At 45.7% G+C, this 131,926-nt stretch overlaps 3 protein-coding genes across 3 annotated transcripts; all 3 read left to right on the forward strand.

The window, feature by feature from the left end:
• The first annotated feature begins 7,207 nt into the window (after nucleotides 1-7,207).
• MMP2 (matrix metallopeptidase 2) lies at nucleotides 7,208-31,970 on the forward strand. The gene is made up of 13 exons (XM_028097303.2): nucleotides 7,208-7,586; nucleotides 10,142-10,368; nucleotides 11,509-11,657; nucleotides 12,732-12,860; nucleotides 13,096-13,269; nucleotides 15,955-16,128; nucleotides 17,001-17,174; nucleotides 18,927-19,082; nucleotides 20,531-20,666; nucleotides 24,008-24,144; nucleotides 25,208-25,367; nucleotides 29,502-29,611; nucleotides 31,082-31,970. Exons 1-13 carry the CDS (start codon nucleotides 7,431-7,433, stop codon nucleotides 31,183-31,185), a joined length of 1,986 nt encoding a protein of 661 aa, XP_027953104.1. The 5' UTR covers nucleotides 7,208-7,430; the 3' UTR covers nucleotides 31,186-31,970.
• Nucleotides 31,971-34,083: 2,113 nt separating this feature from the next.
• LPCAT2 (lysophosphatidylcholine acyltransferase 2) lies at nucleotides 34,084-102,552 on the forward strand. The gene is made up of 14 exons (XM_028092758.2): nucleotides 34,084-34,402; nucleotides 45,847-45,986; nucleotides 48,403-48,620; nucleotides 49,896-50,008; nucleotides 51,970-52,030; nucleotides 53,193-53,251; nucleotides 54,469-54,503; nucleotides 58,289-58,343; nucleotides 68,125-68,207; nucleotides 70,341-70,466; nucleotides 74,421-74,574; nucleotides 92,860-92,958; nucleotides 97,237-97,372; nucleotides 100,648-102,552. The coding sequence occupies exons 1-14, from the start codon at nucleotides 34,232-34,234 to the stop codon at nucleotides 100,830-100,832; spliced, it is 1,635 nt and encodes a 544-aa protein (XP_027948559.1). The 5' UTR covers nucleotides 34,084-34,231; the 3' UTR covers nucleotides 100,833-102,552.
• Nucleotides 84,597-86,545, forward strand: CAPNS2 (calpain small subunit 2). Its single transcript, XM_028092769.2, has one exon. It carries the CDS (start codon nucleotides 85,611-85,613, stop codon nucleotides 86,361-86,363), a length of 753 nt encoding a protein of 250 aa, XP_027948570.1. The 5' UTR covers nucleotides 84,597-85,610; the 3' UTR covers nucleotides 86,364-86,545.
• Nucleotides 102,553-131,926: the final 29,374 nt, after the last annotated feature.

Genomic DNA, 131,926 nt, shown 5'->3' on the forward strand with positions numbered 1-131,926 from the left:
ACTAGATGGAGCCACGAGCCCAGAGAAATGGTCCGACCCAGGCCAATCGGAGCTCTGGGGCCGCGTCTCCGAGAGTGGCCACCAGATGGCGTAGGCTGCCTTCAGAAGGAGCCGCACCTCTGCCGCGCGGCAGGGAAAGGGATAGCCCCGCCTTACAGAATCAGAGGTCTGTGGGGTACACACATGTCTTTCCCTGCTAAAGGCGGGTTTTAGCCGCAAGGAAGAGCCCGGAGGCCAGGGGAGACCCAGTTTATTTCAGGGTGGGGGATTTCCAACCCCCTGTCCCAATCAGAGCCCCATCTGAGAGTGATCTCAGCACTTGCGCTCAGGGTAAAGGTTTTGCACTCAGTAGGTGCTCAACAAAAACTTGATCACTTGAACGGATGCACACACACACATACACACAGGCCTGCTTGGTGAGCCCTGTGCAAGACCATCAGTATAAAGATAGTGATCGTCTCATTATTAAGTGCCTACTGCATGCATGCCAAGCACTGTGCTGAGTGTTTAATACACACTAACAGATCCTCCCCGTAGCCCTGAGAGATGGTTATTATGACTATTAGACACATAAGCGGAATGAGGCTCCATGGGGTTAATCACATGGTCAAGAAGCCCTAGGCAAGCACTCAAGCGTGGTTGCAGAGCAAGGGCTCTGAACGAAGGAGGGCTTCCTGGGGGTGAGTTCTGAGCAGGCTCCAAAGTAGGGGAGAGTCATGGACTAGCAAAGGGAAGGCACTGGGAGAACACCCCTGAGCAAAGGGGAAACCAGTGGGCGGAGAGTGGTGGAGAGGCGGGAGATGTTTGGCTGCAGGGGTGCTGGGAGGGCGTGGAAGCCGGTGGGGGTGGGGAGCTGGCTGACAGAGGACCTGGTCACTGGGGAGGTAGCAGCGGCTGCAGGGGAAAGAGTCAATAGACTCAGGTTCCAGTGCTACACTTACATGCTCTGTGTCCTCGATCAAGTTTCTTAACTTCTCTGGGCTCACTTTCCCTCATATTCATAGCCCAGTCATGGGTTCACTGGGAGGACCGGGTACAGTGACCCATGTGAAGGTACCTGCCACAGTTCCCAGGCCAGAGTTTGGCCCTTGGGGTTGCCGATTTTCTTTCCCTTATCATGTGGCCTGAGCAAATCCTTCTGTGTGCCTCAGCTTCCCCCATCTCTGCAGGGTGGCCAGGTAGTGTCGTGGTTGGTGCAAGAGTTCTGGTGTCAGAGAGCCCGGGGTGTCTCCTGGTGCTGATGTTGGGTGTATGACCCTGAGCAGGGGTCCATCAGAGGCATCCACTCGGGGTGTGGGGATGGGGGCTGGATGCTCCTGCTCCACCCAGTTGTGAATGCCATTCCAGGAAGAAGACATGGCCTTGGGAGGGGAAGGGGAGGGGGGCAAGGCACTTACGCTAAGGCAGTTCCCAAAGGGTTGACAGCTGGCCTGCAGCATATCAGCGGCTGGGGGCACAGGTCCTCCGGTCCAAGGGGGATGCGAGCAGCACATCAGCCCACTCACTGCAGAGGCCAGATTACAGGAGTCCTCTCTGCAGCCTCCCTGACACTCAGAGCCCCGGCCTTTCTGAACACATCCAAGTACGGGAAGCTCCACCTGTAGAGCTCTACCAGCTCTACGTCCTGGTATTCTGTGCTTCTCTTGGCCTGCTCAGGCAACGGCAGGAATGTGGTCCCTTCCTCGATGATGCCCGGGAGCTAGCGGAGGCTGGATCTCTGCTCTGATACCTCATGATGCCTAAAGAGGAGGAGCCCACCCCCAGGAGCCGAGGAAGGGGTGGTTCTCTGCCCGGCCTGGTGACGTGAGGACAGAGAGGCAGGCAGACAGACTGACAGCATCAAAGTCCGTGATCAGCACAGCCTCATCCACAGAGGACACGTCCCCCCCCCCCCCCGCTCCGGCTGCATCCCCCCTGCAGAAGCGGCCCAGTGGCGGACCCTTCCCAGATATCAGTGCATTACCCAGGACGATTTTAGGTACAGTAACAGAAACGCCACTCCAATTGGATTAAGTCTAAAAGGACGCATCAAATAGGAAAATCCAAGGCAAGATTGGTTTTGGGTAATGCTAGATCTGGGGGTCTCAACAAGTCTCCCCAAGTCTGTGTCTCCTGTTTCCCCCTCCGCTCCGAGGCAGCCATTACCCCCTCAGATAGAAACTGCCAAGTGACTCCTGGGCCTGAAGGGGGGGCTCCTGGGCCCCGGGGCAGGGAGGGGCCCTATCCCAAGCCAAGCTCAGGGTGCTGTGAACAGAAGAACGGAGAAGAATGCTGAGCAGGCACAAAGAGCAGCACGGTTCTGTGCTGACCATCCCAGCCAGAGACCACACATCTGCTAAAGGCACAGGGGGAGAGATGGGGCGGTGGGCAGGGAGGGAGCCCTGGAGGAGGCAGTGACTCAGGGATTCGGAGACCTCAACATCGGCGTGGTAGGGAGAATGAATGGCCAACGGGCAAGGTGGGGGCAGCAAAGAAGGAAGCCAACGGCCCACTTGTCTGTCCCTGCCCAGACAAGATCTCTAAGCTGCCTGAAGGGCTTTGTGTCCACCCAACTAGTCCACGAAAGGTCAAACATGGTCTTGCCTGTCCTCTGTCTCTGCCCCTTAGGGAGGCAACTGTCTCAGCCTACCTCATGGACACTTTAAGGCCTCATTCCATTCCCCCCCGGCACACTCTTGGGAAGTCCTACCTGAAGTCTACCCTAAGTTTCTCCTGCTGTTGGTCACAAATGAGCAACTCTGCCCTCAGACGCCCCAAAGTCTAAAGTGGTCTGTCCTCACCTCACTCCGCGTGGCAGGAAGGGAAAACCCAGGACACGGTCCTGGCCTTTATAAGACAAGAGAAGCCACAGAGGTTTGAGTCATCCAAAATGACTTCTAGACAACCCAATTCAGAACCCTCAGGTGCTCATTCTGGCCTTTCCTTTTATTCTGGGGACCACCCCACCACTGCCTCCCCTGGTTACTGAGCCTTTCTTTCCATGTCCCCACATCTAGGGGAGAATCATTAATTAATTCAACCATTTGTTTGACAAATATAGTACCTCCTTTATGAAAAACCCTATTCTAGTGCAGGAGTTAAGAAACAAAGAAATCAAAGTAACAACATTGTTTCAAGACTATTTTAACTTCCAGGAAGGAAATAACACGGGTCGGGGGCAGTATCCTTCTGGGGGATGGTCAGTCCGGGAAGGCTTCACAGAGGAGGCTGCATTTGAGCTGAGACCTAACAGAAGAGAAGCTTGCAGGCCAAGGGGGACGGGTGTGTCACTTGGGCGGTCCAGGAAGTACATTCTAACGTGGAGTTGGGGGTTCTGTTTGCTCCTGCAGATGGTGCTCCAACCTCCCCCCGCAAGCCCCACCCCTCCAGGAATGCACGGCTCAGCTCTGTGCCCTTGGCTTTGGGCTGGGGGAGCCCAGCTAAGGATTGGAGGGAAGAGAACAAGGTCAGGGAATTCGTTCCTGGGTCCCTCCTCCTACCAGCATCAAGAGGGGCTCTTGGGCTGGCTGCTTTGTTCAAGGCACCTGCTCTGTGCAATTCTCTCCCCAGCTGGGTCCCTGTGACCCCTGTCCTGTCACCTCTCTGGGCCTGCAGTGGTCACAGTCCTGGAGCTTCTGGCCCAGGTTCCTGTACCACAAACTTGCTTCCCCGGCACCCCGCCCACAGGCTTTGGATTTAATCCCTTTGTCAATACGCTTTCCTAGAATTACCCTCCTCCAGGAGCGCCATCTGTCCCCTCCTGGGTCCCTGACTACAGTGGAGAGGCCATGGCAGGTCAGGGAGAATTCCGCAGGCCGTGGCAAGGGAGTCGGGTTTTTCCTAAGAGTGGGTTTTAGTCGGCAAAGGGTTTTAAGCAGAGAGTAGCCAAGCCTTCTGAGCCTCCGGGCCTAGAATCCACAGGCCTGGGTCTGGGTTTGGGGTCCTGGCAGAACACTCAAAGGGACCTGGATTTCCTGGGCCCAGAGAAGGTCTTGCCTCTGTTCCTCTAGGGCTGTGCATCTTGACGCCGCTATACCCCAGCACCTGGAACCGTGCTCTGGAAGGTTTTCCCAAATAATGAATGACTGATAGAAATTTATCCCATACCCTGGTGCCTCCTAATTATAGACTGTCTTAATTTTCTAGGGCTCCTGTTTTAAGGCATCCAAAATTTATTCTTGCACAGTTCTAGAGGCTAGAAGTCCAAAATCAAGGTGTTGACAAGGGCCATGCTTCCTCTGTAGGCTCCAGAAGGAATCCTGCCTTGCCTCTTGCAGTTTCTGGTGGCTCCTGACGATTCTTGGCATTCCTAGTCATGCGGCTAAGTCATTCTAATCTTTTAACTCGATTATATCTGCAAAGACTACAAGCTGACCCTTGAGCAGGGGTCAGGCAGGGGCACTGACCCCACGTGCAGTCAAAACCCCAAGTATCCCTTTTGACCCCGCCCCCAAACTCAACCACTAATTGCCTATTGTTGACCTGAAGGCTTATTGATAATATAACTAGCAAATGAACGCTCTTTTGATGTTATATGTATGTACTATGTGCTATATTCTTACAACAAAAGAAGCTGGAAAAAAGAAAATGTTACTAAGAAAATCATAAAGAAGAGAAAATACATTTATAGTCCTGCCCTGTATTTATGAGGGAAAAAAAATCTGCATATAAGTGGACCCACACAGTTCAAGCAGGGTCATGCTGTTCATGGGTCAACTGGAGTTCCAAAGGAGGACCTGGAGGTCCTGGAGGTTAGGATTTGAACATATCCTTTGGGGGAGGGGGCACACTTCTCCCCACTATACAGCCCCTTTATGCTACCTGTATTAGGATTGGCTAAAAGATGCTGCGGTCCCAAACGTAGCTCCAAACCTTGGCAGCTATTATGCAAAAGTTTGTCTGGTTGCTTTGGTTTTGTGGTTCCGCCACACCAACACAGGCTGCCAGGATTAGCACGGTGAAAGGGGTCCACAGGGAGCTCATGAGGTCACCAACAAGTCCATTACCACCAGACACAGCCTGTGCTCGCCTTGGGCCCCAGTCGCTGCAGGTCACTGCCACTCCTCCCTCATTTCTGCAGCTGATGCCTTCTCTAAATGGACACCAGGCACCTACACTGGACCCCAATGCCCTTGGAATGCCAAAGCCACACAGGTGGTCAAGTGGCACAGTCAGGGCACCTGGGGGAGCTCAGTCGGTTAAGCGTCTGCCTTCGGCTCGGGTCATGATCCCGGGGTCCTGGGATCGAGCCCCACACCGGGCTCCCTGCTCAGCGGGAAGCCTGCTTCTCCCTCTCCCGTTCCCTCCGCTTGTGCTCCTTCTCTTGCTCAAATAAATTAATAAAATCTTTTTTTTTTTTTTAAGAGGCACAGTCAAAGCTGCTCTCTGCAGAGGAGCCCCAAAGCTATGTTGTTTAGGCCCCCGGGTCTTACAAAGCCTTCTGGGAAACGGTGAAACCCTGAATAGGGCCAGGGGTGTAAATGGACGAGAGGAGTCACACGTGAGGCAACAGAGAACAGTGGGGACTGGGGCAAACCAAAGCCCACGCCTCATCTAAACGGGGCAGCTGCGATTTAGCTCAGGCTCCTGGCTGCCATGTGAAAATTGGCCCCCAGGATTGGCAGATCTTTGGGCATTTCTTTAAAAGAAAGCCAGAAAGATTTCTACATGAAGTTGCCCAAGTTTCAAAATGCTGTTCAGGCTGGATTCAGCCCACAGGCCACGAGTTTGCAAGCCGGCTTGAGTGAGACAAATTTTTCCATCTCCCCAGCTCTCCACTCTACAGCTTGACTCTCTGGCTATCCACAGGACATGGACATGTGTCAAATGGGGGCAGAGCCAGGAACAATCCCCCTCCCCCACTGACCTCAGACTCACCCTCCCTCAAATAGCCAGGGCTTCTCTCCTGGGGGTCAGGCTGATGGGTCCGGCTCCCTCCTGGGGTCTAAGTCCCTCCCGAGGGTCTCCTTTCAGATTGAGAGCTGGCAGGCCCGCAGCACACGGCTGCCAGGCAAGCCTGGGCATGTCTGAAGCCCACTGAGACCCAAGCCTCGGATGCTTTTCCGGTTCTCAAGAGAAAGTCCAGGCTCGTCACCATGACCCCCGAAGGCTCTCACTGGCAGATGGTTCCTAACCCTTGCAGCCTGTGCCTTTGTTCCTCAAACTGGTCCCTGCTGACCCCAGCGCCATCTCTTCACCCTGCCCTCCCCCCACCCTTTTTAGATAGAGGGAACTTCCTTCTCCAGGGCATCTTGCTGTGTCTTCCCTCTCTGGACCTTTGCATGTAGGGTTCCCCGACTGTTTTTGAAACGTCCCCCCCACCCCGACCCCCACCCAATACTCCCATGTCTCTCTGTAGGTAGTAGCTCAGAAGTAACACATCTCTTCTTCCAGGAAGCCTTCCCTGACCATCTATACTGGTTTAGGGGCTGAGGACAGATGTTCCCACAGGCTGCTGGAGTTTCCCCTTAGCACTTAATTCTTTTTCCTGAGAAAGGGAGGGGACATGCGTCAAGGACAGGGACCATAACTGCTGTGTTTCCAAGTGTACCCAGCATCATGCCTGAGGCCCAGCAAATGCTTCTTGCAGGAGGAAGAAAGGAAGGAAGGAAATAGGGAAGGAAGGAGGGGAGGGATGGGAAGGGAGCTACCCTCCACTCTCCCTGTTTCCATCTCTCTGTCTCTTTCCTTTTCTGTCCATCTCTCTCCCTGCTCTCTGTCCTCATCGCCAAAGTTCTGAAATCTCCTCCTCTGACAATCAGCGCCGCGGATCATCTGTTTCTGAGTCGGCCTCCCCATCTTGGACCTGCAGGCCGACCTGCCCTCGCTCCCACCGCAGGCGTCCCTCCGAGAACCGCTGCTCCCCAGGCTCAGGACGTGGGGAGTCTAGAGGGGTCGCGCGGGCTGTTTCCCCGCAGAGGGCCCTGAGGCTGGGCGCCCGGCCGGGCGGCAGGGGTGGCGAGGTCGCGCACGGGCCGGGGCACGCCGAGGCCAGGAGCGGCGGGCGGCGGGGCTCACAGGCGTGGAAAGGAGAGAAGAGAGGGAGGGCGCAGGGCGGGTGGGGGGTGGGGCGGCGCGGGGCGGGCCTGAGCGCGCCCCCCTCCCTGCGCAGCCCGCGCCCTCCCAGCCCAGCGGGCCACATCTGGCGGCTGCCCCCTCCCTTGTTTCCGCTGCACTCAGACTTCCTCCCGCGGTGTCTGGAGGCTGCGCATCTGGGGCCTGAAGCATACAAAGGGGCTGCCAGGACCGGCGGGAACGCGCGGCGGCGGCGCGGGCTGGGGCGCGGGGGCCGGACCATGCGCCGCTGAGCCGGGCCAAGCCCAGGCCACCGAGTCGAGCGGCCCCCTCGGAGCGCAGCGCCGCGCGGCGGAGCAGGCGCCAGCCAGACGGCGCCGCGGCCACACGCACCGAGCCAGCGATCCCCCGGGCGAGGCGCGGGGCCCGGGAGCGCAATGACCGAAGCGCGAGGGGCCCGGGGCGCGCTCGCCGGCCCGCTGCGGGCGCTCTGCGTCCTGGGCTGCCTGTTGGGCCGCGCCGCCGCCGCGCCGTCGCCCATCATCAAGTTCCCTGGAGATGTCGCCCCCAAAACGGACAAAGAGCTGGCTGTGGTGAGTTGCAGCGCCCGCCTCCGGCAGTCAAGTTCAGAGAAACTTCCGAGGATGGGGGGGGGGGGGGTCTCCCGAACAGCCACCCCCGAGGTGGGCACGCGGCCTGGGGAGGAGCTTCAGGAAACGGCTTGGTGGGGCGGCGGGGTGGGGGGGGGGGTCTTTGGTTAGCTGAGGGAGGGATGTCTTTTGCAAACCCTAAGGCAGTCTTAGTAATGGGAGAAGGCTTTTGATAAACAACCTGGCAACTTTTGGACCCGCGGGGTGGGCGAGAAGCCGGTGGTGGTAGGGCAGGGGATGCTTTGGCAAACAGCTGGAAGGGACCTCTTTTGTAAACAACGGCCGCATTGTCAAGTATCCAGGGGATCTGGCAAGGGGGCCGCTTTGTAAACAACTTTTGGACACATCTGGGGGATTGGCTAACCGGCGCTTGGCAAGCGTCTTTGTAGGCCTTTGGCCAAAGGCCTGAAAGGGGTCTCTTTTGAAAATGGAGGATCTTTTGAACCCCTGTGAGACTTTGGGAAAAGGGGCCTTTGGCACACAGTTTGGGCTAACTTTTGCACACGTGTGGCTAGGAACTCAGGGCAAAGCAGAGCTTGGCCAAAATCAAGGAACCTTTGGCATACATCTGGAGAGAGGCCCTGGGAGGGGATCGTTTGGCAAGTTGTGGAGGGGATCATTTGGCAAGTTGTGGAGGGCAGGAGGGAAGCAGAGAGCGCATCTTTTTCAGCTGGCTCAGTGGACCAGTTGGCCAGGAGGGTCAAGGGTTGCACTTCGGAAAGTTTCCTCGAACTTCTCCAGAAGGGTTGGAGAACGGGAGGAGAGAACTGGCCGGCCAGGCGCAGGGAGGGGCAGGCGCACGGGGGCCCTGGCGCGTGGGGCGGGGGTGGACGGAGCCCCGGGGCGCGCCGCCAGCCAGCCCTCCCTCCTGGCGGGGCTGTGGTTCAGAGGTTGTTTTGCCAGCGCGCTCCGCTGGCTGGAGGAGCTCCCCCCCTTACCGACCGCAGTGTTACACGAGGGGGCTGGGGGCATCAGAGGGGCACTTCCTCTCACCCTGCGAGCGCCTCGGGGGTGGGGACCCCTCCAGATGTGCCTTCCAGCCTGCAAGACATCTGCTTCCTTACTCCTTCAGCCACCCCAGAAATCTCCTATTCTCCTTCATCCTGGTCCCCAGCCGGCCCAGGACAGGACTTTTGTACCCTCTGGTTACCCTAGGAACCCCTTCTCAGGACGTGACGCCACCGCTCCTTTTCCCTGCATATAGGCCTCTGTCCCTGCTGGGTAAACGGGTGGGGAGACCTCACATTTTTAGGGGGCTGTTCATTTCAGGGGTCTGGAGCTGGCCTGCCTGATGAGGTGGCTGTCGGTTGAGGGCGACCTTTGGAGACCTGACAAAGCTTCGTGGGTCCCCACGCCTCCTACAGAGTCGGTGTTGCCCAGAGGCCATGCCGGGGGAGGCTTGGGGAGATGCCTCTGGACTTAGATTGCCTGGCTTCACATCAGGGAGTCATGAGCAACTGGCCTCCTTGGGGAAATGACTTCACTTCTCAATCTCAGCTGCTTCTGCAAACAGCATGATAGTGGGGGCTCGGGGTTAAGAGGGAGGTAATCCTGGACACCTTGAAGGCTACCTGGGGCATGGTAAACACTCAACAAGACATAACCTTTGTTATTACTCTCATTGTCACTATTACTGTATCCTCTCTTCCCCTTCTCTAACTACCCCCTAACCCCAAACAGGGTTAGGGCCCCTGTAATAAGGTCTCCAGGTTCTTCTCACCATTCCAACAAAGCACAAATCACACATCCAGTTTTCCACGGACTGTGGTCCATCCGCCTCCCTGCACTGGGATTTGAACCCTGGAGACTAGAAACATTTGCCGTGTTCACCAGTTTCTCCCCAATAGTGGCACAGGGCTTGGCACACGGTAGGAGTCAAAAAAATATTTGTTGAACAGATAAATGAGCCAGTTGGTCCCTGAAACTCCCTAGAGATCTGTTTTGTTTAGGCCTCAGTGAGCACGGAGGACAGAACGATTTTCTTTTTAGAAATGACAGCTCCGGGATTTGAACCCAGGTCTGTCTGCCGCTGGAGTCCAGGCACATAAGCCTTGAATCTCTTTATAAGGAAAGTGAGAAAACCAATCCTGCTGTCGGGTGAATTAAGTTGGCGGAGGTAAAGAAGAGTGGCAGAGAGTTAATAGTTCCGAGCACGGGCTCTGGAGCCAGATGGCTTGGGTCCAAATCCACCTCAGCCGTTTGTGAGCTGTGGGATTGTAGGCAAGTTTCTTAACCTCTCTGGGCTTTAATTTATTTCTCTGTATGAGGGAGAGAATAAGAGTAACTGCATTCTAGAATTGCTATATGGGGCCTATAGTAAGCACCCAATGCGTGCCCCAAGCCACGCGTTACAGCTTTTATGTCACTCAGCTAGTGGGCAACAGAGCTGGTTTGGGAACCCGGGATGCTACCTGGGACCGTTGGGCCCCTGACTCCTTGGGTCAGCAGGATGCCATCCTCACATGGCTGCTGGCCTCGGGGTGTTTCATTTCTTCCAGCAATATCTGAACACCTTCTACGGCTGCCCCAAGGAGAGTTGCAACCTGTTTGTGCTGAAGGACACACTGAAGAAGATGCAGAAGTTCTTCGGGCTGCCCCAGACGGGGGAACTCGACCAGAGCACCATCGAGACCATGCGGAAGCCACGCTGCGGCAACCCCGACGTGGCTAACTACAACTTCTTTCCCCGCAAGCCCAAGTGGGACAAGAACCAGATCACATACAGGTGCCAAGCCAGGGCGGCTGGAGGCAGGGCCCTGGGGCTATGGGACACTGGGTCTCCTTGGGCCTTGCCTTCTCCCTTCTCCGGGACCCGGGGAGTATCTGGTGAGGGCCTGGCAGCTCAAGGAGTTTGCCTATGAAGTTTTCTTAGGAACTGGAGTCAGACTGGAGCTTGAATCTCACATTTCCTAGCCTTGGGGCATTGGGCTAGTTAGGTTGCATGCGTTCAGCCTTGGCTTTCCAGTCTACAGAATGGGGCTAAAACATGACCTTCCTCGAAGGTTCGTTGGGAACTAAGCTTGGTCATGTATATGATGGGTCACTATATGTGTCAGCGTCCAGCACACAGTGAGAGCGTAAGGAATGCGAGTCACTGTTGTTCTTAGATGGGCTCATTGGGGTGGGTGGAGGGATTTGATGATTGGCTGCTAATTGAGTTTTAAGGCTGGTGGAGGGATTTGATGATTGGCTGCTAATTGAGTTTTAAGGCTGGTGGAGGGATTTGATGATTGGCTGCTAATTGAGTTTTAAGGCTGGTGGAGGGATTTGATGATTGGCTGCTAATTGAGTTTTAAGGCTGGTGGAGGGATTTGATGATTGGCTGCTAATTGAGTTTTATATTCTATCAGAGAGTTGTTATTATTGGTTGTTAATTGGGCTGAGAGCTATCCTCTGCCTGGCTCATGCTAGATTCCAAGGGTGAGATCTTTGCCCCGTAGCCCTTAATGCACTCACTATTCATGCCTCCCCGCCCACCAGCCAGAGGTGAGAAAGGAGACTTGAGCCAGGGCGTGGAGATGTGGGCTGGTCTAGGACTCCACGGAAGCTCAAGGCATTCTGGGTGGGCTGTTCTCCCAGTAAGCTTTGCTCCACACACACACACACACACACACACACACACACACACACACATACCTGCCCGCCCGTGCATACACAGTCATACATGCACACAGAAACCCGCACGCTCCTTACGTGCTCAGGCACACTCGCAAACTACACACCTGCACACACATTCACACACATCCACGCATGGTCACACAGCTGCACACACACCTGGGCATGTACGTGCATGCTCGTGTGCGTATGCATACTCCCTTTCCCTTGTGCACACAGACACCCTCACATGCATTTCTCCCCACGGCAGGATTATTGGCTACACACCGGATCTGGATCCCGAGACGGTGGATGATGCCTTTGCTCGTGCCTTCCAAGTCTGGAGTGATGTAACTCCGCTACGGTTTTCTCGTATCCGCGATGGAGAGGCTGACATCATGATCAACTTTGGCCGCTGGGGTAGGCAGAAGAGGGGTCAGCAGAGAGCCGGTGCAAAGACAAGGGGGCGGTCTGGCCATTAGAGGGGCCCGGGGTCTTGAGCAGAGCTTAGACAGGGAAGTAGAAGATGTAGACCCTGGGCAGCCACATTGATGTGGGGGCAGGTAAGGTGACAGTGGGCATACCCTGGAGGCGGTGTAATCCCGAAAGCAGGTGGTCTGTGTGCACCGCCCAATGTGGTAGCCACTAGGTACATAGGTCCATTCACGTTTAAATTAGTTAAAATTAAATTAAACTGAAATTTCAGTTTCTCCATCACACTAGCGACATTTCAGCTGCTCAGTGGCCATGTGAGATTAGTGTCTCTTGAATTGAATGGCACAAAGACTATCCCCATCATCACAGAAAGTTCTTTTGGTGGCGGACACCGAGGAATTCTAGATGTGAGAGGGGGTCAGAAGACAGTGGAGCAGTGTAGACTCCAGAGGAAGTGGACTAGCACCGGGATCAAGGACGCCATGTGGGTTGGTCTTGTGAACACTGGCGGCAGTGTAGACGTGAAGGTGGGTGGTGTGGACATTGTGAGTGCTGTTGTGATGTGGGTAAGTGGCACGGGCAAAGGTGTTGACACTCGGTGGTGCGCACTGGGTGGCGAAGTAGACATGAGGGTTAATGTTGTGGATATTGGCGATGGTATGACTTGAGGGTAAGGGATAGGGCTAAAACGGCAGTGTGGATGTGGGGTAGGCGATACAGACGACGGTATAGACGAAGAACAGTGACAGAGTGGTGAGGACACGGGGGTGGCACGTTAGTCTGTGGGTAGGTATGATGTCACCGGCACCGGTGTAGACAGTGAAGGTCAGCGGTAGAGATACTGGGGGCCGTATAGACTGGAGGGGGGAGTGTAGACCGTAGAACGGTAACAGTCAAGTCAGGAACTCTACCGAGATGCTGTGTTCCCAGGGCTGGATGACTGCACCAGGACAGGGAAGGGGACGGATGTCAGGGCAGCCGGGGGCCCAGGGAGGGGGGTGTGGCTGGGTTTCGGAGCCCAGCTGGGACAGCTGGAAGCCGAGACCCTGTGTGTTGCAGAGCATGGAGACGGATACCCTTTCGATGGCAAGGACGGGCTCCTGGCTCATGCCTTTGCCCCGGGCCCTGGCGTTGGGGGAGACTCGCACTTTGACGACGATGAGCTGTGGACCCTGGGAGAAGGGCAAGGTAAGAGAGTGAACATCCGGGTCATGGCCGGGTCTCCTCTCTGGTCCTCTGCATGCCTCGCTGTCCCTTGGCCGCAGGGACCATGGCTTCCCTGGCCACCTCGGGCCCCTCCATCTGCTCTGATGGGAGCAGAGAGCCGGCAGCCGGAGGGAGGTCACATAACCCGGCTGAGTCAGAATCCTGGTCTCCAAAGAAGCACCTAGAGAGGCTGACTATCCACCCTGTGTTGCCCTAGTGGTCCGCGTGAAGTACGGGAACGCCGACGGGGAGTACTGCAAATTCCCCTTTCTGTTCAACGGCCGGGAGTACACCAGCTGCACGGATACCGGCCGCTCCGACGGCTTCCTCTGGTGCTCCACCACCTACAACTTCGAAAAGGATGGCAAGTACGGCTTCTGCCCCCACGAAGGTGAGCAGCCGCCCGGCTCCAGGCTTTCCTCCTCAGCCTCCACCTCCCCAGGCGGTCCCCCGCTCTCCCCCGCCCTCCCCACTCCTCAGCAGGCCTGACCCTGCCGTTCAGCCAGCAACCCCTACCCCCACACCATCCTCGAGTGAGCCACGGTCATGGCTGCATCCTTCTCGCCCTCACAGTTATTTACATGATACTTTCATTAAATCGGTTGGTTGGTTGGTTGGTTTTGCCATTAGCAATATTTGTGAAATCACAGGTTTGATGTGTAAATTATTTTTTTTCTAGTGTGCACTAGAATGAACTTAGAACTGCTAAAACGCCCGGTGGTTCTCTCTAGAACCACTCTCTACCCCCAGGCGAGGATGGGAGCCTCAAGGACATAAGGAGAGGTGGGGGGATGGATTGGAAGCCCCACAGCAGGATTGGGAGGCAAGACTCAGACACCGAGGCTGGTACCCAATCCGGCTTGGGGACAACGGCCCTGGGAATGTCAGCCATTGTTCCTGGTTCTGACGCTGATTCTTCCAGTGTGTGCGTGTGTGCGCGTGCATGTGTGTATGTGTGTGTGTGTGACAAGCACACATCTGGGTGTGGGGGCTGTTCCATATCTGCCTCTCTGGGTCTTTTTGCTTGTGTCTGCATCTCTGCGTCTTGGCAAAGGCATTAGGCCTGACTCAGTATTTTTGTACGTGTTTTTGCCAATGCTTGGGACATAACATTTTCAGATATTTTGAAACCATATAGAGGAAGAAGTTTTTTAAAGGGGTAAGGGTACTGACATACACACTCAATCCTTTTTTAATATATCCTTCACAATGAGACACACCTCAAGCAGAAATCATAAAAAGATAACGTGTACATGTTCATACTGGTCACATTGTTAGATTGGATGTTCCTAGAGGTCAAAAGCCCAGAAAACTAGGGGGAAATCAGAGAAAATCCAAAAATGAATTTTGTAAATGCTTGTTTCTTCTCCATCCTGTAAAGACTCTTTGATCTATAGATGCCTCTTTTGGCTGTAATTTTACACAGTTGTCCATCTCTCTGACCCTGTTGCAACTGAGCACTGAGCACCGGCCATCTTAACAGAAGGAAAGGAACAAAGAGCTAGTTAATCGTGTTCCTGTTTACGCTTTTAATACCAAAGCTTGCACAGTACTTCGTATTAAGTAAGAGTTCAAGCCATTGACCATTAATAAGTCAGAAAATTTTAAACAAAAGTATTTTATGTATCTTGCTTTCCCAGCAGGGATTCAAGCAGAGTTAACCCTGCCATGTGTCAGTCCCTGTGATTAGAACAGAATGCCTTGATCGTAGAAGTGGAAACAGCTGTAATTCATAAGTTTGGTTTTTCCCTGCGTTGGCCATTAGCCATTTACTTGGTCTTTAGCCAGATGCAAGTACGTACAACACGCCCGTGTTTGGGTCTTGGGATAGATGTCCTGGTTACTCAGCCCCTCCTGATGCTGAGTCAGTGTCCGCTTCTCTTTATCCTTGTTGGGGGCAGGATCTGAAAGGAGATGGGGGCTTCCTGGGTGGTAGACATGCAGCTGTTGGGAGGCCAGAGGCAGAGGCTTGCCTCTGTGGAGGTTACCGCTTTGCCTTTCCTTCTCTGAGGCCACCAAGGCATCTGGCTTCAGTTTCGGCTCATTGTTTCTGCCACTGCGGGGGGAAGGTCTCTTGGTTGGGGAGAGGGTAGTAGGAGGATATGGGGCCCTGGTCCTGTGATCCTTGGCCCTCATTTTGGTCATGGTGGAGTTAACGGGGGCTGATGAGGTCACCTCTGGCGCCTTTGCGCACAGATGGTCCTTGTTACGCACTTGTGGTTTTGCTAGTTGGCAATTCCAGAGACACACCATTTTGTAGTTTCGGGGTGGATGAAGGCATGGGGGAGCGGGCGGAGAACCCAAGACACACAAGCCCTGACTCTGAACCCTACTCTCCCCCAATTGTCCAGTCACAGCCTCTGTCTTGGGGAGGTCAGAGAGGGAGCTCAGAGCGTGTGTTAAAAGGTTTCTGAAGACACCGCCTCCCTTCCGTTCTCCCCCTCTTCTCCTCCTCTCTCCTGCAGGGACCACGGCGGGCCATCCAGGAAAGCCCCTGGGGTTGAAAGGGAGGTGAAGTTTCCTGTGTGTGTGTGTGTGTGTGTGTGTGTGTGTGTGTGTGTGCGCGCGCGCGCGCGAGCGTGCGTGGCAAAGACTGTGAGCAAGAAAGAGATGACCAGGAGCAGTTCCAGAATCAGCCTTCTGAGAACTGTTTTCCTATCTCTCCAGTGGAAAGACCCTTGTGGTCCTGCCAACCCCAGTCTGCATGGCCAGGCAGTGTGGACAGTTACCTTGGGGTGTGGGCCGGGCTCTGGAGAACCCCGTGCTGTGTGCCAGGTGGTAACCATTTCATTGTTGGGAGGAGGGTGTTCGGGTGGATTGAGGGAGGCGTCCCTAAGGTCCCAGGGGGAGGGATCGAGCTGGCCAAGGAGGCAGGAATGCTCTCCAGGAGCCCAGAGAAACATCAATTCATCAACCACTAGAGACAGGTTTTGAATATTTTCATGACATTACAACTTCACTGGTGTGACCTGGCCGCCAGCGCTGTGCCCCACGCAAGTGCCCAGCCGATCCTCAGCCAAGCAGGCGGGTGGCCTCTCATACTCGCACCCCTCCCCTCTCTCCCCCGCCCTCCCAGCCCTGTTCACCATGGGTGGCAACGCTGACGGACAGCCCTGCAAGTTCCCGTTCCGATTCCAGGGCACCTCCTATGACAGCTGCACCACCGAGGGCCGCACGGACGGCTACCGCTGGTGCGGCACCACCGAGGACTATGACCGCGACAAGAAGTATGGCTTCTGCCCCGAGACTGGTGGGTGTCACTGCCTCCCCCTGCCTCCCCAGGGCCAACAGCCCGCCCTGTGAGAGAAAACCTCCCAGAGACCCCTCCCCACCCCACCCCCGCCTCCTCCTTTCCCCAGGACCGGGCTGCTGGCCAGAGTGCTGAGCGGCTGGGACAGCATGGGCACCCACATCGGGACAGATGGTGCATGGACACCAATAGCCCGTTGAGCCAAATTGGGGATCCTAATGTCTGGCCAGCTCAGGACCCTGCCTGAATGGTCCACATTCCCTCGGCTTCCCTGGTAATCATTTCCCTCTCTCTCTCTCCGTCTCATCTTGAAGTCTCTCTTCCCTGCCTTTCTTTGCTCTCTGTATCTCTAGCCTGTGGTTTCTGTTTTGCAGTAAGGATTCCCGGCTTCCTTTCTTCCTCCCTCCCTTCCTTGCTTCCTTCTACTTCCTCCAGCAGCTCTTTACCAAGCACCTGCTTTCTGCAGGAGACCCAGGTGGGTCCTCCACAGGACCCAGCATGAGGACGTTCATGGTCTAAAGAAGTATGTGGGCACCGTTAGCTCTGCCCAGCCCCCTCTACCTCTGGTCCCTCTGGCCCCATCCATGGGAGGCTGAGTAAAGCTCTGGAATCTGCGTGGGTTTGAATCATAGCCCTGACACTTCTAGCAGTAGCTGCTCAGGCTAGTTTCTTAATTTCTCCAAGCTCCCGTTTCCCATCCCATGGTCCCTACTGCACAGGATTGTAGAGACGTGTATAAAGCGCTTGCTCCAGGGCCCAGGGCTGAGCGAGTGCTCAGTGAGCGTGGTTCGTTAACGTTCCGCATCGTGTCGTTCCCTGGCAGTGGCCTCAGATACCTTACTGCTCCGTGACCCATGTCCCTCACTCCACAGCCATGTCCACTGTTGGTGGGAACTCGGAAGGGGCCCCCTGTGTCTTCCCCTTCACCTTCTTGGGCAACAAGCATGAGAGCTGTACCAGCGCGGGCCGCAGCGATGGGAAGATGTGGTGCGCGACCACAGCCAACTATGACGACGACCGCAAATGGGGCTTCTGCCCCGACCAAGGTACACGGCTCTGACACCAGACGCCGCCCCGCCCCTGCACCGGAAACATTCCTGGGCCCTCCCACACACTCCCGGTATAGACACCACTCCCCCGACATCCCCATGTTGGTAGAGACACTGTGTTGGCGGAGGTCCTGCCCATCCACGGGAAGCTGCGCTTCCCCTCCTGACCTTGACCACCCCTCCAGCTGGGGTTCTTACTACCCCAAACATTCAGTGCTGGGCACAGGGTACCCTATATCAGAGAATGATGCCCCTATGAGGCATTCCCATTCCAATGGAGAGCTGCCTTTAAGAAGCTGGGCGGGCAGGAGAAAGGAGGAAAACAGAGGTAGCCTCGTCCTCCCACGCCACCCTCCACGCATCACGAGAGAGCCCCTAGAGCCCTCCCTGCCCCTTCGACACCATCCTTTGCCAAGTTGTGAATGAGGGGGTCTGTGACAGTGCTGAGTGCTGAGGACTGGGCCACCTGAGACGGCTCTCTGCCCTCCAGGGCACACAGGTTGGGGAAGAGAGTGACCAGGAGATAGGCCACGACCTTACCACATGGTCAGTGCAGTGAGCAGGCTTCGTGGGGGCACTGTGCCCACTCTAGTCTGCAGGGCCCCATGGCATTGGGCTCAAAGCTCCCTGAGGGCCCCGATGGCCAGGTAAGAGGATGGTCCAGGGCTCGCCAGAATTAGATCAGCCTCTTTTTCTGTGACTTTTCTTCTTTTTTACTCACGATGAGGTGGACTTTGGATCATGCTAACTGAAAGAGGCTGGCCAAAAGAGTTTTTCTTAACCCCCGCCAAACACCATGCTAGGACATAGCCTGATGCTACCTGCTCTGCCCCAGCGTCTACTTCAAAGTGGGATTCTCCCTCTGCTGGAGTGGCTTGAGACTCCAGAGCTGGTGTGGTATACTGGTGGTGTGTATTAGTTTCCCAGGGCTGTCATAACCAAGTGCCGCAAACTAGGTGTCTTAAAACAACAGAAATTTATTCTCGTGCATTTCAGAGGCTACAAGTCTAAAAGTCAAGGCATTGGCAGGACCACATTCCCTTGGAAGTCTGCATTGTTCCAGTGTCTGCCTCTCTTGTTACATGCCCTTCTGTGTATTTTCTCTTCTTAGAATGATACAGGTCACGTTGGATTAAGGGCCCACCCCACCCCGGTATGACCTTATTTTAACTTAATTTATCTGCAGAGATGCTATATCCAAATAAGGTCACGTTCACAGGTGCTTGGGGTTAGGAACTCAACTTATCTTTTGGGGAGACGCAATTCATCCTACAACAGGGTATGCAGTGGGGTTTGCCCTCTGTGGCTGAGTCTGGGCAACCACTCTGAGGGAGAGTGGTTTTTACTGCTTCCTGGGGAAGAAATGGTGGACCTACCCTCTTAACCTCTTCGGGGACCCTGAAGTGCAGGTTTTGCCCCTACTCTTTGTAGAGAAACACGAAGAGCCAGAAAACAGGATTTTTAACAAATGGGACTTGAAGTAGAGGATTTGTCGCTGCTTCTGGCTCTCCTTTATAGCTCCCATGAATTCCACCCTGGAAAGGACTTTGGCTGACCCTACTCGAAAGCAATGGGCATAGTCTCTCGGTCCCTGAATTCTCAGAAGGGAGAATCAGTACGAGCCATCTGCGCGGCTCTTAGCCCCACCATGGTGCTATCCTCAAAGTCCCCATCGCTGAGGCCAGAGCCTCACTGCTCTCTCACCTCTGTCCCGGTCTCTCTGCCCCCCTCCCCTCCTGCGGCCTTCAGGGTACAGCTTGTTCCTGGTGGCAGCCCATGAGTTTGGCCATGCGATGGGGCTGGAGCACTCTGAGGACCCTGGAGCCTTGATGGCTCCCATTTACACCTACACCAAGAACTTCCGCCTGTCCCACGATGACATCAAAGGCATTCAAGACCTCTACGGTAACCCTCAGCATAGGGGGGCATCCGGATGGGGGTCTGGGGAGGTCATGCAGTCTGGGATGGAAGCCCAGGGCTTTGGAACCAGCAAGGTCCCATCTCTCCAGGACTGTAGGAGACAAAGGCAGGAGGCAGGAGCGTTGATCTGGTCTGGGGATAACAGAGCAACCCTACAAGCATTAGTCCCTTTGCTTTGGATGGTCCTTTTCCATTACAAATAACACCAGCGTTCATGCCCCTCTCGGCTCCCCGGAGCCACTGCGTGAGGTCGGCAGGGGAGAAACTGACTCCCCATTTTCTAGGTGAGTCAGCTGAGGCCCAAGGAAGGTGACCCTTCTGGCCCAGGGTCACCAGGTTTCATCCACCAAGTTAGGTTTAGAATCCAGGACAATGAGCCAAACACAGGGCAGAATTGCCCAGCATATGGAAAGACCCTGATGATACGGGGAGTGAAAGTGTCTAGTTTTATCCCGATTCTTTTCTTTTTAGGATTTTATTTATTTCTTGGAGAGAGAGAGACAGAGATAGCAAGAGAGAGCATGAACCTGAAGGAAAGAGGCAAGCAGGTTCTCCACTGAGCAGGGAGTCTGATGGCGGGACTTGATCCCAGGACCCTAGGATCATGACCTGAGCTGAAGACAGATGCTTAACCAACTGAGCCACCCAGGCGCCCCTGATTCTTTTATTTTAATGTGTGATGGGCACAATTCAACCAGAGCTTGAAACTGGTGCTTTACTTATTAGCGCTTACAATGAGGCTAGAGTGGGCCCTTTTAAAAAAAAGTCACTATGAAATGGTCCTGGACCAAGTCACAGTAGTGGAAATGGTGGTGGGTGACAGGGCTGGGGACACACGGATTTGGGAAAGAACACTAAATCAAGGGAGAGGCGCCAGGTTCGAGTGTGTTTGCCACTCACGAGCCGCAAGAGATGAAGCAGGTGTTTACCTCCCTGGGCTCGGTTCCCTCATCTCTAAACTGTGGCCGGTTGCCATGAGGGGCAAAGGGATGAATCCTTGAGAAAGTGTCACACACCCGATGCTGGACGCAGAGGTGGCCGCTGATGGCCCTGACTCTCCTGCGGGCTGAAGAACCTGAGCTTTGCGTTTGAATGGTTAGGCAAGTCACTCAACCTCTGTGGGCCTCAGTTTCCTCATCTGTAAAATGGAAGTAATAACAGCACCTCCTGCCAGGGATGTGGTGAGGACTGGTTCAGGTGACGTCAGCAAAGAGCATTTGTCAAGTACCAGGTGCTTGGGATTCTGGTTTCTCTTTATTGCCCTCCCCCCACGTCCAAGCGTCATCTCTGGGTCGTCCCTGCACTCAGTCCAAGACCAGAATGCTATTTCTTCTGACCCTTCACAGGCTGGGGTGGGCAGCCCTGGGGGCTCAGCCTGGTGGGGAGAGCCCCTAGAGCTGGGGAGAGTCTGAGGTCACGTCTGCCTCCTGCAGGAGCCTCCCCTGATGCTGGCACGGGCACCGGCCCCACCCCAACTCTGGGACCCGTCACTCCTGAGATCTGCAAGCAGGACATTGTCTTTGATGGCATCTCTCAGATCCGTGGGGAAATCTTCTTCTTCAAGGACCGGTGAGTGCGGGAGCTTGCTTCTTGACCTTGCCCTCTGCCCGTTCCCCATTATTCCTCTGCCCCCAGCCCGTGGTCAGGGAGCCTGCTGGGGGCTTCACAGAATGGCCTGTAGAGACAGTTTGTCCTGTGTATCAGACAGCCTCCAGATGTCAGTGTCTTACCGCAACGGGCATCTCTTTTGCTCTCTCCTAGTCTGTGGGTCTGCTAGGTGTCTGCGCTTCAGGCTGTGGTTTTTGGTTCGGGTATGTTCTGCATGTCACTCCTTCTCCTGGGGTTAGCAGCTGCTCGTGGCAGATGACAAGCGCAAGAGGCCAAATCAAACCACACGAGCACATTTAAAGCCTCCACTCACATCATGTCTGAAAATATTCCATTGACTGAAGCAAATCACATGGCCAGGCCCAACACCTATCGTAGAGGGTGGTGCTGTGAGGTCACATGGCAAACGCATATGGATGTATGATTCTAAGATAAGGGTGGAGAGAAGAATTGGAAACAATAATCGAGGCTCCCCCAGGCTTTCTCCTGGAATGGCCTTGACCCCAGATAGCCAAATCGTTCTTTGTAGGAGGAGCAGGTAACCACAGGGGAGAGGTGGTGTCCTTCATGCTAGAGATAAAGGCCCCTACTCAATCAACCAAGTGCTGAGACTCACCCAGCTGCCCTAGCCCTCCCAGAGGATGGCAGACATTATCTAGGACTGCATTAAAGGGTCTGTCCATCATCCATCTGTACATACGTACATACATCTATCCATCACTCATCTGTTTGTCCATCATCCATCCATCCATCCATCCATAAGGTGTGGTAGTTGATGGAATGGCCTCTGGAGTCAGATTGCCTGGGTTGGAATCCTGGACCTGATATTTACTGGTTGTATGATTAGAGGCAAATTAATTAATTATGTGCCTCCTTTGTACCTCAATTTCCTCATCTATAAAATGGAACTGGTATTCTAACCTATTTCATGGGGCTGTTGTAGGGATTCGATGCTGTAAGACAAGATGCTTAGAATAAAGCCTGACACAGGGTAAGTGTATTCGATCATACTAGCTAGTATTGTCAACAAACAATTCTTTGGCACCTACTGTGCCAGCTACTTTGCTTTAGGAGCTCGGGGCAGGAGATGGTGTGCTGGGAGCAGAGGGGCCACCTAATGCCTAGAGTAGCATTCTCAAAGAGAGGTCCGTGGGCCCCCTAGGGTGTGAATGTTAGGAGTGTGGGTTCTGCGCCCACCCCGAGGCCCTCTTGACTGAAATCTCTGGGAGTGGGCTCTAGGCATCCACATTTTCGCAGATTCCCCTGTGAGTCTTACGCACACTGAAGTGTGAACAGTGGCAGTCAAGTCTGGGAAACAGAGGCAGGGAGAGCTGAAAGCAGTCCACAGCTGAATGAGAGGAATGGAATTGCAGAAGCATTTGGAAAATGCTTGCCTGGACACCCACGAGTGTCCAGGGCCTTTAAAGGAGAAGCAGACCCAGGGGGCAGTGATGAGCTGACAGGTTGGGAAGGTATTTGAGTCAGGGGAGTCCTGCAGGAGCGGAGCCACAGAGATATGAGAATTCCTGGCTTGGGGGAGGGATGGAGGGAGCCTGATGAGGCTTGAAGATGTTCTGTGAACTTTTGTGAAGCACCTCCTCTGGTCCAGGCACCGGGCTAGGTGCTGGGGGGGCAGATGCCCTGCTTTTTTGCAGAGTCTTCTGGCCAACAGGGAGAGGGCCAGAATGCAGAGAGAGAGAGAGGAGACTCAAAATGCAGTGAGAAGTCAGGTACCATCAGGCCCTACTGTCCAGCACTGTCCTTAGCCTGGAGCACTTCCCACTCAGGAGGCCCTGACATTCGGAGCTGAGACATGTGGCCCTAGGAAAGGGTGCGGAGCCCAGGCCCTGGTTTGTAGCCATCCCTGGCCTAACACAGCGTAATTTCAAAAGGAAGTTGATGAGCGTTTGATGGGTTCGTTGAATTAACCAGTAAATAAGCACCAGCCATGTGCAAAAATGGGTGGTAGGCACTGGGGGGATGAGAAGAGTAATACCGCAAGATAATTAAACCCAAACCTTGGAGGCAGATCTGGGTTTGAATCCTGGCAATACCATAATCTCTCTGAGTTTCATTTGCCAAGTTAGGATGGTGACACCTTCCTGCAGCTGGATGTTTTGGCTGCAAGTAACAGGGATCCGCAGCTCAAACCAACTCACACAGCGGAGAGAAACCGCTCTCACGTGGTATAGAGTCCAGAGGTGGGGTTGTCTCCAGGGGCAGAAGGAGGCTCAGTGACTCAGTGATGTCTTTGTCCACTGCCATCCTCTGCATTGTTTTCCCCTCAAGGCCGGGTCCCTTGAGGCCATGGGGGCAGTAGGCTTCCTTGGCCACATCCAGCAGGAGAGAGTGAGAGCTTCCCCAGCTGTGAATTACAAGTCTGTTCAATCTCCTTGGGCCCACATAAATCATACAGTAACTGCTGAATCAATGCCAATTGCCAAGAAATGCTAAGCTTTGATAGGCTTAGACCAGTGGTTCTCAAACGTTGGCATGCATTAGGATCATCTGGAAGCCTTGTTGAAACAGATTGCTGGGCCCCAAGCCCAGAGAGTCTGGTGCATAGGTCTCGAGTGGGACCCAGCAAAGTTGTGTTTCCCAGTTCCCAGACGATGCTCATGCTGCTGGTCTGGGGATCAAACTTGGAGACCAGTGGCTTAAGCTAAGCAGAATGGGGATGGGGTCCAATTATGGGCAAGCCTGGATCATAAACACAGGAGTTGTGTGAGGAAGGATGATAGGGAAATAAATGTATCGTAGATGCTGGTAGACCACCAAGAGCGCATATTATCTTGTTGTATTGTGAAGGTTGCATTTTACACGACACACAAAGTGCTTGGCACTTAGTAGGTCCTCCATAAATAATAATAGCTCTCACCCTTGCCAAAGTGCACGCGTCCATTCCAATTCAGGAAATACTTTGAGTACCATCGGCCCCTGCCTCAGTGGCCTTCTGATTTAGTAAGGGACATTTTTAAAAAACAATCAAACTACTATTCCAAGGCACTCAGTGTTAAAAGACTCCGAGGAGGAATAATATGGTATGGACAGAGGTAATTAGGGAAGGCTTCCTGGAGGAGGGAGCAAGACAGGGAGCAAAAATGTGGCTTCTCAGCCCTGGCATTTTGCAGAGGGGGCTCTGCCCGTTCTCCAGTCCTTCTCCAGTATGCCTTTGACCTTGCCTCCCCCTCTGAGGGCATCATCGCTGGGAAGTTTTTGAGTGGGCGTGGGGAGGCATATGTGGGAACAGCTGCAGAGTGACCGAAGATGTGGTTTCCTGTGTCCCCTGCCCCCCACCCCAGGTTCATTTGGCGGACAGTGACGCCACGGGACAAGCCCATGGGGCCCCTGCTGGTAGCCACATTCTGGCCTGAGCTCCCAGAAAAGATCGATGCTGTGTACGAGGCCCCGCAGGAGGAGAAGGCTGTGTTCTTTGCAGGTGTGTGGGAAGGGTTCTGCCTGACCCTTGGCTCCCCAGGGCTCTGCACCATGGTCCCTGTGTACCCGTGGGGGCTCCCTCTCCTTTCTGGATCTGTTCTTTCAACCATCAGTTCCGAAAGCGTGGGCTTCATCTGGGAAATTGGCTCAGACACCCAACATCAAACAGCACTAGCCCACAGAGTGAACATTCCATTACCTTTTAATTTTCAATCCTTCTAATTCCTCTTCTAGAAGGAAAATCACAGTTTAGTGCCGGTATGTCCGGCACTAAAAAGTGTCTCTTAACGCTTTTCTAATGTTAGAGCCTTTGGCAGACAACAATTTTAGCCAGAACTTTTTAAAAGGGGATGACATTTTTAACGTTTAAAATAAATTTATTTCCAAAAAAATAAATACTTTAATTCTATGGAGTTCAAGATGAATTCCTTGAAAGCAAAATATGAAGTAAGTGATAGCACAGAAAGTCTCTGCAAGTGGTAAAAATGATCAAGGTAGGGTCACGTGGCCAACATTTGGGAAACCCTGTGCATCCAGCCTTCATCTGAACCTACAGTGTGCCAGGGATCCAGGCCCTGCCCTCCCGGAGCTCACAAGCTAAGAGGCTATGGCAGGAGAGGGAGGACGGACAGGAGCCTGCCCTGGTCTGAGGTGTGAGCACAGGGACGGTTTTCTGGGGCAGCCAAAGCCTCGGCCGCATAACAGGTACATGTTCTACCAGCCGGGTCCCCATATCCTCCATCCCAGAGTAGTCCTGGGCTGTGGCGCCAGTGAAGAGGTCTTCATGGCAGGCGTATTTAGCATACGTGGCTTGGTGGATGAGCAAGGGCTGGAGGCACCCCACCGCCCCCACTCATCTCCTTGGCCAGGCAGCTTCTGTAAGCAGTTGGTAAAACCATATACCTGAGTCCTGATTCTGGGCACGAAACTGGAAGTGAGCGGGACCCCGTGTCCCTGTTGAGAATGGCCACAGTGGGGTCCCCGACAGACAGATGATGGGAGGAACAGACCAGGCTGAGGGATTTCAGCACCAGCCACCAAAACACCCTTTGCTTCCGCCCCAGGGAATGAATATTGGGTCTACTCGGCCAGCACCCTGGAGCGAGGGTACCCCAAGCCGCTGACCAGCCTGGGGCTGCCCCCTGATGTTCAACGCGTGGATGCTGCCTTTAACTGGAGCAAGAACAAGAAGACCTACATCTTTGCTGGAGACAAGTTCTGGAGGTAAGGGGGTTAGCGGTGAGGATGCGGTGGCGGAGGGGCGGGGGCAGTAGAAAGGAGAACAGCATAGCCAGCCATGTGGACATGGAGAAGAAGCTCTGTGGTTTCCTGTTTCCTGGGTCAGGGTCAGCGGTTTGGGGCCACGGATGCCCCCTCTCTGACCTCTAACCTGCCAGGGCTGCAGGGCCTCTGAAAGGTCCCTGAGTGATGAACATCCTTGTGCACGTTGCTGGTATGGGACTGGTCAGAACCTCCTTTCCTTCTCCAAAGCCTCCCATCTGGGGGAGACAAGCTGCAAAAGGGGGTAATAAAAATAAAGCTAACAGCTTCTACTACTGATGCTATATGCTAGACACTATTTCAAGGGCTTTATGAGATCAGTATTGTTACTATTGTTCCCATTTTGCAGATGAGGGAACTGGGGTTCAGAGAGGTTAAGTGTCTAGCTTAAAGTCACACAGCCATGTCGTGGCGGGTTGGGATTTGAACCTTGGAATTCTGGCTCCCAGACAACATGCTATTTATTCTTCACTGTTCTATACTGTACCGGAGATAGCGGGGTCCTCAGAAATAAGGGTGGTGAAGGCGCGGGGCGCAGGGGACAGAGGACAAAATACGATGAAGACAGAGATGGGTGTACCATCTGCCCACCGGAGCATCCAAATCAGGCCTCCCAGGAAGCAGCAGGCACCCTCGGGCGTGTCTACCACAGGCCCAGTGTCTGTGGGCGCAGACTGGCAGGGGGCCAGTTCGGAAACAGGTAGTTCCCTGCTCTAGGTCATCAAAAGGGAAGGGTTCAATTCCAAGAGGCCATGGTCAGGGCTATGGGTCAGGGAGCCCAATATCCAAGAACAGTCAGGGAAAGACTGCCCAGACTTCCAGAGTTTGATTATAATTCTTTGCATTCCCCAGACAAGGAAACTACCCAAAGAAATTAAATAACTTGGTGTATGTTGCTTAAATGCAAGTGTGTTGACCACAGAGCCAGGATGATAACCGCATCTCCTGTCCCCTAACCCCACGCCCTTCCCCGGTACCCTCAGGGTCATTCGGTCAGTGGGAAGGGATGGGGGGCGCAGGGGCTGGTCCCTGCCTTCCTCCTCGGGCTGTTACTGCATCTGGGCCCTTTGTCTGCCATCCCTGGAACAGTCCAGCTTCCTTCCCAGGCCTCTCTCTTCTGCCCCTTCCCTTCTCCCCACCACCCCACCCCCAGCTGCCCTGCATTCAGAAGCTGTTTGCCTGTGTCAGGGAGGAATTCCAGACGTATTGTTAAGACACTTAGCAGCTCAAGCTGATGGATATCGCAAGCCTCAAGAAGGAACACAGCCAGGAAACCTTGGAGCGGACTCTCCGCCCACAGGCTCCGGAACACTCCTCAGCACCAGCACGTACTACAAATGGCATCTCAGTGTGGTAGGCGCCCTGAATCTCCAAATCTTAGAATGCGGACAGTGAGAGACACAGACACACAGAAATGTGAATCTCAGAATCAAATCATAAAGACTAGTGTCTACGACTCATGGTGTTGGAAGGACTTCTATAATCTCCCTCCAGTGCCCCCTGTGGATGTGAAACACATAGGACAGATGTAGCCACGTGTGAACATGAGTGTGTATATGCACGCAGGTGCTTGGGCCGTGGCAGTGTCTTGCTGGGTTTCGGGCAGAGCTACCTGCTTCCCAGTCCCTTTCTACAACAGGCCCACTTTCCGAAGCTGGGGTCCAGGAGGCCCTGCTGTAGGTCAGTGATACTTAAATAAAAGCAGCGGAGCCGAAGGCCTTATCTGAAGCTCAGGAGAGACAGATGGGCCTCCCAAAAGAGGCGGTCGATGAACTCGAGACACTGGTACTGGAGCTGAGTCTGCAGAGGCCCCTGGAGGCGGACAGAGAACCGCTGATGACAGAGGACAAACATCTGCCTTCAGCTTGGCTTCCCCTAGCTTATGCCGGGGAATACCCAGCCTCTGCTTCTGGAAGCTTCCACAAAGCCCATAAATGTATATTCAATATCTCCCAAGTGCTAGGCACTTACCTGGGTGCTTCTGGAAGGCAGTGGTCAAGAAATATTCACACTTTTCCTTGTGGAGCTTATGATAGAATGAGGGAAATAGACATATGTGCATTTCACTTTTATTTCTTATTTAAGGTAGATGGTATTATTAGCCCCATTTTCTAGGTGAAGAAACTGAAGCTGCAGTGTCTCAAGGATACACACCCGTGGAAAAGCTGGGATGCAAGTGTCTGTGTTCTTTTTTTCTTAGATTTTATTTATTTATTTGACAGAGAGAGACACAGCGAGAGAGGGAACACAAGCAGGGGGAATGCGAGAGGGAGAAGCAGGCTTCCCGCTGAGCAGGGAGCCCGATGCGGGGCTCGATCCCAGGACCCTGGGATCGTGACCTGAGCCGAAGGCAGACCCTTAACCGACTGAGGTCCCCAGGTGTCCCAAAAGAAACCTTTTTAAAAGACAGCCAGCAGGAAGCACTGTAGGAGCCTGGGGACAGAGCGCTAAATGAAGAGCTTCAGGCCCCTGCAGAGCTAGCACTTTCTGTTGCCATGATGACATGTTCTTCCTCGAGGAAAAGAACTTGGAACCAAATCAGTTCACTTCTCTGAGCCTTGGTGTCCGCATCTATAAAATGGGATTGCTTCCTGCCCTGCCTGCCCTCTGTGGGCAGACTGGACACAAGCAGAGGACACATAGCTCTGAGCAGGGGTGTCAGAGGAGGCGATGTGGATGGAGTGCTGGGACTTGGAGCTGCAGACTTGGCTTTGGGACGCCAGCTCACGAGGAAGCATGTTAGGTTTTGCAAGCAGTCTTATGATGCAGCTGGGATCAAGGAAGGCTTTTCTGGCAGTTCTCAGGGTGACGGGGGGAGGGGGAAGTGAAGCCCCCTGTAGAAGGGAACTTACAGGGGAAGCTGTTGGGGGATGGTCTCGGGTCAGGGTGGTCGGGCTGGCCGTCGGGGTGAGGATCCACTCTGAGGCACAGCCAAGGAAAGCCTGGCCGTCACCAGAACGCCATTCAAACACGGGTCTGTCTAGAAACTGAGCTCCACGAGGGCAGGACTTTATCTTGATTAATGCAATATCCACAGGCAGACAGAGGGGGAGCTCATTTAAATATTTAGGGAACAATAAATAGGTTGAGTGTAAGTGGAGAAGCAAAGGAATCAAAGTGACCCCAGCATTTCAAAAAATTCTCCCCGAAATGAAAAAGGTGGCGGTATTGCTAGCCCAGAAGAAGATGCCAGCTAATACTCAAGGTATTTAGCTGGATAAAAGGCCCAGCCCAGCATAACTACTCACCCTGGTAGCTGCAGCAGGGACCGGGGTGGCAGGAGGCCCGCCCCGTGACTAACAGGGCTTGGGTTCCCGTACCACCGTGCGTTGTAACCTGGCTGTCCCAAGTGAGATCATCTTCCGGGATGTGGATTGTCACCTCCACCTGAGGGATAAAGAAGCAGCAGTTTGTCCAAGCTTCTCAGTGAAAGAACGCTGAGGCTGGATCCTGTCTGTGGGCTCCTTGTCCAGTGCTCCTCATACCGCAGCGGGGATCAGAGTTTATAAAGGGACTAACGTTTCCCAAATACCTACGAAGTACCAGATACAGAGACAGGCACTTTGCATATGTTCTTTCATTTCCTTTATATGTCAATTAAAAACATTAAATACAGCCCCATTTTACAGTTGGTAAAGTGGAGGTTCAGAGAGCTACTTGCAGCCCTGGAGCCAGACAGGCCCGGGTTGGATTGCCACCTGGAAGCTGGGTGCCCTTTCAAAGCCTCTGGTCTGTAAAATGGGTCTTACGGTAGTAACCATGTCCTGGGATTGTTACAAGGATTGACTGAGAAAGTATATGGAAAGCGGTTAACATACTGCTTTACACGTTAGCAATAATCACAAGATTGCTTTTACGGGACTGGTTAAGGTCGCGTAATTAACGAGTAGTGGGGTTGGCATCCAGGCCCCAGTCTGACTCCCTGGCCTTCCACTCCAGCCAGCTGACTCCCAGTAGAGCTAGGTCTGGTTTCCCAGGCTCAGCTAGGAACCGGCAGCTGGGCCCTCCCATCCAGGTTTGGAGGAGGGCTGGTCTTTAGGGAGGTCCCACTGGTTCCTCATATCCGTTTGCTTGCAGGTACAATGAAGTCAAGAAGAAGATGGATCCTGGCTTCCCCAAGCTCATCGCCGATGCCTGGAACGCCATCCCGGATAACCTGGATGCCGTAGTGGACCTGCAGGGCGGTGGTGAGCTGCCCAGGCCCCTGTCCGCTTTCTAGGACATGCCTCCCCACCCCCATCCAGGGCCCAGCTCCTCCGAAGCACACACTCCCTCATTGTGCAGGGAGGCAGGCGGCGCTCAGGGGGGAAAACAAACCAGCCCCTTCAACCCGGTGCTGGGAAGGCATCCAGACCCCTGACCTCCGCTCACTCAGCCGGCCCCAGGCAGTAAGACCCAGAAAGGCCCCTCACAGCTGCAGGGCCTGGAGCCAGGGAAGGGGAGGGCAGGAGGCCTGCTGGAACAAGAAACATGGGCTCTGTGCCCTGGATTCATTCTGGGGTTTGGTCCAGGCCTTTTCAGGTTCCACAGGAGGCCTTGTGACTGCCTCCCATTAGCAGAAGGATGGCTCCATATGAGACAGGACAGACTTTGTCATGCCCTGTTGCTGATGTGGCAAAGATCTCCCACGCACTTCCATTCGCCCCTGATCCCTCGCTGAATAAAATACAACCAGTATCGGCAAGGGATAGCATTTGGAGTTTGCAAAACATGTTCCTGAGGTTTCTGTGAGATCTGCAGGGACCTGGAAAGGAGTCCAGTTTGGTTTTTTTTAGAGGAGGTTGCAGTTAAGTTCCAGAAAGATTTCTTTTGAGCCCCTATCCTGTGCGAATCACATGGCCCTAACCTCCTGTGATGAAAGGTCTCACGTGTCCAAGAAAGAGCTGTGTATAATCTAGGGGGGCTCGGTTAAGGATTATCTTCAAGAATAAGCCTCTAGGGAGCACCTACTATGTGCTGGGATTTTCAAGACAGTAAATGAGGTCATGTATGTCAGGAGTCACACAGTTTAAGGCCCATAGTTGCCAGGCCAATAGCGCAGGTGAGTGAGGCAGGCAAGGCAGACAGGAGGGAGGGGTGAGGTCTGTGGTGAACCAGAATGCACCTGGCTTATTTATAATCATCTGCTTCTCATGGTTGCTGCAAGAATGGGGGCCTCGAGCCATTAGGTATTCGGCTGTTTGAAAAGGAAGTGAGAAATGTACATTTTCGTGTGAAATTTCCAGATGTTTATATGTTGGCAACTTACTCAGCATCCAGAACAAAACAAAACAAAACACTTGTGTGAGCCAAATCAAAGCCATCTGTAGGTCTGACAGGGCCAGAAGCCTCCTGTTTTGCCAACTCTGGTCTGTGGGAAGTGCTTCGTTTGTGCCCGTGCTCAGTGGAGTGCTGTTATTTATATTAATAATAGCTCACGTTATCTGATTTAATCCTCGCCACAAGCTCTAAGAGGTCATTAGCTTTATCCCCACCTCCAAGATGAAGACACAGGGCCTCGGAGAGCTTACTTCCCTAGCCATTCTCCTTCCTCTGGTCTCCAAGGGGTCTTCTCTGGTCGAAAAGCTTGTTCCGTATGGCAGGTGACTCTCAAAGCTCCCAGAACCTTCTATGTCTGTGGATGGGGTGATGACAGGCTCCCCTCTTTCTCATGCCAGGTCACAGCTACTTCTTCAAGGGTGCGTACTACCTGAAGTTGGAGAACCAAAGTCTGAAGAGTGTGAAATTCGGAAGCATCAGATCTGACTGGCTGGGCTGCTGAGCAGGCCCTGGCTCCCCCAGGCCCTGCCCCTCCATCGTCTTCTGCCTACGGAGCCCTGAGTGCCAGGGAAGGACCCGGATGGGCCTGGCAGCCTTCAGCTCTGTAGTTAATCAGCGTGCTCACCCCTCCCTGGTAATTTAAGGTTCTGGAGAGTGTCTGTGCCCTGTGCCCAAGGAACGGTGCTGATTGTACCCCTCCCAGCTGCCCTCAGCTCCCCCTCCATATCCCACCAGCCCTCCAGAGCCACCCCCAAAGAGATGCTTTGATATTCTCAATGCAGCCCCGCCTTGGGCTGCCCTGGTGCTCCCACACTTCAGGCTCTCCCCCGCCACGACTTTCTGTGGCTTACAGCACCCTCAGAGCCAACAGACAGAGACTGTCTCAAGAGGGCACTGGTGGCCCGACAGCCCGGCCTGGCATGGGGCAGTGGGATAGGGGCATGGTCCCCTGGCCACCCCACACACCGGGCTTCTCACTGCTTCCTGCCTTAGGACGTCTCCTACCTTAGCAGTTTGCTTTGTGTGCACTTTGTTCTTTGCTTTCTGTTTCTCTTTTTCCACTTGGACATCGAATTTCTTGACAGAAGGACTCAGGTTATCTGAAGTCACTCCACCGTGCATCTCAGCCCACAACGGGATGGTTCTTCTTGTTCACTCTATTTAGTATGCCCCTACCCCATCACTTCCTCCACTGGCTGGAGGAGAACCAAGCCATGGCTCCCCGCTCAGCCCCGCCCCCCCTGCCCTTCAACAGTTCCCCATGGGAAATGTCAATCAGTATGAATAAAGACACCAATTGAGTGGCAGTGCTTATAGGCTGGTTTTTGCGGAGCCTAGAGAGGCGGAGGAAGACAACTTAAAAAGTTTAAATCTCTGCTCCCTCCGGGGGCTCAGGTGACATTTGCCATAAAGGTCAGAGCTGCCAAAATAAATAGCAAGAGACCCTCCAAGTGGGGTAGCTGAAGTCCCTCTGTCCCGTGGAAAGAGCCTTGAAATAGGAGCGGTTCTGTCACTTTGCGGGCAGGGTCTCATTCAAGGCTCCCTTCCTTTTTGAGTCTCTGTTTCTTCACTGACAACAATGCCAATTCTTTTCTTTTTTTTTTTTAAAGATTTTATTTATTTATTTGACAGAGATAGCGAGGGCAGGAACACAAGCAGGGGGAGAGGCAGAGGGAGAGGGAGAAGCAGGCTGCCTGCCGAGCCCGGAGCCCGATGTGGGACTCGATCCCAGGACCCTGGGATCATGACCTGAAGCCTAAGGCAGACGCTTAACGACTGAGCCACCCAGGTGCCCCAACAACGCCAATGCTCACACTACTACTAAACAGTGTACAGTAACGCACCCCCTCCTTTAATAGGGTGCTTACTAGGTACTAGGCACTTGACAACCATCACTTGGTTTAACCTTTACAACAACCTAAAGAGGGTGAAGCTTTGATCCCCTTCTATATAGAAATTCCGGAGCTGCTGGATAACAAATTTAAGGCCTGGGATTATTTCAGGGGTCCCTTCTGGTTCTGATAAGACATTTCTTCAGGCCTTTCATGGTGGGGCTGGTGGGGAAGGGGACAAGGAGTAGACCAGACTCTCTGGAGATGACCTTAGTGGGCCGGGAGTCATCTTTTCTCCACCCTGTGGCCTGCCCAATGGCTCAGGTCCTTGAGGGTCCTAAAGAAATAGACTTTGGTGCAAGTTTCTGGCTAAAGAGCCACACGGGACTGCCAGTCCCTACTTGAAGACCCCCGAGGCTTATATCATGCCTGTGATACACTATTATTAACCTGCTCTATTACACTGAGAACATTCAGCTGCTCCAAGACATAATACCTGAAAGGTGCCATTTCTTGACTGCTTTTTTTACGAACACTGCACATTTTTTTAAATTGTTACCACAACCCTATGGGGTAGAAATTAATCTTTCCCCATTCTTAGATGAGACTACAAGCTCAGAGAGGTTAAGTGAGGAGCTGCAAGCCACACATCTGTCTGGTGGGGTTGGAAGATTTTGAGATTCTGCAGTAGCTGAGTATGAGGCAGCCACTGTGCTAGGGCCCAGATTAATTCTCACCGTGCTCTCCAGCTGGATGTGAGCAGGTGACTGGTAATTTTAAGTCATTCCCCATCTCCAGCCTCTTCTCAGCACTCAGGGCTTTACCGAACGACCTCAGGGCCTATCTTCCCCAGTCCTCCCACCACCCATACGGGTCCAGATAGGCCCCTGAACTTCCTCAGGGTGAAGTGGAGCCAACAGCCCCAATCGTTTCCTTTTTCGGGGCCAGGTTTCTCATCACGTATGGAAGGCAATAGCTGTTTCTGCCTTTTTCTAGTAACAGCATTGGGAAAGCTCAGTTTTCCTTTGGACAGCCATCTCGCAGGGTCAGTCCATGTTTTGAGGGGAAGACTTCACCCCAGGTACCAATCTCTCCCTTGTCAGGAATCTTTCAGCTGTAACTGACAAACATCCACCCCATACAGGTTTAAGCAAAACCAAAACATATACCAGATATCAAACGCATAAAACAAAACCCACCCTGGATATATTAACCCACTTCAGTGGAACAGCCTGGCAGTGGCTGGAATGGGGTTCTGCTTATCTGAGTTCTACATAGCCCCATTTTACAGAAGGGGCCAACTGAGGCTCATGGAGACACCGACTTAGCCAAGGTCAGCCACAAAGCCCGTAAAAGAGGTTGGTACTCCGGGTGGGCGTGACCCGCAAGCAGAGAACTCTGCCTAAACTGTCATTGGGGTGCCCTGCTCTGAAGGAGAAAGTCACCTCCAGGGGGCGGACCAAAGAGGAAGAGCCGACACCTAAAGGGGTGTGGCTAAGGCTCAGCGGGTGGAGCCAGAGCGGGGAGGTAGGGGGGCGTTCGGAGCCCGACGGGCGGGGCGAGACCGGACGGTGCCTAGGTGACTCGCGCCTGCGCGAAGGTCCCGCAGCAGCGCCGCCGGCCGGGACTCTGGTGAAGCCGCCCCCAGGTCGCCGCGGGCGCTCGCTCCCGCGTTCCGCATCCGTCTCTGGATCCGGTCCGACGCCCGGCTGGGCCATGAGCCAGTGTGCGGAGGCGGCGGCGGTGGCGGCCACCGTGCCGGGCGCGGGCATGGGGAAAGCCGGGCTGCGGCCACCCATGGTGCCCCGCCAGGCGTCCTTCTTCCCGCCGCCTGTGCCCAACCCCTTCGTGCAGCAGACGCGGATGGGCGCCGCGAGGCGTCTCCAGGTGAGGGCGCGGGCCCGAGCCCGAGGGAGGAGACGGAACGGAGACGGAACCAGGGGAGGGGCGTGGGTCTGACGGTGGAGGCAGATGCAGGTGAGAGATGTGGGACCCAGAGAGGAGGCAGATCCAGGGGAGGGACGTGGATCTGACAGGGGAGGCGCAGCCAGGTGAGAGGGGAGAGAGATGTGGGTCCGAGAGAGGACGCAGATCCAGGGGAGGGATGTGGGTCTGAGAGAGGAGGCGGATCCAGGAGAGGGACCAGGATCTGCCGGGGGCTGTTGTCTGAGGGGAGTGTGGGTATGCTGGGGAGGTATCCGAGGTGGGGGGCGCCAGTCTGAGAAGCAAAGGCACTGAGGAAGAAAGAGATGTCGATCTGCGAGGTGAGGGCTTTTGAAGGTTCCGTGAGTCTGGAAGGGGCAGAGATGTGGGTCTGAGAATTGAGGGCACTTGGAGGATGGTCTGAGGGTGTGTGAGAAGAGAAAATGCGAAGAACATGCGGATCTGAGAGGCACGTCCTAAACAAGACAAAGCTGAGCAGGCCAGTAGCAGAGGAAACATTCCATGCTGAGAAGGGAGCTGGATGTGTGACAAGAGCTTCAAGTTGAGTAAGTTAGAGTGGAGGGGTGGCCAGTCTATAGGAGAGTGGACTTGGGGAAGTCCTTTTTTTTTTTTTTCCCCTCTATTTCTTTTCCTTTTGCCTTAGGGAAGGAGAGGAGTCAGTCTAGGAGGTGAAGAGTGAGGGAGAAGGCAGAGAACCCAGGTCTGGAATTAGAACAAGAGGCTGGGATGATCTAGCTGAGAAGGGGCATCAAGGGTCGGAAATCAGAATCTAAGAAAATGGGTAATGTGGGTCAGCTTAAGGTATTCAGAAGTCTTCACCCTGAATCGGTCCTGAATCAGTCTTCACTCAAACCCTTTGAGAGTCAACACTTCTCCAAATTTTCTTCCACTGTTAAAAACTGCTGAATACAAAAAGGAAGTTTCCCTTTCTTTCCTTTTTCTTGTAAAATGCTCTTTTACCATTAGCAGTTACAACTTGCTCTGAGGACTTCCCCTTTGGTGAAGTTAGCGATCAAAGAACAAGATAGAGTGTGCACGCTACATTTGTCCTGTGTGTTCTTCATGAAAAAAAAAAGGGTTTGATGTTTTCCTGTCCATCTCACACATTTCTTTACTTCAGATTGGAAATAGTGTTATTTTTGCATAGCGCACTTATATGCACTGAGACCATTGTCCTCCACAGTGGAGGCAGGTTAGAGTAATGGTAAATGGGCAAATGGGTTGAAGAAGGGTGTGAGACAGGAAGAGGAAGATAATGTAGTAATACCTCTTTGTAAAGAAACTAAATATTTAAAAATTTGATCTTCATGTCTTTAAATGGATAGATGCTCCCTTTGTATCTTAAAACCTCTAAACACTTCTAAATACATTGACTATCACTCAAGATTAATTTTAGTCTGATTTGGTGAAATCAGTCATTCTTAAATGTAAGTATGTCTATTTGGCTTCATATTTTGGAGAGAGGACCAAAGTGGCATATTTATAGAGAGACTAATTGTTGGTGTTGGTTTTCTTTTTTTTTTTTATAGCATGCCCTATTACTACTTGGAGAGCACTTTCAAATAGCTCTCCAAGAGCTGTAGTATAATGGAAAGATCACTAGTCTAGTCAGAAAACCTGCTCGGGCCATGCCCTTTATCAGTTAGTTGTATGACTTTGGCCAAGTCACTTAACCTCTCTGAATTTCACTTTTCTCATTTATTAAATGGGAATAGTCTTACATCAAAGAAGGGTTAAAATTAAGAGAGATAATGTGTGAAAGAAACTGGATTGTTTGGTGATCTTAATATTGATAGTTATGCTATTTGTTGCCTACAAATCTTATACCGTACTTAAAATTTACTATTTGTATTGAATGGAATTCAATAGGTCTAGGTTTTATCTTTTTTTTTTTTTTTTAACTAAAAATGTAGACCAAAGAGGTCTCAATGTCTTGAACAGTCTGGGCAAAGGGAAGATTTAACAGACATGATTGAAAAACAGTATGGTCTGTATTATCAAGTTTAAAAGATGGATATACTTTCACTTAAGTATGACTTACTATGACCAATTCAGACTAAATTTAACCTTGAAAATGATCAATATCTTGCTTAAGGACTGTTGTCACTTTTGTATCTCATTGTAGGACTTAGCTTTGCCCTTCCCCTTCTCTTTTTGACAATTTAAGGTCCTGCTACATAGTGGCATGGAAACAAGTAGCCTAGCTTTCATTTCCTCAAGAGAATATGGAACTGAAATAAGTGTTTGGTAGTAATTGTGGGTCATTTATCATACCAAAAGTATTTGTTGAATGTCTGTTATGTACCAGGCACAAGGCTAATTTCTGGAGATACAGCAGTGAACAAGAGAAATAAGAACTCTGATAAATAAGAAACATAAAACTTATGTTTCACTGAAAAAAAGTTAAAGAGACAAGTACAAAATTATGCATTTCCGTGTTTTAGTAGTACTATGAAGAAGATCCAGAGAAGACAATAACCCTGAGAGAGTGTTGAAAGAAGGCCTCCCTACAGAGATGATGTATTACCAAATGGAAATATGATGGGGAATCCTCTTATTTTGTCAAAGGGTTACTCAAAGTTGGTTTATTTAGTGTTAAACACTATTATTTGTTGCAGACCTAGAAATGGAACCGAAAAAAAGTTGCCCAATATTTGACAACTTAATTAAAATCCGTATTAGCTACTCTTTGTGAATGTGAGTTAGCTTATGTGAATATACTATAACCTCATTCTAACTCTATCTTCGGGGTCTATGCTATGGTCCTTTCTTGCAGTAAAGATTATTTCTAGGTCATTTGCAAGGCTGTTTGCAAGGCTTATTTGACCTACCTTGGAGGTTACTCACTGCAAACAGTCTTTTCTCCAGGGGTGTTTGTCAAAACAATCAGAGGCAATTGCTTAACATGACAGTTACCTGAGGTGGTGAATACTGATTGGAGCAAACAATAGGCTTAACCAAACGGTTTGCAAAAAGAAGTTAGGGAATGAGATGCCCATAGGGGACTTTGAAAAGCTTTGACATATTCATGGGAATCTAGAAGGGTATCCACATGTATAGGCCTGTGTGTATACCCAGGGCTCTGTGACCTGAAAAACAACAACAACAACAACAAATGCGAATACCCTAAGCTCTCACCTCTAGCTAACCATCAGGCTCTGTACAAACTGGAGGTAAAAGCTAAGGTAGAATTGTGAACTTCCACTTGGCTGTGTGTTGAAGGTGTGTTCCAACATGCACACAAAGACTCTTTGCAAACACTGGGGAACTTATTGATTCCAGGCACTTAAGGAAATCTTATCTAATCATTAGCTGACTACCAAACTAATTGGTCAGAGACTTCAGTAACCACACATGACACATGACAAAGAATACAGCCTTTATAGAATTAGTTCATAATAGTCACTGAAGAAACAAATAACAACAACAAACAGCAACAACAGTACACCCTGGTGATGGAAGAGAATCTGATTTTCAGAGTTGTTATATTATTTAAAATGTTTGCTTTTCAACAGAAAAAAATGCAAAATGATAATAACAAAGTATGTCCCATAAATAGGAAAAATAGCAGTCAATACAAATTATCTCCAAGGAAACCCAGATGTTGGACATACTATCCAAAAACTTTAAATCAGGTATTTTAAATATGTTCACATAACTAAAGGAAACCATGTCAAAAGAACTAAAGGAAAATATGAGACAGTGAATCACCAAATAGAGATTATCAGTAGAGATAGAAATTATTAAAAAGAACCAAAAAGAAGTACAATAGCTGGAATGAAAAATTCACTAGAGGGACTCAAGAGCAGACTTGAGCAAACAGAAGAATCAGCAAATTTAAAGATAGATCAATTGAGATTAATTAATTTGAGGAACAGAAAGAAAAAAGGATGAAGAGAAGTGAACAGAACCTCAGAGACCTGTAGAACATTATCAGGTGTATCAACATAAACATAAATGGGAGCCACAGAAGGAGGCAAAGAATGTTTGAAGAAAAAATGGCTGAAAACTTGCCAAATTTGGTGAAAAACATTAATTTATGCATTCAGAAAGTTTAATGACTTCTAAGTATAATAAACTCAAAGATATCCCTACCTATATACATCATAATCCAACTGTTAGAAGGCAAAGAAAAAGAGAGAATTTCGAAAGCAGAGAGAAGTAACTCATCATACACAAAGGGATCCCGAATAAGAATAATGTCTGATTGTTCATCAGGAACTATGGAGGCTAGAAGGCAATAGGATGATATACTCAAAGTGCTGAAAGTAGAATATTGTCAACCAGGATTAACATAGAAAAACTATCCTTCAAAAATAGAGGAGAGGGGTGCCTGGGTGGCTCAGTCGGTTAAGCGTCTGCCTTCGGCTCAGGTCATGATCCCAGGATCCTGGGATCGAGCCCCGCATCGGGCTCCCTGCTCAGCAGGGAGCCTGATTCTCCCTCTCCCTCTGCTCCCCCTGCTTGTGCTCTCTCACTCTCTCTCTCTGTCAAATAAATAAATAAAATCTTTAAAAAAAGAGAGAGAGAAGAGAAATTAACAGAAACTGAGAGAATTTGTCACTAGTATACATGCCCTGAAAGAGATACTACAGGGAGACCTTTGGTTGAAATGACACTAGAGAGTAACTCCAATCCACATGAAGAAATAAAAATACTGGTAAAGATAACTACATGTATAAATATAAAAGACAATATAAATATAATTTTTATTTGTAAATCTTTTTGTCTTCTATGTGATTTAAAAGACAACTACATAGGGGCATCTAGGTGGCTCAGTCAGGTAAGTGTCCAACTCTTGATTTCAACTCGGGTCATGATCTCAGGGTCCTGGGATCAAGTTCTGTGTTAGGCTCTACACTCAGTGGGGAGTCTGCTACTCTCCTTCTCCCTCTGACCCTCCCCCTACTCGTGTTTGCACACGTACTCTCTCTCTAAAATAAATAAATCTTTTAAAAAAAAGACAACTACAGGGGTGCCTGGGTGGCTCAGATGGTTAAGCGTCCACCTTTGGCTCAGGTCATGATCCCAGGGTCCCGGGATCGAGCCCCACATCAGGCTCCTGGCTCAGCGGGGAGCCTGCTTCTCCCTCTCCCTCTGCCTCTCTCCCTGCTCATGCTCTCTCTCTCTCTCTGTATCTCTGTGTCTCAAATGAATAAATAAAATCTTTTAAAAAAAAGACAACTACATAAAGCAATGGTTAGAAATCTGTGTTGATAGACATACAATGTATAAAGATGTAATTTATATGACAAAAATAGCAAACAGGAGGAGGGAGGAAATAGAGCTATAGGAGCACAATTTTTATATACTATTATAATTAAACTGGTATTAATCCAAACTAGGTTACTGTAAATGAAGTTGGGAACACTTGGGGCAACCACTAAGAAAATTCATTTTAAAAGAAGTGACAAGGGAATTAAAATGGTACACTAGAAAATATCTACTTAACATAAAAGAAGGTAATAATGGAGAAATAGAGAAACAAACAAAAAAAAAACATCGATATGTAGAAAGCAAGTAGCAAAAGAGCAGATGTAAATCTTATCAGTAATTACATTAAATATAAATGGATTAAACACACTAATTAAAAGCCAGAGATGGAAGAATTGATAAAAATATATAATCCAACTCTATGCTATCTAAAAAGACACACTTCAGATTCAAAGACCCAAATAGATTGAAAGTAAAAGGAGAGAAAAGATATACCATGCAAACAGTAACTAGGAGAGAACTGGTAGGGCTTATTAATATTAAATAAAATAGACTTTAAGACAGAAATTGTTCCTAGAGATAAAGGAAGACACTTTATAATGATAAAAGGGTTGCATCATCGGGACGCCTGGGTGGCTCAGTTGGTTAAGCAACTGCCTTCGGCTCAGGTCGTGATTCTGGAGTCCCAGGATCTAGTCCCGCATTGGGCTGCCTGCTCAGCAGGGAGTCTGCTTCTCCCTCTGACCCTCTCCCCTCTCATGCTTTCTCTCTCTCTCTCATTCTGTCTCTCTCAAATAAATAAATATTTTTTTTTTAAAAAGGGATTGCATCATCAAGAAAACGGAACAATTAGAACCATATATGCACCTAACAACAGAGCCCCAAATACACAAAACAAAACAGATTGAAGTGGAAAATATACAATTCAACAATAGTAGTTAGAGACTTCAATTCCCCACTTTCAATAGTGGTAGAACAATGAAACAGAATATAAACAAGGAAAAGCTTGAACGACACTCAACCAGACCTAAGAAATCTACAAAGAGAGCACTCCATCCAGCAACAGCAGAAAACACATTTTTCTCAAGTGCCCATGGAATATTCTCTAAGACAATTATAGTAGGCCATAAAACATGTGTCAATAAATGTAAGAGGATTACAATAATATAATGTACGTTATCCAACCACAATGGATTGCAATTAGAAAAAAATAACAGGAAATTTAGGAAATTCACAAATATGTGGAAATTAAATTACTCCTAAATAGTCAGTGATTCAAAGAAGAAATCGTAAGAAAAATTTGTAAATACTTTGAGATGAATGAAAATGAAGACAATATACAAAAACATATGTGGCTAGCATTATCCCGATAACAAAATCTGAAAAAAATGTTATAAGAAAGGAAAATTATAGACCAATTTCCCTCATGATCACAGATATGAGAACCCGTAACAAAATATTAGCATGTCAAATATATAGCAATATGTGGAAAAGATAACATATCCTGTCCAAATTTGGTTTATTCCAGGAACATAAGGTTGGTTTAACATACAAAATTGTGTATTTCAATGTAATTTATCATATTAGCCAAACATATGATAAGAAGCATTTGATCATTTCAGTAGTTGCAGAAATTTTGTTACTCATTTGACAAAATTCAACATCCACTGACATTTAAAAAAATTCTCAGTAAAATAGAAATAAGAGGGAACTCTCAGTCTAATAATGTACATCAGTGAAACACCTTTGGCTAGCATCATAATGGTGAACTACTGAAGCTGTTCCGCCAAAGGTTGGGAACAAGACAGATATTTTGCTCAACACTTCTGCTCAACGTTGAACTGGGGGTCCTAGCCAGTGCAATAAAATAGGAGAAAGAAATGAAAGAGAGATTAGAAAGGAAAGTGAATTTTCTCAGAGAAAATCAAATACCATATGATTTCTCTCATATGTGGAATTTAAGAAACAGACAAATAACAAACAAAATGAGCAAAGGGGAAAAGAGAGAGACAAACCAAGAAACAGACTCATAACCATAGAGAACAAACTGAAAGTTGCCAGAGGGGAAGTGGGTGGGGGGATTGGCAAGATGGGTGATATGGAGATTAAAGAATGCACTTGTCTTGATGAGCACTGGGTGATGTATGGAGTTGTTGAATCAGTACATTGCACATCTGAAACTAATAGGACACTGTGTGTTCACTAAGCTGGGATTTAAAATAAAATTTAAAAAAATTAAAAATAAGAAAGGAAAAATTGTAACTGTATTTATCCACAGATGTCATGTTTGTATATGTAGAACATCCTAAAGAATCTACAAAATGGCTAACAACTAGAACTAGTAAGTGAACTTGACTAGGTTGTAGGACAAAAGATTAAAACTTAAAATCAGTTACATGTCTAATTACTAGTAGCAAAGAATTGCCAAGTAAAATTAAATAATCTTATTTATAATAGCAATAAAATAATGTTAAACAACTAGGAATATATTTAACCAAAAACATGTAACACCACTATACTGAAAACAACAAAACACTGTTGTGAGGAATCATTGAAACTTTACATAAGTGGAGAGATATGTTATGTTTATAAATTGGAAGAATCAATATTTTTATGGTGATAAACTCTCCAAAGTGATCTATAGATTCATTGAAACCCTAACAAAAATCCCAATAGGCTTTTTTGTTTGGGTGGAAACTGACAAATTAATTTGAAATGCATGTGGAAATGCAAAGGAACTAGATTAGCCGAAAAAAAGTTTGAAGAAGAAAAAGCTGGAGGACACAAAGTACCTGATTTTGAGACTTGCTAAAAAAAAAAAAAAAAGGCAAAAAAGAAAAGCTGCAGAAGTTGAGAGAATGGGGTATCGAGAGAAGAATAGATGAACTAATTAATCAATGAAACATAATGGAGAGCATATGTGTTTGATTGATTTTTGACAAAGTTGCCAAGAAAATTCATTATGGAGTATCAAGTCTTTTCAAAAATGGTGTTGGAACACCTAGATAGAGCTATGGATAAAAACAAACCTTGATCCCTAGTGCATACCACACACAGAAAGTAATTTAAGATGGATCATAGACTGAAACAAAAGCTAACACCATACAGCTTCTAGAAAAGAGAATATAAAATATCATCATGACCTTGAAGTAAGTAAAGATTTCTTAGAAAGGACACAGAAAACAAAAACTAAAAATTGATAAATTAGTCTACATCAGAATTAAAAAATTCTTCTCATCAAATACCCGTAAGAAAATGATACCAGGAAGAAAATGAAAAGGCATGGACTGGGAGAAAATACCTCAATACATATAACGACAAAGGTGTTGGAAGTGGAACATATAAGGAACTCCTACAAATTTATAAGGGAACAACAAACAAACCAATAAAAATGGGCCAAAGACTTGAGCAGACACTTAACATAAAGAGTTAAAGGAATGACCAATAAGCACATGAAGAATGTGCTCAACATCATTGTTCCATCAAAGGAAATGTGAATGAAAACCACAATGAGATATTATTTCATACCCACTTGAATGGCTACGAAGTCTGACAACACCGAATGTTGGTGAGGATGTGGAGCAGCAGATACTTCCATACTTTGTTGGTGATGTAAAATGATACAACCACTGTGGAAAACAGTGGGGCAGTTTCTTACAAGTTAACCATACCGTGACCCAACAGTTTCACTCCCAGTAAAGTAAAAATATATGTCCACACCGAGATTTGAACATTAATGTCCATGAAAACTATATTCATAATAGCTAAAAACTTATAATAGGCCAAATGCCCATATAAAGAAGAATGGAAAAATGAATCATGTTATATTCATACAGTGGAACCATACTCTGCAATTGAAAAGGCTTTACTACTGGTACATAATGACAACACTGTGGAATCTCAAAAATATGGAGGGAAAGAAGCCAGACATAAAAGAATACATACTGGGTGATTTCTACGTGACAATCTAGAACATGCAAAACTAGGGTGAAAAGGAGCCTGTCACTAGTTGCCAAGGGCCAGGGATATATATTTGAAAAACTCATAATCTGCACACTTAAAATAGGTGCATTTTATTTTATATAAATTATGCCTTGATAAAGTTGATTTTTTGAAAAGAATACTAAGACCAAATGTTGGCAAGGATGTGCAAGTAACCAAAATTCTCATACATTGGCAGTGAAACTTTAAAATGATGCAACCACTGTGGAGAACACTTTGGCAGTTTCTTATCAAGTTAAACTATCTATGACCCAGCAGTTCCACTCCTCATATAAGAAAGGAAAACACATATCCACAAAAAGGCTTGCCTAAGAATGTTCATAGGGTCTTCAGTCCGTAAGAGCCCACAACTGGAAACCCTGAGATTCATCAACAAGAGAATAAACAAATTGTCCTAATGGCATACAGTGGAATCATATTCTGCAATCAAAAATAATGAATTACTCATTTACAAAATCACATAGTTGAATTTCAAAAACATGTTAAGCGGAAGAAGCTTAGACACATAACAATGCATAATGTATGATTCATTTATGTGACGTTCAAGAACAGACAAAACTAATCTATGTGATAGAAATCCAGCATCGGTTGCCTAAGTGGGTAGGGATTCACTGAAAGAGGCGTAAGATGCCTGGAGGGTAGATGTGTTCTGCGTCTTAATTTGGGTGGTAGGTACAAGGGTATACATTTATCAAAACTCACTGAATGATCTACTTAAGAGCTGTACATTTCCTTGTACGTAATTTTGACTTCAAACACACACACATGCACACACATAATTTGACGGATCAAATTATATCTTAAATTGTTTGACAGAAAAGCGAAATCATTTGGTGCTCCTCATAAATTATTTGATGATGCTCAGATTCACATTAACGGCCAGGAGAAGCAGAAGACCAGCGCTGTTTGAGTAGTGTAGTTGGCTAATAGAAGAAAGATAATGTGGTGTGCATAAAGATAGTTTATTTCACTTAAAAATCAATATGGTGGGACACCTGGGTGGCTCAGTCAGTTAAGCGTCTGCCTTCGGCTCAGGTCATGATTCCAGGGTCCTGGAATTGAGTCCCGCATTGGGCTCCTTGATCAGCAGGGAGCCTGCTTCTCCCTCTGCCTGCCTCTCCCCCTGCTTGTGCTCTCTCTCTCGCTGACAAATATTTTAAATCTTAAAAAAAAAAAGTCAAGGGGCGCCTGGGTAGCTCAGTCGTGAAGCGTCTGCCTTCAGCTCAGGTCATGATCCCAGGGTCCTGGGATCGAGCCCCGCATCGGGCTCCCTGCTCGGCCGGGAGCCTGCTTCTCCCTCTCTCACTCCCCCTGCTCGTGTCCCCTCTCTGGCTTTCTCTCTCTCTGTCAAATAAATAAATAAAATATTTTTTTTAAAAAAATCAATACGGTATAGAATTAAGAGCAAGGGCTTTGTAACCAAGCTGGGTTCAAACCCTGGCGCTGCCACTTAGTAACTGTGATCTCAGCAGCTACACCTAACTCCCTCTGTGCCATTCCTTTCCTGTATGTAAAACAGCCCTAAGGTTGTAGGAATCAAATAGGTTTCTACATGCCAAGTGCTTCTCATGCCTGCTACATAATAAGCATTCGTGTATTATTGGTCATTCTTATTAATTTTCCTTATTCTTACCTGTTTTTTATTTGACTTTTTCCTTCTCCATCTCCTTATTGTTGTTAGTTATTAAGGACTGGCAGGTATATAAAATAACGCATTTACTCTTTCACACTCTAACACCTTCATTAACACTCTTCCTTCTACTGATAGCTCTCAAAAAGCAATTTCCTCTCTTACCTTGCTGGCTTCTGCTGGTCTTTCAAGACCATTCAGCCTTCAACTCCTCCAGGAAGCTTTCCCTGACTGCTCAGTCAGATACTTTGTTTCCCCAGCATCCTCTAGTCACTTTCCTTGATAAACAGATCACATGTTCTTATAGGACCTGGTTTTCTTCACTGTTGCTTTTCTACATTGTAGGTGTTGTGTGGCGGGATATAGTACCTTATTTTTCTTTGTGCTTAGCTTCATGTCTGGGGCAGGGTAATGTTCAATTCATCCTTTAGTGAATGCATAAATAACACAGAACTTTCCTCTTCCATGTTTCTGGTTGATAGCCAGAACATTAAAATACTGTCCATTCACCTATTTTTTTTTAATCAACTTTGACTTTCAGATTTTATTTCTTGGAATTATCCTGCTTCCAATCCGTGCCTTGTTGGTCGCATTAATTATATTACTGGCATGGCCATTTGCCGCCATTTCAACAGCATGCTGTCCCGAAAAGCTGACCCATCCAATAACTGGTTGGAGGAGGTAAGAAAGAATAATGTCTAAATGTTAGGTAAATCAAGATAAAGAAGAGTTTGCCATAGTTTAATCATCGATCGAGAGTTTTATCTACTGCTGCCGACTCAATATTCACCATTTATTTCTGTTTCTCAGATGAAACGGTTCTTAATTCATCATATGGAGAAATTGCTGCCCAAGCACCTTATGATAATCTTCTGTTGAAGCTGTAATTCCCTAACATTAAACAATTGTTTTCTAAGTTATTGCTTAAAACTGATAGATCCTTGGTTCTGGAAGACCCAATTAGTATACCTGAAACCATTATAGCTGAAAAATACCTGGCTTTCTTCTGCTCTCCCTCAGTCTTGACATTTGCTTTTGTCCCTCTATAGTAACTACGTACTTTCTGCAGTGGTATAATTAAGTGGATAAGTTACAGTGTATTTAATACTTTAGTGATCATTATTAATAACAGTTTAATTCTTAATCAATATAGTCTAGCTTTTTTAAAACATTAGTATGGAGGGAGAATGGAATTGCTTCTGGAGCATTATCTAATTAGCAGGGTATTAGAGAATAGACTCATCACAAATTAACAAAGTTACTGGTAAAAGTTCATTCCCATTGGGCAGAGCCAATTTGTTGCCGTATGTTTATCCTGAGAGTGAAGCCTTTTAAAATGTGGATTCCTTGGAATAGGAAGCCATAGGTGAGTTTTAGGGCACTGTTGGACTCTCTAAAATTGTGCACATTTTTTTCTTTGTACACAGGGTCCATTCCTTTCATCCAAATCTCAAAGGAGAATGTCCTCCAAAAATTTTGAAAATCACTGTTCTAGGAACTTTTAAAGAAATATGCAATTTGCTATTCAGTTCATGTTCTAGTGAATAAATGTCAACATTCAGCCCAAGGCTGGTTTGAAGTGGAAGTGAATCCAAGGCTGGCAGTGTCCCCAGAGAACTAATACTACCTCAATCCTTGCAAATCACACTCCTTTGTTTCAGAACTCAAGGTTGCATATCACTAAAAAATACTTTATGAGAGATGTTTTCATGATACACCAATCCCTTTCAATTACCTCTTTGGTTTCTATCATTAACGGCTTATGGAGCCCTATAATGACAGAGGGGAATAGTCCAAGAATCCAGAGAACAGAATTAATAAATGTTAGGGAAAAAAGTTCTATTTTTGCCAATTAAGCAAGTTTCTCTACTTCCTCTCAAACAGGTAATGTTGAAGTCAATTATGCAGCACCAAACTTTTAGCCTTTTTGAAATCATTTAAATAGAAGTGTTTAACAGCTCTGAGTATGGGATATTTTAGAATCTGCATCACTATAAATCAAAAATAGGAGGTGTGGAAATTCGGTAATGGGGTGAGCTTTTTATCCTTAGGTAAATAGACATCTGAACTTGAAAGAGCAAGAAAGAGAGACACAGTCATTTCCCTGTGCCCTCCGGAAAAGTGCTTTGATTTTCTGTGTCTCACTTCTCTGCATTATGACAAGACTGTTGAGAGAATTAGACAGGAAGCTTATTTTTTAAAGCTCTCATTAGATGTCTTATGGGAAATACACATGTTTTGTTTTTCATGAAAAGCTGCTGTGTGCTTATTCACATCCTTGGATATCCGTTCTGTGTTTGCATTTCTAGAAGTGGGTTTTTGTCTCCCTACTCAGTTGAACTTCTCAAGGACAGAGACTGGATCTTCTCTGTCTTGTGCGTCCACACAGGTCACCTGGCACAGTTCGATGAATTAATTAATCTGTAATGACAGAAATTCTTTTTAAAAAGTAAGCAATTCGATATCTGAAATTGTGTAAGTGCATCATGTTCCAGGGAAGTGAGATGGTGAATTTACCTTTTAAGATTTTTGATGATGTCTAAGAGCTATAATGATATAGGTAAGGACAGATTCAGCATGAGAGTTCTAAAAGTGTTGGGGGGAGATAGCAGCATCTTTGTTACGCACGTGTACATTCCCAAGGTGACTCCTCTGAAGAACAGTACTCATTTGGGTTTCTCAATGGGGGATTTGTGTTGAAAATTCATGTTTATCCCTTTATAGTCACAGAATAATGGAGTCACTTATTAGCCATATGTCCTTGGGAAATTTTGCTTCTCTGTGACTCAGTTTTCTCATCTGCAAGATGAGGATGCTAATAAATAATACCCATTTCATAAAATTGGGCTGAGGATTAAAGAGATGTAAAGTCCTTAGAATAGTGCCTGGCAGAAAAAAACCCTTCGTATAACTGTTAGCTCTTCTTCTTAGCTCATATTTTAAAATGTAATGTTCTGATACGTATGAGTTTTTGTGTTGTGTTTTAGAGTAAAGCCCCGCCGTTAGCTGAGATTAGCAAGGCTAATTGTGTCTTTTCTTTTTCTTTCTTTCTTTCTTTCTTTTTTTTTTTTTTTGTTTTTAATATTTCTTTCCAAAGGGAAATCACTCAACCAGTTTTGAAGTTTCTGGGTCATGCCCTGTTCTTTTCGATGGGATTCATAGTTACTATGAAGGGAAAGGTGGCGCGCCCCATGGAGGCCCCAATTTTGGTTGCTGCCCCCCATTCAACGTTCTTTGATGGAATTGCCTGTGTCGCAGCCGGGTTGCCTTCGATGGTTTCTCGAAACGAGAACGCACAGGTCCCTCTGATTGGCAGTAAGTGCTTGTAAGACAACAGAGATCTTTTCATGCTCGTGGATCACCTTTTAAAAAAAATCAACTATCGTTTATCGGTGGGCTTTTTAAAAGCTCTCAAAGCTATTTCCTTACTTCTAGTGAGGAATTATATCGAAGGAAGGAATTTATGATAAAGGTTAGAGACCTCCCTGTCTGTGCCCTTAAGGTTCTTTCAGATTCTCATGTTTGTCACCGTACCATCATTGCTTTCTGTCATTATATCTAGCTAGAAAGACCAGCTTTCAAGTACCAAACATGCCTTGATTTTTTTCGAGAGAGGATTTAACTGAAGAATCTGTGAAAACACCGGTTACACGCTCTTTCACGAATTTCTCTTTGGGGTATTAGGCTGATAGATACATGGAGGCTTTCCTCTTAACTCTGTTTTCTTATTATTGCCCCAGAGTCTGCATGAGGGACCAATGTGAAACTCTGAAAATTATGATGTGGAACGATAAAGTGCCTCCTGCCATAAAAAATAATGAAGCAAGTGAGATGTGTATCCCACCAGGTGCTTTGGTCTCTCTCCCTGGGGTGTGGGTCTCTAAGTAACCGCTGCCAGTCGTCCTGAGGTTATTGCAAACATCCAGTGGTGAGAGAGTGGGTATGGAAGTTTCCCAATGTTACCCTGGCACTCTGGACAAAGAGCAGTAGCTCCTGCCACTTTTCACTCAGCTAAGAAAAACACACACGGACACGCACTACACACATTCTCCCTCTTTTTTTTTTCTCAGTGTAACCACCTTGCTTTGTGTAATATGGCATTTTCCTGAAAAGCTGTTTAGCAATAGATTTTCGGTAAATTGAGGTTATTTTGCATGTGTGAGGAAGCTACCTACTTAGACTGGCGTGCTGAAAATTTTAGTAAAATTAGTAATTGCTCCCTATCCGTGCGTACTCTGGATTCACGCAGTTTTCAGGATATTCCTAAAATAAAACAAGATAATATTGTAGGTATATATTCCAAAGCTTGAATGTCTGTCGGTTGAGGAAGAAGACCTTCAGGGAGAAAATTGCCTTTGTTTCCTTTCATATTCTTGCTGCTAACTTCTGTTATATCAGTGAAATCTTTGTAGATATAAAAAAACCTTCTGATAAGCTGTGAATTAGAGCAGTTTTTTTAAAAGTTCTCTTTGATGTGCTATATTTTAACTTTACATAAAAATTGTTTTATGATTTTTTCAGTATCATTGCTGTGGTAGCTTTAGCCAAAAAAAAAAATGACTTGGCTCTGACCTTTTGTTTGTTTTAAAGGACTGTTACGAGCTTTGCAGCCGGTGCTGGTGTCCCGGGTAGATCCGGACTCTCGAAAAAACACAATAAATGAAATAGTAAGGCGAGCAACATCAGGAGGGCAGTGGCCGCAGGTAAAACACAGGAGAAGTTCATTTAGATATGCGAGTTTACTTATTGTATATATGTAAATCATTTGGATCCACAGATGGCAGCATTTGGGGACACCTATGCTGGGTGTTTTCAGCATAATAGAAACAGAGCAAATGAGTGAGTATTAAAAAGTCCTCTTCCCTGTGAGATACTCCATGGGATTAATGTATCATTCTTTTCTTATTCTCCAAACTCTTTGAAACAATTTTTACTTTGTGTCATAAAAAGTAATTCTCTACCTCTGAATTTATTTATTATCTTAAAGACAAAATATCAAAGCTCAAATATACTCAACAATATGGTAGGTTTATTTTTTTTTAAAGACTCGATTATGATCTTAATCTTATCCGAAGTATATTTAGACAGGGCTTTTTCAGTTCAGCGGGTACGTCCAAATCACCTGTAGAACTTTTTCAGACTTTAGCATCTTACTACCCCTATACCCTTAGAATGCCTTTTGAAGGTGAGAGAGGGGCAACGTTTTCTGGATAAAGAGAGCCTCCTGGGTAATTCTGATAAGTATCGCTCTACCTTGGCCCAGGTGTGAGTAGGGGACCTCTAGCAGGATTCATGATCTGGTAGTGATCTGGCCACCCATGATGATGTGTAGATGTTGAAATTTTAAGGTGAGTATGACCCAGCAGGAGGTTTAGAAACCAGGGCATGTGAGGAATGACTTAAAAAGTGACCAGGAAGAAACGGCACCTGGAATAAGGGTTTGGTTTTTCTCTTTGGATCCAACTACTATATCTAGGACTGGTAGGCCAAAGGTAACAACAAATAGGTAAGATTTTAGCCCATCTCGCTCAGCTCAAGGAACTCTCTGTCCAGAGGTAGAATGATGTGATCTGAAATCCTTCTCCAGAATTTTCAGGCACTGACTAAGCAACCACTTGGGGGGGATACTGTAGAAAGAATTCAAGCATTGGCAATGCTAGATGGCTTTTAATGCCCCTTCCAGATCTGAGATTTTATGATTTACTCTATATCTACTCATTGTTCATAGAGTAGCTATAGAATTTCCACTGAATGAACCATATTTGATATTGTACCAGTTGTGATAGGAAACCTGATTGTTGTTGGTTTTTTTTTTTTTTTTTTTTTGAGGGATGAAATTGCATACACTTACCATTTTTATTTTATAAATAACCCATCATGGTGGCACTTTCACCTAATAATGTTTTCCCTTTCTAATTATTATAAAATACAAATACCAACTAAGTACACATACTAACTGCTGTGGGTGCAGGAATTTTCTGTTTTTATTTTATGTACTTAGCAATTCACTCATTGCCAAGTTCTAAAAGCTTCAGGAAATCCAGCTTGTTCAGTTAATGGGGTAACTAACTACACTACATGTCTTTCACATGAAGAACAGAAAGGACTTATGGTAAAAGCTAAAAATACTTTCTCAAAAAAGATATTAAATTGTATCCTGTATGTCCACTAACCCAAGTAAGCATAAAGCATGTTGTAAGTGTTTTCTCCTTTTCCCTCCTCCGTATATCCCTCCACTGTATGTTGTAGGAGTGACTACCCTTTAACGGGAAAACAGAAACAAGGAAGTAGGAATGATTTGGTCAAGGATGTAAAGCAGTAGAGGAAAGAATTTAATGTGTGCTTTGACCAGGACTTAGGGTCTGCGTCTTCTTTTAAGTTTATCCAGATCATTAGCATTGTCATTAAGAAACATTTAGTAAGTGTATTTTCTATTCAAAGCTTTAATCCATTTTCTAATTATCTCAATGGTCAGATAGCAGTTCTTTTAGAGGAAAACCGGATAATCCGATTCTAGCTTTCCATAGAATCAAGTATTAGCCTTTTATTTCACTTTTGCTTTGTAACAATTGGCAGCTCTTTGTGAAATCATAAGAAAGTGAGTAAAGAGGTAATCTATTAATTAGACTGAAATATTAAATCTACATATTCCTTTTCTCCCAAGATACTAGTTTTCCCAGAAGGTACTTGTACTAATCGTTCCTGTTTGATTACTTTTAAACCAGGTGAGATCAATTAAATTATGTACTGTAACAAAGTATGGACAATTTCTCAAATGATTTGTTACTAATACACGAAACAACTTGTTAGTTTGTCCTGGGCGTTGCTTTCCCAATAGAAAGTTTTTAATATTGCGAATCCACAGAACTCACTCCTTTACTTTCTGTTTTGGTATCATAACCCCTTCTTTGGATTATCATGTATACGTGATTGTGTGTGTGGGCATGCACGCGTGTGTTTGTGTGTGTGTACGTGTGAACCATTTGCTTTTGTATCTGGTTGTGTGCACACACGCACACACAGAAACCACTAGCAGATTTGTCTTTTCCTCCAAGGATCCCCTCACAAATACCCTAGGTCCTGCACTATCCAATAGAAAACTGTTTTAGTGATCATTATAATGCCTTCAGATGCCTTCTGTACTTCACTCCTTTCTTTTTTTAATATTATGAAGTCACTAATTTCATAGTAATGTGTAATTTCGTACATAATTTCCTAGTAACTGGTAATCCTTTAACACGTTTTTGTATTGGCTGCTAGAATGCTCAGAGCCAACGTTAGAACTCACTTCTAGCAAGTGGGGGTAGTCCTTGCTCCAAGTATTCACTTTTATTTATTTATTTATTTTTATTTTTTTAAAGATTTTATTTGACAGAGAGAGACACAGTGAGAGAGGGAACACAAGCAGGGGGAGTGGGAGCGGGAGAAGCAGGCTTCCCGCCGAGCAGGGAGCCCGATGCGGGGCTCGATCCCAGGACGCTGGGATCGTGACCTGAGCCGAAGGCAGAAGCTTAATGACTGAGCCACCCAGGGGCCCCTCGCTTTTATTTAGATTTTGTTCTCCTCAGTTTCTCTTGGTTTTGACTTTGTTATCACTTCTTTTTAAAACCCTTTTGAATAATGCGTGTTTGGAAAATGAAAACACGTGGAGATGTAAATAAATATTTTCAGCGACTTGGGCGTAACATTTAATATTTTGGTTTCATAATTATGAATTTTAGAACTCTCTCATTTTGGTAAGCACTAGGGATTTATGGACAATTAGCATATAGTTTATGTGTACTCTTAAACCAGTAAGGATAGGTGTATCATTTATTATTAATTTTCTTTATTATAAACATTATAGTCATATAAGGAAGATGCTATAATATTTCACTGTGGTTATAGGAGCCTTCATTCCTGGAGTTCCGGTGCAGCCAATCCTCCTCAGATACCCAAACAAGCTGGTAAGCATAGTGTTTTACTGTGGGAAAAATCGCAGACATTCCAAACAGCACAAATTCTCTCGCACCCCTTTTAAACTTTGAATAAAGCTCTGAATAGACACATGGTGGAAGAACATGGGCAGACTCCATACCCCTTGCCACATGGAGCATTTAGAAGTTTGCAAGATGGCACGTACTTGTGGACACCAATATTACATTTTGTCTCTGCTGTTATTAAGCTCCAAGAAGGCATTTCCTTAGCTTCTACTCTATTGTCACGGTAATGGTTCCAGGGTCTTCTTAGACTGGGTAGCAGAAAACTTGCATAAAGTTGTGATCTTCACTAAGCCCACAAGGAGACTTTTCCCGATTCAACGGTTATTACTGGAAGGCTAACTGGGGTAGCAGGATAAATTTGGGATTGCCTTGGTGTTTTGTTCCTGGCTCAGTAACTCTTAGCAAGTAACTTAAATGAGAAGATAGATAGGAAAACAATCTGTCATCCTATAGAAAGTGCACAGTTGGCTTAGGAAACCATCTCTCTGCTCCAGCCAGGTACACCATTGTCCTCTGGATATGGATGGTGCCACCATTTTCCTATAAAGAAAGGTTTTTTGGAATCTCTTTTGGTTCTGAGAGGAACTTTCTCTACTACAGACTCTACATAAAAAAGCAGGCTGTAATTAATTATCTATGTTATTTAAGGTCAAGAGTTCTTGCTCAATTCAGCTTTTCTTTTGGTGGCTGGCTTCTCAGCTTTCAACATCTGGAGTTAAAAAAATTAAAATCCATCAAAATTTACTTATTATACTTCTGCCTGTTTGGCATTTTCTCAAATTCTTTCACTATGTACTACTTTAACCTTTTCTTCCAAATACCCATCCCCCCCTTTTTGAGAAAAGATATATTCTGGGGTTTGTAAGCAAATTAATTACCCAGTTATGTTCACGTTAGGAGAAAAATAGCTAAGCATGGACATCGCTTTATTAAAAATTAAGAGCAACTTAATTCCATAAAAAGATAGGTGGTTACATATGGAAAACAGATTTTTGCTGCGTAGATATATAATCCAAGAATTCACAGAGCAATTCACTGCTGATAATAGGCTCGTTTTACTTTTCAATATACTGCTTTCAATTCAGAAGGAAAGTATACGAATACCAATATTAAAATAAGATTTAGGTTTTATTTGGCATTTTTTCACTGAACTAACAGTCTAAATACTTCTGTTATTGTAGGATACCGTGACTTGGACATGGCAAGGATATACATTGTAAGTCGCTTCTCTCTATTATTGGTTTATTTAAATTTTATTCAAGAGAAGAAAAAAAAAGATAATTCTTTTTTTAAGAAAAAATAAGCCTTGTTTTTTTTTGTAAAAGTAAAGATTTTTTTTAAGATTTTATTTATTTATTTATTTATTTATTTATTTATTTATTTGAGAGAGAGTGTGTGTGCAAGATGGGGGAGGAAGAGGGACAAGTAGACTCTGCCTGCTGAGCCAGAGCCTGAGCCCAACACAGGGCTTGATCTCACAACCCTGAGATCAGGACCTGACCCGAAATCAAGAGCCGGACGCCCAACCGACTGAGCCACCCAGGCATCCCTAAGAGTAAAGATTTCTAATCAGATCCTGAAATCTTGTCACTGAGCAGTCTCTGTAGAGAGCCTCACTATCTTGCCCATTAGCCCCTGGCCCCTCCCATGTGCAGAATTCTAGCTGTCTGCCATGTTCTTATGGGTCTCAAGTGTGTATCTACCAATTCTTCAGAACCAGTCCAATGACCTGGTTTGCATCCTACTTAGCATTAATCTTGTAGTTTTATTTCCATTGCAGACTTATCATATTAGCTGGTGTCTCCATTGTTGTTTTACTATATCGGTTTAAGCAGTCCAGAGCCATTGCGTCATAATGGCCTGAAATAGCAGTGATGTGTCTGATCTGAGCTGAGAAAATAGCTAAGCTTTCAGTTCCGTTCTTGGACTTTAAAATCATAGGGATCAGCAGTTTCTATAAACATTTAAGAGAGGAGAGGAATACAGCTCACCAGTAAGCAAGCTGAAGTGAAACAGGCCTTCAGAAAGAACAGAACATGTAGAATCTTACTTTCCCTCAAGACGTTTTTTCGAGTTCCCCCTGGATACTTCTGAGCTGGTTTATACTGCAGTGAGAGCCATGTATAAAATGCCTGGATTTGAGGGCTTTGCCTGGGGGCTTACCCAGCAATGCCTTTTGATACTGAACATAGAGAGTTCACATAACATTTTTGATGCATAGACAACCACTTGGACATATGTAAAGGGGAGTCATCATTTGCCTTCAGGTACCTTGTGAGTTCCTTAGATCAGCCAGACAACATATGAAAGTCTGATTTTTTTTATACTACATACTGATTTTTTCCATGTTGTGTGTGTGAATTGCATTGAAATAATAAATTTAAATCAGAGTGGGTAACTGATGGGCCAGTTACATGTGTTAGTGTTTATTAACATGTGAGACACGTATGTTCCTATTATGCTTCAGCCCTTCATAGTTGAAGTTAAGTAAACGACGCTCAAAATAAGGACCATCAACTGCAAAGGATATCTAGGCGTTATGTGATCTTTAACTCTTCAGGACGTCGGTTTATTCGTTTGGCTAGAATACATGTTTCATGTCACTGTTGATCTTGAGTTCCTGGTTTTCAGCTTTTTATACAAGGGCAAGTGAGGAGAAACAAATTGTATGAGAGCATTTTAGAAAAGGGAGTGCCTAAAAACTGGGTGCAGAGCATCATTGTATGTCTTGAGGTGTGTCATCCTCAGGGTCTTTACAATTTAAGGTCCTTACAGCGACAGTGACTGCAGGTTCCCTGTGTGGTCAGTGTGCCTTGTGTAACTTGTGCGGCAGTGCAGGTGGGCATGAAGGTCAAGTACAGGAAGGCCTTCCTGGAAGGGGGATCAGGATAGAAAATGGAACGGTTGGGTTAATCTAGCCTTCTAGCCTGGGACATGTGTGATAAAGGGAAAAAGAAAATAGGAGAGGGAATTCAGAAAAGACAGGGAAAACATTTTTCCAGAGGTAAAGATTTCTTAGGACCGATAAACACAAAATCCTCAAAAGGCACAATTTTGTTTTGTCCAGATGCCACATTGCACTTGACTATGGTGACTCTCATTTCCACTTTTATCTTCCGACGGGCTTCACGGTGTATTTAGCACTGTGCTGCTACTTCTAAGTCCGTTTTCTCAATTGCCTTCGCTCTAAGGGTGAGTCTAGCCTGAGATTCTAAGGAAGAGAGTCTATACTAAGGCAGATAGCCTAAGGGAGAAGGTTAATAAACTTAGGGAGTACACTTATAGAAGGGGCAGCTATGGAGAAATCTGTTTTGTGTGGGTCCGAGAAGTGTCGTTTGGTTTGGGTGTATGTAGACAACACAGGTTTAATGAGATCTTATGCCTGGCTCCTTCCTTCCTTCCTCCATCCCTCCCCACCATCCCTCCCCACCTGCCTCCCTCCCTTCCTCCCTCTCTTCCTTCCTTTCTTCTTTGTCTTTCTCTCTTTCTTTCTTTCTTACAGCTTTCAGAATTTTCAGAACAGATTTATCTATTTGAATCACTAACTTCCAAAGCGCAATTTAAATAGATCAAGAACAATTTACTTTGTGGTAAATAATATGGGTTGACTTTATTTGCTTGGGGTTGAAAGTAAAAGATTATTTTCCTCTCAGATGGAAAATTTGAGAACTGATACTTAACATTCACAATTTATAATTATATATGGAATTGGTACATCTACCTAAATTCCTTCTTTGAACTAAATAACTTGTTTAAATTTCTAAATTTCTTGTGTAAAGTAAGTCCTTTAAGTAATTTTTTATAGATAAATCACATTTTAGTTTCTTTTTTTTTAGAGAGAGAGATAGAGCACAAGACGGGGGCAGGGGCGGAGGGAGAGGGAGAGACAGAATCTTAAGCAGACTCCCCACTGAGTACAGAGCCTGACACGGGGCTCAATGTCACGACCCTGGGATCATGACCTGAACCAAAATCAAGAGTCAGATGCTTCACCAACTGAGTCACCCAGGTGCCCCAATTTTAGTTTCTTTTTTTAAAATTTTTTTTAAAGACTTTATTTATTTATTTGAGAGAGAGAATGAGAGAGAAAGAGCACATGAGAGGGGGGAGGGTCAGAGGGAGAAGCAGACTCCCTGCTGAGCAGGGAGACCGATGTGGGACTCGATCCCGGGACTCCAGGATCATGACCTGAGCCGAAGGCAGTCGCTTAACTAACTGAGCCACCCAGGCGCCCTCCCAACTTTAGTTTCTTAATAGCAAAAACAGGTTGGTGGTTTTCTTAAACATGTAGGTTAATCCACTCTGCCAGAATTCTGGGTCATCTGTCTAAATGAGGCAAAATAAAAATCCCATTGACATCCTATCCAGAGAGTTTAAATATGTATTAGAAAGCCATACATAGAAACAACTATTTTCAAAAATTTTCTTTGAAAAGGTTGATTATAATCATTTTAAAGCCTTTGTCCTCTGTCCAGCTTTACAATGAAAGAAAATTTCTCCATAACTTAAACATTTATTATTAATTGAGACAGTTATGATAAAGTTTCTGCTCTTAGGGAAAGACCCGCTGATTTCTTTTCTTTTTCTTTTTCTTTTTTTCATATCAGGAAAGAGTTTAGAAATGTAATGTTCTACTCAGGAGTTGTCCTATAAACACACTTAATCTGCCTTAAATTGTGGCCTCGGTAGTTTCTCTAGGGACTTAGGCCTACAAGTCCGAGTTGTCAGGGAGACTTCAAATTTGGGGTTTAGCGTGCTGAGCTGCAGCTCTGACTCACAAGTGCATATTTGATATTGCATTTGGTGATTTAACTTTCGAATATCGCGAATACTTGTTCAAGCCCAAGGAGTGTTATAGCAGGAGGGTGACATTTATAAATGCAGAATATACATGAAGTGTGACGTGGTGGTGCTTGTGTTTAAAGAAAGGATCGTTGAGTAATAATATTAGATGGTACTTGTATTACCACATAAAGATGGCCTGCTCTTTTTTCTCTTCAGCATTCAGCTTTGTATGCTTACTTTCTGCCAGCCCTTCACGAAGGTGGAAGTTGAGGTAAGTCATTCAACATGTAGCCTTGGAACTGGAGATCTGGCCTTCCCTTTTATTTCGAACTTCTAGTCTAGAGAGCCCAGCTGTACAAAGGTTGGAAGTTAAATCCACCCTCTTTAAAATAAGCCCTGGTCTTTTACAAATTATCCACCTGGCTCTCAGATCCAGCTCTTAGAATCTTACCAGGAAGTACTGCTAACTTCTGGGAACTTCCACATTATAGCAGTCCCTGACTGACTAGATTTGCGTAACTGCATAACTACTTTCAAGGCTGACCTCCCCCCAGTGGGATGGTAGGCTTCACGTCCTCACAGAAGCAGCTACAGTAGCTGATGGAGGCCTAGAGCTCCTGGAAAAGTATGTTCTGTCAGAGTGGAGAGGCACAGCCGGTCGGAAGCCCTCACGGAAGGCTTAGGAAATCCTAGCTGGGAGGCCATTCATATCATCGTTCGTGGGGCAGTCTTTCAACTTGAGTTGTGGTGGCAGGCAGGGAGTGAGGGAGTCATTTGATCTTTCTGAAAATTCTGACCAGATTTTCAAGACTCTGAAAGTTGGTTCCAGAACGGTTCTTAGGTTTTAGGAGTGACGTGAAATGGACCCCTAAATGCAGAATTGAGTTGGTTTTAGTGATACTCTCAGGTAGCCTCTGAAGAGAGGGTCAGAGGAGTGAGGCAGGCCTTTGATTCCATTTTCCAGTTGCATCCATAGATTGTGTAATGAGAGCTTGAAGTTTGCATATGTAATTCAGAGTTCTGAGTGGGGGTCCGTGCTCCAAGTGACAGGACATGGAATTTAAGTCCCAAGAATACTGTCTTTTACTTTGTTTTATAGCTTAGTCATTTAGCCATGTAGAGAGTGTCAGCAATACCAAATGATATAGGAGGGCAAATTATATTTCAAAATGAGTTTCACTTTGGTTGAAATTTTTCCTGAGACTTGCAGGTTGCCTGCCTGCCAGGAAAAGATCTGTTCATTAATTATATGCCACATTACCCCACATTTAAAACTAGCTCGGTATCTCTCAGTATGACCAAAAAAACACTAGTTCTTGAAATATACATAGATGTTTCTAGAGAAAAACACTAATCTGTGCCCTAATCATTAGTGTAAGAAGTACCAAGGTAAACAAAATGAATCCAATTTCATTCCTCAAGACCTGTCAGTGCCTTTGAGATGGTTTGACCACAATACCCCCTTTTCTCTGGATACCTCCTGAAACTGATGTTCCATAGGATACATTTTGGGGAACCCTGTCAGGAAGAAATTTTATATTATTTCTAGATACCCCAAGCAGGCTCTTCTTTCTTTAATAGCTGTTCAGATAAACTGGTCCTTTGTTCTTTGTCTAAAAGAAAAAAAACAAAAACAAAAAACAGGAAAACTCATACTTAAAACAGCCACACTGTCTTCTGTGCAAATTTGGAAGATATTGGGTATACAGTGTATATGCTGCCCCTTCCCATTTACCCTCCCCAGCTAAAACAAGATCTAGCAACAGATGTGGAAATACACATAGAACTGTACTTCTTTTGTCTACATGTGTCAGTGGTTAAACTGTTACAACAGAAGTAGGCAAAGTCCTCTTTTTTGCCCTGAACATTATTACATTATTACCACATTTCCTTTCTGTGTCATGGCCGGCCTACCTACCTTCTATCTTTCTTTCCTTTTTTCTTTCTTTCTTTCTTTCTTTCTTTCTTTCTTTCTTTCTTTCTTTCTTTCTTTCTTTCTTTCTTTCTTTTTCTTTCTTTCTTTCTTTCGTTCTTTCTTTCTTTCTTTCTTTCTTTCTTTCTTTCTTTCTTCCTTCCTTCCTTCCTTTCTTTCTTTTTCTTTCTTTCTTTCTTTCTTTCTTTCTTTCTTTCTTTCTTTTTCTTTACGATTGCAATATTTGCTTTCTCCAGCCAGCTCTTAGACCTGTCTGGATAATATTTCCTGGATATCAAAGAATATACCCTTTGATAACTTCACAAACAAAATGGCTGCCAACCTGTCTAAAATAGCAGAATTGGTGAGATTCAATGTGTTAGAATTGCCATACATGGCAAGAGGATTGGATGTGTGGCCTTCAAGTTTCATCTTCTTAGTTTAATTATATTTCTCTTAGATTTATGGTGCTACCTTTCATTCAGGGCACTCCTCACTACTTTATGACTTTTGAATATTTTAATTCCCCCCAGGTTGGGTGCAACTGAAAACTGTATCCCACTGCCCGTCAGGTGCTAGGTGTATCCACACCCCAGCTCAAGACTCTCAAGAGCTGGGCATTGCATCCAGGCTTTTGTACCACATCCGAGGAGGCCCGGCTTGAGCTGCCACACATGTAGCTTACCTGGAAGGCTCAGTGCACTTAGTTGCACCAACGTCAGGTGACTTAGTTACTCAGAAGCACGCCTCCCAGCCCACTACCACCTCCGTGTTCTTTAAAACTGTTGGAAATCGGGGGCACCTGGGTGACTCATTTGATTAAGCCTCTGACTCTTGATCTCAGCTCAGGTCTTGATCTCGGGGTCATGAGTTCAAGCCCCACGTGGGCTCCACACTGGGCACGGAGCCTACTTTAAAAAGAAAAAACTGATGGAAATCCTAGTTATTATTTTTTCACATATGTTTTTAGAACTTTGTGAATATTAATTAGGTAAGCTTAACTGAAGATGTATCATTCAAGAATATGGTCTTAGGTTTGTGGTTTTTAAAATGAACTTTGAGTGGATCATTTGGTGTCCTTTTAGGCACTCTGCCCTGGTGAGTCACGGGACATCCCAGGATGTGGAAGGCCTTATGCCTTCATCTTTTACAAGTCATCCCTCACTGATAATGATTTTCCAACTCCGTAGTTACCAGAATCATCGGATAGCTAAAATCTAGAGAGCATAATATTGAAGGGTGTTTTTCTTGTCTCCTCTCCCCACTCCCTCTCTGCTTCCTTGACAGAGACTTTTTTTGAAAAGGTCATTATTTTCTTGACTCTTGAATCTTAAAAATATAACCAGTTCCAAACCGCGTGCCCTCGATAATTGGTCTTCCAGCATCCGTGAACAATGAGACCATGTATGTCCACAGAAGGTCTACTGAAACTTATTCTCTGGATCATAGTGGCCTAGTGGGTGTGTTTAAAGTGTCTTTTAGTGGTTACTTTTATTGGCCAGCTACTTCACAAGTATGGTTTTATAAGCAGATGGCTTAGGGGCATAAGGAAGAAGATAGCTAGTAGGAAACATCGCAAAATGGGACATAAATCAACAGCCTGCTAGTTGTATCTCATGAGAGAGAATCCACACAAAGCTAGACTATCAGGCATTATGTGGGCAGCAACTGGTTTATGAATGGAAACAGGGCATTCACAGGGACCATCAGTCTGTTTCCTCCGTCATAGGCTGTATCTCCATATATCTCCATTTGTACACAGAGCCACCCATTATAATACAGACACATGGTTGTCTGTAGGCATACAGACATATTTTGTTTTAGTAAAATTCCTTTGTAACGCTTAAAAGGAGCTTCAGGTGGCGAGCATTAGACCTACAATACTTTATGGGGGGCAATCCATTGCTATAAGTAGTAGAAAGGGATTTTTTTTGTTGTTTTTTGTTTTAAGATTTTATTTATTTATTTGACAGAGAGAGACCCAGCGAGAGAGGGAACACAAGCAGGGGGAGTGGGAGAGGGAGAAGCAGGCTTCCCGTGGAGCAGGGAGCCCGATGCGGGGCTCAATCCCAGGACCCTGGGATCATGACCTGAGCCGAAGGCAGACGCTTAACGACTGAGCCACCCAGGCACCCCAAAAGGGATTGTTTTTCATTAAAAAAAAAAAAGTTCTGACTTAGGAAAGGATTGTAATAATGAGTGTTATGATCAATACCTGTAGATAGATAACAACTTTTTAAATCTCTAAAGAGTTCATTACTCAGGGAAGGTTCAAATATATTTATATAGTTTACTTAAATATCCAAACACACTCAAATGGTTTAGTTTTGAATCTAAAATGAATGGGCCTTTTAGAAAACCTCTATCACATAAATACACACACATAAACACACACACACACACACAAACCCATATATGTACTTGTTCTAACAAAACTAATTTCTTCTGGAACTTGGTAGAATTCTGAAATTTCTAAGTAGTAGCAGAGAAATGGAGTGTTATATCTATTTTTATTTTTTTAGACAGAAAGAGTGCATGATCAGGGTCGGGGTAGAGGGGCAGAGGGAGACTCAAGCAGACTCCACGCTGAGCGTGGAGCCAGATGCCGGGCTTGATCTCACGACCCTGAGATCATGACCTGAGCTGAAATCAAGAGTTGGGCGCTTAACCAACTGAACCACCCAGGTGCCCCAAGAAATGGAGTGTTACTAAAAAGAGTATTAGCTGGGGTTTTATTCCAGTTCTGCTACTACCGACCTGTATGTGCTTAAGTAAATGACTTAAGCCTCCCCTGGCCTGTGTTCTTACTGGGAAAATGGGGATAATAATTCTTTTATAGGGTAGTTAGCATTTAATAAGGTGACTTAAGTGGCAGCACACGGTAGGTGTTCAATAAGCATGCACTTGTATTTCGCTTACCATCTAAATTGTTCCTTTCTTTTGGGAAGAAGGCAGCAAATGTTAGTTCATAAATACCTTCCTTCGTTCGCATTTGCTCTTTTGAAGCCTTCACAGAACAATCATGGGTCGAACCAGAACTGCACATCTGTTGAGACTGACTCATCAAAATCCTTTTCTGTTCCCTGGAAAAAGAAAAGGCTGTTGGTAGTATCATCACTCATCAGTCTTTTCACAGGCATTTATTTAGTAGAAAAGAATGTGCTCGATGTGGTCAGGAAACAATGAATAAAGCAGTTTTACTGGTCCCGAGTGTTCATGTGAAGGATTGTCTCTGGATAGCGGATGGACTTCAAAATAGGCCAAAGAATTCTGACTTTATCTTGTGCGTAGCCTACGGCCCAAGAGATGGTGGGGCACTGTGGGACCAGAAGGGCAAAGAGGGTGTTCCTATGGGAATCCGTTAGCCGCCCCCTTACATGGGGCAGGACGGTGCGGAGCCTGCAGGCAGAGGACCAGAGCACAGTCAAGGGAGGAGGGCAAGGGTGCTGGGAGCCTGTCTCAGGAGCAATGGAGAAGAATTAGAGAAATGCACATAGGCTTTTGTGGGGAAGGAGAGTCTTCCCTCTACCCACCTAAGTTCCATAGCTGGATCTGTGAAATAATCTCACCACGGGCAGATTCATAGGAGAAAAGATATACAGATTTATGGATTTTTAATATGTGCACAAGGGCATCACAGGGAATAAAAAGTGAATATCCCAAAAAGTGGTGAGAAAGGAGAGGGAGGGTGTAGGCCACTCGGGGCAGAGTCAGTGATCTTTAGGAACAACACATGGGCCCTGGGAAGAATAGACTGGAAGCTATGGCAGCACGTGATAAAGTTTGTCTGGGTGTGATGTCAACCTCCAGTCGCATCTCCTGTGATAAGAGTCCATCTTCCCTGTTTGATGAAACTCCCCAGGAGAGAATTTATGACAACTGAGTTCCTTTTTTTTTTTTTTTAAGATTTTATTTATTAGTTGAGAGAGAGAGAGAGCACAAGCTGGGGGAGAGGCAGAGGCAGAGGGAGAAGTAGACTCCCCACTGAGCAGGGAGCCCAATGTGGGACTCGATCCCAGGACCCTGGGATCATGACCTGAGCCGAAGGCAGATGCTTAACCGACTGAGCCACCCAGGCTCCCGACAACTGAGTTCCTTTTGGAGGAGTTGACTTTAGGCACATAAGGGAAGTTCAGAGAAAGCCTCTCCCTGCATTTGCCATTTTTCAAGTGCCTTTAGCTCAGAATAATCAATGTACCAAAGTGGTACATTATGGGGTAGCATGTCCTGAACTCCTCCACTGTTTTCTTTCTAACGTTGAATGTGAAGTGCCATTGAGGGGAAAGGTGAATCGCAACCCGAGAAGCATGGACTGTGTCTGAAACATTAAAATATGATGGCGGCACGTCCAAAAGGCATACCCCAAGCAGCAGTGAGATTCATGTTAAGTCACTTGATCCTCACCTGTCACAGAGACATTAAGGAAACAGACTCAGGATTAAGATCCCATCTGGGGGCACACTTGCATGATTGAAAGGATAAAGGAAGACCTTCAGTAAAACAAACAGAACTACTTTTGTATCTGGAGGCAGTATGGTCACCTTGGGAAAATAACGTAATTTTCAAGCAGCCGTGAGGACCCTGTGGAACTTAACATGAATTTGTAGTAGATTCCACCCATGAGACTGTGGACCTTTCTTTTAGCATCCCTCAGTGGACAGGGATGGGAAGGCAACAGCAGGAGAGGTGATCACGGGTTGGCGCCATGGGTGTGGCAGAAGGGGGAGATTCTAGGTGACAGAAGGTCGACATGGATGTGTCTGACTCCTGAAGTCCAGTGAAGACAGGCAGCCAGCTGTTGCCAGGAGGGAGTGGAGGAGGAGAGACGAGCATGTCCTGAGTGTGACCAGCAGGTTCTCACAGCTGTGACGGACCGGGTTAGAGAAGTAAACAAGGACTCATCAGAGGGGATGAGCATCATTGTCATTGTTATTGTCACCGAGGCCAAGGCACAGCTAAAAACTTCTGTGACCAGGTGAAGAGATCAACATGTCAGATGAACCATCTGTGTGGATACTCAGGATAATGAGAGAAGAGGAAGGTGGAAAGGAAAACGGGGGTCCTGAAGTCACTAGGGTATCGAGCTGTGTGTTAGCGGACAGTCGTGGACGATGGCAATCATGTTTCCCTGTCTTCGGCCAATTTTCCTTCCCAAATAGAGGATGTGTTTTTGCTGTGAGCCTTGAATGACCACATACGAAATAGAAATGTGATAAAGAGGGCAAGGTCTGCCCCGAGGAGAAGTGAGTTTTTATGAGAATTTCCCTTGTATTGCTTCTCAGGAGGCACGGGGAGCCTCCAAGGCCCGTGAGGGTCAAATCGAGGCTTTTAATTATTTTGTACTCTCAGTGGAATTTTCTTCACTGAGAATAAAATGTCATGCCCATATGAGAGTTATTAAAAATCATTTTATGGAAAACATTACCTGCACTAAAAGGAATTAAACCCACAGTTCACTGTATTATGCTTGGTTAACAGTGTAGCAGCAATTTATTTTTCAGGGTTGTCTGGATGTGCTTTTATAACCTACAAATTAAGTGTTGTTACAAACAATCATGTGGCTTTTTTAAAAAAATGAAGAATCATATGGCAATTTAAAACTTTATCGTTTTGTTTTGTTAGAGACTTTACGAACATTGATTTTAACATGGAATTTTCTTCCTTGGATTTCATACGAAGCAAATACAAGAGATGAAAATCTAGACCAGGATGGAGGGAATTTTGAGAAATATTTATTTGCAAAGATCCGTTGTTGCTCTGGATAGATAAGTGATGTGGGGACCTCTGGTGGCTTAGTTTATTTTTCCATCTTGAAGAATAACTTGATACTAAGTGGAGAGCTAGATGTAAAATACCAGTTGGAGAGGGCCTTTGAGATCATCGAGCCGAACTTTTTCATTCGACAAGAGAGGGCACTGAGTGACCTCAGTGGTTCAAGCCTGATTCAGACCTGACCCCATCAGGGCTGAATAACTTTTCCAGGATCTCACGGCAGAGCCCAGGCCCCAGCCGGGCCGAGCGCTCTTTCTGCAGCATGCCCCTGCTCCCCTGGTAGAGAAGGTTAATGACGGTGCATATCACACAGCGCGCTCTCCCGTGATTTGTATTCATGTTATCCTAAAATGCCACTTGCCTCCATGCTGTCCTCTGTGCCCTCACTCCCTCTCCTCGCTCTTGCCTTCTCTCACAGAGTGATTGCAGTAACCTCCCGGGCTTCTCCCTGCTCTTAGCCTTTTCCTCTTTGGCTCAGCAATTCCCTACCACCGATGTTTCCACTCAAAAGCTTGGACTCGGTCACCACACTCCCTTGCTCAAACTTCATCTCCAAATTGCCCTTTCCCCAAAGGCGATTTAACGTGATTAACGAGATTTGAAAACAGGTCCACGTGAGTCCAAAAGTGGTGTTATTTGTACATATCTTTCTTTTTCTTTCAAATCGCGGTCCTGCCACTGGGGTGTGGCCTTGGCTACATTGTTTCGCCTCTTCGGGCTCCTTTCTCCACCCACCAAATGGAAATGGTAGAGCTGGCCTCCAGGAATTGTTGAGAGTTCATCTTATGAAGTACCCAGCACACAGCAGGTGCCTAATGGATGGCAGCTCTTATTGGTGGACTTGACTCATCTGTCATAATTTTTACCCCACTGCATGGAGGGCCCCTTGACGGCAGGGGTTTCCTTGTCATGTCTTCAGGGTTTCATGCTGTGCCTGGCCTCCAGTAGGTGCCTAAACAGTATTTGTTGAATGTAAGTGGGCCATGAAAACTTGAGCAAGTCATTTAATCTTTGTGAACCCCAATCCTAGTGACGAAAATCGGGAGGGTTGGTGAAATGAAATAATGCATATAAAGCACCTAGCATGGTGCCTGGTTCGTAGTTGGAATTCAATGAATAATAGCTATTGGCAAGATCATGTTTATCCTCAAAAAGCCAAGATCAAGTATTAGCTCTTCTGTAAAGCCTCTTTGGCTGCTTTTCTCTGCCCCCTGGCCAAATTAATCATTTCTTATCCCTCGCTCTCATACTCCAGGAAGGATGGTTTAGTGGGGAAAACAAGGGTTTTAGAATCCGACAGAACTTGGGCTGAGTCCTGGTCATGTGACCTGTATAACTCTAAACTAACTTAATGAAGCTTTTAAGCCCTGTCATTGAGGGTAATGATACTTAGCACATGCTGTGTTGGTCTATCCTATTAAAATATGAATCTTTTTTGGAGCAGGAATAGAGTCCTGTTAATCTTGCGTGGGATATGGTAGGTGCTCAAAAACGATGTAATGACTTAAATATAGCACCAAAATCTCATTAATGTTCAAAAACTGTAAATAAAACAAGGACGGCACCAATGAGGCACCACCGAATATCAAGTAGAGAAAAAAAAATTTTTAAATGATAAAGCAAAACAACAGTGTTCAGCAAAAGCTAGACAGCCAATACTGAAGGTTAGAAGAAAGCAAAAGGGGGCGCCTGGGTGGCTCAGTTGGTTAAGCAACTGCCTTTGGCTCAAGTCATGATCCCGGCGTCCCGGGATCGAGTCCTGCATCGGGCTCGCTGCTCAGCGGGGAGTCTGCTTCTCCCTCTGACCCTCCCCACTCTTGTTCTCTCTCTCAAATAAATAAAATAAAACCTTTAAAATAAAAAAAAGAAAGCAGAAGAAATGACAAAACGTGACATTTGAACAAATGATAAAATGCGGCCGACACAGGAGTGGGTAGAGAAGATAAACCATAAGAGATAAGCTACTACCAATACTAACATTTTCACACAAAGTGCTGGAAGCGGTAGAAAATGCAGCGTGGAGAAGAAGATCTTCATACCTCCAGCTTTACAACTTCCAGAATTCCAGGCCCTGGCTCAGTTCATCCTCATCACAACCAGGGAAGTGGGTGATCATTGCCCTCTTGTCAGAGTCCAGGCAACAGTGAAGAAAACTTTAGGGACATCCTCGTGAACACACAGAAAGACCCAGGGCTTAGCTTAGCTCCCCTGAGTCCAAGCAGTGTTCTTTCCATGATAGCATATAACCTTTGTGCCGGAAAGGTGGTGGGGGATTTAATATAATGATAGATAGGTTATAAATTAATATATGTGACATGTAACATCTTGAGCCCAACAGTTGTGATGGAAAGGTATGTCTGTCTTTCAGTTTATGCCTGTTCAGAAACCAAATGATGAAGAAAAAAGCGATCCTGTCATTTTTGCTGGTAGAGTCCGGAATTTAATGGCAGAGTAAGTGCCTATATGTGATCCCAATCAGTAAATAGTTTTTAAATGATTGGTCAACGGCATTTCGCATAGTTTTAGGATTTGGGTGTTTTGTTTTATTTTGTTTGGTTTCATCCTTAGGGCCTCATTCCCTAACTCATTTTGGTAAGTAAAACAGTGTGCCTGGGAAGGTGGTCAGTAAGACAGTCTATAAATATTTTCTCCAGGTGCAGCCCCAAACTAATGGAAATGGGGTTTTGCCGGAAGCAGAGCAGGGAGGCTTCAGTAAGCAGAAGAGACCAGCCCGTGACTTCCACAGGGTGGGTTCTCCTCAGCTGGTCTGTCACTGTGACACAGAGCCTTGTGTCTGAGCCATTCGTGGCTTGCCTTCCGTGCCCCAGCCTCCACGGAGCAGCCAGTGCCGGCTGATTCAAGGGCATTAATGATTATAGCCACACAAAGGAGAAAGTTTGCAGGGGAAGGCAATAGATGCACAGAAAAGGGGGGAAGTCACCCCCATTAAGGGATGGCTGGAAATTTAAGATTTGTAAATTGTAAACATAAAGCAAATATTTTCCTGCTCTTAAAGGAGTTTTAACTGGCCGTGACTCCGATTAGATAAATCACCTCTCATCCTATAATGAACAAATGTTTGTGATACTGTCCTACCACCCAGGCAGCCCTAGAGCCTTCCCAGTGTGCACCCCACGCCAGGCACTACCCCCCTCTTGTCATTCCTATAGTAGGCTTGGTGCTGATAGGCCAGCAATGTGTATTCCTAGTAAAAATTCAAATGAGAAATCTGAATCTAGCTTCATAGCTGAATTTGGTATTATAAGGAAGATTATATATACTCGGATTCATATTTCACAGCAAAATAACTTTATTTTCACAACAGCATAAGTGTTCAAATGCTCAAAAAAATTTCTACTATGTGTACTTACATTTACTTGATTTTCCCATTTACTCGGGTTATCTAGCATAATCTTCACAGCAATTCTTGGAGCCAAGCCAGGAAAGTGAGATTCAGAGAGACAGATCGTTCGCCCAAGATCATAGCAGATAGTGAGGGTCTGGGCTGGGACTCAAATCCACATTTCTTGTGACCCAAGCCCAAGCTCTTAACAGGCATCTCTACTGTCTAGGATTATAAATTATAAATTTAAAATATTTAAAATTTTTATTTTCCCAAATAAAAATACCCTTACACCAAAATATTTATTAATCAAAAACAGCCTAGTTGTAGATAGAAAAAATATTTTATTCTTTTGCATCTGTTGAAAATGTAATGTTCTTAGCAGTGATTCAACAAAATCAAATACAGTTGAAGACAGAACTTTATGATTCTCACTGAATAACTGTGAATAAAAGTTTTGTGAAGAGGAAACTTCAAGAAATTATTTAATGTACCACACAGGCTTTTTTCTCAGCACTCAGTGTCTTTTGAAGTTGTTATTAATATCTATTTTTTTTTCAAATCTAGTCCGTTATTAGACCTCTGAGCAGGTGGGAGGCTAGTACGGTTCATGCACTCCTTTGAGGATGGAGGACGTTTAGGTTTGGGAGAAATAATGAGCTTATTCTCCATTCTCTTTCGTATTTTCGGAAGACTGTTAGGTAGCAAGAAGCCATCTCTAGTTTTGAGAGATGAAAAACGCAGATGGCAAGCGATTTGGCTAGATTGTCCCCTTTCGTATATACAGAGGCCATTTATCTGTGTAAATGGCACTTCCACGGGCCTTTTTAGTTTATCTTCACAATAAAGAACCCTGTGCAGTAGGTAATTATTCCTATGTGCAGATGACAAAAGTGAGGCTTAGGTTAAGAGCCAAAAGGTCCACAGTTGGTAAGACACTCCACTGGAATGAAACTCAAGTATTCTTGCTTTCCCCAGATACTGAAGTCAGCCAGTGTCATGGTCACAGTTAAAACACCAAACAAATGACCAGCTGACCGAAGCATGCAGACTCGGCCACAGGAAGTCTGTGCAGAAGAGAAATATGTCTCTTTGGCAATAATAAGCCAAAGCTACTGGTTTGAAAAGTAGTAAATACTTTCCCATTTGCTGTTGTTTGTTGACCAGTTCAGGGCTGATGAAAAAAATCATTACCTTTTTAAAAAAAAAATTGAATTGGTTTGCTTTTAAATGCCTTTTAGAGCTTTGGGAATTCCCGTAACAGATCATACCTATGAAGACTGCAGATTAATGATTTCAGCAGGACAGCTAACATTGCCTATGGAAGCTGGGTTGGTGGAATTTACCAAAATTAGCCGGAAATTGAAGTAAGTATATTTTTAAATTGCTACACTTTCATAAGGGTGTCCCCCAGAGATCTGACATCGTATATGTTTCTTTTCTCTGGTTTCATTAATGCCCAGCTCTAGAACCCACGTGGTGTTTATTAAGGAGGCCAGGGCTGTGAATTCATCTCCCATTTAGTTCACCTAGTTGTGGTTTCTCAAGAACGGTTAACTTGGAAGCATGCGTATTGGTCACAGGTGGAGCCCGAGAGAGATAGTCAATGTGGAGCAGCATGGATCTGCCTCTCTCAGAAGTGTCTCAGAGCAGTCGGTCTGTCCTGCTTCCCTCTTGCAAGAAGGATGACAGAATTAGATGGTACTCCCATGTGGTGGTCAGACCTTCTCAGGTGAAATCTGAATTGACCTGTAGAGAAGCAATTCTGACCACCACTGAATTTTATTTTTTTTAATAATTTTTATTGTTATGTTAATCACCATACATTACATCATTAGTTTTTGATGTAGTGCTCCATGATTCACTGTTTGTTCATAACACCCAGTGCTCCACGCAGAATGTGCCCTCTTTAATACCCATCACCAGGCTAACCCATCCCCCCACCCCCCTCCCCTCTAGAACCCTCAGTTTCTTTTTCAGAGTCCATCGTCTCTCATGGTTCGTCTCCCCCTCCGACTTAATCCCCTTCATTCTTCCCCTCATGCTATCTTCTTCTTTTTTTTCTTAACATATATTGCATTATTTGTTTCAGAAGTACAGATCCGTGATTCATCAGTCTTGTACAATTCACAGTGCTCACCATAGCATATACCCTCCCCAATGTCTATCACCCAGCCACCCCATCCCTCCCACCCCCCACCACTCCAGCAACCCTCAGTTTGTTTCCTGAGATTAAGAATTCCTCATATCAGTGAGGTCATATGATATATGTCTTTCTCTGATTGACGTATTTCACTCAGCATAACACCCTGCAGTTCCATCCACGTTGTTGCAAATGGCAAGATCTCATTCCTTTTGATGGCTGCATAATATTCCATTGTGTGTATATACCACATCTTCTTTGTCCATTCATCTGTCGATGGACATCTTGGCTCTTTCCACAGTTTGGCTATTGTGGACATTGCTGCTATAAACATTGGGGTGCACGTACCGCTTCGGATGCCTACATCTGTATCTTTGGGGTAAATACCCAGTAGTGCAATTGCTGGATCGTAGGGTAGCTCTATTTTCAACTGTTTGAGGAACCTCCATACTGTTTTCCAGAGTGGCTGCACCAGCTTGCATTCCCACCAACAGTGTAGGAGGGTTCCCCTTTCTCCGCATCCCCGCCAACATCTGTCGTTTCCTGACTTGTTAATTTTAGCCATTCTGACTGGTGTGAGGTGGTATCTCATGGAGGTTTTGATTTGGATTTCCCTGATGCCGAGCGATGTGGAGCACTTTTTCATGTGTCTGTTGGCCATTTGGATGTCTTCTTTGGAAAAATGTCTGTTCATGTCTTCTGCCCATTTCTTGATTGGATTAGTTGTTCTGTGGGTGTTGAGTTTGAGAAGTTCTTTATAGATTTTGGATACTAGCCCTTTATCTGATATGTCATTTGCAAATATTTTCTCCCATTCTGTCAGTTGTCTTTTGGTTTTGTGGACTGTTTCTTTTGCTGTGCAAAAGCTTTTTATCTTGATGAAATCCCAATAGTTCATTTTTGCCCTGGCTTCCCTTGCCTTTGGCGATGTTTCTAGGAAGAAGTTGCTGTGGCTGAGGTCGAAGAGGGTGCTGCCTGTGTTCTCCTTTAGGATTTTGATGGACTCCTGTCTCAGGTTTAGGTCTTTCAACCATTTGGAGTCTATTTTTGTGTGTGGTGTAAGGCAATGGTCCAGTTTCATTCTTCTGCACGTGGCTGTCCAATTGTCCCAACACCATTCGTTGAAGAGACTGTCTTTTTTCCATTGGACATTCTTTCCTGCTTTGCAAAGATGAGTTGACCCTAGAGTTGAGGGTCCATTTCTGGGCACTCTATTCTGTTCCACTGATCTATGTGTCTGTTTTTGTGCCAGTACCATCCTGTCTCGATGATGACAACTTTGTAATAGAGCTGGAAGTCCGGAATTGTGATGCCGCCAGCTTTGCTTTTCTTTTTCAGTATTCCTCTGGCTATTCGGGGTCTCTTCTGGTTCCATACAAATTTTAGGATTATTTGTTCCATTTCTTTAAAAAAGGTGGATGGTATTTTGATGGGGATTGCATTGAATGTGTAGATTGCTCTAGGTAGCATGGACATCTTCACAATGTTTGTTCTTCCAATCCATGAGCATGGAACGTTTTTCCATTTCTTTGTGTCTTCTTCAATTTCTTTCATGAGTATGTTATAGTTTTCTGAGTACAGATCCTTTGCCTCTTTGGTTAGACTTATTCCTAGGTATCTTATGGTTTTGGGTGCAGTTGTAAATGGGATCGACTCCTTGATTCACCACTGAATTTTAAATACTTACCCTAGATCTCCTTTTTCTTCAGGGTACATAATTTTTTTAAGGCAAAAACCCCCCTTTGTGCTTTTATGAACAACCCCTTAGAACCATCTGCTGTGAAAGGTATCACCCCCGATTCCCTTCTTACTACCGTTCATTCTGTTTTCAGCCCCACTGGGGATTTGCAGAATATATTGATTCAGTAGGCTTTGGCATCCTCCCAAGGAAAGAGCTACAGAACTAGTTATGTATTAAAGGTCAATATTTGAAGATAATATTTTGATAACTGATAGTGCAAATATGATTCATATCTTCTAAGTAACAAACATGTTTTAATATTATATTCACAATATTCATATAAATTTGAAAAGTTTAGATAGTTACTGAAATTGGATACAGAAGAAAGCAGTATGTGTTAGGTCACCTGTTTAATTGGACAAGACAAAGACAGGATGTGATGTAGGCTATGGTACATTTTCTGGTGTTTTGGTGTTTTAATATTTCATAACTAATATTGGAGGAAGTGTGTATTGTCTAATGAATCTCCCTGTCACAACATTTTGTGCAATCTGAGTTCATCATCAGCCTGGAAACTCTGTTGAAAGCAAGAATTGCATATTTTTTTTAACAACCCAATAAATACTATTGACTTACTAAGTAATATTTAGATTAAAATATGATTTCTTATTTTCTTTTCATGAGTCATTTCTTATTCTATCATATTGCTCCTCTTCTCAGTTACTTTTCTTTTCCTCAGGTATTTGGGAAAATTGGTCTTGTTAATATCCTTCAAAAAAAGTCAGAGGCCTGTGTACACATTCCATAAGTACTCTATTTATTCTCATTTTCAGATGTAACACTTAAAATGAATGATGAATGAATTCATCATTGTATTCATTCAATTGTATTCATCGTTGCCCCAGATTGGAAACAAACCAAAACGCTCCTCAACTGGAGACTGGATACACCAAGAATGGGGTGTCCATGCAATGGAATGCCACTCAGCAAGAAAAGGGAACACATTATTGATACGTGCAACAACATGGCCGAATCTCAGATGCATTATGCCAAGTGAAAGAAGCCAAACTCAGAAAGATACATACTCTCTGATTCCATTTTTATGGCATCTAGAAAAGGCAAATGAATAAAATATTATATATTTTATACATATTTTATATATTCAGACAATGTATATAAAAATATATATTTTATAGGGGCGCCTGGGTGGCTCAGTCAGTTAAGCAACTGCCTTCGGCTCAGGTCATGATCCTGGAGTCCCGGGATCGAGTCCCGCATCGGGCTCCCTGCTCAGCGGGGAGCCTGCTTCTCCCTCAGACCCTCTTCCCTCTCGTGCTCTCTATCTCTCATTCTCTCTCTCTCTCAAATAAAAAAATAAAATCTTTAAAAAATATATATATATTTTATATATTCAGACAAATGAATACAACACCGTTCACAAAATGTCCATGTGGATTGTAAAGGGCTGACGACACGTATTTATGACTCTTTGTTTAGGTTAGACTGGGATGGTATTCGTAAGCAGTTGGATGAATACGCAATAATTGCAAGCTCTTCAAAAGGAGGGAGAATCGGAATTGAAGAATTTGCGGAGTATTTGAAGCTGCCTGTTTCAGATGTCCTGAGACAACTCTTCGCACTCTTTGACAGGGTACGTTAAAACGTCATCTCTAGCATGCAAACATCTTTTTTTTTTTATTAAAGATTTTTATTTATTTATTGAGAGAGAGAGAATGGTAGAGAGAGAGCACGAGAGGGAAGAAGGTCAGAGGGAGAAGCAGACTCCCCGCTGAGCAGGGAGCCCGATGCGGGACTCGATCCCGGGACTCCAGGATCATGACCTGAGCCGAAGGCAGTCGCTTAACCAACTGAGCCACCCAGGCACCCCATAGCACGCAAACATCTTTACTCTGCCGGTCTCCGTGGAGCATAAATCAGTATGGCATTAGAAGAATTGGTAGGTGACTATTAGAGAAAGCAAGACTGAGGCCAGGTTTAATTTCATGATCTGGTTTTTCCCCTGTAGTAGTAGTAGCAGTAGTAGTAGTAGTAGTAGCAGTAGTAGTAGCAGTAGTAGTAGTAGTAGTAGTAGTAGTAGCAGTAGTAGTAGTAGTAGCAGCAGTAGTAGTAGTAGTAGCAGCAGTAGTAGTAGTAGTAGTAGTAGCAGCAGTAGCAGCAGCAGTAGTAGTAGTAGCAGCAGTAGCAGTAGTAGTAGTAGTAGTAGCAGCAGTAGCAGTAGTAGTAGCAGTAGTAGCAGTAGTAGTAGTAGTAGTAGCAGTAGTAGCAGCAGCAGCAGTAGTAGTAGCAGCAGCAGCAGCAGCAGTAGCAGCAGTAGCAGCAGCAGTAGCAGCAGCAGCAGCAGCAGTAGCAGCAGCAGCAGCAGCAGCAGCAGCAGCAGCAGCAGCAGTAGCAGCAGCAGCAGCAGCAGTAGCAGCAGCAGCAGCAGCAGCAGCAGCAGCAGCAGCAGCAGTAGCAGCAGCAGCAGCAGTAGTAGCAGCAGCAGCAGCAGTAGTAGTAGCAGCAGTAGCAGTAGTAGCAGTAGTAGTAGCAGTAGCAGCAGTAGCAGTAGCAGTAGCAGTAGTAGCAGTAGCAGTAGCAGTAGTAGCAGTAGCAGTAGTAGTAGTAGCAGTAGCAGTAGTAGTAGTAGTAGCAGTAGCAGTAGTAGTAGTAGTAGTAGTAGTAGTAGTAGCAGCAGCAGCAATATAATTGTGTGTGTGTGTGCGCGCGTGTGCGCGTGTGCGCGCGTGCCCATATGTGTGTGTTGCAACAATTATGATGGTATCTAGTTATTTTAAACATCAGGTCAGAAATAAATATTGCAACCATAAAACCATGTTTGTGATATAGAATTGGAAAGGCTTCTATAACTGGCGAGAACTTAAATCTTTATGTCAAAATTCATCCGTTGACGACAGGCGCGGTACTATTCTATCCGGAAGGCTTCTGGACTTCCCTCAAAATATGTGAGGACCAAGTAGATTTTATTTGCAAGTAACTTTTTATGACAAGGTTTCAATTAAACCTTGACTGTTCGCCCTTTATGAATATGTAAGTACAGGCGGATACCTGAACTGTCAGAAAGTTTCCTTAGGAAAAATGTATCAAGATTTCAAGTTCTTGATTTTTAATGTGTGAGGTTTTTTTTACATATAAAATTGACGGTAAAGTTTACTCTTTTGGTGACAGTTTTATGAGTGTTCATAAATGCACTGAAGCATGTAAATACCACTCCATCCGACATACAAAACAGTTGCAAAAAAGCATCCGTGTGGCCATCCCTTTGTAGTCAAATCCCTGCCCTACCCTTAACCCCCAGCAATCACTCCCTCTCTAGCTTTGCCTTTTCTAGATGCCATATAAATGGAATCAGAGAGTGTCTATCTTTCTGAGTTTGGCTTCTTTCACTTGGCATAATGCATCTGAGATTCGGCCATGTTGTTGCACGTATCAGTAATGTGTTCCCTTTTCTTGCTGAGCGGCATTCCATTGCATGGACACCCCATTCTTGGTGTATCCAGTCTCCAGTTGAGGAGCGTTTTGGTTTGTTTCCAGTTTGGGGCCACGATGAGTACAAACTATGAATATTCCTGTATAGGTTTTTGTGTAAATCTCGGCTTTCGTTTCACTGGGGTACAGACTTAGGATTGTGATCTTATTTTTGTCTTATCTGAGAGTGACTCTATTTTGCATTCATTCCTAAAGGACATATTTGTTGTGAATCGAATTGACTTGAGAGTTCTTCCCTTTCAACGGTTTAGTGATGGTGTCCTACTGCCTCAGGTCCTCCGTGATTATCCTGCCTTACTGATTGTTCTTTATAGTTTGGGCTCTCTTCACCAATCCTCCTGCTATGGCATTTTGTCCAGAGGTGGTTGCCTTTTGTATTTTGATTAGCGGTTTTCATTGTAATCGGAAGGAGAGATGGGCTGGGCTTTTTCCATCCTGGCTGGCTCCAGAAGTCCTGGTTCTCTACGGACCGCTGGGAAAAGATATTTTGCAAAGAAATTATAGCTTGATGACAGAAACCAGGACAGGGCTTCTTTTTCTCCGTACCCCGAGCATACTCATGATCCTAATGACTCATTCTGTGACCTCTAAGATGAACCATCTTCCCGCCTGATGAAGTGAAGTAACCTTCTCTCTGTGGTGCCCAGTCCCCTGTTCTTGGCTTGCTTGCAGCACACAGATCATCTTCCCTTGTCCATGAAACGATCACGTGCCACCGCAGTCGTAGTACTAGAAAGTGTAACGAAGATTTAGGAGAAAGGAGAAGTAAATTATTGGCTATAACCACACAAGTTGGGAAAATAGAAGCACTTTTTACTTGTACTATTACCAGTCTCTCTGTGAGCTTTATGTTGTCGCATCTTCCTTTTTTGGCTCTAGAAACCAGGCAAGTGATTTTAAATGAAGATTCTATAAATACGAACTTGGTGACAGGAAGGAATATGGCAGGGATAGACAAATGAGGACAGGAGCTGGGGGAAATGGGACGTGGAACAGGAACCCAGGAGGAAACTTGGAGCGTATCTTAGACTTTGGGCTCATCAGGATTTTCCATCACCATTAGAAATAGGATCTGTGGAGGTTGCCCTCCCTTTTCAGGTGTCAAAGTGTCATCGCTAGCAATTCCAGGAATGTTAGGACACCCGTTCTGTCTGTTGGTGACTGATGATCCCCGTCGTTTCTCTGGCACTCTTAAGGATGGGAAGATTTGGAAGCGGGGAGGGGAGAGTACAAGGATTAAAATCACCCCCAGTTAGCCGGGTTGACTCACTCTGAACTAGAGGATACAGCGAGCCTCGGCAGCCAAGTTGGCCAATCCCATTTCCGCATGGACGGCTTCCACCGGCTCACACATCATTTACAACCCTGAGTGTTTGTCACTTCTTTGTAGAGTGTGACTTGGCTTTCACTCGAGACCATGAGATGGTCTTTCCAGCACTTTTCTTTTGATCCCCAACATACTGGAAGGTAGAGAAAATAGCCCGGAGAATTAGGGACTAACGCATGGGACCTTCCTTTCTCTCCTTCTTTCCTTTCTCCTTCCTTTCTTTTTCTCCCTTTCCTCCTTCTGTCTTCGTCTGTCTTTCTGTCCTTTTTCATCTCCGATGTATCTGCATGTCTGCGCCTGTGAAGGTTTGCTTTGTTTTGAGAAGGCGAATTATGCAATTGTTGCCACGCCCCGGGCACATACGCCCTTAACTCCCAGGCTAGGCTTGTTTTCTCAGTCTCTTTTAAGTCATTTAGCTGGGGAATGTTCCATGGGAAAGACAAGAAGTTCGGTAATGCCATAGTTTGTTTCTCTCAGAGTAGCTTATCTTGCTGAACTCAATGCTTAATGAGGGGTGGGGGGTCGGGGAGGAAGGGTGAGAACGAGAAAGGGCGGGGTGTTCCTGTGGCTCTTTCAGCAGCTGTACATTTTTGTAGCGCAGACAGCTGTCCTCAGGCTCTCTGTTTTCCCCCAAGTCTAATGAGGGGGTGTCGGGATTTGGGGGATGGGGAAAAGACCTGAAGATCTCTCCACATTCCCTTATTCTTTCTTCCCATGACATTCTTGGCTGGTCTATAAAGACTTCATAATGGTCTTGGCTCAGTTGGTCCCTAAAAAATACACTGTCTCCTCAGCTCCTGCTGACAACCTGACATGTCCCTTCAGACTCTCGGCGGATGTGATGACAAGTAAGGTCTGACAGAAACATGGCGTCCACCATTCAAAACATGGCGTAGTTTACTAGTTTAGGATCATTTCCTTTGGAGACGTCTTATCTCTCTGAAAAAGAAAGAGGAAATTTTTCATCTTCGCATTGAATTTAGCTTCTTTATTTTTTACGACTGTATCCTGAACTCTCCGCGTCGGACGAGTTTGGGTTGGTTGGATGTCCAGAGGAGTCAGAGTTGAAGGCTGGGACAATAGTTTAAAACAGTCATGTCTCGACACTTTTTATATTCATTAATTCAGTTTTAAATACTAGACTTTTTGCCAGCACTCCAGAAGGGATTGAAGTATCTCCTTCATGGGATTAAGAAACAACGCTGGCTAAACCGAAGTCATAACACAGTCATTTTTACAGTTCTAACCATGTCTCAGAATGTCCGTAAACAGCACGCCTATTCATTGTACCCTCCCTCAGCGCCGTGTTCCTGAGCAGAGCCGCACGCTGCCCCACCAGCAGTCTCTGATGTACCTCTAAGATAGAGTCCTCAAATACTTCAGGACGCAGCTCACCCCTGTTGCTGGCTTGACTAGGCACCATGTTATCTGCCTCTTACCCCTTACTAGCGGCAAGTCCCATCTCTTCTAAATGCATCTCCTGATAGACTCAGCTTAATATTTCATCAACGCCCATCCCCACCGCAGTATGCATACACACTGGTGGCCAAGCCATATTTCAGGGGTCAGCAGACTTTTTCTGTAAAGAACCAGATAGTAAATATTTTTTACTTCGCAGCACGATTGGTCCCAAACTTTCAGGGCAGCTTGTACAACCAAAGACAAAAGTTCATCTTATCCCACTCAGAAAGATTTCTCTGTTTACGCGCAGTCACCCAAGCCATGAAAGTGCCCTGTCCCAGGGCGCCTGGGTGGCTCAGTCGTTAAGCATCTGCCTTTGGCTCAGGTCATGATCCCAGGGTCCTGGGATCGAGCCCTGCATCGGGCTCCCTGCTCGGTGGGAAGCCTGCTTCGCCCTCTCGCACTCCCCCTGCTTGTGTTCCCTCTCTCGCTGTGTCTCTCTCTGTCAAATAAATAAAATCTTTAAAATAAGAAAAGAAAGTGCCCTGTCCCGACTCTCAGCATGAGCAGAAAAGCTGCACGCTACAGCACCCTACCTTCTCCAACAGGAAGGGGCAAGCAAAGATGCTTGTTATTGTTGGCACTCAGGATTTAATGCTGGAACGAATACCAAGAACCAGGCAGACAGGAAAGAACTCAGGATAAAGAGACGCATTCATTCCACATAATGTGAAACAGTAATAAAAGATCTACAGAAGTTTACGATAGCCGAAAATGCCGGATTGTCAAAGTGCTAAAGTACACACAACACTTTTCCTGCCTAATAGTTAAACAAAGGATGTGGTAAATGCCAGAAGAACTAAGTACCCATTAGAAGGCTGAAAGGGAAAATCATGACAGTTTTCAAAATTATTTTACAGAATGGAAAGAATAACCAGCTATCTAAATTTTATCAGGTGGTGGTCTGTTTTGCAATGTTATTGGTAAAAAAGGCAATGAGCTCGTGCTAAACTATATATAGCTGAGGAGTTAGAAACCAGTCTCTCTCATTTGTAAAGACAAATAGTGTGACGCTAGTAGGACCGAGGCAGGGCATCAGCAAGAGGCAGACAGCAGACAAGAATAAAGATTCAGAGGATCGCTTTTGAATCAGATGTGGGGTATCCTCCAGATTAACAGTGGTCCCTCTAAGGACTGACTGCAGTCCATCTATCAGTCCTTAAACCTGCTTTCTGTCTACAGTGGCAGAGGTGAACACTAACCAACAGTGAAGTCTTCTATCCTTTAAATTTCCAGTTCAGGTTTGATTTGTAATATAGTATTTCATAGTTCATGTGAAAAGAACTGTTGATTGCAATCTCGGTTCATCAGGATTTGTTATGTGAAATCTATCCATAACTTATATGACGCAATTAACAGGAAAAGACTATAACCTTCCTTCTATGCAGTCATACGAGTTGTCCTAAATGTTTGGTGGTCCTATGTGTCTGACCATTTCCCTGTCCATGTCTCAGGCTGGCTTAGCTCCTCCATTCAATACATTACAGTATTTTCTCTCACCGAATGTTGTTAAATTAGAAATGTCCACTTAAGGGTGAGAATTATACGCTTTATTTTTGGCTCCTCCATGCAGGTATACCTAGGAGATGCTTAGAAGGAACAGAAAGGAGGCTGCATGAGTTAAAGCTTAACTTTTTTTTTTTTATAAGCACAAGTGAGCAATCACTGGCCTCCTCCATGAGCATAAGGAAGTAAAGAACAGAGCTTTGTAAAGAGCAAATTGTGTCAGACAATTTAATTTCCTCCTATGACAGAGTGACGGTCCAAGATGATAAAGAAGAAGAAATAGATATTATCTATATGGGCTCTAGAAAGGCTTTTGATTTCATCCAACATGACATCCTCATCAATAAATTAGGAAGGTCTGGTCCAGATCATGCCGCAATTGGGTGAAAGCCCCCCTTGACAGAAAGGCTTTGCTGCAAGTGGGAGCTGTATGTCCTTCTGAGTTCAGCACACCCACCTTGGCATTCTGTTTGGAGGAGCATAGGGTGCCACCAGGAATACTTGTGAAAACCAGACAATACGTCAAAGCGGGGATAAGGGTAAGTATGTCCTTAAAAGTGGTGGAATCAGACCCAAGAAAAAGGAAGGTTAAGTTAAATCAACATATAGCATGAAAACACTTGGGCCCGAGAAGGAAAAGAAATGCAAGGCAAGAGGGATGCTGCTGCTACCATTTCAGAGCACGTGAGGATCTAGACTCCCCGAATTCTAGAGCTAACAGGGCCTTTCGAGTCCAACTGCCCACCTTCCTCATTTTGCAGAAGGTGGCCGGCCTGAGAGAAGTGACATGCTCAAGGCTACACTTGAGCATGGTTAGTTGCAGGACTGAGACTAGAACGGCTCGTCAGTATCCTTTTTACTTCATACTGTCACTGTTGACCATATATGTATATGGACTTCTTTATACATTTACTTTATACATATATATGGGTTCTTAGGGCACTGTTTACATATCCTATCGCTCACCCATTTCAAGCCTACAATTCAATGATTTTTTGAGTAAATTTGCCAAGTTGTGTAACCATCCCCATAAATCAGCTTGAGAACATTTCCATTACCCCATTGAGTCTCCTGGTGGCATCAAGTGTTAGTTCCTGTCACCAGCTGTCTCCCAGCGCTAGGCAACCATGACAGTTCTAAGTCCTTTGGTGTGGTTCTAGACCTGGTCTAGAAGAAAGACTTTCTGTCTCTGTGGATTTGCCTTTTCTGGATGTTTCAGGTAACAGAATCATACAGTAGATGGTCTCATGTGTCTGGCTTCTGTCAACTTCTCATAATGTTTTTGCAGTTCATCCATTCTGTAGCATGCATCAGTAATTTGTCCTTTTTGCTTGCCAAAAGGTGCTCCATTATATGGACACATCGCATTTTGTTTATTCACCAGTTGGTGGACGTTCAGGTTGTTTCTACTGAGGCCATCATGAATAATGTGGCTAATAACATTCATGTTTCTCTGTTTACTTTTTTAAATTCAGTAACTTTTCCCCCTCAAATGGAGGCTAAATTTTTCATCAGATGTGTCCCCTCCCCTACTCTTTTTCCCTCCTGATCCAGACAGTAGAGTTCCCCCAGATGGCAACCAAAGTTGCAATTAATGTTCTAATAAATAGCCTTGGGGGATTCAGTAGTCCAGAGAAGAAAAGGCTTGCTAATCTAATAAGAGTCTTTTATTCTAGGATGGCTTATGAGAAACTGTTAGCCAAATGCCCTCCATCTTCATAGAAAATAAATGAGAGGAATTGGATTTAAACCTCAGGGAAAACCACTTCAGCTGGGCATGAGGAGGCGTGTTTTATGTGGCAGTGGTTGCTATCAAGTTAATTTGCAATATTATAAAAACAAAGCCCATGTAATTTCCTCTGAGAGGAGCTCATATGAATGGGTTTACGTCTGTCTGAGGCCAGATGGCCCTGTGATCCCCTTAAAGGAAGACAGTCCTTTTGTGGCACTTTCTTCTGTGTGGTGAAGGAAGACATTTGGCCTTTGATGCTCACAGAGGCCATTTCATTGTGCCCAGGAGACCAGTTTTTGGAGTCATTGTGTCATAAAACCAGTGGTTGGAAAGTTTTACGCAAACCCCTGAGTGTGGCAGAAGGAGACGTTGCTCCCGTGCCCTGAACAGAGCAGTGTCCCCCAGCTACTGCTCTCTCCCAAACAATAGCTAGAACAATCATTCCATTCTAGAAATTGTACAACATAATTTCACATCTCATCTCCTTTTGACTTCATATTTGAGCCTGGGTAGTCCCACTGATAGACCGATCGTCACGTGGCAGTTCAAAGCCCCTTCCGGTCTGAGTCTGTTCTGCCGATCCGCCTTTTTCCACTGTCATGCCCAGCAAAGCCCCGTCACCACGTTGGACTGCCTCTTAAAGACCACACATCATTTAGCTCCTCTGTATTTTTACTGTGCTGTCCCTTCACATCCCTTGTCTGTTTGGAGAACTCTGGCTTGGCCTGTAGTCAGGCCTGCACATTATCTCTTATGTAGGTAAATGTTCTCCTTGGCAGAATTCATTGCTCCCCTTTTGGGCACCCACAGTGCTTGATGATATAGCATACTACCTTTCCTCAGTAGCTTACCTTCCCTGAGTTTTTCTTTCCTTATCACACATACTTTGTCTTTCAGAGGACTGCTATGAAACTTAAATACCAAAGAATACTATATACAAATGTAATAGTTTAGTATTAATAGTAGAAATGTGAGAGACGCCTGGGTGGCTCAGTAGGTTAAGCGTCTGCCTTCATCTCAGGTCATGATCCCAGGGTCCTGGGATCAAGTCTCATGTCAGGCTCCTTGCTCAGTGGGGAGCCTGCCTCTCCCTCTGCCTGCTCCCCCTGCTTGTGCTCTTTCTCTTTCTCCCTCTCTGACAAGTGGATGGATAAAATCTTAAAAAAAAAAAAATAGTAGAAATGTGAATATAGACATTAGGTTATAATTACAACTAGTTTTCTGTGGGTGTTCTCAGTCCTTGAGCACAGCAATCCTGATGTATTCACCTTTGTCTCCTAAATACTGAATCCAAGTTCTGATACCTAACAAATGAGATTGAATCATTATGAAGGAGGCATAATGAGATATTACCACGTCATACCCATTAGGATGGTCACTGTCAGGGAGAGAGGGAGGGAGGAAAGGAAGGAAGGAAGGAAGGAAGGAAGGAAAGAAGGAAAGAAGGAAGGAAGGAAAGAAGGTGTTGGCCAGGCTATAGAGAAATTGGAACCCCTGTGCACTATTGGTAGAAATATAAAATAGTGTATCTACTGTGGAAAACAGTATGGTGGTTCTTCAAAAAATTAAAAACCAAATTACTGGGGCTCCTGGGTGGCTCAGTCATTGAGCGTCTGCCTTCATCTCAGGTCATGGTCCCAGGGTCCTGAGATCGAGCCCCACTTTGGGCTCCCTGCTCCGCAGGAGGCCTGCTTCTCCCTCTCCCACTCCCCCTGCTTGTGTTCCCTCTCTCCACTGTGTCTCTCTCTGTCAAATAAATAAATAAAATCTTAAATAAATAAATAAATAAATAAATAAAAATAAAAACCAAATTACTATATGATCCAACAGTTCTGGTAGAAGCAACCCAAGCATCCACCAACGGACAAGTGGTTAAACCAATGTCTCTATACATACAGTGGAATATTAGTTAGCTTTAAAAAAGGAAATAAATCCCGACACCTGCTATAACACGGATGGACCTTGAACACATTGTCCTAGGTGAAATAAGCCTGTCACAAAAGGACAAATCCTATGCGATTTCACTGATGTGAGGTCCCTAGAGCAGTCAGATTCATAGAGACAGAAAGTGGGAGGGTGGTTGCCAGGGTCTAGTGGGAGGAGGGAATGGGGAGTTACTGTTTAACGGGGACAGAGCTTCAGTTTGGGAAGATGAAAAAGTTTCTGGGGGTGGACGGTGGTGGCAGTTGCAAAATAATGTGAATGTACCTAATGCCACTGAACTGAACTCTTAAAAATAGTTATGATGGTAAATTCCACGTTATGTGTATTTTACCACAGTTTTTAGAAATTTTAATTCAAATTTTAAAAACAAGACACAGAGAAGTATATACTGTATGATTCCCTTTGTTTACGGTGTGGCAATCAGTTGATGGTATTCGATGTCAAGGTAATGGTTACCCTTGGGAGGGAAGAGTAACTCGAAAGCAGGAGGCGTTTCTAGGGTGTGGTAATATTCTATCTCTTGATCTGGCTGTTATGACATAGGTGTGTACAGTGTGTGAACTTCTCTGAGTTGTGACTTGTACAGTTTTCTATGTGTCTGTTACACTCCAAAAATGATTCCAAAAAATGTAGATCCTTAGCCCGACAGCAGACGATAGAGTCAGAATCTCTGAGGATGGGACCTGGGGATCCTGCATCATAAAACCCTCCCTCCCAAGTTTTTCTTAAGAGCATTGGATTTGGGGAATCTTCGCTAAAGAAAAGGGACTGGGGAAATATCCTCCCCATGCCCAGGAATCCCATTCTGCACTAACAATAAATATTCCTTAGAAAAGAAATTCTTGATATCTTGGAGTCATTTAGCTTCTCCGATTAGGAAAATGCATGTCATCTTTCAGGGGCCAAGAAATTGGTGATGTACAGAAGTGTGTATTTTAATATATTACATTTTAAAATATTATTTCTTGTAATTCGTCATCCACACAATAACTCACGAATATTTTATTGAGGCCCTCTAAAATCTGGCGGGTGCTAGGACCTAATGGAAGTCAGGCTTTCAGGAGGAGGGGACCATGGGGCGTGGCGCCATGTAAGCAGGTACAGAAAAGCCAGTTCTTCCACCTGTAAGCTAATGAGGCTCCATTTCAGATCTCTCCACACCATCTCCAAGACATCAACAGCTTTTACACTTGCTTATTAAACCAAAAGCATGTTTCTTGCAAAGGCTTTATTGGAAGGGGCCGATCGAGGCCTTGGAGAAGCTCTTGGAGGCCTTCTTGGAGGAGGTGGTCAGAGAAGAGGAGGAGGAGGGGGAAGAGGAAATATCGGAGGGATAGTTGGAGGAATTGTGAATTTCATCAGCGAGGCTGCAGGAGCTCAGTACACCCCAGAACCACCTCCCACTCAGCAGCATTTCACCAACGTGGAGGCCAACGAAAGTGAGGAAGTTCGTCGGTTTCGGCAACAGTTCGCCCAGCTGGCGGGACCAGACATGGAGGTGGGTGCCACCGACCTAATGAATATTCTCAACAAAGTCCTTTCTAAGCACAAGGACCTGAAGACTGGCGGCTTTAGCCTTGACACCTGCCGGAGCATTGTGTCTGTGATGGACAGTGACACGACAGGCAAGCTGGGCTTCGAAGAATTTAAGTACCTCTGGAACAACATCAAGAAGTGGCAGTGCGTTTATAAGCAATATGACAGGGACCGGTCTGGGTCCCTGGGAAGTTCTCAGCTGCTCAGGGCTCTGCAGGCAGCGGGTTTCCAGCTAAACGAACAACTTTACCAAATGATCGTCCGCCGATATGCCGATGAAGATGGCAGCATGGATTTCAACAATTTCATCAGCTGCCTGGTCCGCCTGGATGGCATGTTCCGTGCCTTCAGATCCCTGGACAGAGATGCAGATGGCCTTGTTCGAGTGTCCCTCCAGGAATGGCTGCAGCTGACCATGTATTCCTGAAGCCAGCGCCCTTCCGGAGGACAGGGCTCCTGAAAGCCTCGCCATGCAGTCCTCACTGTGGCTGATACTCTGTCCCAGAGCTGTCATTTCCGGCGAGCTCGTACACCTCCCTGCGTGCTTCTGAACTGGGGCTGCCTTTTAGCGCTTAATTAAAACAGATTTCTTTTTTTTTTAATGAAAAATGTTCTGAGTGGTTTGTATGTCAGCTCTTTGAGATACTGGATGTATATGGACATATATATGTGATGGGGGAGGCGCATGGGGCAGAGCCTCCATGGAGTAGATTTTAGTAGGGCATTGCTTATTTGGTGAGTGAATTCCAAGGAACAGGGTTTGTTGTTATTGAGAATGAAATCTTGAAAAAACCCTGGAAAGCCCTCAAGAGATCTATTTTTCCCTTTAAAAAGGTGAAGAAGGAAGTTCAGTAAAAAAGAGAGAGAAAGAAAGAAAGAAAGAAAGAAAGAAAGAAAGAAAGAGAAAGTGTTTTCCTGGAAACCTATTTAACTGTATAGAAACAGGTTCAGAAATGAGAAAAGAAGCAATTTCACATAAGGGAAGTCTATACATATGTTTTTAATGGTGGAGCAACGGTCTAAAACTCCAGAATTCTTTAGTCGTGTTTCTCTAGTCAAATAAGCATGAAGCAAATTTGTTTTGTTTTGATGTATCTGTAAAGAGGGTCAGGGCATTGGGGAATGAAGGGTGGGCCCGTAGTCCAAAATGTCACTCTCAGTCATTCTTACATGTGCTTCATACAAAATCAGGCATGCCCAGCGCATGTTGGCCAGCTCTTGTCATGTCTTGCCCTGCCTCAGAGCTAGGAATGTTTGCTGTTGTTGTTCCTCTTGGAAAACTGCAGACAGAGGAAACGTAAGCAAAGAAGGGGAGGAAGAAAAAAGGGAAAAGCATACAGTGATCAGTTATTTGGTATATAAAGGAATACAGAGATATATAAAGATATATAAATATTGTTGACCGTTACAGTGGTTCTCAGTCCGGACTGCGGTTCAGAATCACAGGGATTGCTCCTTAGGAATATTGACAACCGAGTCCCACTCCAAATGCGTTGAAGAAGAATCTTTAGAGACGGGGCCTGGAAATGAGCATTTTTAAAGCTCCCCAGTTGATTCCAATAAGCAGCCAAGGTCACCAGCCAGGGCAGTCGACCCTTTCTTGTGTATGGCCCGTGGTTTGGCTCTATCATTTTGATTCAGGCGGTTATGGTGGGGCGGGCAGAATCCAGAATCCTGGGGGAAGTAGACTCAGCCAGAAGGGCTGCATATGCAAGCGCTCAGTCACCCCACCTCTGCCCCCAGCCTGCTATTTAATTGGTTCCCATCCCTCCTGCTTCTCTCTCAGTGCATTCCCTCTCTCTCCAAGGGCTACTTTAGGGGGTCCTCCCGAGTTTGAAAATAAATTCTTCCTTCCTCTTTTGACTCGTTTAGAGGAAAGTTTAACTATGGAACTGATGTAACTCTCCTGTTAACAGCCCACAGCTGCAGGTGAGAAATCCCCAGTGAAAATTAGGAGAGGTTGGCCTTTGGCCTCTGCTCTCACCATCGTCACCATCATATAATATTTATGAAACACCATGCGCGTATAATTCTGCACAGAGCCGAGCATAGAGACCACATCCGCCTTCCTCTAGGGACCTGTAAATGTAAGCTTGTTCCGGTGGGCTTCTCAGCCAGGTATGGTCATGTCAGAATGAGGCTCCTGCTAGCAACCATACATTAATATCAGGATCCCCGTTTTAGAATCAGCCCATTCATATGTCAGGCATGAGCGTAGGCATCTAGCCAACAAAGGGGAAAGCAGCAAAGATGCCTTTTAAGGTCTCAGAATATTAGGTTTATTATTCCACAGGATGGTTGTAGAAAGGGCAACTGAGCCTTACCCTTGTTTTCCTCAGTTCATTCTAAATATTTATGAAAGTCAAGGTGGTCACCTCATGCTGGGGGTGGTATTAAGTATTTTTCTTGCTCCTCGGGTCAAAAGATTATCTGCTCTTACGATTCTCTTCCTGCCCGCATAGGGCAAAACATCCTGAAGTTACCTACATGTCTCTTCTCTTCTCTTCTGAATTTGTATAAAATTTGTAACAGGTAACCCCTGTCACTAGTGGAGACACTAGAAAATCCAGCCTAAACTCTGGACTTTGTTAAGTACTCAAGACTTTGGCATCGGGTAGAACCGAGAGCCTGACGAATGATTGAATTTCTTAGTTTTTATTCAATAGTTGACATTTTAAAGGCACATTTTCAATGGAAGAGGGAGTATTTACCTGATGATTTTTTTTTTATTTTGCCATTTCTACATGGAATCCTCCTTATAGGCTGAGACAAAGGTCTGTGAGTCATATCATTCCATCCCATGATTTCTCAATTTCTAACATTAAGCAACACAATTGATGTACTAAGTTGAAAATTACACTCAGTGATTTTAAAAAGCATATGAATTGTACCACCTACATTTTTAAATTTCAAAATATCCCATATGATTTTGAAAAACAACTTTATCTTAATATAATCCCTGGATTCTGTAACCTGTAACAGCAGGAAAAAGAGTGTAGGTCTGTACCTATGTACGTATGCTGTGTACCTAAGAAAAGCAGACCTCCAAGAATATTCAAAATGTGTACATCATCGTAAAGGTCACGTTTTAAATATCTTAAGTAGTAGTTCATGTGTTTTTAAGAACTGATTTTTTTTTTAAGTTAGAGATTTCATCGGTAATATTACACAACCAACCCATACTGGAGCCTTAAAAAATATTCACGGATGCACCTGCAGGGCCCTGATATTTAACACGTCTATTGATCTTGAGGTGCTTTAAGAATTACTTCTTAAAAGTGTCTGTGTTTAATGCTAAGTGGGTTAAAGCAATTTAATTCCAAGAAAATTGATAATACAATTATGTATGTGGGTAGAAATAGGCTCTTAATAAGAATATTCAAGTAAACAGAATACCTCTTCCCAGACTCCTCTGGAAAACTGAGAATTAACTGTATTTTAATAATAGTACTCCTTTGGACTTGTAAAGTTATCCTCAAAGACTCAAAGCCTTTTTCTGTTGGCTGCTGCCTAGTAAGTTCTGTTTCTATGGAAACATTTCTAAATTGTTTTGATGGCACTGATTATCTCTCATTTGCAGGGATGATATCAATTATAACACACCAAAGATACTATAGTCCTTATCCTTGGGAGTTTTCCATCTCAAAATGTATTCAGAATCACATCCTTAAATGCTGCTGGACTTTAAAGGCTGTAGAATATATCTGATTCAGTAGGAATAAAAATGTTGACTAAAAACGACTAGGAAGAGCCTTAGGGAATGGCTACCTGAGAATCAGACACAGGAACATCACCATTTGTTCCTTCTGGAATTTTAAATGGACCATGTCTAAACATGTGGTCTGGCTTCCCACTGGTCCGAGAAGCCAGTGCTGTGTGAGTGTGGGAATGGCAAGGCGCTGGGGCGCCGGGACATCATGGTGACCCCTAGCCTTCACTTCCGTGCTTTTCTGATCCTGCTGACCACCAGGGAAGGGACGGGGCCCACCATCTAGAGTTTCAGCCAGGCTCAGTCACCCCTTCTCTTTGCAATGACCCAATACAAATCCATAGTTCCTACTCTGGGCTGTCCCGGCCTCCAGATAAGGACAGATTATGGAGGGATTAGAGTCTCCAGAAAGCTGGGCTCCTCCTTTGAAATGTGGCCCTGAAATATTTCCAAGTCTAGATTTTTTTTTTAAGTTTATAATTCTTCCTGAGAAGTTCAATAGGTTTTTAAAGAAAAGAACCACAGATTTGAAGGATAATTTTTATAATGGAACTTATTTTGAAATTAAAAAACTAAAGAAGTGTGTTTTGTTGTATACTTTGTAATTGTCTGTTTTTGAATTTATTTTATTAAGCTACTTGCTTTAATTTGAATGATTTAGAGTCCAATTACCTAAATTTTCATTGGAGTTAGTGGTAATAGCAAGTTCTGTGACCTCACGTAAAGCTCATGTCTCATTATTTTATTTAAAAGCAATTAACATATAGTGTATTATTAGTTTCAAAGGTAGCGTTTAGTCATCAGTTACATATAACACCCTATGCTCATTGCATCACATGCCCTCCTTAATGATCATCACCCAATTACCCCATACCCCTCCCCACGCCCCCTCCGGCAGCCCTCAGTTTGTTCCCTATAGTTAAGAGTCTCTTATGGTTTGTCTCCCTCTCTGATTTTGTCTTGTTTTATTTTTCTCTGCCTTCCCCTATGTTCATCTTTTTTGTGTCTTAAATTCCACATATATGCATATACATACACACCACATCTTCTTTATCCATTAATCTGTCGATGGACATCTGGGCTCTTCCCATAGTTTGGCTATTGTGGGCATTGCTGCTACAAACATTGGGGTGCAGGTGCCCCTTCAGATCACTATGTTTGTATCCTTTGGATTAATACCTAGCAGTGCAGTTGCTGGGTCATAGGGTTCTCGTCTTTTTTTTTTTTATTAGTCAAAATGAATTAGTTGAATCTTAGAAATAAGATTCCTTCCAGTTCAAAGTTTTATTATTCTGAATTTGGAGCAGGCAGCCCAACGCGGGGCTCGATCCCAGGACCCTAGGATCACGACCTGAGCCGAAGGCAGACGCTTAACGACTGAGCCACCCAGGCGCCCCTGTTATTCTGAATTTGGAACCTTAGCAATGTGTTATTTTATTGATCCAATAATAAAATACCTGAGAATAATTTCCATGCTGCTTTTCTCCCCCTTCACATTACTAAGATGAAAACTTACATATAATTTCTCATGTGATTATCAAGGGTCTGCTTCTTTTTGTCAGCCAAAACCATTCAGAGATAAGACTGTCAGTGAATATTAGAGGTCCAGAATATTACCTTGTTTTGTGAAGAGTGGTAATATGAAGGGTCCTTTACATTTATCTTTCTCCATCTGCAAAATGAGTTATGATGCTTGACCTCTGCTATACATAGAGTTCAGGGGTATAGATAAAAATTGGATGCCTCACAATAAAGAGACAACATAAATTCAAAGGAGTTATTTCCAATCATACAATCTATGATTGTACCTTCATTGTCCATTGACCATTCTTCTATCTCTTCTTCAGACCTTCCATTCAAGACTTCTGTGTTGATTCATAGAGAAAGCCAACTGAGGAACAAAAGTACCTATAGTGAGCAAGAAGTCTATGATTCAGTAAGCTGCTCAGCTTCTAAGGCTAATGAACAACAGCCCTATATGGTGTGTAAGGAAAGGAATGATGGTGACACAAGAAGGGAATGACGTCACGTAAAACTCCACCATCTCTGAAATTTCTGGGGAGATGAAAATGTAGCTCTTGACTGTGGTGGTGGTTACCCTGGCATATACATTTGTGGAAAGACATTAACTGTACACTTAAAATGGGTGCTTTCCATTGGATGTGAATGATACATTTTATAAAAAAAAGATCAGCTTTTTTTTTTTCCAAAAAAGTGGTTCAAGAAAAGGAAGAGGGGCGCTGGGTGGCTCAGTGGGTTAAGCATCTGACTCTTTCGGCTCAAGAGATACAGACCCTCAGTCACAGTTAAAGATTACACTCTTATTGACGCCAAGCATCATTTGTTCATCTGTCAAGTACTGCGCTAGCTTTGTTGTTCCTAGTTCACACTTTACCTGGGAATTCGTCACTTGAAGATTTGGCTGCCAAAATCCTTCTAACACTCGGGATGTTATCATCATAGGGCTTGTTTGCAGTTCTCTTTCCTTCTCCCCACTTCATCCCTCCGGGTTCTGTCTAGGTGAGCAGTTCGTGTGTAGGAAACCCTGCATTCAGCCGTCCTGGCTTAGAATTATCAATGCCTTCTTTTCTCTGCCATCATGAAATACCTCCTGAGGTATACAGATACTCATATCATACTAGTTAGACGCTTAGAAGTTCAGGATCTCCTGGGGCCTCCCGTCATCTAACCTGACACAGCTCAGGTTCACTCCCTGGCTCCTGGTTTGTTACAGAGAAAACCTGCAAGGAAGAAAGAATCTATCTGCTACCACTGCCTCAGTTTGCCCTTTCCCCTCCCTTCCATTGTCTGCATGTAGGGGGTTGCTTAGTGACGCTGGTCCCCCTTTAGGGAACTGTTGGTGTTATCCCTCATGGCAGGGCCACCACTAAGATTCTAGATCCTGCCTCGTAGAGAGGCTCCCACCGGGGCTGGGCTCAAGAACCCATGCTGGGTGCCACGGAGCCACTAAATGGCCTCAGTGATTCAATGTGTATATTCATTATTAAACAGAAATATATTTTTCTTCCTTCTGAATTGGGAACGGGTGGACCCCTTGCTTGCTGTTCCCTCTCAGTGCAAAGTTTTTTTCCAAACAGGCTCAATGCGTGATGACACCGAGCTGTGTGACCTGCCTGGATTTCACCTTTGGGGCTGTGATTAATAGTAATTCAACTAGTGGGCCTGCTAATTGATCTCTCCCCTCCTGTCGCAGAACCATGATGGCAGTATCGACTTCCGCGAGTATGTGATCGGCCTGGCTGTCTTGTGCAACCCTGCCAACACAGAGGACATCATCCAGGTGGCATTTAAGGTACTGTCAGCCCCACCGAAAGCCTCTTGGTCTGCCTCGTGAACAAGTGTTGACTCGAAGCGTATTATTTGAAAATCAGTGAAATCTGTTACATGAGTTTATAGATCTGCCGCGACGTGTACACAGGGGTAATGTGATTAAGACAACTGCCCCCGAGAATAAAGAAAACACCAGCATCCAGTTAAGCGCAAGGGAAGTCTTTGGGAGCAGCCCCGTTAACAGCATCAAGACTGAAGAGAAGGTGATTTCACAAATTAGCTTTAAAAATGATTTCTTTACAGCATCTCCATTTTGAAGCCCCAAAGTGCAGTTCATAAATAAACACCACCTGTCACCAGCCATTCTAATTCACCATCTGCAAAGTCCCCATCTATCCCGATTTTCTCACTCCGAGTGCCAGAGGTATTTTAAGTGCTCTGTTCCGGATGGAATTTATGTTGTTGTGGTGGGGTCAGGTGAGCCTCATGATACACGTCCCAAGTCCCCACCCTGCGTGTTTTCCTGTAGCATCAAGTATATTTCCACAGCGACACTGGGGAAGAGGGTGGGCCGATGAATAACACCCCATCCCCAGCAGGACTTGGTGGAGGTCTGAAACTGTGAGGACTCAGACTCCATTTATCACGTCCATCCCCAAGAAGAGGGGGAAGACTACACTCCCAGAGTGTGTTTTTTGTTTTTCTGAGATAAAAGCTGCTTCATCTAATTAGTATTTAAGGAGGGTGTTCACTTCCAGTTCTAAGGTGGTGTAGTCTGCTCTCAGGTGAAACAAAAACTTGACTTCCCTGCTTGTCCTTGTACCGAGCTATATACTGACTCATCCCAGCTTGGCGGTCTCTCTGCTTCCATCTGCCATGACAACCAAGGACCTTCTCCCTTCCTGTTTCCTACTCTCCTCTTTTCCTGGCTTCTGAGAAGAATATCCTACGGTGATTCCAACAGGTTTTCTTTCCCCTCTGTCATCTAGAAAGACGCTCTTTCTCCAAGAGTCCTTTCTCACGTTTTATAGGCCACCCGGGCAAGCCTCAGGAATGTTCATGCGTTCTGTCATTGACAGAGAAGTCCCCAAGCTTTCTTTTTTAGTTCAGATTGGTTTAAACTGAGTTAACGGCAAGGCCTGTAAGGAACCTAAGTGGTTGATGCTTAGCAGATGGTCACAAGGCAAGGGCCAGAACTTTTTCCAAGTTTAAAACATTTGGCTTTTACAGACTTATTCATCATAAAACCTAAAATTATACACATAGCTAACGTATTCCAATCCAGATATTTCTGTTTCTGTTTTGGGATTGCATACGTAATTATAAGTTGAGCTGAGCAAACGGTCAGTTTGGGTTTACTGATGAAAGACCTGATAGAAAATTTGGCCCTCGATCCCAGTAATTATTGTTTTTAAAGACGTCGTGAGATTTTTCTCCAGCCTAGACCTTGGTTTGGTGTCGGGGAGGGAAGCAAGGGGGACCTAAAACTATACTTAGCTCTTTTTCCAGTAAGACAAGGGTCATGCTTTACACGGCTTATTTTTTCCACATTCTTTTTCAGGGGTGTTTGGTGTTTTTGAAAATATTTTGGCACACTTGTATTTTTCGTGTAGTTGTGTCCTTTTATATGCACAGGACCCTGTCAATTCCTTTTATCTGGGAAGCACTTCACAGTGAACTCCCCATCCGTGAGCTCATTTCATCCTCACAGAGACCTGTGGAGGTAGAGGATTAGCCTAGAGTTCTTCAGCCATGCAAGAAACTTGTCGTAGCCCCGGGGCGGGGGCTCCAGGGTGGACTCAGAGGCAGTGAGTCCACAGGCCCCCGCTGCAGAGACTGCTCTGCGGTGAGTGTGAGCCCCTCCACCTCTGCCCTCAGTCACACTCCAGGAAGGGTCCAGAGCCTTGAGCCACGTGCTTGCTGGAAAGACAGGAGGTTTGGGCTGAGACTCCCACCGTATTCCATGCAATGGACAGATATCATTCCCGCAAAGGAAACGGGGCAGTGGAGCTTCCTACCAGAGTCCAGAGCATGGAATTTACCTTAGGTCTGGGAACCCTGTAGCTGAGACACTGCTGGGAGCGATGAGTAATGGAGGGAAAATGAGCGTTTCCGTGAGGGGCACAGTCTGGGGTAGCCGTGACGAGGCCAGATGGAGAGAAAGTAAAAGCATCCAGTATGGACACGGGAAGGGAATTTCCACAGAATCAAGAGCCACCAGAGCACCAGACGTGACAGACGGATTGCCGAGGATCGTGTTGGAATGGAAGGCCTCGCCAGAAAGCTTAGTGCCTGTGAGGAGCAGGGTGGGGTGGGATCTCCCGGCAGTTACTGTTGGAAGTCCAGGGCCCGTAGAGAGCCCTGGGCTGTAGTTTGTGCAAACAAATGCTAAGTCACTTTTCACTCTGGGGCCGTCTTCTCCCTCGCTTGGGGGCTGAGGGACAGAAAACGGGCAAGTGCCTACTTTCTCACCTGGGGCAGCGAATCGACAACGTCAAGTGCTAATGTTTTCTCCCACCCTGATGAACAGTTAAAACACTAGTCAGTTTGTGCTTGTGGTTCTTCTCGTGATGATCACACCTTCTCTAATGCTTCTGGTTTTCTGGTTTTGATCGTGTGTTTGGTCAGAAGTAGAGGCCTTAACGGCAGGTGCTCTAGATGTGGCCTGCCTGGATTTGGAGGCCGGCCTGTACCACCGGCCAGTTGTGTGACCTTGGGAAGGGGCCCTAACTGTCTCGTGCCTCAGCTTTCTCATCGGGAAGAGGGCTGAAGACAGCACCTACCCTGCATAAGACTGTTGTGAGGGTGTAATCGGTTAATACAAGGAAAGTGACTTGAACACTTTTGGTCGGGGCCTGCAGGGGGATCAGTGCTTGCATCATTTAAAAACATTAGTGCCCGGGAGAAGATTTTGAATTTGGGATATTAATTATCTAACGGCTATCACTGTTTTGCTGCTTGACTTTCAATCCGTCCCACCTACCGCCTTTTCCTTTCGGCCTATAAACATATTCAGACTCTCCCTTCCTAACGACAGCCTCCTTTTGTGCTTGGCCGATGCCCCATTTCCCTCCTTCCTGTTATTCCAGGAGCCCATGCTGGTTGTCTCCACCGCTCACCTCTCTTCATTCCTGGTTTCCCAAGACCACCTGGGAAGTGGCTCCCTGAAGCCGTGTTTCCCAAAGGCCTCTGGATCTCCTAACTGCCAAACCCAGCAAACCCTCTTTGCTTCCCGCCTGGCCTCGCTGTGGTGTTTTACTCAGTGGGCCGCTACCGCCCTCAAGTGTCTCCCTCTTTCCAGAAAGCCCTCCCGAGCTCCCAGTGGCACGCTCCTCATTTCCGGTTCTCTCTGAGGACTTCTGAGTCCTGTTTTTGCCAGCTCCTCTTCCCTGCATGCCCTTGAACTCCTGCTGCTCCCCGGGCCTCGCATCACTTTGTGCACTCTCTGCAGATAAGCTCCAACACCCCCAGAGTTGGCGGTTCTTAGCCGAAGTCATGGCTCGAGCCTCGACCACTCTCCTGAGCTGAGGTGCTGCGTCTCGTGCCTCCCCCGGCACCTCTGACTCATGTCTAACCTCTCCAGGTCCAGTTTTTGATCTCCACCTCTGGGGAATGGACCCCCCCTTTCCCCCAGGGGCCCAAGCTAGAGCGCCGCCGCCCACTCTTCCGTCCTTCTCGCCACCCCCACAGGGCCCTGCCTTCGCTTCCTCGTAAATTCTGCCCCTTCCTGTCCTTCTTGCTTCTCCACCCCACACCCTTCATTGCTTTTCCCGCCTCTAGACTTTCCAACCTTCTGACTCTAATCCATCTCCACACTCTCAGTTCCCATATGATCACACCACATCCCCCGCTGTCATAACCCCACAGGGCGAGGTGAGGCGTCCTACGGCCATCAAGGTGTGATTCCTGCTTGTCCGTCCGTCGCCTTGTCTGAGCCCCCAGCAAACACTATCAGTCGTCGTCTGTTCCAGAAGTATCCCTTTGTGTTCTAAGACCCAACTCAACCTGTCAAATGGGTAAAGCTTTCCCTGACCTCTCCCATAGGATTCATCTTGCTCTCCACAGGGCTCCCACGCCCTTTGGTCTTACTCTTGTTGTAGCCCGTGCTCTCCTTCTGTCTCGTCCCACGACCAAGCCACGTGTCACGAGGGCAGCGGAGACCGTTCTTCCTTCCGATACATCTCCCTCACCCCTGGCACAACAGTTGTGTGAATTACTGGAGTTTATTCTCTGAGATTATTCCGTACCACTGTTGCCCTGCTGGCACTCAACCTTATATTTTATTTTCTCTTTCCTTCAGCTCTTTGACGTTGATGAGGATGGCTACATAACAGAGGAAGAGTTTACCACCATTTTGCAGGCCGCCCTTGGGGTGCCCGACCTGGATGTTTCTGGTCTCTTCAAGGAGATAGCCCAGGGGGATTCCGTTTCCTATGGTGAGTAGGCAGTTTGGTTTCTGCTTTAGTTGACCAGGAGGGCAACCCGACTACAGATGGACCGTCAGGCAGGAGTGTGGTTTCCCTCCACTAATTGTATTAACAATAGAAATAACAGGAATGATGATGACAGGGGTAATAGCAGGAGTGGGATAAGAGAGACTAATTGCTGAGGACTTATATGCTAAGGACTCTTCTAAACATTTTTAACTAAATCTTTACAGCAAGCCTATTTCATCAGCACTCTTAATATTATTTTATTGAATTTATGGAATTTAACTTACCTGATGTCATCAGCTAGAGAATGTCAGAGCCAGGATTCAAAAACCAAGAGAGTCTGGTTTTAGAGCCTGGACCTCTGCCCTCCCCACCTTATCTCTCATCTGCTGCCCTTCGTGGAAGGGTCCTTTCCTTTCTGCTATCACTTCGGCCAAGCAAAACTGAGCAAGTTCACTAAAGTGGTTGTAACTCTGCTGGAGGGATACAGACTGGGGCACCAACGGTAACTACAGCCGCTAAACCATCTGTCATCAGGTTTGCCATTAGCAGCTTAGGCAAGCTTTCACGTAGGCTCATTCTCTCCTGTCCCCTGGATGGCCCCCCTGTGAGGTCGGGACCATCGTGGCGGAGGAAGACCCCACGGTCAAATGGCAGGTCCATCCATCAGGGACCAAGCGTTCTCCGGGTGGCCTGAGTCCACACATCAAAATAAGTCCCACATCAGTTTCCTTGTATTTCCTAGTACAGTCGTTGAGAAAATCACACCTGAGTGGAGAGGCCTAGGTGACGGTTTCCCTGTCTTAGCTTTGATGTGGTCATTCACGTCAGGTTGGCTCCTCTTCCCCCAGCCTTTTCCCCCTCGCAGGCTGCAGGGGGATTCCTCTGGAATGCCTCTTTCCTCACGGTGTTCAGAGAGTTTCAGCTGTTAACTTTCATGGGATAGGGGAATTAGATCACAAACTTCTCTTACTCTCTGTTTTTAATTACTATCATTCTGCCTGCCCTTTATTCTATTTTAGGTGATTAAATGCCTAGGGCACTTACTTTATTGAGTTCATGGAAGGAAGGAAAGAAGGAAGGAAGGGAGGGAGGAAGGAAGGAAGGAAGGGAGGGAGGGAGGGAGGGAGGGAGGGAAAATGGGAAGTACATACTGAGATAAAATACATGAGTCATAAACCGCATGTGTACTAAGTCTCTGAACATTTTCCTTTCACAAGTAAGACTCTTTATTGCTCTGAGCTGCCAAATTTGGAACAATTATTTGGAGTAACTATTTCAGTGGAAATTATACCACAAATGATTTGTTAGGTAGTCATAACTTTACCTGTCTATTTAAACAAATTTTTAGGGAAATCTGCTCTGTTTTTCGGAGTTCAATCTTTTTATTTTTAGAATACACAAGATATCGCCCTTTCCCCGATATTATGCCAGTTTCCTTTTTTGCAGGAATGTTAGACGGTATTTAAGTATGATCTTATAAAAGAATAAATATTGAAATGTATCATAATGTGACCATCTAAATGGTTTTCCTTCTCAGTTTTCCATTTAGTCAAATTAACTGATTTCCACAATTCCACAGATTAGCCAGTTCATAGAACTTCTTCTAGAAATGAGTTACCTTTTTTTTTTTTTGGAAATGAATTACTTCTTAATGGCACTGACATCCCCAAAAAAGACAGAAACCTCGATCTTTTGAACAGATCACAAGTCTTGAAAGACAGACCTTGGTTTCAGCAGATCAACTCTCATGTCTAATTTCCATAAAAGTCACTTAAGTCCTCTGTGCCTCCATTCACTGAGACAGACTCATGCAGATGAACCTTTATTTTGGATGTTAAGAAAAAATACCTAAAGACCATGTTAATAGCTTGCCTGAATCGGAAACATAAAGTGGTCAATTGATGCAAAATAATGTTGCAGTTACAAAGAATGATTTGGGCTTGGTCCAATGGCTTCCTCATCCCTGACACCTGTTTCTGTCTTCAAGAGTTGTTAGTCTAACGTGCTGTCAAGTAGACTCTGGGTTATCAGAGGATTAAAAAAAAATAAATAGAGAACATGGGGCTAAAAATCCTTTTCTTATAGAGCCAAATAGGTTGCTGTATAAGCACAACAAAGTTTTCTCCATCCAATCAGAAGAGGAGAGAGGGATTTCAGAGTGGAGGAGCAGTACATTTCAGAAACTCCAGGTTATCGGAGGCTTGGCGTCCAAAATCTGCTGGTCAACTCAGTTAGCCTTCTGTATCTTTACCTCAGTTCTAAACCCGAAACACCCAAGATCCCAAGGTAGAAAGAGGCCCACTACTCTGAGGTCTTGTGACATGATCATGATATATTGTACACTCTACTTGCCTTTATTGGTCATAAGTCAGGGCTCAGCTTTTCAAGACTGTGTTTGTATACCAGAATTAAGGGTTAAAATCGTTTTAAAAAACCAGTAATAGAAAGTCATGGGCAATAGCATTTTTAAAACATTTTGCATTATAAAAAATAACAGCAATACAGAAAACTGAATGAAACATAAACATAGAGCATAACAAGGTTTCCTAAAGTGAGCGGTTGTGTTACTACTGCTCAGGCCAAGAAATAGAGCTTTTCAAGAACTCTGGAGACCCCTGTGTGCCCTTTCCCAGTGATAGCCCCTTCCTCTCTCCTAAAGGGGGGGCATGGCTGACCTGGCTCTAAAAGGAATACTCTACCTTACTTTACTTTTTAGCATGTCACCACAAAATCTTTAAATATTATGTGTGAGTTTTGCCTGAGTTTTTGAACTTCATATAATGGACTCCTACAGTATACATTGTTTTGTATCTGGCTGTTTTCATTCAACATTATGGCTTTAAGATTTGTCCGCAGTGTTACAACACAGCTGTTCCTTCATCTTCATTGCTGTGGAGCCATTATGTCCCACAAAAATGCTGCAAGTCTCCATTTCTGCTGTTGACAAACACCTGAGTGGTTTCCATTTCTCACCTGTCATAAGTAATGTGGCTGTGAACATTCTCAGGCATGTCCCTCCAGAACACAGCAGGCCCACATGTCCAGGTTATACACTTTGGAATAGAATTCACGGGTCACGGAGTATGTGAATCCTCAGCTTTACTAGGTAATGGAAAAACCATCTTGCAAAGTGGCTGGACAATTTCTAAGAGTGGAGTAAGAGGTTTTGGCAATAATTGTATTATTAAAGTCATACAGGAATCTGTACCATGCCAAAAGAAGTTTCGCCTCCATTTACTGGATTTTGTTTGTTTGTCTTCTCCCCCCTCTTGTAGAGGAATTTAAAAGTTTTGCCCTAAAGCATCCAGAATATGCTAAAATATTTACAACCTACCTAGACCTCCAGACGTGCCATGTGTTCTCATTACCAAATGAAGTCCAGCCAGCTCCCTTGGTCGCCAGTAACAAAGTCAGCCCTGAAAATCGTGACGAGAGTACCTCAGACAAAAAAGATGACTGAAAGCAAATATTCACAATAAGGGAAGGCTTTTACCTGAAATTGCAAAAGGATTTGTTGATAGTTGTTTTCAAAATGATTTCTGAATAATGATGATGTTTAAAATGGAGAACTTTTTTTTAAATAAAAATAATAGATTTTCTTATTAAAATGCTTTTATCCACATATGTATATTATTAAGTAATATTCCCTTTCTTTGATGTTATATTGTGCTGTACTGCTTAGTTTCCTGGTGATAAATATGTTTTTATGGATTTTCCAGTTTAATTTGCAAATGCCAATGAATGAAATGGTCTCACTTATTTACCGATGAGCATTAATCAATGCTGCAAAGAGTTTTAAAAAGTGCAAACGCTTTTTAATCTACTTCCCTCTAAAGACATGAAGTAATAGTGTTATCTCGAATCCCTTCCCATTCGGGAAATAAGAACATGGCAGGATTTTATGCCTCTAACTTCACAGATGCATTATTTCATTTCTGGTTCCGTTTCTTGGATCACTGAATATGATGGATTGGAAGGGAGAGCTCCCATTAACTCGATGAGACTTCTGAGAGCTCATATTCTCTTTATTGCAGATTTCCTTTTACCCACTTGCTAAGGAAATTATATAGTTGTGCATGATCTGCAGTTTAGAACTTTGTGTTGAAGAGCAAGACTATGGCCAAAGGCTAAGTGGGAATTTCCTTATTGCAGGTAACCTTGACTGCCTGATGAGAACACAAATCACATGCCACAGAATCTAGTCTAAGTTGGATGGTTCAGAATGTAGGGCTTACCCACTAACTGGGTCAGATTCGCTCCATTTATTATAGAGTATTAGAATTAATGCATTTTACCATCCAAGTGGGAGTTTTATTTTGTTAAGCGTCCTCTCAGATTTTAGAGCTTGCCTGAGATATCTACAGGGAAAACACAAAAGGTTCCAAAGTATCGAAAGCTAGGGAATCCAAAAACCTCCTTGGTAAGGTGAGGCAGCAACTTAACCCCCCCGGCAAGAAGCTAGCAATGACATCTATCCTTCAGGTGAGGCAATGATTTCCCCCAAGTGCCATTTTTATTGGATGTCACGCATCATACCTATTGTTAATGTCGCCCGCGTTTGAAATTTTGAACCAAGAACCAATTTATATAGTATAATGTACAAAAAATAGCTGGTTCATTTCTGAATTCTGTCTTTGAATTTGATCTCTTTGTCTTGGCTGTGTTTCTGAATATATCGCCGATTTACCCCCAAACTCATTTTTTAAAGCCATTTGTGAAGGTGGGAAATGTCATGAGAGGTGAGTCATCATTTCAAACTAGTTTTACACATTAAGCTGTGAGTGTTCTAATTTAATGAGTGAATTTGGAAATTGCATACTAAAATGTGTTATCCGTCAGTGTATAGGATTGTTTGCTTTTTCTATGTCTTAAAGCTGAAAACAGTTGCTTAAGTAATTAGAAAAGTACCTCTCTATAATGGTGTCTGCATATGCAGCAGAATGGATGTACTACTCAGGTACCCTGATTGCTTTTTATCATAGAAAAGCTATTAATTATGAAAAAGTAGCATTGTAAATTGAAAGTTTTCTATGAGGCTCTTGAAAACGATCCCCTTGTTTTCCCGTTTTAAAATAATATCTTATGCTCCTTAAGTCCACTTCTGCCAGTGTAATATTCCTATTTTATTATGTTACTTGAATAAACAAACTTGCTACATTAAATTCTTGGCAATTAAAAAATTCTGGTTTTGCCATTTTGTCTCAAAGGTAATATTACCTTTTTAATATCGTGGTTTGAGTGTGTCTGCATATTTATGACTGTGATTAATCACTCTTGTTTGCATTTAAGCTTTATGAAATGTCAGGCATGGTGTTACTCTAATAAAAAACTCAAATTTTAGCCAAAGTTGCAATAGTTAGTATTCTTAAGGCAGTTGGCTTTCGGCTGGTGGGGATGTGTGTGATAACACAGTCACAATCATCGGGATCCCTATAACCTAGGCCTCTCCTTTAGATTTCCTTCAAAGAGGCTTTTCTCCTCTGAGAACTTGAAGTAAGGAATTAAATTTCATTAAATCAGCTCAGTGCACTGTGGTTTCCTATAATCATTTGGAAAAAAAAATAAGTTACTCTTTGAAATGAGAAATACTAGATCCTAAGTCCTCTAAACCATAAAAATTTCAATCAGAACAGTCCTGCTCCAGGGTAATGACGGGCTGCATGCTTATGGACCAAACTGCTACTAGCATCATGTGTATTTCATACTCCTCTGCCACTGTTTCTAGAGTTTTGGAAGGCTGGCTATGATGGCGAGCAGTGGTACCTATCACGGGTATATAAAAGAGACCGCCTCCCTTTTAGAATTCATGTGGGCTACTGTCTGCATGAGGCACAGTGGTGCAGATACCAGGTTCCCAGACTGGGGAACTCTCCCCTTCACGTTATTGCAAGTGCAAGGTGGGTAATTGGCACTGCAGGCGGGGTGGACAGGTGGGCTCCCTACCACAAAAATCTTTGTGTAGGGGCGCCTGCGTGGCTCAGTCGGTTAAACTTCCAACTCTTGATTTTGGCTCAGGTCATGATCTCAGGGTCATGAGATCGAGTCCCAGGTTGGGTTCCGTGTTTGGCACGGTTTGCTTAAGATTCTGCCTCTCCCTCTGCCCCTCCCACTGCTCATGCGCTCTCTCTCTAAAATAAAATAAAATAAAATAAAATAAAATAAAATAAAATAAAATAAAATAAAATAAAATAAATAAAATAAAATAAAATAAAATAAAATAAAATAAATAAAATAAAATAAAATAAATAAATAAAATAAAATAAAATAAAATAAATAAAATAAATAAAATAAAATAAAATAAATAAAATAAAATAAAATATAAAATAAAATAAAATAAAATAATAAAATAAAATAAAATAAAATAAATAAAATAAAATAAATAAAATAAAATAAAATAAAATAAATAAAATAAATAAATTAAATTAAATTAAAATAAAATAAAATAAAATAAATAAAATAAATAAAATAAATAAATAAAATAAAATAAAATAAAATAAAATAAATAAAATAAAATACAAAATAAAATAAAATAAAATAATAAAATAAAATAAAATAAAATAAAAAAATAAAATAAAATAAAATAAATAAAATAAAATAAAAAATAAAATAAAATAAAATAATAAATTAAAAAAAAAATCCTTGTGTATTTGTTTGTATATAGGAATCGCCAAAGAGGATAAAAAGTCACCAGTCAGAAACCATTCCCTAAGAAAGAAGACATATTTAGAATCTTTTTTCCCCCCATTTCCATTCTCTTGGATAAACTTCAATTTTTTTTGTCGTTAAAGTGTTACACCAACGTGTTAAATCAGTGCTACTTGTGATCTCATAGAGGTGAAGGCCCTCACAAAGTTCTTGATATATACCCAATATACACCTCACAAACTTGAGTAAAGAGGCTAATAATCTGAAGAGCTTGTGGCCCTTTTAGTCCATTTAATGTAGCACTTGTTTCCCGGTAATCGATAAACTTCTCGAGTGTGTGTAAGGAGCAGCGTCCTCTGACAGGCTGTCTCCCCTACACTAGGACACCAGCTTGCTGTTTTTCTAACAAGTGAACTTTATCATGTTCTTCTCATGCTTATAAAAGAATCTATGTACATTAGAAAAGATAAAAAAGAAAAGAATAAACAAAAATCATGGTTACAAAGTTCATGTCTTTTAAAGGTAAGTACAGGGGCGCCTGGGGGGGACTCAGTCGGTTGAGCATCTGCCTTCAGCTCAAGTCATGATCCCAGGGTCCTGGGATCAAGCCCCGCATCAGGCTCCCTGCTCCACGAGGAGTCTGCTTCTCCCTCTGCCTCTGCCCCTGCCCCTGCCCCTGCTTGTGCTCTCTCTCCCTCTCTCTCTCTCTCAAATAAATAAATAAAATCTTTTTTAAAAATAAAAGTAAGTACACTTGAGTGACTCAGTTGGTTAAGCAGCTGATTCTTGATTTCAGCTCAGGTTATGATCTCAGGGTCATGGGATCAAGCCCCATCTGGGCTCTGGGCTGGGTGTGGAGGCTGCTTAAGATTCTCTTTCCCTGTCCCTCTGCCCTTCCCCCCACCAAAAGGTAAGTACATTTCATCTTTTAAAAAATATTTATTTTTCCCTTTGTAAAAGTAGACTTAACTAATTATTGTAATAAGTAATAACAATAACAACAGTGGCCACCAATCTGGAGTGCTTACCATGTGTTAGGCATTGTGCTAAATGATTTACAAGTATCAATTCATTTAAAGACTTAATGAAACATAGGTCCTGGTATCCCTGATTCTACTGAACAAAATTTAGAACTCTTCTTAAGTCACTCATTAAATGGCAGAGCTTGGAATTAAAGCTAATTTTGGGGGCACCTGGGTGGCTCAGTCAGTTAAGTGGCTGCCTTTGGCTCAGGTCATGATCCCAGAGTCCTGGGATCGAGCCCCATGTCGGGCTCCCTGCTAGGCAGGGAGTCGGCTTCTCCCTCTCCCTCTGCGTGCCGCTCTACCTACTTGGGCTCTCTCTCTATCTCTCTGTCAAATAAATAAATCTTAAAAAAAAATAAAACTAATTTTGTCAGACTACAAAGGCCATGCTTCTAATTATGTACATATAGCATCACCGTTGCCTGATCTATAGAACTTATAGATTAATGTCTGCTATATATTTTCCTACTTGTGGGTTCTACATATCAAATTGTCACTGAGTTCTTAAATGGAAGAGAGACAGAGGTGGTTCCAAATGGTTCTGAGCAGTGGTTGCAATGGGAAAAGATGAGTGAACTGAGGCTCAGGATAGGTCAGCTGAGAATCCAGAAACCTTCCCATAGGAATAATCTAAGTTACTGTCAATCAATGGCAAGGTCAACTTCAGGATCCTATGGTCATCTTTCTCCTTTGTGTTTAGTGAAGGAGCATGAGTTCTCTACTTCTCATGGGTCCCTCTGTTGTGGGTCCCTTTTTAGTCACATCTCTGCTCGCAGAATAATTTTACATGACCAATAAGGTGGAGTTTGAGGGAACTGAAGACTAAGTCAAAATTGGACTATCTCGGACCTTCATTCTCACTGTCCTGGAGCCTCCCCTTTGCTGTTCACTTCGCTTATACCTTTTCCCTCTTATAAATTCCCTTGCCAGAGAGTATAGTGATTGTTCCAAAGCATTAAACCAGTTATCACTTCTCCAGTTAAATTCTTTCAAAAAAAAAAGCTTCACTGAGATGATTCACACATCATACAATTCACCCCCTTAAAGTGTGCAGTGCAGTGCTTTTTTCTGTATTCCCAGAGTCATGCTACCATCACATCTGACTTTTTAAAATGTTTGCGTTTATTCAGATTCTAAATCAAACGTCATGCCCTCACATAGGAATCCCCCACCACCTGATCAAAACAGCCTGCCCTGTCTCAGACATTCTCAGTCTCATTACCCTTGTGGTTGGACTTAAGCTTCTGGGAAATTATTTGTTTACATATTTACCGTCTGTTACTCCTACCACTTGGAAGGTGTGCCTGCCACGGAGCAAACACTATTTGGTGAATGAACAATGATAACGTTATGTTTTCGTGATAGTGCCTCGCATCGCATGAGAGCAGAGATCATCTTTACAACAAAGTTGAAAACTGGTATTATGACATCCCTAACACTCATGGAGAAATGGACTCGGAGAGGTTCCATCACTTAGTCGAGAGTTACATAACTGGTGCTGGAATTCAAACCCAAGGCTGTCTGGCTTTAAATGAGGGGACTTTTTGATTAAGGCCGAGGTAACTTAAACCCATAAAATAACTAAAGGATTATATGACAGGTTTCAGTTTCCAGAAACATGGATACTAGATAATCTGAGAACCCTCTGGCCACAAAACCCATAGAATGCTGAGCAAAATGTCACAAACATATTCGAAATGCTAGCTGAGCATGCAGAATCCCAAGGGAATCCCTCACAGGCCAAAAACGAAAAGAGAGTTGGAAACCGGAACCGCGCAAAGGCATAAAAGTTCCAGATGACACGTGGACGTTTGTCCATCTCAGTAACAAAGAGGCTCAGTATTTTGCAGCTCTACGAGGCAAGAGACGAGGTTTTTGTGTGAGGTGGGGCTTTGGGACCAAGATCTCCGGGGAGAAAAGCAGACATAGGAAGGGCTACACTCTCAGGAAAAGAATAAACCAGAAAATTTCAACTTCTGGCAAAGGACGACGGAGGAAATGTTTCTGTCTTGGCCAGGGTTCTGGGCTGGGAGTGAAAAACCTTCCATCCGCTCTTTTTGAAGTTTTTTCTTCATGTCCATTCTTTTCAAGGTTTTAAGGCTCGTTTTATGGCTCAGCGGACGGTGTGCCTTGGTGAATAGTCTCATGGGTATGTGTAAAAAGAACCAGCATTCTGCAATTGCTGGGTGTAATGTTCCATAAATGTAAGTCAGATCCAGTTCATTGATCACTCGGGAAGTCCTCTTCTACCTTACTGGATTTTTTATCCATTTGTTCTAGCAGGTGTTGAAAGAGGGACGTGGAAATCTCCAACGATGTAGTCAGGTTTCAGACAACTGTCAGTTTGTCTGAAGCTCTGCTATTCGGCCCATAATCATTTTTGATTGTTGTCATTTTGATTAACTGACGCTTTGGTTGTTATGAATATTTCTCTTTCATTCCAGTAATACCACTTGTCCTGTTACTAAGTAACTGCTCAGCCATACCAGCTTTCCTAGGACTAGTGTTTGCCTGCTTTATCTTTTCCCTGCCTTCCTTCTTTTAACCCATCTGTGTCTTTACACTTAAAGACCAATCTCTTAAATGAGTATATTGTGGTCCATTCGGCTCTTCCTGTTTATCTTGTCTGGTAATTTCTGTCTTTTCAATGGAGCATTTGGTCTACTTCTATTTAATGTAGTTACTGAATCTATGATTGGATGTGAGTCTACATCTTGCTCTTGGTTTTCTGTATGTTCCATCTGTTCTTTGATCGTTTCTCCTTTCTGACTTCTTCTGAACTATTTTTTTTTTTGTATTTTGTCACTTTATGTTTTCTTTTGGCTTATCAGTTATACTTATTTTACTTACTTTTAGTGGTTGCTCCAGAGCTTACAATATATATCTTTCCCTTAATATTGTCTACTTTCAAATACTAGTATGCTTTTTTACTTATCACATAGGAAGCTTACAATATGCTTCTGTTTTTCTCCCATCCTATCATTTGTACTATTGTCATGTATCTTCTATGTGTTTTCAACCACACAAGACACATTTATCATTTTTGTTCTAAAAAGTCAAGTAAAAATTTGAGGGGGAAAAAAAGGTGTATTTACCTACATATTTACTATTTCCAGCACTCTCTATTTCAATCTCTTTGTATAATTTCACCTTTCCATCATTTTTCCTCAGCCTGAAGAATGTCCTGGAACAATTCTTAGAGGACAAGACTCCTGACAATAAATTCTCTCTGCTTTCTTTTGTCTACATATGTCTTTATTTTGCCTTCCTCGAAGACGTATTTTTGCCAGATACAGAATTCTGTGTTGACTTCCTTTGTCCTGTCAGCGCTGTAAAGATTCCATTGTTCTCTTGCTTTTGTAGTCCTGTCATTTCAAGAATGTTACTTCAGTGGAATCATACAGTAGGTAATGCTGGGGAGACTGGTTCTTTTCACTCAGCATTATTTCTCTGGAGATTCATCCGGGTTGCTGATTCTATCTGGAGTTTGTTCCTTTCTAGTCCACGACATGGACGTACCATAGTTTATTTCACCCTTCAACCACTGATGGACATCTGCGTTGTTTCCTTTACTCTTCATGACCATCCAGGAGCAGAAAGAAACTTCTTTAACCTGATTATCTACCAGAAACACCTAGCAAATAGCACACTGAATTATGAAAGCATTCCTTCAAAATCAGAAGGAAGGCAAGAAGGTCTGTGGTCACTGCTTCTAGTTACTGTTGTAGTGGAGGTCTTTGCAAGCACAGGCAAAACGGGGAAAAGATCAAGGAATGAGAGATGGAAAATATGAGGTAGAAACAATTTAAGGGACTCTACAAATAAATTAAAATTAATAAGAAACCGATACCCATAAATTGCCTTTCTACACACGAGTAATCAATCATTAGAAAAGGAAATATTGAAAAGCAAGATATCTGAAAATAAATTGAAAATACTTTTGTAAGGACTTTATGGATAAAATTATGAAATATGAGTAAAAATATGTTAAATGAGGGCCACATGGAAAGCATAAGAAGATCTAATTAAATTTATAGGCTGACTTGATGTGATAAACATGTGAATTTTCCACCAATAGTTCTATAAATTTGAGCAATTACAATCAGAATCCTTCTGTGGTATGGGGTGTGTGTGTATGTATAACAGACAAGCTGATTCTAAAAAGCTTATTGTAAAATGTATATAGAAGTACGAAGAGCCACGTATAGTAACATACAGTTCTGAAGGAAAAAACCAAATTGCGTGTGTTTGATATGGGGGCTTGCCACATCCGATATAAAACTGTATTATGAAACTATGGTAATTAATACAAAGTGAAATTGTGCTGGTATAAAATAGACCATGGAATAATAGCAAGCCTGGAGAAAGATCTCTACTTTACTCTTCTTACATTCTCCATTCATTTACATTCATGTAATAAATATGTATTGAGCAAGTAATTAGTGCCAGGTTTCTGACACAGATACCAGGGATACAGTGGTGAACAATCCTTGTCCTCACGGGATACATAGTCTTGTAGAGACAGATCATTCAGAAGTAGTAGCCCCCCCTGCGATGGGGCTACAAAACAGGAAAGTACAGGTGCTTTGGGAAGATATAAAAGGGCACCTGTACCTAACGTTGATGGAGGAAGTCTTCCCTGTATCAGGAAAGAGGAGCAGAAGTTAGAGAGTGGATGAGGGAGTATTTCTTCCAGAAAGAACAAAATGTGCAGGGGAAAGCCGGGCTTACTCCTGGAATTAACAGAAATCTAGTTAGGTTGGGGGTGGAAAGATCCTGGGGAGACTGACCTCTTACAGTTAATTGCATTGCTTTCAAAAAGACCTTTTCCCCAGTGCCTCTCACCTCTTCTGAATCTTAAAATCCCCACCTTACTCCAGGGGTGTAAGAATACCCTGGACATGGAACAAAGGAAAAATTTGGAGTACTTTTAGAGGCACTAAGAAAGTGAATGAGAAACTAATTGGTTAACTAATGCTTGATGGTGCTATTTGACTCATTTACGTATGTATGTAATGGTAATGGTTTTAATTATTTGCCTTCAACTAAATTGAAGAAGGACCAATCAACTTGTTAGTTGGTGGATCATTACAAATAATCTTTGATAGCAGATTACTAAGTGATTTTTGGCCAATAACTTGAGAATACTTTAAATATTGTTCTATAACAAATCCTTCCATTGCTACCTCTTAGATATGCAAATAAGCTTTTTCAGGGCTTACATCCATAAAAAGAAAAATGGGAATAGTACTGATGAGGAACCACGAATGCTTGTAGCAATAAGCAATACTCGTGAACAGATGAACGACGTAGAGAGATATCTTACCCATCTTATTAAAATGTATTTTCAGTGAGTTTTATATTTGATACTAATTTCCTTTGTACTTGATAGCAGGAAGAATTTATAATAGTTTCCATTCAATACATTCAAAATAGAAGATCTAAGGCACACATAAAGATTAAGAGAATTGTGGTAGATAATCCATAAAAGGTTGTTGAGCATTAACTTGTAACACAGAAATGCAAAAAGTGAAAGAAATATTATAAAACATCTGAATCTTTAGGAAAAACTTGCTCATGTCTGTTGTTATTTGTAGAGTTATTTTATTTTTTTAAAGATTTTATTTATTTGTCAGAGAGAGAGAGAAAGCAAGCATGAGCAGGAAGGGCAGAGAGAGGGAGAAGGAGACTCCCAGCTGAGCAGGGAGCCCGACCTGGGGCTCTATCCCAAGACTCTGGGATCATGACCTGAGCCGAAGGCAGCCGCTTAACCAACCGAGCCACCCAGGCGCCCCTTTATAGTTATTTTAAATAAGATATACACACGTTGAAATGCACAGATCTAACTGGATACACTCATGTGAACCATCCCCCTTATCTCAGAAAGTTCCCATAGATCCCTTTTACATTCAGTAATCCCCATCACCACAGAGATGACCACTATTTTAATTTCTATCACTGCAGATTAGCCTGCCTGTTCTAAAAATCCTCTAAATGAACTTATAAGGTACATACTTTAAGTACATAAATTATGCGCTCTGGTGTCCAGTTCCTTTTGCAGAATGTAGGTGAATACTATTACACAGTAGGACTCCGTTGTGAGAATTACCTAAATTTCCTTATCCATTCTTCTATTGACAGACACTTGAGCAGCCTGAAGTTTCCCCTAAATATTTATTTAGCACACACAGAGTTTTCTTTAGTGAGGAAACAGTCATAATACACACTTGCACATTTTTCCACATTTCTGGGCATCAATCAACTCCTTGTCAGGGTTTTCAGTTTGAAGGTGCTCCAAATTAAATTGAGTTAATTGAAGCAAAAATCTCTGTGCTCCACATCGTTGTCAGGAAAAAAAGCCATTTCCCTTGAAGGGTAAACACAGGCCCTCGAGGGGCATCGATGGGCCCGCAGAAGTCACTTTTCACTCCCTTCTGGGCTACATTCAGACAGGTAGACTGACAAATGATTTGTCAGAGCTCAAATAAAATGAACAGGGAAAAGCTTGGAAGGCTAAGAAGGCTTTCTGATGCAGCTAATTTATTTGAACTCAGGCGTCTCGGAAAATCGAGCCGACCTGCCATCAAATGCAACATTTGTTCGCTGATCCCTGAGCCGTCCCTGATGCCTGGGCTTTTCTTTCCATGCTACGTTTTCCCTCTGTCCAAATTCCACCACGGATGGAGGCTTAGCATTCCCTCCTCCGCTCTGCCATGATATTTCTGGACACATGAGTAACCCAATACTCTCAACCTGAGAGTTTCCTAGTGAAAAAACAAAACATAGAAATCCCAAGCGAGAAGCGCCGTCACCTTCCCCCGTGACAGCTTGGCTCTTTGTTTAAATTGTAGCTAAACAAGGAACCCAACCTGCTGGCAAGGCGCCTTTAAAACCTGCCCAAACTACCTCTTGCCCCATCATCATCCTGCAAGGCGTGCGTCATGGACATCACGAACAACTTTGGCAAATGGAGAAGAGTTGTGGGAACATTTAGACATAACCCATAAATGGCCCGGAAGAGAAGGAACCAGATAATTGGTCCCGTGGAATGTGCTATGGCTCACTGATCCTCAGAGGACATTTTTGGAGAATGACTGTGTTTTTAGCTTGAGCTCACACAGAATAGCCACAAATAGACCTCAGCCGTGTCTCCACTCATCCATGGATTCCATAGGTCATTTGAATAATGGGGCCAAAAAGTGATGTGTGATATATATATTTTTTAAGTCATTCTCAAAGTACCGTCAAAAAGAAGCTACCTCTTTGGACCCAAACAGTGTCTCAAAAGAAACAACAACTCCCTTTTGCAAAGGAGGAAGCTGGGACGCTGTGAGGTGAGGTCACTGCTGGGTCCTGCTCTGGGGACAGAGCTGACCTAGGCTTCCAAGTCCCCTAACCCCCAGGTCAACTCTGAGTCCCCCACAACACCCCTGAGCTACTTCAATCTCTCCCTCCAGGCCCCAGTCTCTGCATCTCTACAAGGAAATCCTAACTGTGGCTTTGTCGGCTGCAGAGGCCCCTTAGAGAGAGACAATGAGACAAGATGGCTCAAGATAGGCCACACAGGAGGGGTGGGAGTGGTAATCTGACCTGGGATGGAGACCCCCTTTGCAAGGATGGCCCACAGGGCAGCCTGTGAGCCACGTGAAAGGCCTGCACTTCCTCAGCCATTGTCTGCGTTTATGGATGAATTCCTGTGGCGGTCACCCAGCCCCCAGCGTGTCGACAACAATGACGCATGGCTCCCCAGGGTGGGGTCAGCACCAGAGGAGAGATTGAGTGTTCTAGGGTGGGAGGAAAAGCCTTGTTTGTTCCCAGAGGGCTTGATCGCCAGGCTTGGGGCCAGGGCTTCTGCGCACATTTGAGGGCGGGGGAGACCTGCTCCTGGCAAGAGGCTGCGGAGGATGGTGGCCTGGGACAGGGTCTGGGAGGCACCTGCCCGAGCGCTCAGGACTTCCCCATCCCACCCTCCATGTCTGCCTCGGCTCACTGTTTCCGAAGTGGGCCTGTAATGCAGAGAAAAGCAAGCCAGGGTCAGGATACTTAGGTTCTAGTCCCTGTGTTCATGCACTGACTTATGGCCACATCCCTTACCCTCCTAGGACTCAGTGTCCTCATCTGTAAAACGGGGATATTACTTCATCTACATACTGTTGTTCCTGAGCTTTAGTGAGTCCGTTCAGAACAAACCCCCGTGTGTGTGTGTGCGCGCGTGTGTACACGTACGTACGTACGAGACAGACACAGGGATTGAGAGAATGAGAGAGAAAACCTTTCAAAGTAGAATATCCTAGGTAGAGTATTTCCTTGAAAGCTGACATTATTGTCTGAGCTTTGGAAAATCAGGGGACTCCGATGGATATAATCTGATATCTTTCTCCCAAGGACCTCAGAGCTCAGCAGAGATCTTGCCCAAGTTGTTCTTCTAATACCCTGGGACCGCCCATTTTCCAAACGTCCTGAGAGAGGCAGAGGTAAGACCAGAGACACTGGGAGAGGCAGGTAGCTCAGTCTTCTCACCGCCTCCAAACAGGAGCCAAGAAGACGCACAACGGAGGGATACTTTGCTGGAGCCCCGGTGTAGTCAAGCAACAGTTCTGGGTGCAGGTGGAGTGGGGGGTGGGGGTGGGGGAGTGGGGGTTACCCCACATACCAAGTGCTGGGCACTCAATGCCCTGTTGACAACGTCTGAGGAATATGAATCGCCTTCCTCAGAACGAGCATGTTTTTCAGTCTTGTCAAATGGGATGTGACGTGAACCAGAACTCCAAACTGCAGTGGAAAAAAAAAAAAAATCAAGCTCATTTTCTAAAGCTTGAATCAAACCAATTTTTTTTCCCCCTTAAGTTCAAAGGAAAGCTCAGTTATGGCTTCTTGCTTATTCCCAAAATCCACTAACAAATCCATTCCAAGAGGAATCCACTTTTTCATTTTTTTCTGTAACTAATATACTAGGGGAAAAAAAATCCAAAGGTCAATATATTATTTGAACTGAGCGGATTTAGTCTCAGGCTGAGGTTGTGTCACGTTAAGAAAAAAATAGTACTCCCAACTAGGATACCCCCAGAGGTCTGTTGTTCTGAAGCTGAGTTCAGTCAGGAAAAGTCACCCAAAAGCCTCCAGCCTACTTCTGGAACAACTCACAACAGTGACTCTTCTCGAGGGAAGAAAAAGGAAATGGCTGCTCTCAGGGTCCTCAGTTTTTGGAACGCACCCACGTACCGGCCAGATAGACTGGCGCATCCGAGCAGCGGTACACAGGTGAAGTGGAATGAGGAAACAGCCGACAGCATCCACATTGGCCCCTTCGTGGGCCTCTGGGTGGACCGGAGTAGGCTGGGGAGCCCTGTTCGTCTTGGGTCATTCGTGGCAATATCTCAACTGATTTTGTCACTGAGGTCTCACTGACGTCATCCTTCGGCCATCAGTTAGGAGACAGCAAAGGCTAGAAGCGAAGGAGATTCTGGTATTTGTTGTGTCCTCAGGTGGGGACACCTTTGATGCTCAGCATTACGGCCACTCAACCCACCTCTGATTTCAGCCTGAGGGGCAATGGAGAACATTCTCGGTGGGCTCAGAGTTGCCTCCTGCAGGCAGCACGTGACCTCAAGAGGGCGCAGGGCACGTTTCTGCTTTCTGCTCACGGCCTCCTGGGATGCCTGTTGGGGAGCCCTCCTGACCTGTGTGCAGGGGGAGTTGATGCCCTTAGCCCCCACCCAAGAGGGGTGGATGGTGGGAGCTGCTGGGCACATATTCTGCCTTCCGTCCTTCAGGGGACAATGCCGGGGGGCACTCTGTGCAAGGAGCTTCTGGGAGGAACTGGCAGAATTGAACCCCCACTGCTCACGGCACAACCCTGAGAACGCCCCCTTATGATGGCCTTTCTCCCTCCCCTGGGTCACTTGTCCTCTTTCTTCACTCCTGCTACCTGGGGTCACCTCCCGGCTAGAACCACCTGTGTCCAAATCTGCATCACAGGCTAGGAAAGCACACTATGAGAGCAGGTTAAGACTTGATCTTCTGGAACTATGAAAAACCCGTGTTTCTTGTGAGGTTGGAGCCACGGTCTTTCTGAGTAACCTCAAGAGGGGTGCAAATGTCCAACCCATCTGTCCTTCCGGCCACCTGTCACCCCTCTCTCTCGGCCACCACCCAGCTTCTTCATTCCCCAGAGAGAGCCACTGCCCTGTCTCTAGGCTCTTCGCCCAAGAGTGGACGCCACCATTCCCCAGCTCCTCCAAGCACAGTTCACGTCTAGATGCAGTGCTTAACCCAAACATTGGGAGAACTCGAGGCTTTGAGGAGGGACTTCGACTGCAGAAAACAAACACTCAAAATTGACATCCGGACTTCACCGCTCAGGAGGTTCTCCTGCACTTACTAACCTCCTTTCTCAGTACAGGTGCTGGGGTGGGCTGGTTCTCTCCCTCCGGGGGGCAGGGGCCCTGCAACTCCCCGCATTCTCCTCAGGAGCCCAGAGGGAAGAGGAGCACGCCCCCTCGCAGCTGAAAGTCACCCGGGGTTGTGGATGGGAGCAGTTGGCTCCTTCAGGGGTGCATTCCCCCGTACCCCTCATAGCCTGGGCCAGGCAATCCCATGAGTCCTCACAGTTCCCCCAAACCTGGCTCTTCCCCTCTAGAGAGGGTCAGGGAACGCTGCTCCAAGCTGAGTGCAGTTCCTTCCAGAGCCCCTCCTCCAGCACGAGAGCGAGACAAGAAGTGGCCGGCAGCCCCTCCACGTGTGTGTTTGGGGAAGGGGCTGCTAGACGGGGAAGCCCTCTGATCTTGTAATCTGTGTGAGAAAATACCTAAAAGCAAAAGAGTCAGCAACTTCACTTTTTCCATACTTAGGGGAAAACAGTCAGTCTACCAGGGCGAGACCTGGTCGGGTTATACCCATTTCTGCAAACCTCTCTTAACCCTGAGCCTCTGTGTCTACATTTCCTTCACTGGTTCATCCTAAAAACAATGGGGCTCACTTTCCATCAGTAAGATTAGGAACGGCCAAAGTGGGGGCACCTGGGGGCTCAGTCGGTTAAGCGTCTGCCTTCAGCTCAGGTCATGATCTCAGGGTCCTGGGATCAAGCCCCGCGTCGGGCTCCCTGCTCAGCGGGGAGTCTGCTTTTCCCTCTCCCTCTGCCTCTTCCCCTGCTTGTACTCTGTCTCTCTCTCTCTCTCTCTCTCTCTCTTAAATAAATAAATAAATCTTAAAAAAAAAAATAGCCAAAGTGCTCTCTCTTAGAGCAAAGAGTGGGTCAGGCCCAAGGAGAAATGTCACTCCCCACCCCAGCCTCAGCTCACAGAAACTGCTGTTTGCCCCCAAAATGGTGGAGGCCACACTTCCATGACACACATTCCTCCTCTGGCAACATAAAGAACCCACTGGCAGATTTGACTTTGTCCTCTGTCCCCAGCCCATGTCTTCCTGTTGCCGTGTACTCCCAAGGTTTGGCCTGGGCGCCCCAGGGGTCACTCTGTCCCCTCTCCCCCCCCCCAGTGTAGAGGCCCCAGATCCTGGGCTGGACGTCGCCACGCATGCTAGGCCTGGCTCCGGCCAGGCTTTTTAGGAATCAGGGTGTGCTGAGCTGGGTCAGCCCGGTCTACCTTCACCACCTCGGAAATACTAGGCCCGCCCTTGAGATGGGCAAAAGTCCTCCCCATCATGCTGGGGTCTCACTCTGGTTTTGCAGCCTGACTTCCTTTTTCTCATTTGCTTCTCCAGTTTACACCCGCGTGATATTAAAGGACACCGTGGACGTGAACACACATTAAAACCTTCCAATCCTTAATGATGATTTTATCAGATTATATTTGCTCTCTTTCATGAGTTTAGATCTGAGATCACAAGTAGATGGTAAGTTCTGTTGCATGCTCAGTCTGTGCTTTTTCTTGCTTCCCATGTGGGAGAAATGCAAACATGAACCCACCTCTTGGCCAAGGGGGGCTTGGAGAAGAGAAGGTCTGCATGGTGCCTGCACTCAGAGAAAGGGACCTCACTCAAAGCCGATCGCCTAAGGTGGATGTTTAGCAGACAATGGAGAGGGGAGGAGGGAGCCTTAGGCAGAGGGCCCCACATGTGCAAAGACCTGGAGGGCCAAAGGTGCTTGACCTGGTCAGGAAGCACACGCGACACTCACATGGCAGGAGTGCAGATGGAGGGCCAGCGAAGGCTAGGGAGGTGGGCGCGCGTGGACAGCCCTGGGTGCTCTTGCAGAGGTAAGCACCACCACCGTGGGGGCCATGCTGGGGCCAGAGAGGCAGAAGTGCCAGGGCAGTGGCGGCAGACTCAACAGAAAGGTAAGTGAGCAGGGCTGACAAGGAGGAAGGGGTCTGGGGTCCACTGGAAAGCTCTTGCCCTCTCCAAAACTCAGGGCGGCCAGACAGAGCTCCCTGCAACAGGTAGCTCCTTCCACCATGGACCCTGACACCCGGCCGGCCGATGCCACAGCTACTTCAGTGACCCTCGGACACCAGCATGAGTGATCACAAATGGTTAGAGCCTGTCTCTCATTCGAGGTGACAGGCAGGTCTCCCGGGGGTGGTGAAGCGGTGCGAATGTTTGTGTTTCACTGGGATGCAATCAATACAAACCAGATCAACGTGACCTGAGAAAGTCAATGACTGGGGAGGGGAAGAAATGTGTCCCCATGGCCTCTTAGGCAACTAGCCTTGATGTCTCTGGCAGCTGCTAAATTCCAAAGGCGATTCCAGGAGTTGTGATTTGGAATCAACTCTCTTAATACTTAAAGGCAGCAGGGCTGGATGCTTGGCCCAGAGAAGAGAAAACCCAAGACTGGGGGGCAGGGGGTGTTCAGGTAGAGGAGGGAGACTTGTTATTCCCATCCCCCAATATCTGCAGGGTTGTTGTATAAAAGGAGGGAGTCACCTTCCTTTGTGTGGCTCCGAGAGCTAAACCCAGGGCCAGCAGCTTGACCAAAGGAACTCCCAAAGACCCAGTGCGGTCTAAAGGTGGAGTTGGGGGGCGTCTGGGTGGCTCAGTCTTTACGCGTCTGCCTTCGGCTCGGGTCATGATCCCAGGGTCCTGGGATCAAGCCCCGCATCGGGCTCCCCGCTCGGCGGGAAGCCTGCTTCTCCCTCTCCCACTCCCCCTGCTTGTGTTCCCTCTCTCGCTGTGTCTCTCTCTGTCAAATAAATAAAATCTTAAAGGTGGAGTTGGTTGCCTTTGCAAGAAGTAAGCACTCCATCATGGGAGGCATGCAAGCATATGTGAAATGGCCAGTGAGTGCTTGGGGATGATACAGTGGAGAGGGAATGCTGCTTTTGGATGAACTCTGGAGTTCCGCCCCCCCCCCACCCCGTCCTGGAAATCTTGTGATTTATCTTGTGATCTTTCATCTTGTGATATTCAGCTGATCTGCTCTATTTGGAGGTCTTGGTGTTGTTTTAAAAAATATGCAGCAACTTCAGAATTCTCTTTCTACTCTAGAAATGGGACTTGGATCTGTCGGCTTGGGAAATGTGATGAGTGGAAGGTGACCTGCTGAACCACGGCACTTGGGAGAAGGAGGGAGCAGGGGGTCATCGACAGCCTTCTCGGTCCGCAAAGAGCCCAAGTATAAGCCAGTCTCCTGAGAGGCAGGAAGGAGAATGGGCAGATAGGACACAGGAGCCTGGAATTCATAAGAAGTCAAATGGCTGAGTCACTGAGCTAATTTCAATGTCTGAACAGGAAAAAAAAAATTTAAAAGAAAAAGAAAAGAGAAAAGCAGACAATGGAAAAATAATGAAAGCTTTGCAAAGACCCCAGGTGACCAAAAACAACAGGAGAAGTCGGGAAAATGTAATTACACACTGATAATGGGGTCCTGCGTGGCAGCCAGCCCATCCTGCCCGTGGCCCACCCTGCTTCTCTGATTCTTGCCTGGTCCCGGGCAGCCCCCCATCCGAGGACACAATTAGATGGGCAGAGGGCTCATCATTTGTCAAAACTGTCCACTTGCTCTGGGTCACAGTGCCCCTATTTAAGTTCACCACACACCCCTCCCTCTCAGTAAGGACAGAGGTATCAGACAGAAGTGAATACTGGCAATCATTTCACCCATTATACAGAAGGGAAGGCTGAGGCCTGAAGAATGAACCCTGTGCCAAGTGCAATGGGGAGGATTGAAGTGTGCAAGGTCCATTCATTTTCCCTCCTGAATGCACAGAGAAAGAAGTTCATGCCACTCAAGTTCGAGCTTGCGCTTTGGCTTATTAAAGCACATTTTCTCTGGGAATTAATATAGGAGTCTATCCAACTCAGTAACAGGCTTTTGAGGAACAGAGATCTCTCCTGTTCCACAAACTGAAAGCCACCTTTTCATCGACAGACAATGTACTTAAGAGCAGTCAAAATCTGTGTTCTGCCCTGTTCACAGACCCATCCAAAGAGTGGACCCCCCACCCCGCGCCGGTGCTCCAAAGGCTGGCAGCCTTTGAAGCTGATGCCGTTTGTCCCACTCTGAAAGACAGAAAGGAGCCCCAAAATGGTTTCCCAGCAGGACTGGGCAAGGTGGGCAGTTTTCTGCACCAGGGCAGTCATGTCTCCAAAGACCTAGAGAGAGCACATCCGTTTACTCTTTAAGGGTCTCTTGATGTTTTTTTCAGAATCAGAAAATGTCCCCAGACTGTTCTTTCCTGCCAGCCCTCCTCCTCCTGCCTGGGAGGGGTCTCAGCTGTTCTTCCCCGCAGACCCTCATCTCCCCTGGTGATTCCAGAACTTCTGACCAGGTCCCTGCTCTGCTCTGCACACACTGGCCAGAGAGATCCTCGAAATACAACCTCGATCGTGCACTCCCCCTATTCAGCCTTGCCCAACGGCTTCCTGCGTTCACACCATCCTCCCCACGGTGGCCAGTAGGTGCTTTAAAATCAAGCCATTGCGGGTCCCTGGGTGGCTCAGATGGTTGGGCGTCTGCCTTCGGCTCAGGTCATGATCCCAGGGTCCTGGGATCGAGTCCCACATCAGGCTCCCTGCTCAGTGGGAAGCCTGCTTCTCCCTCTGCCTCTCTCTCTCTCTCTCTCTCTCTGACTCTCATGAATAAATAAGTAAAACATTTAAAAAAAATAAAACATTTAAAAAAATAAAATAAAAAATAAAATAAAATCAAGCCATTGCCTGCATCTTCCCCCCTTCTCCCACCATCTCCTCTGGAAGACACTGCTTTTCCTGCTGTTCTGCCTGCTCTGACCCCTGCCCGTGCTTTCTCTGCCTCAGTCTCCCCTCCCCACTCTCGGGAGGGCTGAGCCTCTCTCATCCCCCTTCTCTCAACTTGGGAGGCCCTGGAAAGGCTTCCCTGAGTGCCAGTCCGGCTCAGGGCCCTCCCCCGGCTTTCTGAGTTAACCCACACTCTGGTGTGGTTTTCAAGCACTTGTCAGTATCCCTTGATATCTAATTTATTTGCTTGGTGATTTGTTTTAGACTTCACCCTCTCCTTGATTTTAAGCAGGAGCCCTAGCTGTCTTGTTTACCCCTACAGTCCAATGTCATAGCACTGTCCCTGACACATAGTAGCTGCTCAGGAAGGGAGGTGGGGAGGTGGGGAGAGGAAAAAAAGCAAAGGTTGGTGGGAAGGAGGAAGTTTCTTGTATCTACATATTCTAACCTGGAGGGTGACACAGAGGAAACCATCCATAATACAAAAAAGGCAGCCTAAGGAATGGGAGAAAGTATCTGCAAATGCCTTATCTGATAAGGGGTTAGTATCCAAAATATATAAAGAAATGATACAACTCAACACCAAAAATGGAAATAATCCAATTAAAAATGGACAGAGGACATGAACAGACATTTTTCCAAAGAAGATATCCAGATGGCTAACAGACACATGAAAAGATACTCAACATCACTCATCATCAGAGAGATGCAAATCAAAACCATGATGAAATACACCTCACACGGGTCAGAATGGCTAAAATCAACAACACAAGAAACAACAGGTGTTGGCGAGGATGCAGAGAAAGGGGAACCCTCGTGCACTGTTGGTGGGAATACAAACTGGTGCAGCCACTCAGGAGAACAGTATGGAGGTTCCTCAATAAGTTAAAAATAAAATTACCATATGATCTAGTAATTCCACCACTGGGTATTTACCCAACAAATATGAAAAACACTAATCTGAAAGATATATGCACCCCGATGTTTATAGCAGCAACATCCACAATAGCCAAACTGTGGAAAGAGCCAAGATGTCCATCGACAGATGAATGGATAAAATAAGGTGTGGTACATATATACCATGGAATATTACACAGCCATCAAAAAGAATGAAACTTACCATTTGCAACAACATGGATGGAGCTAAAGAGTAATTATGCTAAGTGAAATAAGTCAGTCAGAGAAAGACAAATACCATATGATTTCACTCATGTGGAATTCAAGAAACAGAACAAAGTAAAAGAGACCAAAAAAAAAAAAAAAACCCTCAAAAACCACCAAAAACCCAAAACACCAGACGCTTAAGTACAGAGAACCCTTTGGTTACCAGAGGGGCGGGGCAGGGGGGAGGGAGGCGATAGGTGATGGGAATTAAGAGTACATTTATCAGGATGAGCACTGAGTCATGTATAGAAGTGTTGAATCATGGGCGCCTGGGTGGCTCAGTTGGTTAAGTGACTGCCTTCGGCTCAGGTTGTGATCCTGGAGTCCTGGGATCGAGTCCCACATCGGGCTCCCTGCTCGGCGGGGAGTCTGCTTCTCCCTCTGACCCTCTTCCCTCTTGTGCTCTCTATCTCTCATTCTCTCTCTCTAATAAATAAATAAAATCTTTAAAAAAAAATAAGTGTTGAATCACTATATTGTATACCTGCAACTACTATAACACCGTATGTTAACTAAATGGAATTTTTAAAAAAAGGTTAACCATATGGGGCGCCTGGGTGGCTCAGTCGTTAAGCGTCTGCCTTCGGCTCGGGTCATGATCCCAGGGTCCTGGGATCGAGCCCCGCATCGGGCTCCCTGCTCGGCGGGAAGCCTGCTTCTCCCTCTCCCACTCCCCCTGCTTGTGTTCCCTCTCTCGCTGTGTCTCTCTGTCAAATAAATAAATAAAGTCTTTAAAAAAAAAAAGGTTAACTATGGGCTTGAAGGCATTAGATGCAGGAATAGTTGGGGGGAGGCTGGTGAGCTCCCTGGAGCTAAGCCTTGGGTCTTCTGCTGTTGTACAAACTCAGCGTCCCCACTCCAGAACTGGTCACACACAACTGTGCGTGATAAATGACGGCAGGGAAGGGGGTGAGAGCTTGTTCCGGGCATTGGGATGGACCTGATCTTTGGTGGTCCAGGAGGCAGGACTCTTGTGGGCGGACACAAGCTACCCCAAAGCAGCCGACCAACCACACACAGAGACAGCTCTTCTAATCAAGAGGGATGACACTGGACAGCTTGCCTAAGGGGATGGGGGAGGCGCGTGAGTTCTTCCCCACCCCCCACCCCACCCCCCGGGGGGAGGCTGGGAAGAACTAGAAGGGCTCAGGTGTTAGGTAGGGGATGGTGAGGATGGTGCTCGGGGGTCCCTGCCAAACCTCAGACTCTAGGATGCTCAGATTGGGTCCATTTCCTGCTAATGCCCCAGTGGACTCTCAGAGCCATCAGGAGGGTTTCAGCTTGTCAGGAAAAAGTCAATTCCCTAGGGCTTTTACTTCTAACTTTGTTTGCAGATAGCGAGCCTTTTCCGTCCGGCTCCTCATCCCCGATCCTTTCTGCCTGTAACAATCACATTATTTAATTTAGACGAGTGAAGTTACCTTAGATCAATTATACTTATTTTTCCTGTGTAATTTCTAAAGCTTAATCTCTCCATTCAGGCCCAGCCTGGGGGACAGGTTGTCTAGCAGAGTCCTAAACAATTTCAGCGCTTAATTCAATTGTACTTCTACTGAGGCCCCAGCGGCGAGCATAATTCTTTTATCCTTAAAATGTCTCATTAGCAATAATCTAATAGCACATATTAAAATATAGGTCACCGAGGTGGGCTGCCCAGTAGAAGACTTGTCATAACTTCAAAGGCTGGACAGCTGCCTTGTCCCCACAACACCATACCGCCCCCATCCCAGGCTTCACGCTAAAACAATTCAATGAAAACAGTTTACTTTCTGCAGTTGAAAGTTAAAAACTAACCTTGGCTAGGAAACACAGTTGCTATCTGCTGCCACAGAGTTGGGTGGAGGGAGAGGTTTCTTGCCAACATGACGTAGTGGAAGAGACCTCTGGCCTCAGACGTTTGAGGCCCGGGCCCTTGTCCCAGCTGGAACTCAAACTTGCAGAGCGACCTGGGGGCCTAGCTCTTAGCTCCCTGGCCTCAGTTTCCACACCTGTAAAAGGGGAAGAAAATGGAGTCAGAACCGACGTTCTCTCAACCCTGGCACCGCATGCTCATCTTATCCTGGTATGCCCTGGCGTTTTCCTTGAAATCAACTCACTCTTCTTAATTAAATACATTTGTTTTTAAAAGGAAGCTCAAGTATCAACATGGAAAAATCTCAAGAACATTTGCAGAAAGATTCACGCAAAATGATGGCATTTGTATAAACTTGAAACATGCACAAAATGGGGCGCCTGGGTGGCTCAGCCGTTAAGCGTCTGCCTTCGGCTCAGGTCATGATCCCAGGGTCCTGGGATCGAGCCCCACATCGGGCTCCCTGCTCGCTTCTCCCTCTCCCACTCCTCCGCTTGTGTTCCTGCTCTCACTAACTCTCTCTCTCTCTGTCAAATAAATAAATAAAATCTTAAAAAAAAAACATACACAAAATGATACTTTCTATTGTTTAGACAGGAACAGGGACTCTATGCTGTTAGAGGTCAAGGGAGTGGTTACCTTTGGGGAAGGATGGAGGAGATAGATATTAACTAGGAAGGGGGACAGGGGACTTCTGCGGTGCTGGTCCTTTTTTGTAGTGGTCTGAGTGGTGATTTTATGGATGTATTTATGATGATTAGTGCACTTTTCTCTGTGTGTTAAGCCACACACACACACACACACACACACACACAGAAACAGTTGACCCTTGACCAACACTAACAGCCTACTGGCGATCAGAAGCCTTACTGATACCATCAACAGTCGACTAACACATATTTGCTGGGCTACATGTATTATATACTGTATTCTTACAACAAAGTAAGCTAGAGAAAAGTGTTATTAAGAAAATCCCAAGGAAGAAAAGATATATTCACAGAACTGTACTGTAAAAAATTTGCGTGTAACCAGACCTGCATAATACAAACTTGTCTTGTTAGAGGGTCAGCTATCAAGATAACAATGATTCTAGGGATACGCTATATATATACTTGTGTATAGGCCCATATGTTTCTCTATCTGTCTGTCTGCCCGGTGAAAGCATAGATCCATGCTTGAGAATAATCACCGCTACGTAAGGGCAGTGGTAGGAGGGAGGAGAGGGGCAGGGAACTCAGTCATATTGCTCATGTTTTTGTTTCTTAACAAAAGTCTTTAAAAGTCTTTAAAAAGTCTTGAGATATTTTACGATTTTAAAAATCTTCAAGTTAAAAGTCATAAATAAGAGAGAAACTTGACATCACCATCATAAATGTAAAACCAACGTCAGTGTCATAACTAGATGGTAAATGTAAAAATAAACTGAGAAGAAAATGCCGTCCTTCAACTGCACCGGAAACTGTTTGGGCTGGAAGATGATTCCCCAAGCCCGGCTTCCCTCTGGTGAAAGGGGGATCCGACATACGAGACCAGACTGAAACTTGCTTCTTCAACAGTCAAGGTTAAAGGGACAGGGAAATGGGGGCAGACTCTCCCCCTTTCTGATTCTAGGTCCCTCAAAGCAGAGCTGGCGTGAGCCTCAACCACGGGCCCTCTCCTGGGCTAGCCCGGTCCCTCCGCTTCAGGAAGGGGTGGGGAGGCCCCCCCTAAGCTCTGGCCACCCAGCCTCTAAGTGTTTTGGGGAGCAAGGGGGGTAGGGGGAGGTCCTGTTAGGAGTGGGCTGGAGGACAGGGAGAAAAAACAAGACGGACTATTATTAGCAAAGTGATTAGCCATGACTGGAAGAATTTGGAAAACCTTGAGGAAGAGCGTCCTCCCCTCCCATGGCCCCTTAGCCTTGTGACTGCCTGCGGAGTTGTTAGGCAGATAGGCCCCACATTGGGATCTGTTGCCACAAACCAGGGTAGCACTCACTCAGGCCTCGCAGGGTGGCCGAGTCCATCCCTAACACGGCCCTTTAAACCCCCCCTGTGTTCCCGTGAGCTGGGCTCTGAGGCCCCCGCAGCAGGTGTTTTGGGCTCCAGCCCTGCCCTTGAGCCACACAGAATAGAAGTACAGCCTCCCCTCTCCTATGGCATGTCCCCCCCCCCGCCTTGAGGCAGCCTCCGATGGCATGTCCCCCGCCTTGAGGCTCAGCCCCTCACAAGTCCCCTCCCCGTCACCTCTGCTCCCCACCCAGCACACACGCACACAGAGGGGGTTCAGTGGATGGGTGGGGCCGGGTCTGGGCTGAACAGGAGCTACAGCCCACACCTATCCGTGGGCAGTGCGAACCGGCTACCGAGTGGCCTCACCGCGAGAGTGGCGCATTGCAGAGTCAGTGGGCCTGTTTGTGTGGCCCTTGGAATAAGCCAGAATGGCCTAATGCTGACCTCTCTTGGACTCTGTTAGCACCCGGATCCGGCCGGTCTGCGCCTTCCTTGCCAGCCCCCTCATCTCAGCTTCCCTGTCCCACGTCACATGCCCTCAGAGTGTGCCCAGTCTGAGAAACGCTCCACAGAGGGGCTCTGGGCTGTGGGAAGAGCCCTGGACCCTGCATCAGGAGCCAGGGTCTGGGTTCTTGTTTTGCCACCAACCTGTGTGACTTGGGAGGTGGAAGGGGGCACAAGGAGGCAGCGAGGGGAGGGCTCTTCTTTGAGTCACGGGAGGAGAGGAGGTGAGTGGGCTATAGCACTAAGGAGGGGAGGCTTGGACAGGTGGGAAGGATGGGGGGTAGGGGAGGAGAGAAGGAAAACAGGAGAGAGACAGGGTGGTGGGCGGGGTGGGTGTCAGGGACCAGGGTGGGAGGAAGCGAGCCTTGGGGAGGAAGGAATGGAGAAGACAGTCGCTACTGATAGACAGTGCTGGGGTTCAGACTGTGTCAGCCACAGCCTCCAGACCCCCTGCCACAAAGGGGGCAGGGCCCTGCTGAGATGGGGAGCTCACATGGGGAGGGGGCAGTCAGGAGGTGGGGAGGAAGGGGGAGAAGCTGCGCCACCAGAAGGAACAGCGATCAAGAACGTGTGCCTTGGAGCCAGCCCAGATCTGGTTTCAAATCCCATTTTCTGCCCCATCTTCCCCGTGCGACCATGAACAAGACATCTAACCATTGTTGGCATTAAGCTATAAAATGGGGAGAATGATGGTGAGTATTATGCAAAATAATACTGGTACTTAGAACCAATACATGCTCAGTGAAGGAAGGACTGCCAAAAATGGAGCAAGTATCCATGTGTCTCTAGTATGTGCCAGACACTGCTGAGGCACTTCATCATCCTGATGCTTTCACGCCTTTCGACTACCCTGTGGGGTAAATACTATGATGGGCCCCATCGTATGGAAGAGAAAACAGGTGCGCATCAGCCCAAGGGGGACACAGCTAGGAGGTGACGGGCCAGGATTTGAAGCCCCACTCAGTGTGAAAGTTGAGTGTCACTGCGCTGGCTTATCATATTAAGGAGACTGGAGATCGGCAGTCTCCTAAAAAACCAGAAGGTGGGGTGCCTGGGTGGCTCAGTTGTTTAAACTCAGGTCATGATCTCAGCATCCTGGGATTGAGGGTGTTGTTGGGCTCCCTGCTCAGCGGGGTTTCTGCTTGTCCCTCTGCCTCTGCCCCTCCCCAGCTTGTGGGCTCTCTCTCTCTCTCTCTCAAATAAGTAAATAAAAGCTTTGAAAAAGAAAAACTAGAAGGGGACAGTGATGGTGTTTACCACGAAGAGGGGGAGAAAATCACCGCCCTGAGCCCGGCTCCCTAGGTCCCCTGCCCTTGCCCTAAGCCCACTCAGCTTCCACCGTGGGGGGGCAGGGTACACGACCAGGAGGACATGCTTCCGGCAGCTGTGCTCTGCGTGTGGTCTACGGCCTGAGCTACCATCACTAACTGCCTTCAGGTTCCTGGGCTCAAAGGCAGAGAAGGACCAGCCCAGACCAGAGGCAGCATCTCCAGCCCTTAGCTTCATTGTGAGCCACCTCATGCTGAGGCCTCATGATGATCACCTTGATGAGGGTGCACTTCCCACCTCTGCTCATCCTCTCTACCTGCTCTTGGGAGCTTTATGGCCACTCCTGGTACTTCCAAGACTGTCACCCTGAAGTTGAGCATGAAGCAGCTTTTCTCCCTTCCATGCCCTAGAGGGCACCCGTTCACCCGTCCTCCGCCAGGAAGCGGCTGTGTGCTTTTTGCTAAGTGTGGCCGGAGCAAAAAGGAAGGCGTACCAGTGTGAGAGAAAGAAGGCACTCGGGCCAGGCAAAGCCCGTGTAAATCGCTCCAGCCACGCTCAGCCTGGGACTGTGGTCATGCAACATATCACTGACGTTGGAATTCTATTTTTTAAAAACAGGAATTAAACATGCTATAAACATGCAGATCCCGGGTCCCCACTGCAGATCCACTGAATCCAAATTTCTGGGATGGGACCAAGGAATCTGCGCTTTGAGCCATCTGCTAGACTAGTGTGATCTGCGATCTGGGAAAGTGGCAAAGAGGGCAAGCCTCTAGGAAGAAGCAGTGACCGGGGCGCCTGGGTGGCTTAGTTATTGGGCGTCTGCCTTCGGCTCAGGTCATGATCCCAGGGTCCTGGGATCGAGCCCCGCATCGGGCTCCCTGCTCCGCAGGAAGCCTGCTTCTCCCTCTCCCACTCCCCCTGCTTGTCTTCCCTCTCTCGCTGTGTCTCTCTCTGTCACATAAATAAATAAAATCTTTAAAAAAAAAAAAAACCAGCAGTGAACTTTGGGGACACAGCTGTGGCTGGCATCACGGAGTCCTGATAAACGAGTCTCTTCCAGGAGTGCTCTCAAAGTCCTTGTCATCGGTTCTCTTATTGAACAGGTGTGTTACCCCCATTTTACAGATGGAAAAACTGAGGCTTAGAAACCAAAGTCCCTCAGCATACAAGTCGTGAAGCCAGGCTTTGAACCCACCCAACTTTTTCTGAAAAAAATTTCCCATTCCATACTCATAATTGTTATACCAACCCATATCTGCCATGCCATCCCAGTCCTGGAATGTGAAGTCCGATAAACTTAAAATTCTGGAGAAGATCCCTACAGCAAGAAGTAACCCGTTATGGGATGCCAGACACTGTTCTAAATGTCTTGCATGTATTTATTCCTTTAATCTCCCAGACAGTTCTGTGGGTGGGGACTCTTGCCATCACCATCGTACCCATTTTACAGATGAAGAAACCGAGACACACAGAAAAGCAGAGGAACATGACCAAGATTTCACAGACAGGAAGTGGTGGAACCAGGACTGGAGCTCATGCTGTGTGGCTCTTTAATCTATGCTTTTAGCAAGTTCACTGCTGGGCATCCCCCGGCTGCAGAAAAAGCTAAACTTGGTCAGTTTCCTAGGAATGGATATCAGAGGGCCAGAAGGGGGAGCGGGAAGGAGGTAGGGGTGGCTGTGAAATTGGGTCCATATGTATTACTGGAAAAGAGAGCATGGAGGCCAGCAGGCAGTAATGTTAAGGGATTCCGGGACGGGTTTCATGCGGGAATCTGCAAATCCCCCAAAACTCTATTTAAAATGCTGTGTCTATTAAAGATGGGAAATAGAGGGAGATATGTGCTGTGTTCTTGGACAGAAAGACTGAATACGGGAGAAATGTCAGTGCTCCCCAAACTGATCTATAGAGATTCAGTGTAATCACAACTGAAATTCCAAAGGGATTTTTCAAGGAACCCAGCAAGCTGATTCTGAAATTTGTAAGGAATAGTATTGCCAAGACACTTCCCCTCCCCGCCTTTTTTAAGATTTTATGTATTTATTTGAGAGAAAGAAAGTGAGAGACAGCACAAGCGGGGGAGAGGGAGAAGCAGACTCCCACTGAGCAGGGAGCCCAACGTGGGGCTCAATCCCAGGACCGTGGGATCATGACCTGAGCCCAAAGCAGAGGCTTAACCAACTAAGCCACCCAGGTGCCCCACCAAGACACTCCTGAAGAAAAAGAGCTGGAGAATCTTGCCCTATCAGATAGAAAAGCACATTTTAAAGAAATGCTGTTTGTTTTCCCAGCTTTGTTGAGGTATAATAGACAAAGTTGTATATATTTAAAGTGTATAATGTGTTCATTTGATACACATATACACCCCGATATGGTTACCATAATTAGGTTAATTAACACATCCATCGCCTCACATAGAGTTACCTTTTTCTGCGTGAGTGGTGAGAACAAGTTAGATCTACTCCCTTAGCAAATTTCAAATATGTAATACACTGTGTTAATTATAGTCACCATTCTGTACTTCGGGTCCCCAGCACTTATTCTTCTAGTAACTGGAAGCTGGTACCTAGAAAGCAACGTTAGTTAAAACATTGAAGGGAAGTATGAAGGGGAAAACTGTCAAATTTTAAATTGTAATTGAGGAAAATACCAGGTAAGGAAGGATTTCTTAAACAAAGCATAAATACATAAGCCAAAAGAAAAGTTAAAGTAAGATTACATTAAATTACATGAAAATTAGTAACCTTCATTTATCACAATCACCATAAAGAGAGAAAAGACATAATAAGACCAAGTAAAGATGTTTGCAACATAACTAGCAAATATTCGTGCCCAGAATATTAACAACTTCGGTGCATCAGTAAGAAAAAACAAACAAGGGGCGCCTGGGTGGCTCAGTGGGTAAAGGGTCTGCCTTCGGCTCGGGTCACGATTCCAGGGTCCTGGGATCGAGCCCCGCATCCATCTGGCGGCCTGCTCAGTGGGGAGCCTGCTTCTCCCTCTCCTTCTTCCCCTCCTCCCTGCTCCGGCTCTCTCTCCCCCGCCAAATAAACAAATGAAATATATATATATAAAAAAAGAAAAGACAAACAAGCCAATAGAAAATTATACAAACAAAAATTACACAAACAACATGCTATCATTTTACAGGAGAAAAAGAAACACAACTGGCCAGTATGCATATGAAAAGATGCTCCACATCTTTAGAAGTCAGGAAAATGCCCGTTAAAGTCACATCCAAAAGAGTGGCAAAAATTAAAAGTTTAAATAACACCAAGGGTTAGGGAAGATGTGAAGAAATTGGAAGTGAAGAAATAACTCTGCTGAGGAGAGTTTTAATTGGTACGACCATCTTAGAACATAGTTTGACGTTCCTTGATAAAGCTAAACAAACACATACCCTACAAACCAGCAATCTGCAAAGTATAGAAACTCTAAAAACTCTTGCCTATGTGCAAAGGAGTTGTCTGTACAAATTTTTAAAGGCAGCATTGTTCAAAAATAAAATAACTGGAAGTAATCCAAATGCCATTCAACAGTTGGATGAATATGAATTAGTTATTATTCATAAAATAGAGTGAATATATGCAGTCATGAAAATGAGTGAACTCCACCATCATGGGTGAGTCCCAAAAACATATTCAGCCAAAGAAGTCACAAAAATATCTGTAGTGTGATTCCTTTTATATAAAGTTCAAAGAAGGACAAAATCATGTATTGTTAGGGAAATACTGGTAGGTGGTAAAGGAAGACAGAGAAATGATTAGTTGCTGACGCAGGGTGGTGATTACCTTGGAGTCAGGGAGAGCAGTGAAGGGGTATGTTGAGGGGTACGTTGAGGGAGGGGGATGCAAGGGCTGGTAGGACACAGGAAATTCTCTATTTCTTACCCCACAAGGTGGGTTCTTATACGTTCATGTCATTAATATTATTTAAACTGGAAACTGGTCTTACCTGCTTTATATACTTTTTCTTAAGTATGATAATTTTCACACTAAATTAAAAATGCTGTGTGTATGTGCATATTTCTGGGAGAATCCACATTTTATCAGATTATCTAAGGAGTGCCTGGTCTTCTAACAGAGGGCACCTGGGCATAAAGGTTTCTGGGGGGTCCCCCCTGCTCTGATATTCCCCAGAGGGGCAGAGTCCTCCTCCTATGGAGGAGCGACCGATAAGCCTCCTATGGCTTATCCTGTTCAGCTGATCACAAGTCCCTCTCTCCCGGAGACAGATGCAAACTAAGTGTGAGTGCCCTGTCACCATAACTCATGTGACCACTTTAAGGCCAAAGGATGTATTAAGGTGCTCCTGCAGTGGAGGGAGGGTCCCCCTCCTCCCAAGAGGCAGAATCCCTTTGCCTTGTACCCCCCCTTCCCTTTCTACCTCCCCGCTCCTCTCCTGACCTGCCTTCTTCTTCCTGGGGTTCATCTCCATGTTGCCATTGGACTTGCCCCAGATCTCAAAGCCTGAAACCAGCAGAGCAGGAGTCAGGACCCTGGGTGCTGACTCCCAGCCCAGGGCTGTTTCTGCCACACCACCTGCCCCTACCATTCTCATCCAGCTCCTCTGTCCTTGCCTGATTCCCCTGCCCTGGGGGGGCCACAGGGCTTGGCTGGGCTTGCATTGGCAAGTCCACAAAAGGATGCATTGTTTTATGCTGAATGAGACAGGAGCATGAGAGAGAGGGACAGGATCTGAACTTGTCCCCCAAAGGTCTGGTGCTGGGTAGAGCTTAACCTTCAGAGGCAAGGAGATAGTGGGGAAGGCCCCTCGGAGGCTGTGCAGTAATCCAGGTGAGAGATGGTGGCAGGCCAGGCCCCGTGGAGCTGGGGAGAGGTGAGGCGGCTCCAATCCACAGAGTGTGCAGGAGCATTGGACGTGGAAGTATGAAAAAGAGGAATCAAGGCCAACTCCAAGGTTTTTTGGCTTGAGAAGCTAGAAGGAA

This window comes from Eumetopias jubatus, unplaced genomic scaffold (assembly GCF_037043125.1).
Source record: "Eumetopias jubatus isolate StellerSeaLion01/CBP00866 unplaced genomic scaffold, mEumJub1_p1.0 scaffold_10, whole genome shotgun sequence".
NCBI classification, from domain to species: Eukaryota; Metazoa; Chordata; class Mammalia; order Carnivora; family Otariidae; genus Eumetopias; species Eumetopias jubatus.

Bases quoted from the DNA above. Each gene is read 5' to 3' on its own strand.
- MMP2 (XM_028097303.2), top strand. From the start codon at position 7,431: ATGACCGAAGCGCGAGGGGCCCGGGGCGCGCTCGCCGGCCCGCTGCGG. The intron at 16,129-17,000 runs GTGGGTGTCACT...CTCACTCCACAG, and splicing joins TGGCTTCTGCCCCGAGACTG to CCATGTCCACTGTTGGTGGG. The intron at 29,612-31,081 runs GTGAGCTGCCCA...TTCTCATGCCAG, and splicing joins AGTGGACCTGCAGGGCGGTG to GTCACAGCTACTTCTTCAAG.
- LPCAT2 (XM_028092758.2), top strand. From the start codon at position 34,232: ATGAGCCAGTGTGCGGAGGCGGCGGCGGTGGCGGCCACCGTGCCGGGC. The intron at 74,575-92,859 runs GTACGTTAAAAC...CTCCTGTCGCAG, and splicing joins TCTTCGCACTCTTTGACAGG to AACCATGATGGCAGTATCGA. The intron at 97,373-100,647 runs GTGAGTAGGCAG...CCCCTCTTGTAG, and splicing joins GGGGGATTCCGTTTCCTATG to AGGAATTTAAAAGTTTTGCC.
- CAPNS2 (XM_028092769.2), top strand. From the start codon at position 85,611: ATGTTTCTTGCAAAGGCTTTATTGGAAGGGGCCGATCGAGGCCTTGGA.